Source organism: Anabrus simplex, chromosome X, assembly GCF_040414725.1.
Source record: "Anabrus simplex isolate iqAnaSimp1 chromosome X, ASM4041472v1, whole genome shotgun sequence".
Lineage (NCBI taxonomy): Eukaryota > Metazoa > Arthropoda > Insecta > Orthoptera > Tettigoniidae > Anabrus > Anabrus simplex.
The window spans coordinates 152,306,101-152,407,990 of NC_090279.1; the positions used below are offsets into that span (position 1 = coordinate 152,306,101).

Genomic DNA, 101,890 nt, shown 5'->3' on the forward strand with positions numbered 1-101,890 from the left:
CATCCCCTCGCTCCAAAGTCTCGTGCTCCAGGACACTGCCCTTGAGCCCTTCAGACGGTAGAAGTGGGATCCCTCACTGAGTCCGAGGGAAAAACCAACCCTGGAAAGTAAACAGATTAAGAAAGAAAGAAAGAAATACTACAGAATAGATTCAGCGGTAATGGTGGAACGTATAAATAAACATTTAAATTGAGAATGGGCAGTACTAATGTAGTCGAAAGAAGGTGAAGTTGTAAGAAAAAGCTGTTAAGACCTAAAGAAACGCTTTAAAAGGACAAAAAACACCATTTTCTGGCCTACAATCACCCACAATGAACATGCTGGGCCTTGTCTTCGGACACTCGAGAAAATGAAAACCTACAACCTGTTTTCCAGTCATTGACCGGGTCAGGGATCGAATGAATGAATCAGATATAGGCTATTAGTACGATGGGGTCGCCACTCCCAAAGTGATTTATTAATGACTGATAGATGCTATGAAATAAGAATGGAGAGTGTTGCTGGAATGAAGGACGACAGGGAAAACAGGAGTGCCCGGAGAAAAACCTTCCCCGCCTCCGCTTTGTCCAGCACCAGTCTCACATGGAGCGACCGGGATTTGAACCACGGTATCCAGCGGTGAGAGGCCGACGCGCTACCGTCTGAGCCACGGAGGCTCCACACTCAAGAAAAGAAAGGAATTTTCCTCAGCTTCCGAGCCCTAGTTACGAGACTCAAAGAAGAAAGAGATGGTTAATTGATAGATTCTTTTTTCTCATTGTCCACGTCAGTCGGATGACGGACTGAAGATTCATTCGTCTGTCTATCGATTGCTATAATATCAATTCTGCGAGTGCTGTCTCCTTCCGCGATGCAAGTGGACTTTTTCGCACACTTCCATAATATCGTCAGAAACATGATTGCTAACTGTTCTTCGTCTCAAAAATCTGGAAGTGTATCCCCCTATCGGTGGGGGTGGTAGAATAACATCCCCTGCTTGTCGTAACAGGCAACTAAAAGGGGCTCCAGGGCTCTGAACTTGGGAGCATGAGTTGGAGACCACGGGGCTCTTTAGGTGAGTCCTCTTACCTGTTCCAGCCTCCTCACTTTCATCTATCCTATCCGACCTCGCTGGGTCTACGCTTGTTCCTTTCCGACCCCGAAGGTATTAGGTTCCGAGGCCTAGGGAGTCTTTCATTTTCACGCCCTACGTGGACCTTTCCTTTCTTTGTACGACACCTTCGTTTTTCGCAAAACATGACGCCTTGAAATCATGTAGCAACGTCCTTTTACCATGTAACTATGTTAATGGTCCGCCTCTGTGGTGTAGTGGTTGGCGTGATTAGCTGCCACCCCCGGAGGTCCGGGTTCGATTCCCGGCTCTGCCACGAAATTTGAAAAGTGGTACGAGGGCTGGAACGGGGTCCACTCAGTCTCGGGAGGTCAACTGAGTAGAGATGGGTTCGATTCCCACCTCAGCCATCCTCGAAGTGGTTTTCCGTGGTTTCCCACTTCTCCTCCAGGCGAATGCCGGGATGGTACCTAACTTAAGGCCACGGCCGCTTCCTTCCCTCTTCCTTGTCTATTCCTTCCAATCTTCCCATCCCTCCACAAGGCCCCTGTTCAGCATAGCAGGTGAGGCCGCCTGGGCGAGGTACTCGTCATACTCCCCAGTTGTATCCCCCGACCAAGAGTCTGAAGCTCCAGGACACTGCCCTTGATGCGGTAGAGGTGGGATCCCTCGCTAAGGCCGAGGGAAAAACCGAACCTGGAGGGTAAACAGATGATGATGATGATGATTTATTTATTTATTTATTTATTTATTTATTTATTTATTTATTTATTTATTTATTTATTTATTTATTTATTTATTTATTAACTGTAGTACCCGGCGTTGCCCGGATAGTTTCTAAATATTTACCTTTTAAGATTTGCATTACCAGTTAGTTCTGTGTGATGTGAATTTTTATAGAATCCCTTTTTGACTTGCAGATTGATATGTTATGATCTATTATGTAGTTTTAAAATTATTTATACACTGACTGACAGAGCAAATGCAACACCAAGAAGGAGTGGTCAGAACTTTATGCCAATTGCAGGGTAGACTGACGTCACTGAGATATGCTCATGATGTGAAATGCGCCGCTGTGCTGCGCACGTAGCGAACGATAAATGGGACACGGCGTTGGCGAATGGCCCACTTCGTACCGTGATTTCTCAGCCGACAGTCATTGTAGAACGTGTTGTCGTGTGCCACAGGACACGTGTATAGCTAAGAATGCCAGACCGCCGTCAACGGAGGCATTTCCAGCAGACAGACGACGTTACGAGGGGTATGGTGATCGGGCTGAGAAGGGCAGGTTGGTCGCTTCGTCAAATCGCAGCCGATACCCATAGGGATGTGTCCACGGTGCAGCGCCTGTGGCGAAGATGGTTGGCGCAGGGACATGTGGCACGTGCGAGGGGTCCAGGCGCAGCCCGAGTGACGTCAGCACGCGAGGATCGGCGCATCCGCCGCCAAGCGGTGGCAGCCCCGCACGCCACGTCAACCGCCATTCTTCAGCATGTGCAAGACACCCTGGCTGTTCCAATATCGACCAGAACAATTTCCCCTCGATTGGTTGAAGGAGGCCTGCACTCCCGGCGTCCGCTCAGAAGACTACCATTGACTCCACAGCATAGACGTGCACGCCTGGCATGGTGCCGGGCTAGAGCGACTTGGATGAGGGAATGGCGGAACGTCGTGTTCTCCGATGAGTCACGCTTCTGTTCTGTCAGTGATAGTCACCGCAGACGAGTGTGATGTCGGCGTGGAGAAAGGTCAAATCCGGCAGTAACTGTGGAGCGCCCTACCGCTAGACAACGCGGCATCATGGTTTGGGGCGCTATTGCGTATGATTCCACGTCACCTCTAGTGCGTATTCAAGGCACGTTAAATGCCCACCGCTACGTGCAGCATGTGCTGCGGCCGGTGGCACTCCCGTACCTTCAGGGGCTGCCCAATGCTCTGTTTCAGCAGGATAATGCCCGCCCACACACTGCTCGCATCTCCCAACAGGCTCTACGAGGTGTACAGATGCTTCCGTGGCCAGCGTATTCTCCGGATCTCTCACCAATCGAACACGTGTGGGATCTCATTGGACGCCGTTTGCAAACTCTGCCCCAGCCTCGTACGGACGACCAACTGTGGCAAATGGTTGACAGAGAATGGAGAACTATCCCTCAGGACACCATCCGCAGTCTTATTGACTCTGTACCTCGACGTGTTTCTGCGTGCATCGCCGCTCGCGGTGGTCCTACATCCTACTGAGTCGATGCCGTGCGCATTGTGTAACCTGCATATCGGTTTGAAATAAACATCAATTATTCATCCGTGCCGTCTGTGTTTTTTCCCCAACTTTCATCCGTTTCGAACCACTCCTCCTTGGTGTTGCATTTGCTCTGTCAGTCAGTGTATGTGTTTTATTTCAAGTTTTAGATTATTTAATTTTCGAGTAAAACTTCGTTCTTATGGAAGCTCAAATCGACTGGGAAGTATTTGATCCTGTCAAAAATTAATAAGTGATAACTATACGTATTTAGCCGTCGCACTATAGATACGATGTACAGGATTTCAACTGTCAATGAGACTGTCCCCCTCTCGGCCCCCACCCCTAAGAGAGATAAAATCTGGATTGTCACCATTAATCTCAGTGACCCAGAAAACTGTAGATTCGACACTGTTTTCGATTATTTTTATATCTCACTCCCCCTCACCCACACCCCAAAGGGGGGTGAACATGAATTAAAAAAAAATCGGAGTGTCACTAATTATTTCAGCTACCACGAAAACTATGGATTCGATAATATTCTACATTATTTTTATACCACCCCCCTCGCCCCCTGCCCATAAGGGTGCTAGGGGTGTCTTAACCTCACGCGGTTTGTCTCCTGATACTAATTGATAAGTGTACCAAGTTTGGTGAAATTGCTCCAGTGGTTTAGGAGGAGATTTGTCATTTACACACCCACACCCACACACACAGCAATTTTATATATAGTAAGAAGAAGAATATAATATTTTTATATATAGTTTTCCGATTAATTTTATATCTCACCCCCTTCGCTCCCCACTTGGACTTGCAAAAAGTCCGGAGTAATACTATTCATCTCAGAGACCCTGAAATCTATGGATTCGAAACTGTTTTTAATTATTTCTATATCTCACCCCCGCCTTTGCTCCCCACCTAAAAGGGGGCTGGACTTTAAAAAATTCTAGAGTATTATTTTTCAACTCAGCGACCCCGAAAACTATGAATTCGACACTATTCTCGATTATTATTGTAACTAACCCCCCCCCCCCGACCCTTTCCCTTAAGGGCGCTAGGGATGGCTTACCGCCCACAGTACTCGTTTCCCGATAGTAAGTAATGCGTGTACCAAGTTCGGTTGAAATTGCTCCAGTGGTTTAGGAGGAGATGTGCCATTTACACACACATTTCCATTTCTATATATAGTAAGATTTGTATACTCCTACTTCACCCCCTTTCCATCCCCGCCCAAAGGAGTCCTATGAGTGCCTTACACAACAGTATATTTTTTCCAGATATTAAGTCTTATTTGTACCAATTTTGGTTGGCAGCTTTGCCCAAACGTACATACATAATCTCACTGCTCTAGAATCCTGGAGCTGACGTTGCCATGGTTACGGCAGTTCATTTCTTTATCAGATTCCTAGAGCAGGGGTAGTATGGTGCCAATGTCTCCGTAACGGTTGGTTTTAGGGCCTTAAAACATGGTTTACGGGCCCGTAGGGCTTACCGAGTTTTGTTCTTTGCGTCAAGAGGATTAAATTGAGCTTTGTCTCGTCCTTATACGACAAATTCGATATTTTGCGTATAATAGTATAAGAGAAAAACGGTTTTCCTATAAAACCCCCGTCTTTTAAAAGATTTTAAAATGATATGCATATCGAAACCTTCCCCGGGGTGAGTATACTCTAAATATGGTTGAGATCTATCCAGCCTTTTCGACGTGATGGTGGAACAAACAAACAGACAAACAGACACGAACAACTTTATTTATAAGAATTTATTTATTTATTTATTTATTTATTTATTTATTTATTTATTTATTTATTTATTTATTTATTTATTATTCTTAATCTGTTTACCCTCCAGGGGATCCCACCTCTACCGCCTCAAGGGCAGTGTCCTGGAGCTTCAGACTCTTGGTCGGGGGATACAACTGGGGAGAATGACCAGTACCTCGCCCAGGCGGCCTCACCTGCTATGCTGAACAGGGGCCTTGTGGAGGGATGGGAAGATTGGAAGGGATAGACAAGGAAGAGGGAAGGAAGCGGCCGTGGCCTTAAGTTAGGTACCATCCCGGCATTCGCCTGGAGGAGAAGTGGGAAACCACGGAAAACCACTTCGAGGATGGCTGAGGTGGGAATCGAACCCATCTCTACTCAGTTGACCTCCCGATGCTGAGTGGACCCCGTTCCAGCCCTCGTACCACTTTTCAAATTTTCGTGGCAGAGCCGGGAATCGAACCCGGACCTCCGGGGGTGGCAGCTAATCACGCTAACCACTACACCACAGAGGCGGACTTATTTATTTATTTATTTATTTATTTATTTATTTATTTATTTATTTATTTATTTATTTATTTATTTATTGTCATGTACCTAATGTCTCAGTTATGGAGTTCTTCGGTGACGTCGGTATAGTAGTGTCTGGAGTATACTGACACTAGTTTTAATTAAGATACAGACCCGCGATTTTTCTGGTGAAAGAAAATCGTATCTCTGCCCGGAAGATGGTACGGATTACTTGGTCATTGTTTTGCTAACGACGTTCATTCATCAGTCATTAAAATCTATAGCCGGGAAGGTAGGAAAGTAGGCAGGCTGATTTCCTTTGAGAAGACAAAATTACATGACGAATTTCAGTGATGGACCAGGTGCATGATCACACCGCACAGGAAGATTAGGCGAGTCAAAAATTTCATATATCCGGGTGAAGTGAACCAAAAGAATGGATTAGAAGAGTCAGTTATTTAAGTCAGGATATGTAAATTAGACCAGGAATACATCTCACAAATAACACATACAACAAGTGGACAATGAGTACAGAAGCCAAGTTCAGGCGCTGTAACACATAAACCTTGACCACGAGTAGACAGGGACAAATCAGTCAACTGGGAAAAAGGGGACGCAGAATATTAAGGAGTTCGGCGATGGGAATAATAAAGTCTGTGCTTGTGAAACTAATATTTACGTGTCTATGATCACGATATGCCTTTGCTGGCAGGACCTGGTGTTTACAGTGCACTATGTCTTCTAGTATAGGCTAGAGCAATTTTGTTACTTTCATTGATCTGTTTCTGTCTTATCCTTGGCTTTGACAATATGAAAGTGACTGAGAGGTATGAGCGATGCTAGTAATGCCAATCTTTATGCAGCCAGTCCCTGCTATGAATGGTGTGAAAATGTTGCTCATAGGGTCAGTTGATGTATGCATTTCAGTGGGCTCGGCAGACTGATATGTAATAGCAACTCTGGCTCGGTGAGGAAAGCAACGGGAAACTACCTCACTCCTCATTTCCCTAGTACGCCTCTTCAGTGATGCCTAGGCCATCTATGACAGCTGATGGCAGAGCTGTTGAGGATCCCACAAGGGGAATCGCTGACGGACTGAACATACATACATGATCACGATATTTCTCGTTCCAGGCTACTTTGAGCAGCTCAACACGACGGGAAGCTTCCAGGATGAAAGTGATGACATTCCAATGGTAAGTGAAATATTTCATTGTCAGTGAATTAACGGCATCGTGAGAAAATGCAAAGAAAGTCATATCCGAGGACGTCATGCTGGCTCTTGGAGGATTGGAAGGTAGGGTTGGCACCCGTGGGTGTTGTCGAATAGGACCGATGGTTAGCACAGGGGATGTGGTCGAACTGGTCCGACGATAAAATATCAAAGCCAAGGATCCAAGTAGCCTTATCGTCCGCTTATAGATTATACCAACTGGTCCCAAAAAAAGACACAGAACAATATAGTAAATACAGTGTGGTTCAGCAGTCCCTTCCAATATTATTTGCTGCCGCCCAACTAACGTGCACATGCTTATAGGGGTGCTATTCCCCTGCAGGCATACTGTATGGTACTAATGTTCAGTGCGCACATTTTGCACACGATTCTGAACCCTAGCGAAATGTTATATCATGCGTATTTCGAAGAGTCGGATCCCTTCCATGTTTCTTCTCTGGTTAGTTTTATATAGAGAATGGTTGCCTAGTTGTACTTCCTCTTAAAACAATAATCACCACCCCCAACACCGCCACTGGAAGTTTCACCATCCGCAAAGGTCAGGCAGTCAATGTACACCCCTTTGAGTTTAGTAGTAGTAGTAGTAGTAGTAGTAGTAGTAGTAGTAGTAGTAGTAGTAGCAGCAGTAGCATCACATATTGCAAAGCCTCTGACAATAAAACTAAAGCTCCAGTTACGACCCAAAGGTACGCTACGTTGAAAATTACCGTCGGTAAACCTGAATACGATACAATTAATATGTGCTGTATCTTTCTTAACCAAACAGTAAAGATTGTAAACAGTATATGGGATAAATCCAGTAGCCTGTATCAAATATTTCTTATCAGATAGCAGAGTAAATGAAATGTCGTATGGCTTTTAGTGCCGGGATATCCCAGGACGGGTTCGGCTCGCCAGGTGCAGGTCTTTCTATTTGACACCCGTAGACGACCTGCGCGTCGTGATGAGGATGAAATGATGATTGAAGACAACACATTCACCCAGCCCCCGTGCCGTACGAATTAACCAATTAAGGTTAGAATCCCCGACCAAGCCGGGAATCGAACCCGGGACCCTCTGAACCGAAGGCCAACACGCTGACCGTTCAGCCAACGAGTCGGACAGATAGCAGAGTAATGGAAAGATAACTAAATATCAGTAAATGTGTTGTGAGGTGCTATTTGTAGCTCAGTAAAACACATGACTGTTGTACAGTACACTAAGAGTGCTGTACCATTTAACCATGGAATATAATTACAGCCAAATGTAACAACCAATACATTGTTCTAAATGCAATGACAAAAGTACTGCAAATCAGTTATGGAACAACACTGTACTTAATAACATTATGAATTTGCTTTGACACTGACCTTGAGATGACAGGAATATTTTCGTAACATTTATCTGAACGCATTTGAAAAGAAATATAAATCATATTGTTTAGAAGGCAGTGGTGTGTGATGTTATCTTCAACCATTCAGCAATTCGACACGTAATTAAATAACAATCGAAACGCCTTCTAGATTAAGATCATTCTTGACACCACACGGCAACATAACTTTCACGAGCGACATTTTGGTCAAAGAAACTAGAGCACCATTCATCCAAAGAAGTAACGACTCGCATAGAAAAACAATAGTTCAACGCACGAGAGTGTCACTGGAGCGGAGAATCTTCTCTGTAGCTCGTAGAACAGGCTTTTGTTTTCTTTTGCTACCAACCTGTACAACAGGTGGCTTTGACCAGACGAGAAACAAATGACACAGTGAAGCGAAAGTTATAGAGAGATAGTATTTATCAACGACTAATAGAGATGTATATATCAATATCAGTGACAAGGGATCGTTGTGATATAAACAAAGAATAATATATCGCACCCTCAGAACAAGACTGTCGTAACTCCCAAAAGTTGAATTTTGAGTTACGAACACATTAATTACTGATATTTTGTCCTCTATCAAACAGTAAAACTGTTGTAACTGTAAGTCGTACCATACCATTCAAAACACGCAAACAACAGTTTTTAGGTTTTGCGAATTTGTAGAGGTACATACTAATAAACTGTCGTAACTCTATTACGACATACTTCCTGTAGAACATTTTGCAGAGGTACATACTAACAAACTGTCATAAGTCGTTGTGTGTGAGGCACATTATTATTGTCTGTATAGTGTTGTCAATGTTATGCTTTCTATAGAAAGTATTGTACCAACGCACTGTCAACTTGGGATTGTGTAGCTAGTAAAATTCTACAAAGTGATATATATGCAATGATGTCCTGTCGAGAATGCAAATTTGTATTCCCAATTATAGGATCATTACTATGTCATATTTATTCTGGCAAATGTTGTATTAGTGTAATGGAAAGAGCGGAAGATGTGAATGCTTCAAACTCGCATCTGATGCATGTTTGACACCGATAATTTGCCATCTCAAAGAACATACATAGACCTTCTGTGTTCAATAGAGGTCAAGAGAAATGCTGATTAAGGAAAAGCTCTTGAAGGTAACAATATTAAAGTATGCGATTTTGATCTGCAGTCTGTCCTTCAGACACCGTGTGGTGACCTATCAGTATTTTGTTTTAAATGGCGGTAAATGTGTACAATTTCATAATTTTTGATAATGCAACCAAAAAAGGTTATTGCTACCTTTGGAATGAAGCATCTGGTAAGAAAGGAGCAATAGAAATTGCATCCTGTGTCTATGAATATCTCAAATCCACTGAGTGTAAAGACGTTATATTTTATAGTGATAACTGCCCTGCACAGAACCAGATCTGTATGCAGTGGATACCATTCCAAACCTACAATCCATAACCCACAAGTATTTAATTGTAGGACCTACACAGAATGCTTGTGATTCTATGCATTCCTGCATAGAGAAGCAACAGAAAAGAGCCTTAGAGAGTGGTCCAGTGTATGTGCCTGCTCAGTGGACTGGAATCATACAATGTGCTACGAAAAGAGGGACAGAATATCACAAGACACACTTCGAGTGTGAAGAGTTCAATTACATTAATATTAGGGGCTCTCAAAGGGGAAGAAAGTCAACTCGAACACACGACAACCGTGTATCTCGGCTGAAAAGAAGAATGACCTAATGTCATTGTGTGATGAAAATATAATACCAAGAGTATATCATTCTTTTTACCAATCATTGCCAGTTTCGGAAACTAAATTTTACAATACTAGTTATTCTTTTTATTTTAAGCATTTATAGCCCATTTAATATTAGGACATATGAATTGTAATATTATTCACTTTATTAACACTTTATTTAAATCCTCATGATGTCTCAACTCACTTCTGTGCATTTCCTACTGTATTGTACGAATGATGTAACCTTTTCATTTCAACAATATACCAACACATAAACTGTCGTAACTTTAGTTTTTTGTTTATTTTATGTCTATTTTTATACATTCAAGGTAAACAGTTACATTACCGGATGTTAGATGGATATACAAGTGTGAGTAGAAAAATTCTAGTGTCTATCTTAAAACCTTTAATTTTGAAGTGCATTCGAAATCTTTTATTTCTATTTACTCAAAACAGTGATTTGGTAGTTACGACAGTCTAGTTCTGAGGGTGCGATATATTGACGTGACGTCTATAAAATTCTCTTTCTTAATCTGCTTACCCTCCAGGGTTGGTTTTTCCCTCGGACTCAGCGAGGGATCCCACCTCTACCGCCTCAAGGTCAGTGTCCTGGAGCGTGAGACATTGGGTCGGGGGATACAACTGGGGAGAATGACCAGTACCTCGCCCAGGCGGCCTCACCTGCTATGCTGAGCAGAGGCCTTGTGGGGGGATGGGAAGATTGGAAGAGGGAAGAGGGAAGAGGGAAGAGGGAAGAGGGAAGGAAGCGGCCGTGGCCTTAAGTTAGGTACCTTAACGTCATTTGCCTGGAGGAGAACTGGGAAACCACGGAAAACCACTTCCAGGATGGCTGAGGTGGGAATCGAACCCATATCTACTCAGTTGACCTCCCAAGGCTGAGTGGACCCCGTTCCAGCCCTCATACCTCTTTTCAAATGTCGTGGCAGAGCCGGGAATCGAACCCATACCGCCGGGGGTGGCAGCGAGTCACATTAACCACTACACCACAGAGGCGGATGACGTCTATAAAATTACGCCGCATAATTCCACCTTAGCGTAACGAAATGACTTGTAGCTCCAAAAGTGTAATTTGACAGCTAGCGCTCTTGCCTGCCGTTCTCTAAGACCGGGGTTCATTTCCCGATGCTGCCAGAAATTTAAAACTGGCTGGAGAGGTGGTACGTGGTTAAAAAGATACACGTACCTCACCTCCACTTGGGGTGTACCTGAAAGCAGCTGGACAACTACGGGAGGAACAACCGGGCGAGTTGGCCGTGCGGTCAGGGGCACGCGGCTGTGAGCTTACATCCGGGAGATAGTGGGTTCGAATCCCACTGTCGGCAGCCCTGAAGATGGTTTTCCGTGGTTTCCCATTCTTACACCAGGCAAATGCTGGGGCTGTACCTTAATTAAGGCCACGGCCGCTTCCTTCCAACTCCTAGGCCTTTCCTATCCCATCGTCGCCATAAGGCCTATCTGTGTCGGTGCGACGTAAAGCAACTAGAAAAAAAGGGGGGAAGTACACACGAATATAGGCTACTGCCCATGTGGCTAACTTGTTAGCATGCTGTTTTTTTACTATGTGTTCCCGGGTTCGATTCTCGGTCTGGTCGGGGATTTTAACCTTCTGGCAGTGTGTGCCATTTTCAACTTTTGGTTCCATGCTCACAGACGCATTACCTGTGGGTGAAAGGGTTGGGGCGGAGTTAGAACAACATTCAATGTACTTACACTATGCTTGTCGTAAGAGGCAACTAAAAGTGGAATCAGAGCTCCCAACTTGGGTACATGTTAAAATAATGCAAACATACAAGGCCCAATACATAGGTTAACCCATTTGTACCCAACAGACACTTTTGTGCTCTCTTCGAAATGTATTTTTTTTTTTTTTTTGCTAGGGGTTTTACGTCGCACCGACACAGATAGGTCTTATGGCGACGATGGGATAGGAAAGGTCTAGGAGTTGGAAGGAAGCGGCCGTGGCCTTAATTAAGGTACAGCCCCAGCATTTGCCTGGTGTGAAAATGGGAAACCACGGAAAACCATCTTCAGGGCTGCCGATAGTGGGATTCGAACCTACTATCTCCCGGATGCAAGCTCACAGCCGCGCGCCTCTACGCGCACGGCCAACTCGCCCGGTAAATGTAATTATTAGAGGAATGCGTGATGTTTTAAATATGTCTTGACATTGTCAGCAAGAAATAGGCACAACAATTTGTATGTGCATGTGTACCTATCAACAATTGCGTTTGATCATTCGTTGACAGTTACAAATAAAGAAGGGAGGATGTTTGGAATGTCACCACAGCTCCAAAGAGGAGGTAAACTTCATACACACTATAGTCTGTGTAACTGAGTTATTAGCTGAGGAAGATCATACCAAAATGTGCAATGATTTCAGTGTCACTCGAAAAACTTAAAGTGGGCATGAAAGTGCCCATTGGACATGAGTCCGACAAACATGTTCGAAATCTATTAGGCATTTTTGTACCAACGTAATTGCAATATTTCTGACACATAATGCTTGAAAATATGATTTTATGTCAATTATCTATAGCTCGTTCCACGTTAAGAAAACAGTATTGCTCTTATACACTTACAAGGAGTGAACACACCCCCTCTGAGACACACATAATTCCTCGTGATGAAGGGATATTATACTGTACTTTGTAATGTACACTGACTGACAGAGCAAATGCAACACCAAGAAGGAGTGGTCAGAACTTTATGCCAATTGCAGGGTAGACTGACGTCACTGAGGTATGCTCATGATGTGAAATGCGCCGCTGTGCTACGCACGTAGCGAACGATAAATGGGACACGGCGTTGGCGAATGGCCCACTTCGTACCGTGATTTCTCAGCCGACAGTCATTGTAGAACGTGTTGTCGTGTGCCACAGGACACGTGTATAGCTAAGAATGCCAGGCCGCCGTCAACGGAGACATTTCCAGCAGACAGACGACTTTACGAGGGGTATGGTGATCGGGCTGAGAAGGGCAGGTCGGTCGCTTCGTCAAATCGCAGCCGATACCCATAGGGATGTGTCAACGGTGCAGCGCCTGTGGCGAAGATGGTTGGCGCAGGGACATGTGGCACGTGCGAGGGGTCCAGGCGCAGCCCGAGTGACGTCAGCACGCGAGGATCGGCGCATCCGCCGCCAAGCGGTGGCAGCCCCGCACGCCACGTCAACCGCCATTCTTCAGCATGTGCAAGACACCCTGGCTGTTCCAATATCGACCAGAACAATTTCCCGTCGATTGGTTGAAGGAGGCCTGCACTCCCGGCGTCCGCTCAGAAGACTACCATTGACTCCACAGCATAGACGTGCACGCCTGGCATGGTGCCGGGCTAGAGCGACTTGGATGAGGGAATGGCGGAACGTCGTGTTCTCCGATGAGTCACGCTTCTGTTCTGTCAGTGATAGTCACCGCAGACGAGTGTGGCGTCGGCGTGGAGAAAGGTCAAATCCGGCAGTAACTGTGGAGCGCCCTACCGCTAGACAACGCGGCATCATGGTTTGGGGCGCTATTGCGTATGATTCCACGTCACCTCTAGTGCGTATTCAAGGCACGTTAAATACCCACCGCTACGTGCAGCATGTGCTGCGGCCGGTGGCACTCCCGTACCTTCAGGGGCTGCCCAATGCTCTGTTTCAGCAGGATAATGCCCGCCCACACACTGCTCGCATCTCCCAACAGGCTCTACGAGGTGTACAGATGCTTCCGTGGCCAGCGTACTCTCCGGATCTCTCACCAATCGAACACGTGTGGGATCTCATTGGACGCCGTTTGCAAACTCTGCCCCAGCCTCGTACGGACGACCAACTGTGGCAAATGGTTGACAGAGAATGGAGAACCATCCCTCAGGACACCATCCGCACTCTTATTGACCCTGTACCTCGACGTGTTTCTGCGTGCATCGCCGCTCGCGGTGGTCCTACATCCTACTGAGTCGATGCCGTGCGCATTGTGTAACCTGCATATCGGTTTGAAATAAACATCAATTATTCGTCCGTGCCGTCTCTGTTTTTCCCCCAACTTTCATCCCTTTCGAACCACTCCTTCTTGGTGTTGCATTTGCTCTGTCAGTCAGTGTATTATGAAAAATTGGTAAAAAGGATGAGGCATTTTTTTCCGTGAGTTATTAAAATAACTACATAACATTTCCTTTCTCATAAATGCATTTGTAGGGAGGAAGCACAATGGCGGGAACAGCCATCGCTTCGTTGCCTTCCTTCATTTTACTTCTTCTGCGTTGCTCTGGTACAACCGTAATCACAAGAATTCCGGATGCAAGAGGAAACGGGTAACGTTCGGGCGAAGATTTTAGCCAACCCTGAGGATGAAGGAGAAGTAACCAAGGCAAGATCACATGCGTTCGTCTGCCAGGAGGTGTGGTCTACACTCAGAGGTCACTCCCAACTCCATTTTTTCGGGAACTGATTAAGATGTTTCTATGGTTAAACATCCTGGCTATAGGCGCCCATATGACAGTTTGTAGGAAGGAGGGCAGACCTGGGGGTGGGTAGTATTTTTAATATTTTGAAAAATAAATGGCGACTTGTATGCTGCAGTAGAATAACCCACAGTATTCCCTGCCTGTTGGTGGGGGACGGTACTATCGCTTCTACGTAATACTGACATTTAAATCATTTTCTTGAAAGGAAAACTCCTGACTGCATTAGAATTTTGCCTTTCCTGAGAGCTAGGCGGGGGAGGGGAGAGGACGTCTCCACCTTTCCCCCGGGTATGGGCGCCCTTGATTCTGGCTATACTAGCCTTTCTAATCAAGGAAAACCATTAATTGACTGTAATTTAATTGCGATGAAGTGTGCACGATATAATCCCACCCCAATATATGACATTTAATTGTTTGATCAGCGCTGACAATAACTTCATAGGAACGGTTTAAAAACACATCAGATGTAAGGCTTTTCTGGCGTTTGCTCTATTAACCAGCGTTTCGTCTTAGGTCTGACACTAGACTCATCAGAGTGGGATGTGTCTGACACTAGACTCATCAGAGTGGGATGTGTCAGACCTAAGACGAAACGCTGGTTAATAGAGCAAACACCTGAAAAGCCTTACATCTGATATATTTTTGACATTTTTGACAACCTCTATTGGTGAAAAATATCTCATTCCCTCCAGGGGAATTTAGAATTTTCCATTAGGAACGGTTTTCCAAACGCCCTTGTGACTCTGATAATCATGATTATTTAATGCCAGATTTTTTACTGTGGTTTCTTAGGATAACAATGATTATTATTATTTTTATTATTATTATTAGTATTAGTATTAGTATTTAACAGGGCCTATATTGACGAAAATAGGGGTCATTCTTTCTTACAGTGGTTGAGCGCGATGCGATTTGATAATGCAGTCATAGACGACATTGCTAACATTTCAGTCATACCTCGCACACAAGAATTAGAAAGAAAGTGGAGAATTTGACCCTCAATGACTTGACATTACGTCTGCTGCCTTGAAAGAGCCGTGTGGTTCCTGCCTTCATTCCCCTCTCCCTACATTGTCGAGCCAGTGGGACGTGTGGGCGGGGGAGGGGTAGCAAGTACCTTCCCCTCCACGTGTGTTTCGTTAATGCTAGATATCCTCGTACTTCGTTTTCTCCACCTCCCCTCACTCTTCAGATGTGTGCATGATTTAACACGTCTAATGGATGTGACCAATGAGGGAGTGTAAGCAGGTACTTGTGGCCACGAGATACTAAAGATTTCGAGTGTACAAGCCTCGTGTAGTCCCTCACTCTGTTTACCACCGGCGGCTCACTTCTGTAGTGAAGTCATCTACAGTATTTATTTGTTGCATGTGTGTCTTTAGGCGTAACCAGTGCGTAATTGTCTTGCGTTGAGTGAGAGTTATGCAATAATTCTACATGTGTGATTTCTTTCTTTAACATTAATACTGTGATCGTTTGTAGAGTCATCTACAGTATGTATTTGTTGCATCTGTTTTCTAGCCTTTATTGCGTGTAGAAATTTATTAAATGTAATTAAATGCATCCCTCACCCCTTGAGCCTATAAAAATTAGGTGTGTATTTTCTCCCCCCAATTCGCCTTACGCTTGAATGCGGAGATTTTCAATGCATCGTAGTTTACCCCCGCCCCATTTAGTTCATAAAAATAATTTGCAGCTTATTTTCTTCCGCTTTATGCCTTGAAATTCAATACTGAATTTCATAAATTTATGTGCCTCCGTTTTCCTATAATGGTGTTGAGCAGAGCCGTTCGATATGGCAATCCTATTGTCATAAGAGAAATACTGTTTTCTTGACATGGAATGAGCTATAGATCCTGCTACAAAACCATTCAAGAAAAGATTCAAATATCAACATCAGATTGCTTTTTTTTTGCTATTGGTTTTACGTCGCACCGACACAGATAGGTCTTATGGCGACGATGGGATAGGACAGGGCTAGGAGTGGGATGGAAGCGGCCATGGCCTTAATTAAAATCAGATTTTAAAAATATGTTTGATTGTTATTTCTGTTCATTATGAAACACTCTTGGTCTAGTTACTGTTAGGTTTGCGCTCAGAATATCGTCGTTATGTCTCAACATCTGTCATTCAGCACATGGCATTTTGCTGTGGAAGAGATAATCGAGAAGATTCTCCAGAAGTTCTTGATGCTGGTGTTTTTATTGGACCTCCTGAAGGTGGTGGCTCAGATGAAGATTCACGCAACACTTCTCCAGAAGTATGACACTCCTCCGAAGACAATAGGGCCAATGCGATATTCTGACAGGGTAAGAAAGCCTGCTCGAGACACTCATGAAGGTCACCTTATCATGAAGGGGGAGGATAAGAGATGTGCCCTTTGTCGCAAGGTGAAGACGGTACTGGCTTGTGAGAGATGCCAGCTTCCACTTTACAGACATTGCTTTGCTGAATATCACAAAGAGAAAACTTTTGCGTCATATACTTTAAATCAGGGCCTCTCACGGTGCATGCGCCAGTGCACTGCACGACGCAAGGTGCAACAGACGACTTCACTAGGTCGACCAGAGAGCAAACCCCCACTCCTCTTTCCCTACATCTGTCTCTCCCTTGCCTACGAGACATGCTGTTGCTCCACTCGCTCCGAGATGTTTACGAGCGATGAGCCGAGACACTCACTTGTATAGGACAAGGCTACCGGTGTTAAAAATCCCTCCCTTCAATTTGGTTTGAACAGACAACTTATCTTCTCTGTAACTTATTTTCCTTTTTCTTTGCAATTATGCCAGTAATGTCTGGAACAAGGGATCGGCTGACAGCAATTCTGAGAGCGTTCTTAAAATTACCATTAGAAACACTCGCACGCAATCTAGTTTTCGTACAAGTCAAAACAAGAAAAAGAAACCTTTCACATATGCATGTGGAACCAAACATAGAAATAATCATAGCTGCTTCTCGATGCAGCTTAGGAAAGTCTTCCCTTGACAAATTCCGGTAGAATTCGAGCAAAGTCTTTCTACTGAAAAATATATCATGTTGATGATCACGTAAGTATTGTACCTGAGATTAAGCATTTGGCTTTTTCGTCCCGACCGACAAAAAACAAATGCAGAAGTTTCCAGGTCGATTAAAATGGACATTCGGACGTCTTTGCTTTCTTCGAAACAGGTTGTTGCATTATTATGTTGTTGTCTTGCGCTTATCTATTTCACTGACAAACAAGCCGTCTATCACCGAACGCTTCGTCGCTCTCAGCTCACTACGCATCCGAGTCAAGCCGAGTTGAGAGGAGGAGCCTCTGCGCCTCGGTTTGCACGCGCGAGATATTAGGCGTTTGAGAGGTCCTGCTCTAAACGAATATGTTGAAAATATTCGGATTTGTTAGCTATGAGATTATATTCAAACATTGGTTGAAATAGCTGATTAAACAAAATATTTGTAAAATGGTGTCTGCAGTGAAATAAAATAGTTAATTAACTGTAATTAAAATCCACAGCCTGTTTCCAGTCGTTTGACCGGGTCAGGAATGGAATGAATGAAGCCCCCATCTAGCGGCGAGGATAGGAATTGTGCCCACTGCCGAAGCCTGTCGCACTCCTCTGGGGCAATGATTAATGACTGACAGATGAAATGAAATTATATTGGAGAGTGTTTCTGGAGTGAAAGATGGCAGGGAAAACCGGAGTACCCGGAGAAAAACCTGTCCCACCACCGCTTTGTCCAGCACAAATCTCACATGGACTGACCAGGATTTGAACTACGGAACCCAACGGTGAGAGGCCGGCGCGCTGACGCCTGAGCCCTTTAATTAACTGTAATGAAATGTAATCAACTACATATACAATCAAAAATCCTTCCGTGGTATTCTTGTAGGACTCATGACCAATGGGCACTTTCGTACACACTCCCGTATTGCGCGAAGAAAACTATATTTGCGAAAATTACACTAAATTCAGTAAATATATCTCATTCTGACTTAATGAAATCATTTTCATTTAAAAAATCAAAATACACGTTCCGGGCATAAATGGGTGTCCCCTGAGGGCCCGGCTCCCCTCAGTTTGAAGGACATTTCATCTTGGAATAATGCAAAAATATAAGGCCCAATGTTGTTATTGTTGTTGTTGTGTTTGAGTCATCAGTCCGTTCATTGGCTTGATGCAGCTCTCCATGCCACCCTATCCTGTGCGAAACTTTTAATTTTTACGTAACTGCTACATCGTACATCTGCTCTAATCTGCTTGTCATATTCATACTTTGATCTACCCCTACCGTTCTTACCGCCTACACGCCCTTCAAAAACCAACTGCACAAGTCCTGGGTGATTAAGATGTGTCCTATCATTCTATCTCTTCTTCTGGTCAAATTTAGCCAAATCGATCTCCTCTCACCAATTTGATTCAGTATCTCTTCATTCGTGATTCGATCTATCCATCTCACCTTCAGCATCCTTCTGTAACACCACATTTCAAAAGCTTCCATCCTCTTTCTTTCTGAGCTAGTTATCGTCCATGTTTCACTTCCATACAATGCCACGCTCCACACGAAAGTCTTCAAAAACATCTTTCTAATTCCTATATCAATGTTTGAAGTGATCAAATTTCTTTTTTTATGAAACCTCTTTCTTGCTTGTGCTAGCCTGCACTTTACGTCCTCCTTACTTCTGCCATCGTTACTTATTTTACTACCCAAGTAACAATATTCATCTACTTCCTTTAAGACTTCATTTCCTAATCTGATATTACCTGCTTCAATTGACTTCGTTCGACTGCACTCCATTACTTTTGTTTTGGACTTATTTATTTTCATCTTGTACTCCTTATCGAAGACTCTGTCCACACCATTCAGAAATTTCTGCAGTTTTGCTGCAGACTCAGATAAAATAACAATATCGCCGGCAAATCTCAGGGTTTTTATTTCCTATTCTTGGATTGTGATTCCCTTGTCAAATTTCTGTTTGATTTCCTTTAGTGCCTGTTCTATATAAACATTGAAAAGGATAGGGAACAAACTGCCATCTTGCCTCACTCCTTTCTGGACTGCTGCTTCTTTTTCAGAGCCCTCGATGCTTATCATTGTAGACTGATTTGTATACAGATTGTAGATATTTCTTTTTTCTTGGTATCTCATCCCAATCATCTTCAGAATCTCAAATAGTTTAGTCGAATTAATATTGTCGAATACCTTTTCTAGATCTATGAACGCAATGTATGTGGGCTTATCCTTCATTTTTTGAAGTGTCGGATCTCTTCCATTTTCTCCTCTGATTCGTGTTAAGGGGAGAGACCCTGCTTAACAAAGGAAAAAAGAAGGTTAATATTCATTCCATTGTTAAATATGCTACAATTGTTGTTGACAATTCCTGCGCATATCCCAGTGTTGGCATGCTTCCTGGCAACCGGAAGAAACTTCAGTAATGTCAGAATTTTAATAATTTTAATATTTTAAAATAAAATGTTCAAAATTTCCCGCCTTTTTAACAATATATCACTGTTTCCCTTATAAATTCCAAGTTTATAAGAATTTTTATACTTTTATTTTTTTAAAGTGTGTATCAAACCCCCAGCTACAAAATGAACCTCAATCATTAACATAGACTGTAATTCGGATTTTTGTTGGGTTTTTATTCCGAGCACCAGAAAATATGAATATTTTTGTAAATAAATATGTTATATAAAATCGAATTTCAATCCCATTGATCTGAATGAGGTACAGATTGTAGTACAACATTATGGGAGGAAACTGAAAAATTAATAATTATCCGTGAAACAGTATGAAGGAAACCGTTAAAAAGGCGGGAAATTTTGAACATTTTATTTTGAAATGTTGTAATTAGAATTTTGACATTATTGAAGTTGCTTCTGATTGCTCTGCCAATACTGGGTTATGTGCAGCATTTGTCAACAACGTTTGTAGCATATATAACAATCGAATGAATATTGGCCTATTTTCCCTGTGTTAAGCTAGGTCTCCCCCTTAATAAACAATAATCCCCACCACCACCACTCCCTTGAGTGCCCTACCCCCTAAATTTGAAGGACATTTCATGTTAAAATAACGCAAGCATATAAGGCCCAGGTTAAATTGAAATAAAGAATTTATCGGTGGGGGGGAAATCTCATTTTAATTTTTTTAAAATGTGATATGTTTGAGTTTTCAGACAAATAATTTCACTTAATCATCCCTGGTTTCCGAAAGTTCTGTATGGAGCATCGCTGTTGGTTGCAACACTTGGTAGATACGTTCTATTTGCGTCACTACGTGCCATTAGAGATGATTAACCACGGACTATAGTCACTGTGATTGAACCTGACTTCCGCCGAATTTCCCCCTCGCTATCATTGTCCACATGATATGCGTGATGGTAATCGTATCGGTTTTGTTACCGCTTTCAAACAACTGAACGAGGGAATTGTGCGCAATGAAATCATTCTTCATGCTAAAAATCTAACTTCCTGATTTGACCAACAAGGTCATATACATATCTATAAAACGCACATCCCTTAACAATTTAGGTCAGTCTGAAAGAACGCCACGAAGACTTGTTTGTATTTACAAAGTTTAAAGTTACCATGTTGGGACAAATGATTGCTGTATTAACATTACTGTGTTCGGTTTTGGCAGCTCCGGTAAGTCTTACTCAGTTTCAGATCGCAGTTCCACATGCAGTTAAAGTCGTGATCAGGCGACTTAAAAGAGTCTTATTTTCTGGACAGGGATTGTTGTACAGTAGAAGTCCGATAGTCCGGCACGTTCGGGACCGGCGCGGTACCGGATTACCGAAAATGCCGGACTATCGGGCGGTTCCTCTTACTAGGATATAGGTTAAGGCGTACATCGAAAACAGCCGTAACACGGCGTTTTGCACCAACATTTTTTTTTATGTCGTAAATGGTCGACGAGCCAATTTTAAATTCATTCAACAAAATATTTCTGTTCTCACTTTCCTCCAGGCGTTTGATGATTTCCAGTTTCTGGTTGATGGTAAGAGTTACGTGCTTACGTTTCTCTCATGATTTGGAACTTGAAGAAGGTTTCGGTTTCGAGAACATTGTCACTGCTTAAATACCAAGAAAACTTCCACAGGGCACTTTTATATGTAGGCCTATGTTTACTACACTACTGCACTACTGTAATACGGATCCTAGATCGCAAGAAAAAATACTGCAGCTAAAAGTTCTCGCAATCAAAACAATGTACTGAAACAGTGTGTTGTGACAGCCAACAATGCAGATTGTGTCTAACAATAGCAGACGCGTAGTGGACACTTCCGGGTGATTTCGAACCGCGCCGTGTGCTTTAACCGTCACAAACGTAAAATAATTAACATAAAAAATCCTGAAATGGTACCGGACCATCGGGCGTTGCGGACTGCTGGATGCCGGACTAATGGAATTCTACTGTATTACTTGTTCAAACACTCCCATTCATCATCACTGGCACGGCAGCCCTCTGTGGGCCTTGGCCTTCTGAAGGAGTTTTCCCAATTATTTCCTGTTAAGCGCAGAGCTCCTCCAATTTTTTATTCCAATTATCTTTACATCCTCTCTTTCCCCTTCTTCCCACCTTGACTTTGATCTTCCAACTTTCCTGATTCCTTCTAGGGCTGCATTAAATATCTTCTTTCTCACTCTGCCAGTAGCACGCAGCACATGTCCTGCCCATTCCAACATTCTGATCTTTATGCAGTTCACAATGTTTGGTTCGTTACATAAATTATACAATTCATCATTATATCTTCTTCACCAGACACCGTTTTCTTCCACTGGTAAAAAAAAATTAGCCTCAAAGTCCTTCTTTCAAATATACCAAGCTGTCTTTCATCAGATTTTGAGTGTGTCCAAATCTCAGCACTATATGTTAATACAGGCTTTACTAACACTTACATTAGGACTTTCGTTTTCCTGAACAAGAGCTTAGACTTCAGATGTGATAGCACTTGTTAGCAAACAGTATATTGTGGGTAGCAATGCAGGATGCGTCGCTCCAGATCCCTCCAGAACGATTTCAACACCCTGTCTTGCGGCCGTTTTGAGGGCTCGCGGAGGATTAACTTGTTATTAACATCACATTCAGTGTCTTCGCATGACATCTGGCCACTCAGTATATACTAGCGAACTGAGCGAGAGAGCTAAGCATCTGCTGCGCCAAAGCTGACACAAGCTCGCTTGGGGATTCCCGCGGCCTAGGACCAGAAGTGCGAAGTCTTAATTTGTGCTGCCTGTGTAAAGTATATGATGTTCATCTGGGATCACAAGTACAAAACAGATCTGAAACCAGAATAGGGATGCTATTAGAAATGTGTTAGGAGCACTTTGTACCTATAGGCCTGTTTTACAACAACTGATAATCTTCATGAAAACTTTTTTTAAAATGTTATTGGCTTTACGTCGCACCGACACAGATACGTCTTATGGCGACGATGGGACAGAAAAGGGCTAGGAGTGGGAAGGAAGCGGCCGTGTCCTTAATTAAGGTACAGTCCCAGCATTTGCCTGGTATGAAAATGGGAAACCTAGGAAAACCATCTTCAGAGCTGCCGACAGTGGGGTTCGAACCTACTATCTCCCGAATACTGGATACTGGCCGCACTTAAGCGACTGCAGCTATCGAGCTCGGTGAAAACTCTTTAAATAACTTGTAATGCCAATTTGAATCATGCAATTTTTTCAAACTTTGTACATTTTGTTACTTATCCGTGACTGGGAGAGATGATTTTTCTTAGGTGTTTTATTAAATGATTGGTTCATTAAATTAAGTGACTAATTAATGAATTAATTATTAATTCATGCATTCATTCAATTAAGTCATTCATGAAACTCTCTCCCAAGTTGGTGGTTATCTGTGACTGGGGGAGAGGATTTTTCTTAGTTATTTTATTAATTAATTGATTAATTAAATTAAGTGACTAATTAATCAATTCATTCATTCATTCAAATCAGTCATGAAACTCTCTCCCATGTTGGTCGTTATCCGTGACTGGGAGAGAGGATTTTTCTTAGTTTATTAATTGATTAATTAAATTAAATAACTAATTAATTAATTCATTCATTCAAGTAATTAATGGAACTCTCTCCCAATTTGGTGGTTATCCGTGACTGGGAGAGAGGATTTTTCTTTGTTGTTTATTAATTGACCCCCTGCGGGTGGAGGACGCACATGTAGAATACACCCGCTGTATCTCCTGCCTGTCGTAAGAAGCGAAAAAGGGGCCCAAGGAGCTCTCAACTTGGGAGCGAGGATTGGCGACTACGGGGCCTCAGCTGAGTCTTGGCATTGCTTCCACTTACTTGTGCCAGGCTCCTCACTTTTGTCTATTCTGTCCGACCTCCCTTGGTCAACTCTTGTTCTTTTCCAACCCCGACGGTATTAGAGCATTCGAGGCCTAGGGAGTCTTTCATTTTCAATAAATTTCCAATTTCTTTGAAATCATTTAGGAAAAGGCTAGGAAAGCAACAGATAGGGAATCTGCCACCTGGGCGACTGCCCTAAATGCAGATCAGTATTGATTGATTGATTGATTGATTGATTGATTGATTGATTGATTGATTGATTGATTGATTGATTGATTGATTGATTGATTGATTGATTGATTGATTGATTGACGCCCTTCGTGGCCCTTGCCTTTCTTCGTCCGTTACTTCATTTTTCGAAGTGACGGATCCCTTCTTTCTTCTTCTTTTTTCTCTCTCTACCCCCTGTGGGTGGGGGACGCAGATGAAAAATACAGCCACGGTATCCCCTGCCTGTCGTGAGAGGCGATTAAAAGGGGCGACCAAGGGATGTTTGTCTTAGAACCATCAAATTGATTAGTACCATCACGTGGGGAACACCATGGGTCGCCTTTACTTACGAGTAGTACCACTATATTAGGTACGAAATAGGTTTGTGATTAGTATTAGCAGAGAGTGGTTCGCCTTTAGGTTTCCAGTACCCGTGAGTCGTACCCATGTGAGCAACACCGCGGGTCTGGGCGTTGCCTGTGATTAGTACCCACTATGTGAGGAACACCACGGGAATACCGGCGCCCGTGACTAGTACACCTAGGTGAGGAACCTCATCGGTTTGCGTTGGCTATGAGTGGTGCCATTGTGTGAGAAACATCATAGGTCTGCGTTACTTGACGACGTACAATACTTGTGAGTAGTACCATCATGTGTGGAACACCGTGAGTTTCGCTACTTTTGATTAGTACCCCAACATGACAAATACCATGGCTCTACTTTACTAGCGATAAGTGCCATTCTGAGGGGTCTTTGACCTGGATTGTGGACCTCTGTAGACATCAAGCATCCTCGATTCAGAATTGTGCTTTATAAATGGTCCCTTGGTCAGTAACACTATTATTTATGATCCTTTTTGAGTCGGATCCACTGTTGTTGTTTTTTTTTTTTGTTTTTTTTTTTGTTCATGTCCATCCATTCATTCTTAACATTTTTCTATTTTGGTCGGTGGATGATTTTGACCTTTTTGTTTTTCATTTCATTTCGTACCATTAGGGGCCGATGATCTCGATGCTAGGTCCCTTTAAACAACAAGCATCATCATCATCATCGTTTATTAATTGATTGATTAAATTAAGTAACTAATTTATTTATTTATTCATTCATTCATTCATTCAAGTCAATCATGAAACTCTCTCCCAAGTTGGTGGTTATTTGTGACTGGGAGAGAGGATTTTTCTTAGTTGTTTTATTAATTAACTGATTAATTAAATTAAGTATCTAATTCATTCATTCATTCATTTATTCAAGACATCCATGAAACTCTCTCACAAGTTGGTGGTTATCTTTGACTGGGAGAGAGGATTGTTATTAGTTGTTTTATTAATTGATTAATTAAAGTAAGTGACTAATTAATTTATTAATTCATTTATTCAAGCCATTCATGTAACTCTTACCCAATTTGGTGGTTATCCGTGACTGGGAGAGAGGATTATTGTGAGTTGTTTATTAATTGATTAATTAAATTAAATAACTAATTCACTCATACATTCATTCAAGTCATTCATGAAACTCTCTCCCGAGTTAGAGGTTATCCGTGACTGGGAGAGCGGATTTTCCTTTGTTGTTTTATTAATTAATTGATTCATTAAATTTAGTAACTATTTAATTAATTAATTAATTCGTTCATTCATTCATTCAAGTCAGTCATGAAACTCTCTCCCAGTTTGGTGGTTATCCGTGACTGGGAGAGATGATTATTCTTAGTTGTTTTATTAATTAATTGATTAATTAAATTGAGTAACTAATTCATTCATTCATTCATCCAAGTCGTTTAAATGGATGTTGTAATTGTAGGATTACGTTAAAGTATGTGTAACAATGCACGCAATAAATTATCTTAATTGTTCATACATTCTGTAACGAATAAACCGCCGTCTGTTATACAGAGTGTATCAGAACTATACTGATAAAAACAAAACCAGGGATGCACTTCATGTTATGTTAACAGCGGTGATGCAGTCGGATTGGCGGAGAAAATGTTTCTTTTCTAGAAACTGACGTTACTTTGTTAGTTCCGGTCGCGCGATTCAAATTGACGAACTGGCCGTGTTTGCTATGTCAGAGAGCCAGCCGCTGCAGTGCTTCAGGGAAGAGAAGGGAAGGGAGGGGAAGTGGGAAGTGGGAGACAGAGGTAATGTAGGTACAAGTTTTCTCGTTCGACTCGCACAGGTTTGTCCTTGTCTCTTACAGCGAATATCCACAGTTCGTAACTGCATACACAGTACAAGAACACACCTGTCAGTCAAGGAATGCACCAGATCGTTTCTCCTCTCGTCTGTGGGCCGGCGTATCGTTCTTCATTATTTAATATGCTCGAAGATACAGCACTGCCGCCTCACGATTGTGTATTACTTCACTCACAGCATTGTAAATGGAATGAAATACTGAACGTAGGAAACAATGTTCAATATGCCCCCTCCTACTTCGAGGCACTGTTCACAATGCTGTAGTAGTAAGTTTTGGACTCTGTTCAGGGTGTGTGGTGTGTCACGAACGACCTGGAAAGCTGCCTACTGGGGCAGGAAAGGAAAAACATTATTATTATCATGAAATGAAATGAAATGGCGTATGGCTTTTAGTGCCGGGAGTGTCCGAGGACATGTTCGGCTCGCCAAGTGCAGGCCTTTTGATTTGACACCCGTACGTGACCTGCGCGTCGTGATGAGGATGAAATGATGATGAGGACGACACATACACCCAGCCCTCGAGCCGGCGAAATTAACCAATGATGGTTAAAATTCCCGACCCTACCGGGAATCGAACCCGGGACCCCTCTGACCAAAGGCCAGCACGCTAACCATATAGCCATGGAGCCGGACTATTATTATCATTATTATTATTTATTTCATAATCCGTTTACCCTCCAGGCTTGGTCTTTCCCTCGGACTCAGCGAGGGATCACACCTCTACCGCCTCAAGTTCAGTATCCTGGAGCTTGAGAATTTGGGTTGGCGATACAACAGGGGTGGAGGTCCAGTACCTCTCCCAGGCGTCCTCGTCTGCTATGCTGAACAGAGGCCTTGTATGTAGATGGGAAGATTCGAAGGGATAGGCAAGAAAGAGGGAAGGAAGCGGCTGTGGCCTTAAGTTATGTTACCATCCCGGCTTTTGCCTGGAGGAGAAGTGGCAAACCACGGAAAACCACTTCGAGGATGGCTGAGGTGGGAATCGAACCCCCTGTATTTGTTTGACCTCCAGAGGCTGAATGGACCCATTTCCAGTCCTCGTACCATTTTTGAAATTTCGAGGCAAAGCCGGCAATCGAACCCGGGCCTCAGGGAATGACAGATAATCACACTAACCACTACACCACAGAAGTGAACTAGATGTGAAGTGTGAGGACTAAAAGAGTTGAAGTACACAGGCAAAAGTATGATTGTATTTAGACACTGCTGATAGTTCACTCTGAAGTAATAGATGGTTTTGATTATCACGAAGCTGTTTTGATCGTAATTAAAAATAAATGTGATGGAAAGGAAGGTTGTAAAGTAGGACTATTAGATGGATGATAATACAGCCATAAGGGAGTTTAAAAAATTATGATCGGTGGAAAACGGTCAATAAAAATGTAAGCAGAGAGTGGGGTGTGTTTAAAGGAATTTTTGAGGAATTAGAAAACAGATAATTTGCCTTTAAAGGTAAGGAATGATAAATACCCACTATATTATAACAGAAAAATAAAGAGTCTAAGAAAGAAATAGAGTTAGAAATGGTTGTGGAAATAAGGAGAAATTGAAGGTACTTATTAGGAAATTGAATCTAGTGATGAAGTCAGCTAAGGATAACACGATGGCAAGCATAATTGGCAGTCATATCAATTTTGGTGAAAAATGGTAAGTTATGTGTAGGTATTTTAAGGCAGAAACGGATTCCAAGAAGGGCATTCCGGGAATCATAAGTGAACAAGTGGAGTGTCTATGAGAGGATTTACAGAAGGCAGAAGTATTCAGGCAGCAGTATGTAAAGATTGTTGGTTACAAGGATAATGTCTAGATAGAGGAGGTGACTAATGCTAAAGAGCCCGACCCGTTGGCTGAATGGTCAGGGTACTGGCCTTCGGTTCAGAGGGTCCCGGGTTCAATTCCCGGCCGGGTCGGAGATTTTAACCTTAATTGGTTAATTCCATTGACCCGGGGGATGGGTGTTTGTGCTGTCCCCAACATCCCTGCAACTCACACACCACACACAATACTATCCTCCACGACATTAACACGCAGTTACCTACACATGGCAGATGCCGCCCACCCTCAACGGAGGGTCTGTCTTACAAGGGCTGCACTCGGCTAGAAATAGCCACACGAAATTAAATGCTAAAGAAGTGTTGAGATTTCCCTACGTTAACAAATAAATTTACAATAAGACATAAAAGTACAAAACTAGAAAAGCAGATAGAATTGATAAGATATCTGGAGATATACTAAAAAATTTGATTACTGTTTGCATGAAGGAGCTACACCAAATGAATGGGGAGTATTCTAATGATTTTTACTTTAATTTCAGAAAGCTGCCAGCTCATCAGCAACAACAACACCCATGTACACTTCAATGGCGTGGAACGGTACAACAATGGTTGAAGACATGCCCACTCTGAATATGGACGATTATATGCAGCTGTGTAATGAGACTTACAGAGTAAACATGAGTAAGTATGTTAAACATCTTTGATTCATTCAAAACTACTGTAAAATCTTATGGAGTAGGGCCTATAGAATTGACTGGCCAACCTGTTTACAGGTGTGATCAGACTTTGCCGATTAAGACCAGCCGTTAGATACGACGCTTCTCAGTAAAACAAGTACGGAAAGGTCTACTTATAATATAAGAATTTTAACTAAAACACTGGTCAACAGTAAAAATGTGTGCGAATTAAAATCAGTCAATTCCTATTCATTTTGTTGTGAAATATGCAAATATGATGCTTGAAACGCTTAGTTAGCTCTCATTCTCATGAAATAAACGGTTTTTTTTTTTAAAGTGATGGACAGACAAGCACTTATATCTGCATCACAACGTCCCTTGTCGTAGCTACAGATAATTCCATGTTAGAAAAATCAGTATTGCCCTCATAGACCTACAACGAGTTAACACATCCTCTGTTAGACACCCATAATTCCTCACGATTAGAATATTGTAATGTACTTGATATTGTTTGAAAGAAAGGTAAAAAGATGAGGCATTTATTGCCCGTGCGTTATTAAAATAACTACTGAAGCTTTTCTCTTTCACAAATACATTCGCAGGGAGGAAGCACAATGATGGGAACAGCCATCGCTTTGATGCCTTCCACCATTTTCTTTCTGTGTCACTCTGGTACACGTATGCACAGAAATGGTATCCCGGTATAAACAGTCAACATTGCCTAACTGGAGTACTGAAAAGGAGGGGAGGGAGCGAAGGGGTAGTGCTGAAGGAGCAGTGTGTGTATTGCTATACATCTTGTAGTGAGCTGTCTACCTGCAGCAATGAGTTAAGGGGATACGGAGCCGCCTATCTTACCAATGTTAAATTTGTTTAATTCGTGTTCCTTTTTCTCAGGATCTAATAAAGTTATGAAAATGAAATTTATTTCACATTTTATTCAAACCTTATTTGACATACTGACGGAGCGTTTTTGTAATTGGACTTAAGGGGACTCAGACACATATTTTTTAAACAGTCAATAAATAGAATAATTTTTTCCTAAAAAACAGTCAAATCTCAAACAGTTTTACATAAATCTGGAAATCCCTCCGTTAAAATGTTAACCAATATGAGACAAATTAATGATGAGAATTACACAGCTCTGTGATAAACAGTCACCTAGAAAAAAGGAACATACATTTGAAAAAAATGGAAACTGAGAAAACTGCAGTTAAAACTTTCCACACACATGATTTTCTCATTGTTAGCGCAAGTTCAAATTAAAATTGTGGCAACTTTTAATTGTTAAACTATAATGTATTATACATCATTTTAAAGAGCAGACTTCAGAGATTCATCAAATATAAAAATATAAAAATATAAAAACTGATATTTTTGACCATTTTAATCGTTCCGTATCCTCTTAAACGAAGGAGGTGCTTTGCTTACATCGCGAAAGCATTTCTGTGCATGCGTGTTCCAGTAACGTGTAATCCGAAAATATGAATCCTGGCAGCTTATTACTATAGTACAGATGTTGTCTATTTACGTGATGATATGTTTTTAGTTATTATATTAGTGCGAACTTGTCTTCGCAGTGGTGGTTCGTGACATTTTACTCTGGCAGGGCTGTGCCGTCATAATAATGATGATGATTATTATGTTTGTTATTTTAAGGGACCTAACAGGTAAGTCATCGACCCCATAAATAATAATAATAATAATAATAATAATAATAATAATAATAATAATAATAATAATAATAATAATCCGATTACACTGGCTGAATAGAAATCTGCTTGCACTACAACATTAATTAATTAATTAACTACACTACAATGGCATTTATACACACACATTAACAGGCTAACAGCTAATGCAATCCCAACTACTATGGCACTCTACTGTTTCAATGATCACAATCATCAACAATATTCATGAAAACAAATAAGCAGTGCACTTCCGAATTTCTCTCGTCTTACTCAAATCTCAAAGCGACAACGTATTTAACAATTTGACACCCTGCAGATAGTACCGTCACGTTATGATTACATTTTGAATCTTTATTTTACCTTCTTTATGGAACTGAATTGCTTAAATAGTCAGTTTAATGGAATTCGTTGTTTTGTAAAATGTTTTGGAATTAATCTCTAACAAAAATTAATGTAAGGCATGGGGGGAAAAGCCTAGCGACATTGTATTTTTTTCTATTTGTTTTACGTCGCACCGACACAGGTAGGTCTTACGGCGACGATGGGATAGGAAAACCCTAGGAATGGGAAGGAAGCGGCCGTGGCCTTAATTAAGGTACAGCCCCACCATTTTGCCTGATGTGGAAATGGGAAACTACGGAAAACCATCTCTTCGGGGCTGCCGACAGTGGGATTCGAACCCACTATCTCCCGGATGCAAGCTCACAGCCGCGCGCCTCTAACCGCACGGCCAACTCGCCCGGTAGCGACATTGTAAAGTGGTTGGCGATGTTACCGAGGGCTCCGCCGTTCAGCACTTACACCCGCCTTCACTCTTCCTCCCCTGACAAGCCGATATCATCCTTCCAGGCTCCTCCCGCACCCCGCACACTTGCAAACCCTATGGACCTGCCCACGGCCCTGCTACCACAGTCCGAACACCTTAGGACTACATCGTGCTCAGTCACGGCATGAAAGCCTTTACCATATTCTTGAAAATGTCTATCTGTCAGGTCATCAGCCCAGAGGCTGGTTGGATCCTCAAATAGCACCACCAAAGGTTATGCGGTTATAAGGAAACCCCAAAAACCAATGGCAGCACCAAAATGAGGCATACTAGGCAAGATGAGGAGTGAGGTAGTTTGCCATTGCTTTCCTCACTGGGTCAGAAAGTACTATTGCAGCACGACTGACCCTATGAGCAGCACTTTCATAACACTCAGATGCACTAATGCTCTGAATGTCATTACTCAGCACCACCCATATTGTCACAGCCATGGATGAGACTGGGACTTTGGTGGAAGCTACACTTTACTCTGGCCTGTGCCAAGAGATGGATGCAAAAGTACTGTATCCATCAAGAAATGACAGCAGGCAGGTTTCTTGGAAATAGAAAAGCAAAAGGTTTACAGCCGAAATAACAGAATATCACACGACATAAGTTCGGCTTCGCTACATTTGCCCGTCTCTTTATGTAATCAATTACAGAGTAACGTAAGGGTGTATTCTGCCCGAAGGCAGGTCCGAACCTCCGCAGAGGTGTTGCTGAAACGGAGTTTACGTGCGGTAGGGTGGCCAGTTCCTTTCCGCTCCTCCATTCCCTTACCCCCCACCAACAGCGCGTGACAACCCATCCAACTCCTGACCACGCCCAATGTTGCTTAACTTCGGAGATCTCACGGGATCCGGTGTTTCAACACGGCTACGGCCGTTGGCAATTACAGAATGAAATAACGTTAAATGATTTTGAAACGGCGGCGGGGCGACGCCCAAAAGCCCTTCATGCACGAACCGCCACTGCTCTTGTACTGAGTGACTGTTATGTGATTAATTAGCCTACGTGTGCGATTTCTTTCTTTAACATTAATACAGTGGTTTATTTACTATATGGATGAATCTGAGGAAGAACCAATAGTAAACTGTGCCTAATTTGTAACGTATTCCACCCCCGACCGCCTCTGTGGTGTAGTGGTTAGCGTGATTAGCTGCCACCCCCGGAGTCCCGGGTTCGATTCCCGGCTCTGCCACGAAATTTGAAAAAAAAAGTGGTATGAGGGCTGGAACGGGGTCCACTCAGCCTCGGGAGGTCAACTGAGTAGAGGTGGTTCGATTCCCACCTCAGCCATCCTGGAAGTGGTTTTCCGTGGTTTCCCACTTCTCCTCCAGGCGAATGCCGGGATAGTACCGAACATACGGCCACGGCCGCTTCCTTCCCTCTTCCTTGACTATCCCTTCCAATCTTCCCATCCCTCCACAAGGCCCCTGTTCAGCATAGCAGGTGAGGCCGCCTGCTCGAGGTACTGGTCATTCTCCCAGTTGTATCCCCAACCAAGCGTCTGAAGCTTCAGGACACTGCCCTTGAGGCGGTAGAGGTGGGATCCCTCGCTGAGTCCGAGGGAAAAGCCGACCCTGGAGGGTACACAGATGATGATGATGATGATGATGATTCCACCCCCCCCCCCCTTTTATCTTGAACTTAAAAAACTGATTTTCACAAATTTATGTATCGCTGTTTTTCCGTTATATTGTGAACATCAATATTAGCCCGTCTACCCCTTCCCGTCTCTTATCCCATAGAGTTCATGAACGTAATTTGCAGATTATTTCTTCCCTTTTTATCTTTTTCTTCTTCTTCTTCTTCTTCGTCTTCTACCACTTTTCCCACACCTTCGGGGTCGAGGGAGTGAATTGTGTCGCACATGTGGATTTGGCCCTGTTTTACATCCGGATGCCCTTCCTGACGCCAACTTTATAAAGAAGGATGTAATCACTATTGCGTGTTTCTGTGGTGGTTGGTAGTGTGGTGTGTTGTCTGAATATGAAGAGGAAAGTGTTGAAAAAAACTCAGTCACCCACTTCTCCAGCCAGAAGAATTAATCAAACAAGATTAAAACCCCCGACCCCGCTGGGACTAGAACCCGAGACCCTATGAACCGAAGGCCTCAACGTTGACCATTCAACAATTGAGTAGGACTTCTTTCCTCTTTTATCTTGAACATAAATACTGAGTTTCACCCATTTATGTGCCTCAGTGATGCCGTTGAGCAGATCTGTTCAATATGGTAACCTTCTTGTCATAAGAGCAATACAGGATAACGGGAAAACAGCGATATATAAATTTGTAAAATATCAGTTTTTTTAGTTCAAGATAAAAGGGGGGGGGACTACCACACTCCTCATTTCCCTAGTACGCCTCTTCAGTGACACCTAGGCCATTTATGACAGCTAATGGTTAACCTGTTGAGGATCCAACCATCCGTCGGGCTGAATACCCAACATACACAACGTGGAATGAGCTATAGCTCCTCAGTCAACTATCATTACTTTGGACTGTCCGGTTCCACGGTTAAACAGTTAGCGTGCTGGCATTTGCACACAGGGGTCCCGGATTCGATTCTCGGCAGGGTCGGGAATTTTAATCATTATTGTTTAATTTCGCTGGGTGTATATGTTGTCTTCATCATCATTTCATCCTCATCATGACGCGCAGGTCGTCTACGGGCGTTGAATCAAAAGACGTGTACCTGGCGGGCCGAAGATGTCCTCGGACACTCCCGGCATGAAAAAGCCATACGCTATTTCATTACTTTAGACTTCTTCTTCTTCTTTCTTAATCTGCTTATCCTCCGGGGTTGGTTTTTCCCTCGGACTCAGCGAGGGATCCTACCTCTACCACCTCAAGGGCAGTGTCCTGGAGCGTGAGACATTGGGTCGGGGGATACTACAAGGGAGAATGACCTGTACCTCGCCCAGCCAGCCTCACCTGCTATGCTGAACAGTGGCCTTGGTGGGGATGGGAAGATTGGAAAGGATAGGCAAGGAAGAGGGAAGGAAGCGGCCGTGGCCTTAAGTTAGGTACCATCCCGGCATTTGCCTGGAGGAAAAGTGGGAAACCACGGAAAACCACTTCGAGGATGGCTGAGGTGGGAATCGAACCCACCTCTACTCAGTTGACCTCCCGAGGCTGAGTGGACCCCGTTCCAGCCCTCGTACCACTTTTCAAATTTCGTGGCAGATTCGGCAATCGAACCCGCACCTCCCGGGGTGGCAGCTAATGACACTAACCACTACAACACAGAGGCGGACTACTTTGAACTTATTAACGTTAATGATTAGTCCATACAATGTGCTAACATTTTTCACTCTTGGTGGTAAGTCAGCAAGTTCGTCTTCGCTGCTAGAAAGGAGAGTGGTGAGATGCCTCCTGTCCATCCATTCTGAAGACATGCGAGAAGGTTATTTCCAAAACGTGCCAAATCAAAAAAAAAAAAATCATATGATGATGGAAAACATACGTTGGTAAGAAGCTCTATAATATCAAAGAAACAGTCAAAATGGCCCAAATCCAAGTCAAACAGGGCGTTGGAAAATCACGTTTGATGCCGGTAAGTACTAAATCCCAATGAGGAGCTTTTGGTACCTTTTGGACGTAAACTTCTCTGTTAAGCAAACATGGTAAATATTTCGCAGTATGTATTTGTCGTTATTTCTTCTGAAGAGGACGGGTGCCATTACAAGTATGAGGGATATCTGTTCTCCCAAAAAAAGTGAACGATGACGTAACGGTAATCTTATCTGCCAAGTTGTTGCCAACAGACATTCGATATGTTTTAATATAAGTTCTAGCGGGTAGAGAAGTGAACGGACTTGTTTGTATAACCTTGACTTGATAGACGTCGAGTTTATACCTGGAGCGTGAAATTTATGCAGCATTCCAGTCATACTGCTCTGACTGACGGCTGTTTCCTGTCACGATCACTTTCAGTCCTCTCTTCAATCTGTAATTGATGGAACTGTCTGAGGCGACGTCAAGAGTAAGCAACGTTGTTGCCCGTTTAGAGGTCTCAATGTTTCAGTCAAGGTTGCCACCTTCAGTACTTTAGTACTAGATCTAGTATTTCATGGACATTTTTAGTACGTTAATTCTTTTTTATGGAAATCTACAGCAATACCCTTCTAGAAGAACAAGAAAGAAATTGATAAGAAGTTTCAGAGCCAGGTGCCTATCATCTCGTTGAATTCTGCGAACAGATTTTTAAGATGATGGATTTTCGTGATTCTATTTTAAGAAATCTGTCCATTTCCAATCTTAGAAAATTGCAAAAGAGATGACAGTCTCATCAGCATCATCCCATTATTTCCCTAATATAATAATTACAGAAAGTGTTTAGGAAGTTCGTGGTTAGCCAAGTCCATAGAAACTTAAAACATTTTCACTCTGTCGAACACACAAGTTCAATACAAATATTACACTATTAGATACCTGTAAAAAAAACACTATTAAACAATATTTCTATTGAACTTGTGTGTTCAACAGACTGACAAGTTTTCATGTTACATTTAACTAAGTCGCCTTCTTAACAAACAAGTCCACACAATCGCTGAAAGAAAACTAAGAATTTATGACATTTTCGAACTCTGTTTCCGAAATGAAAAATCTTCTAGGCGACTACATTTTTCCAAATTTAACGAATTTTATCAAATACTTCTGCTCCAACAGAACATGTTGCACAAGGACTAAATGAAAAGGCTGAAGCAAAACACAATAGGGGAAGAGTGGATAGTAATGAAGAATGAAGTCAGTAGGGCTGCTGAAGAAATGTTAGAAAGGAAGAAAAGATCAACTAAGAATCAATCGATAACTCAGGAGATACTAGACCTGATTCATAACGACGAAACTACAAGAATGCTACAAATGAAGAGGGCAGAAAAGAATGCAGGCGATTAAAGAATGAAGTGGATAGAAACTCCAAGGTAGCTAAGGAAGATTGGCTGAAGGAGAAGTGCAAGGATGTCGAAAGTTGTATGGTCCTAGTAAAGGTAGATGCTGCATACAGGAAAATCAAGGAAACCTTTGGAGAAAGGAAATCTAGGTGTATGAATATTAAGAGCTCATATGGAAAGCTACTTCTAGGGAAAGAAGACAAAGCAAAAAGATGGCAGGAACATATCGAACAGTTGTATCAAGGTAAGGATGTAGATAATTTGGTTCGGGAACAAGAAGAGGCTGTTGATGTTGATGAAATGGTAGACCCAATTTTGAAGTCAAGAGTTTGACAGAGCTGTGAGAGACCTGAATAGGAACAAGGCACCTGAAATTGATGACATTCCCTCTGAATTACTGACTGCCTTAAGAGAAACCAGCATTTCAAGGTTATTCCATCTAATCTCTAAGATGTATGAGACACGAGAAGTGCCATGTGATTTTCGACAGAATGTTGTTATACCTATTCCAAAGAAAGCCGGTGCTGACAAGTGTGGAAACTACCGCACCATTAGTTTAGTATCTCATGCCTGCAAAATTTTAACACGTGTTATTTACAGAACAATGGAAAGACAAGTTGATGCTGAGTTTGGGAGAAGATCAATTAGGCTTCAGAAGAATTTTTTTTTTTTTTTTGCTAGGGGCTTTACGTCGCACCGACACAGATAGGTCTTATGGCGACGATGGGATGGGAAAGGCCTAGGAGTTGGAAGGAAGCGGCCGTGGCCTTAATTAAGGTACAGCCCCAGCATTTGCCTGGTGTGAAAATGGGAAATCACGGAAAACCATTTTCAGGGCTGCCGATAGTGGGAGTCGAACCTACTATCTCCCGGATGCAAGCTCACAGCCGCGCGCCTCTACGCGCACGGCCAACTCGCCCGGTCAGAAGAAATGTAGGAACACGTTAAGCAATCCTGACTTTACGTCTGATCCTAGAGGATCGAATTAAGAAGGACAAGCCCACATACATGGTGTTCGTAGACCTCGAAAAGGCATTCGATAATGTTGATTGGACCAAGCTATTTAAGATTCTGAAGGTGATTGGGATCAGCCACCGAGAGCGAAGAATTATCTGCAACCTGTATAAAAATCATTCTGCAGTGATAAGAATCGAGAGCTTTGAAAAGGAAGGAGCAATCCAGAAACGAGTGAGGCAAGGTTGCAGTCTGACCCCCCCGCCCCGCCGCCCTTCCTTATCAATGTTTACATAGAACAGACAGTAAAGTAAATCAAAGAGGAATTTGGAAAGGGAATCAAGACCTTGAGATTTGCCGATGATATTTTTATTTTATCTGAGACTGCAGAAGATCTCGAGAAGCTGCTGAATGGTATGGACGAAGTCTTGGGTGAGGAGTACAAGATGAAAATAAATAAGTCCAAAACAAAAGTAATGGAGTGCAGTCGAACGAAGGCAGGTGATGCAGGAAATATTAGATTAGGAAATGAAGTCTTAAAGGAGGTAGGTAAGGGTTGTTCTGCCCGAAGGCAGGTCCGAACCTCCGCAGAGGTGTTCCTGGGCCGGAGTTTACGTGCGGTAGGGTGGCCAGTTCCTTTCCGCTCCTCCATTCCCTTACCCCCACCAACAGCGTGTGGCAACCCATCCAACTCCTGACCACGCCCAATGTTGCTTAACTTCGGAGATCTCACGGGATCCGGTGTTTCAACACGGCTACGGCCGTTGGCTCTTAAAGGAAGTAGATGAATATTGTTACTTGGGTAATAAAATAACTAACGATGGCAGAAGTAAGGAAGACATAAAATGCAGACTAGTACAAGCAAGGAAAAGCTTTCGTAAGAAAAGAAATCATACCTCAGTGTCAGTGGCGTATACTGAGGGCTACCAAGGCTATCAGTGAAGCCCAAACCTCAAATGAGAATGATGGAAGTCTAAAGCACATTATAATGTAAGCGTCTGACACATTGTTCCACTTACAAAACTTGAATGAGAGAAAACGTCGCATGTATTTCTGAGAGCAAGGCATCGGAGACTGATAATGCAGCCCAGACTCTCGGCCCTCTCCCCTCGACCCGCGCCACGCGGCTTGCTGCTGTATATCGATAAGGAGAAGGGATCGTGAGGGAACGTGTTCTAGGCTTCGGTCCGTCAGATCGCCACTGCTAACTATCAACCGTGCGTTACTCATCGTATATACTTCCTCACCTCATACCTCTGAGTTAAATATACGGTATAGATAACCGAGTGCTGAATGCTGATATTTCACTCCCGTTCCCTTCTACATGCTTGTAGCTGCAGGGCTGCTGTTATAGGAGCAATGTAGTTTTCCTTTCATTGGTAGATCTGCCAAAACGAAATGCAATATTTCAGGTTTAGTGTTCCCTTTTGTTGGTTGGAATCGAACCCGTGATCATGGATCGGATACCACCACTGGTCTCCTGAGGAAGCTAATTAACCAGTGAACGATGGGTACGACCGCTGTAAAATTCAACATTTTTATTTAATAGTAATAATAATAATAATAATAATAATAATAATAATAATAATAATAATAATAATAATAATAATAATAATTTTGCTAGTGGTTTTACGTCACACCGACACAGATACGTCTTATGGCGACGATAGGATAGGAAAGGCCTAGGAGTTGGAAGGAAGCGGCCGTGGCCTTAATTAAGGTACAGCCCCAGCATTTGCCTGGTGTGAAAATGGGAAACCACGGAAAACCATTTTCAGGCCTGCCGACAGTGGGATTCGAACCCACTATCTCCCGAATGCAAGCTCACAGCCGCGCGCTCCTGACCGCACGGCCAACTCGCCCGATGATGATGATGATGATAATAATAATAATAATAATAATAATTATTATTATTATTATAGTGCATGACATCTGTATGGGCTTGGTGGTGACCTAATGAGGATGAAATGAATGTCGAGGACGTCATAAATACACAGTCCCCAAGCCAGGCGAATTAAGAGTACGAGGGATTTGATTCTGAGAATTGAACCGGGGCCATCGGACCAAAGACAAGCATTCTATCCATTTAGCCACAAAGCCGGACTTTAATTTGTTAAACCTTAGGCTACCATCTCCAGTGATTAGGTGTTGAGCATTAGCAGTAGCAGAGGCCAGGGCAGTAGCTTGCGGAGCAGCCTTGACAACACAGCAGGCTTCTCTGTTGGCTATTGGCTGCAGCTCAAAAAACTTAAGGCTTGACGTTCATTAAACCAACCATCGAAAAGGGTAACCTAAGTCTAGTGGTAGCCCACGTCTTGATTCCAGCATACGCCACTGCTCAGCGTCCACGACTTTGGCAAAAACCTACCCCTACTACCCTATTCTACAGGCTGCTGCACGAGTCTCCACCAAGGGCGCCCATTGCCGGGGGCAAGGTGGGGCCGCGGCCCCACTCTAGCTCTCAGGGGAAGGCAAAAATCTAGTGTAGTCACGTGTTTTTCTTTCAAGAAAATGATTTAAAAGTCAGTATTACGTAAAAGCTGTAGTAAAGTTCCCCACCAACAGGCAGGGGATACCGTGGGTTATTCTACCGCATAATACAAATCGCCATTTATCTTCCAACATATTAAAATTACTACGTACCCCCAGGTCTGGGCCCCCCTCTAGAAACTGTCATATGGGCGCCCATGGTCTCCACTACTTGCCGAGGCGCTGTACAAGTTGGTTAGCCGGGACGAATGACATTAGATAGAGAAAAGAAGCTGATCTATGAACCGACCTTAAGTTATTATGAAGATAAATGTGGACTGAAGGATATTAAAGTGATAGGGTTAATGATATGAGATCGAGGGACTATTCCTCAATTCATTGTAAATTTTTGAAACTAGTTTAAGTCAGGCGTTCCAGAACTACAAACTATTTCTTTGTTTGCTTTACGAGGATCCACTTCATTGCTGAGAAATCAATGCTACATGTTTTAACTCTTGTACTTTAAGGAGTTATAAGAATAACGTAATCAACATAATTATTGTAAGCCAAAATTGTACGTTGAATTGTTTCGCTATGGTTTGTCTATTGTGGAAACCTTCAACTGAGTGAGGTTTTGTAAATAAATAAATAAATAAATAAATAAATAAATAAATAAATAAATAAATAAATAAATACATAAATAAATAAATAAATAAATTTCTCAATAACAAAATAAGTCTGTTTCTGTGATGTAGTGGTTAGTGTGATTAGCCGGAGGCCCGGGTTTGTTTCCCGGCTCTGCCACTAAATTTGAAACGTGATACGAGGACTGGAACGGGGTCCACTCAGCCTCAGGAGGTCAACTGAAGAGAGAGGGTTTGATTCCCACCTGAGCCATCCTCGAAGTGGTTTTCCGTGGTTTCCCACTTCTCCTCCAGGCAAATGCCGGGATGGTACCTAACTTATGGCTACGCCCGCTTCCTTCTCTCTTCCTTGTCGATCCCTTCCATTCTTCCCCTTCCCCACCGCAAGGCCCCTGTTCGGCATAGCAGGTGAGGCCACCTGGGCTAGGTACTGGTCCTCCTCCCCAGTTGTATTCCCCGACCCAAAGTCTCACGCTCCAGAACACTGCCCTTGAAGCAGTAGAGGTGGGATCCCTCGCTGAGTTCGAGGGAAAAGACAACCCTGGAGGGTAAAAGGACTAAGAAAGAAAGAAATAATAATTAAATGAATTAAACGAAAGACAACAGGGCTTGTAGGAATTGCCTTTATTAACAATTCATTTAATTCATAGTTTCAGGCGGTTAAAATGGAAGAAAACTGTAAATTTCTTTTCCATAAAGTGCGCCCGGCTCCCCCACTAATCACCACCCCTGACCGTAATGTACTAATATTTCACTAGAGTATATTCCTGTTGAAGTAATACACTTAAGAAAATGAAAATTGCAACAGCATGAAGGCATTGGTCGTTTCTGTTGATTTTCAAGGTATGGAAAGATGCCATGTAGGTATGTAAACGATCAAAGTTTCAGACCCATTGGATTGTTGCTACAGGTCTCCCCACGTGATTGGTCGCGGAGGAATCAACTCCAGTATACGGACTCTGGTCTAGCGTAGTTGACTTGCAGTCTGTGCAGTGAAGTGCTCCCCGTCAAACATGCCTCGACGACAGAGAAGAGCACGCTATCAACAACTGTCGCCGTTTGAGAGGGCTCGGATAATTGGGCTGTGTGAGGCTGGATTATCGCTAAGGACTGTCGCTGCACGTGTTGGCCGACAGGCATCTACGGTACAACGTGTATAGCAGCAGTGGTCAAATGCAGGTACCCACACTCGTAGACCTGGCACAGGCCCAGCGCGACAGACAACTGTGAGAGAGGATCGCCGCATCATTCGGATGTCCCGGATGGAACCGCATGCAACAGCAGCGCAAATTCGATCAGCTGTGGCACCCCACGTTACATAACAAACAGTTGGTAATCGCCTGCGTGCAGCTGGCTTACGAGCCCGTGTCCCTGCAGAAGGTGTTCCATTGACCCCACAACAGCGACGTGTAAGGCTGGCCAGGTGTCGAGAAAGATCGACGTGGGTCGACGAATGGCATAGGGTCGTCTTTAGTGATAAATCGCGCTTCTGTCTTGCCCGCAGTGATCGCGGAATCGTGTGCGTCGACGTACCGCGGAGAGGGGCCACCCAGATCTTACTGTCGAGAGGCACACAGGGCCAACACCAAGCATTATGGTCTGGGGAGCTATTGGCTTTAATGTGAAATCACAATTAGTGCTTGTTGAGGGCACTATGACTGCTCGACAGTACGTTGATAGGGTACTCAATCCAGTAGTTGTCCGTATGATGGCAAACATTGCTAATGGGATGTTTCAGCAGGAGAATGCCCGGGTTCACACTGCACGCATCTCCAGAGAAGCTCTCCACGACATCACAACCTTAGAATGGCCCGCCAGATCCCCGAACCTCAGTCCTATTGAACATGTGTGGGACATGATGGGTCGACAACTGGCCAACCGTCCTCAGTTACCCACAACTCTAGAACAACTGACCCGTGCAGTGCAGCAAGCATGGGCCACAATTCCTCAGGAAGCGATCCAGGGCCTTATTGACTCCATGCCTCGACGAATTCATCAATGTATTGCAGCTCGTGGTGGGCACATCCTGTATTGATTGTTGTCCAAACTTGCGATCAGAGGGACCTGAAAGTGTAATCATCGAATCACAACCGAACACTCGTCCTGCATGTTCAATTGCAGCAATGTAACACCACTCCTTCTGGGTGTTGCAATTTCCATTTTCTTCAGTGTAAATGAATTGGACTGAGTTCGGCGAATCAGTACACATCATGGGAATAATCATTTATGTGCTTGTAAAACTTGATATTTACTATGATCACGATATTGCCAGTCACGTAAAAGCACAAGCCTGTTTTTAAACACATCTTTCTTGTTCCAGGCTACTTTGAGCAGCTCAACACGACCGGAAGCTTCCAGGATGAAAGTGATGACATTCCAATGGTAAGTGAAATATTTCCTTACCACTGAATTAACAGCATCGTGAGCAAATGCAAAACAAAGTCATTTCCGAGTAGGTGATTATTACGGCCGCTATTCGTATAGCCTATAATTACAAATACCATACCTTTGCTTGTGGAAAAATGAAAATGATAAATGTCGGTGAATTATGATTCTGATATGGTTACATCTGTGTTTCATTTAACGTATTCTTAGTAATATTACATGTTTTTACTTATTAGTGAAGAATGTGTCCGCCTCTGTGGTGTAGTGGTTAGCGTGATTAGCTGCCACCCCCGGAGGCCCGGGTTCGATTCCCGGCTCTGCCACGAAATTTGAAAAGTGGTACGAGGGCTGGAACGGGGTCCACTCATCCTCGGGAGGTCAACTGAGTAGAGGTGGGTTCGATTCCCACCTCAGCCATCCTGGAAGTGGTTTTCCGTGGTTTCCCACTTCTTCTCCAGGCGAATGCCGGGATGGTACCTAACTTAAGGCCACGGCCGCTTCCTTCCCTCTTCCTTGCCTATCCCTTCCAATCTTCCCATCCCTCCACAAGGCCCCTGTCCAGCGTAGCAGGTGAGGCCGCCTGGGCGAGGTATTGGTCATACTCCCCAGTTGAATCCCCCGACCAAGAGTCTGAAGCTCCAGGACACTGCCCTTGAGGCGGTAGAGGTGGGATCCCTCGCTAAGTCCGAGGGAAAAACCGAACCTGGAGGGTAAACAGATGATGATGATGATGATGATGATGATGACTGAAGAATGTAATATTTTTGTACATACCTAGTTAAAGTTAAAAATTGTGTCAGCTCGCTTAATTTTCAGATTTGCTAAAGGGTAAGGGTTGTTCTGCCCGAAGGCAGGTCCGAACCTCCGCAGAGGTGTCCCTGAGCCAGATTTTACGTGCGGTAGGGTGGCCAGTTCCTTTCCGCTCCTCCATTCCCTTACCCCCACCAACAGTGCGTGGCAACCCATCCAACTCCTAACCACGCCCAATGTTGCTTAACTTCGGAGATCTCACGGGATCCGGTGTTTCAACACGGCTACGGCCGTTGGCTTAATTGCTAAAGTTGGTTTTATTTTATTTTTAATTGAGATTTCTAACCTTTTGTCTGTAGGTCCAAGTGCCTCAACTGATTTCAACAGATTCCTCAGAATCAGGGATGGTTAGGTGCTTTTCATTGGTCAGAGTTTCTGACAAACTCAAGCAGTCTTGATACGAAATGTGGGTTATTCAAATGTAAGATCATTATTGGTGAACAAGAAGAGCCCCCGAAAGATACTTCACCCTGCTATTTTTATCCTTAAAATATGTACCAGTAACTTCCTGCGATGTTGAACGGTCCTTCTCAAGCTAACTAACCACTACACCACAGACACGAACTTGTAATTATTATATAATTTATGAATATAAATATTACATATTTAATGACATATTTCACTGATATTTGCCACACTTTGTGTACATTTTTCACACTTCGATATTATATCAAATGTAATGGCGGCCTTTGGATGAGAGGACAGGAACGCAGGGTTGGCACCCGCCCGAATTTCCTAGGACTTCCCAGAATCCGAATAAAACTTTCCACGTCCCGGGGACGTTTGTCGTTGGAACAATAATGTAGTATAGAAATTAGACCACCTCTGTGGTTAGCGTGATTACTTGCGACCCCCGGAGGACCGCGTTCAATTCCGGGCTCTGCCACGAAATTTGAAAAGTGGTACGAGGGCTGGAACTGGGTCCACTCACCCTCGGGAGGTCAACGGAATAGAGAGGGGTCGATTCTCACCACAGCCATCCCCGAAGTATTTTTCCGTGGTTTTCCACTTCTCGTCCAGGCAAATGCCGGGATGGTACCTAATTTAAGGCCACGACCGCTTCCCTCCTCATTCTTTGTCTATTCCTTCCATTCTTACCAACTCCCCACAAGGCCCCTGTTCAGCATAGCGGGTGAGGGCGCCTGGGTGGGGCACTGGTTCCCCTCCCCAGTTGTATCCCCAATCAAAATTCTCACGCCCAAGGACACTCACCTTGAGGTGATAGAGGAGGGCTCCCTCGCTGGGTCCGGGGGGACTATTTGGTCGGGAATACAACTGGTGAGGAGGACCGGTAACTCGCCCGACGGCCTCATCATCTGCTATGCTGAACGGGGGCCTTGTGGGGGGGCGGGATGAGAAGATTTGAAGGGATAGACAAGGAAGTGGGAAGGAAGCAGCAGTGGCCTTAAGTTAGGTACCATCCCAGAATTTGCATGGAGGAGAATTGAGAACCAATGAAAACTACTTCGAGGATAGCTGAGCCTCTACTCATTTGACCTCCCGAGGCTGAGTGGACCCCGTTCCAGCCCTAGTACCACTTTTCAAATTTCTCGGCAGAGCCGGGAATAGAACCCGAGCCTGAGAGGCGGACATTTGTAGGTCTTACCAGTGATTTATACCCCCTGTCATTCACATCCTTTCTACAACCCCTAAATACCCTCATAACCATACGCAGAGATATCTTCCCAAGATGACAGCCTCATGAGGCATAACCAGTACACTTGCTAGATTTAATAACAAAGCAGGTATCTGTCTGAATTTCTGATTTATTTTACGACGGTCGTGCTGTAATTGACCCATTCAATTGTAAACGATACTGTATAACCTTCGCCTTGCACTCTATCACGCTCCAATTACTTCCCATTGAGGTAAGACTTTTAATGACTCACACCTGTTCCTTATGCAAGATTATGTTCAGTTCTCTTAAGACAATAGGGTTTAAACTGTAAGATTTAACAAGGTATCGTATTTAAAACTAGGAACAACAGGTTTCGTAGATCTCTAACTTGATTAAGTGTTGGAGGGAATTGAGGCTCGTAACATTTATCATGTCCGCCTCTGTGGTGTAGTGGTTAGCGTGATTAGCTGCCACCCCCGGAGGCCCGGGTTCGATTCCCGGCTCTACCACGAAATTTGAAAAGTGGTACGAGGGCTGGAACGGGGTCCACTCAGCCTCGGGAGGTCAACTGAGTAGAGGTGGGTTCGATTCCCACCTCAGCCATCCTGGAAGTCGTTTTCCGTGGTTTCCCACTTCTCCTCCAGGCGAATGCCGGGATGGTACCTAACTTAAGGCCACGGCCGCTTCCTTCCCTCTTCCTTGCCTATCCCTTCCAATCTTCCCATCCCTCCACAAGGCCCCTGTTCAGCATAGCAGGTGAGGCCGCCTGGGCGAGGTACTGGTCATACTCCCTAGTTGTATCCCCCGACCAAGAGTCTGAAGCTCCAGGACACTGCCCATGAGGCGGTAGAGGTGGGATCCCTCGCTAAGTCCGAGGGAAAAACCGAACCTGGAGGGTAAACAGATGATGATGATGATGATGAACATTTATCATTGGAGCAAAACAAGCACAGACTTAAATGGGTGTATCATAGACGTAACGGGCACATATTTCGTCCCCTTAGCAGATTTGGACTTGAGACATTCAGGAATATTATAGACAAGACTAGAAATCTATAGGTACCGAGCTCGATAGCTGCAGTCGCTTAAGTTCACCCAGTATCCAGTAATCGGGCGATAGTGGATTCGAGCCCCACTGTCGGCAGCCCTGAAGATGGTTTTCCGTGGTTTCCCATTTTCACACCAGGCAAATGCCGGGGTGACTGACACATTCATCATCGCCGAGCCAAAACTACTGGACATAAAGCAATGAAATTCTGAGAATACATTTATATTACAATGTAGGTGCTCGCTATGGGATGATTTTTGATATTCCGTCGCTAAGGGGGTTAAAAAGGGGGTGAATTTTTAAAATGAGTGTATCTATATCTCAAAACTTTAAAAGTTTACAGATGTAAAATTTGGTATTTAGAATCCTTTAAAAATAAAGAAACGCGTATATTTTTGTTTTCGGAAAATACCACTAGGAGGGGTGAAAAGGGGTGAAAAAGGGATCGAATGCCTTTAATGTGGAACTACACCACACGACTGAAATGCAGTCCAGTATTTCACACACATATCAGTGCTCACTCTAGGAATAACAGCCTCTTAATTTGAATGCTGAACTATCTCAGCTCAGAACGAAAAATGAATCCTCCTTGTACACGGAAAGTAAACGTGGTGCCCACAACCAACTCTCACGACAAGGCGACGGGCTAAACATCAGGTACCAACCGCGCAAACAGGTAATCCCTAGGGGGGGGCCTAATTAGGTGTGGGGACGGAATTTGCCTTATAGTATGAGTAAGGTTCACACAAAATAATCGCAAATTCGACGTAATGCATATAAATATTTGTGATAAGCTTTCGATGTGCAGTACTTTAAATATGGATATGTTTTTTGGGTTGGAGGTCAATCTGGAATTTTCATTAATTTCCCGTGACCATTGTAGCCATGACAACCATTGTTGGTCCATGTACACTAGGTCAGTAGCGCCATCTTCTCACTGTGCGCTTTCTTCATGTAACTAAGAGCTTGAGAAAATCTCATATCAAGTGAACCACGTTCTGCTACCAGTGTTGGTCTATGTACATGATGATGATGATGCTTGTTGTTTAAAGGGGCCTAACATCAAGGTCATCGGCCCCAGGACTATGTACACTAGGTCAGTAGCGCCATCTTCTCACTGTGCGCTTTCTTCATGTAACTAAGAGCTTGAGAAAATCTTGTATCAAGTGAACCACGTTCTGTTCTTCAGTACAGAATTAAAATCGTTTAACTGGCCGAAAAACGAAATCAGGACCTTGGAATAAAAGACAGGTACGCTACTTGTACACCAATAATAATAATAATAATAATAATAATAATAATAATAATAATAATAATAATAATAATAATAATAATAATAATGCCCAAATCAGTAGAGAAAAGAAATTCAGGACTACTGTAGGACTATACCCAGCGCACAATAGGACTAGTAAAATTGGAGAAAGATTAATTGACTTTTGCAAAAATTTTGAATTCAAATTAATGTCAACACATGTCCGGGCGCTTCTACACAAGGAAAAGACGTGGACATCGCCAAATTTTCACTTGGGAGAATTTCAAATAGATCATCTGGCTATTTCCAAGAACAATCGAAAAGAAATTATGAATATTAAAGTTAAAGAAGGAATCATTGTGAATCATTGACTCTGACCACTGACAATGAAAATTAAAACCTACAAACTGTTTTTTCAGTCAATGATCGGGTCAGGGATGGAATGAATGAAGCCCCCAGCTTGCGGCGAGAATAGGAATTGTGCCGGCTGCCGAGGCCTGTCGCACTCCTCTGGGGCAATGATTAATGACTGACACATGAAATGAAATGATATTGGAGAGTGTTGCTGGAATGAAGGATGACGGGGAAAACCGGTGTACCCGGAGAAAAACCTGTCCCCACTCCGCTTTGTCCAGCACAAGTCTCACGTGGAGTGACCGGGATTTGAACCACGGAACCTAGCAGTGAGTCCGGCGCACTGCCGCCTGAGCCACGGAGGATCTGACTCTGACCACTATCTATCCTTAATCAAGGTAAAATTTCAACCAAACAGGTCCAAACCAAGAATTTTTTAAAAACCTGCGCGTCGATCAGGAATTTCTTAAATAGAACACCAGTACTTTCATTGAAAGTATCCTACTCACAATCCTTCGAACTGGGTGGAACTCAAATATACACTTTTGAAGGCTTCTCAAAATGTTAGCACACCACCCAGGAAACGCAAACATAGGTGGTGGAGTGAAACCTGCGACAAGGCCATAAACTTTAAAATTAAAGCCTGGCAGAAATGAAATTCTCATAAAACTGAACTAGCCTGGCGAGAATTCACCAAAATTCAGAAACAAACATAAAAAATAATCTGGTCTGAGAAACGCAAATATGATCACTACATATTGGCAGAAATTGAACAAGATTGTATAAAACTTTCCGAGAAGAATTATCAAATTATCAGGCACCTGGTCTTTGCCTCAAACGCGCGGATGGAAACGAATAATTAAGAAAATTGCAAACTTCTAGCAGTGCATTTCAAGGATGTTTTAAACTGTGAATTCCCTAAAGAACAACTCACCTGTGAAACACCTCATCTAATCAAGATTCAGAACCCCCAACATTGGAAGAAGTCATAGAAATAATCCATGGTCCCAAAAATAAGGAAGCCCCAGGGTAAGATGGTATAATTGCCGAAATGCTGAAGATAAGAGCTGAGAGCGTAGCCAGGAAAATCCACTCCATCCTTGAAAACATCTGGATCACTGAAAAAATCCCTGTAGATCGGAAATGTGCGCCAATCCGTCCACTACACAAGAAAGGGGATGAAACCAATATCAATAATTATAGAGCAGGGGTGGCCACTAACCTTAATTTTGAGAGCCGGAAATTTAGGAGACAAAATTGAGAGCATATTTAGAAAATGGTTTATAAAATGAAGAGACACAGAACATTATTGTTGAGGTACACATCAAGGAAGAGATTTTACCTTTCGGAAGTGCTTTTTCGAGTGTTCATTTTTGCTGTTAGGTTTCTGAAATCTGGCTGGTAATTGATAAGCGCAGTTCGCTTAAGTTTACTTAAATGTTCATCAGTTAGTTCAGATCGATATTTAGATTTATTGAATTTAAGCGTTGAGTACAGTGATTCACACACTTATGTAGTCCCAAAGATTGAGATAAGTCTCTTAGCCCACTCTTTTGTTAGTGTTTTTTTTTTCTTCTGGAGCATTCTTCCAAAATTCTATGGTAGAAACGCCACTGCGCTTGAGTCCTTTTACTCCTTCGTCCTCTTGCAGTTCTAGTAGCTCCAACTCTACAGCTGCTGTATCCTTTGTTATTGGTGATGAAACAGGACAGCCATCGCCAGCAACATCAACAGCGAAAGGATTTTCCAGGAATGAAAATGAAGGTTTAAGTGATCTGAAATCATTAAATAACGTTAAGGCGCACATCGCTGCTACTGACTCAAGAGCCACATGCGGCTCGCGAGCTTCGTTGTGGCCAACCCTGTTATAGAGGAAGTAGCTTAATACCAGTTGCACACAACATTTTTTCCAAAGCCCTGCTCACTAGACTTGAGTAACAAACAGAACATCTAATTGGTGAATACCAGGCAGGTTTCCGAAAAGGAAGATTTTGTACAGAACAAATACTTCATCATAAAACTGTCCTACAAATACGCAAAACCAGAGAAAATTTCGTTACTTTTGTAGATTTTAAAACAGCATATGACTCTATAGACCGTCGAAAAATTTAGAATACTCTAGAAGAATTTCAAGTGGATAAAAAACAAGGGCATTAATCAGACAAATATTAACTAGCACTACTTCAAAAGTTAAATTCCTAGGTGAAATATCTTAGCCTTTTACTATTAACACCGAGTCCGTGAAGGAGTTACTGTTCGTTCTCGTATTTGAGAAAGTAATCAGGAGCTGAGAAAAGGAAATTAAAGAAATAACCCTTGGCAGACTAATTAAAGATAGAATTCACTTGCACTGTCTGGCCTTTGCAGATGATATAGCAATCCTTTCCAATAACAGGCAAGAAGCAATTCATTCCATTGAAAAACTGCACGAAATTGCCATCAAAACGGGACTTCAAATCTCGTATGAGAATACTCAATACATTCAAGGAGCTTCACGATACTTAGATGGACAACCTATGATAACTACTGTAAATTCGGCAAAATCTTTTAGGTGAACCAATTCAAATATTTGGGAGAACTTATTCAGCCCTCTGGTTTAAACCGCGAAGCAAATAAAGAAAGAATTTCTAAATTACGGAAAGCTTACAGGATCTCTGGGAACGGGTACAATAAAAAATACAGTAATACAGTAATAAAACCTGAAGCGTGATATGCCTTCAGAAACCATAATCATTGGTGGAGGATCTCTAAGCAAAGACATAGAGAAACAGGAAAGGAAAATTTAAGGACAAATTTTTGTCCCTGTTTGTATAGAGAGAATATGGAGGAGAAATCATCTCAGGAAATGTGTTGTCAATCTGAAAGAAAATCTCACACTTTTCGGAAAAAACGATTGAAATGTTATGGACACATTATCAGAATGAGCAGTAACAGACTAACGAAAATAATTCTCAACCTGGCCCTTTCATATAAAACCAAGAAATTGAAACAGATCTCCAGGAAATCCAACATCTCGGAAGACGTTGTACAGGACAGATGAAAATTCAGAACCAAAATCGATAATCACCAGTTTGAAGACAAACTCAACCGCAGAGACACTATAACTTGGACAGAAGAACGAAGGAAGCAGCTCAGCGAGATGATGAAGAGATTTTTGGAAGGAGAGGAAGGCTAACACATCAGCTAAGCTGGCTCACTCGAGCTCCTAAGTAGGGCGTAACGATGTAAAAACATGTGATAATAAAGAATGGGTCTCGAAATTATAGAGAGCATACGCACTCACTTGGAACAGATATAATAAAACATTCATATGGCGAAATGCAAAATTAACACATTATAACGCTGTAATCAAGCACTAAATGCATCTGAAAACTGATCATTGGGGGGGGCAGATCATTGATTAAAGCTGTAGAAAAGCAAGAAAAATCTTAAAGACATTTTTAATAATAATATTAATGTTATTTGCTTTACGTTTCACTAACTACTCTTTTACCGTCTTCGGAGACGCCGAGGTGCCGGAATTTTGTCCCGCAGGAGTTCTTTTACGTGCCAGTAAATCTACCGACACGAGGCTGACGTATTTGAGCACCTTCAAATACCATCGGACTGAGCCACGATCGAACCTGCCAAGTTGAGGTCAGAAGGCCAGCGCCTCAACCGTCTGAGCCACTCAGCCCGGCTGGACATTTTTTGCAGAACTCTATACAGGGGGAATTTGGATGATAAGAAAATCTCATAAACTATACCAAGACTCAGAGAAAATCTGAGACACATTTTGGAAAAGACTTTTGAAATTTTATGAACATATTCTCAGAATGAGTAATCAGAGATTGACAAAAATAATTCTGAACCTTGCCCTATGAATGAAAGTAAAAAGCGATTGGCTGCTCGAAGTTTGGAAAAGATCTTCAGGAAATAGGCATCACAGGTGAAAACGTGTTCAACAGATCTAAATTCAGAAAGTTAGTCGACAATCCCCGTTTTAAACATCATCCAAGCACTGCCACCAACAAAACCTGGTCAGAAGATCGCAAGAAAAGCCGCAGCGAAAAGATGAAGAGATTTTGGGAGAAGAAAAAGGCAAGGACATCAGCTAAAGAAGTTCAATCGAGCTCCTTAGTAGGACATAAGAAAGAAATAAATAAATAAATAAAATGAAATAAATAAATAAATACATAAATAAATAAATAATAATAATTCTTTTCGGTTTTGTCCAACTAAGGACCACGGAAAGTAATAATGTCCATTCATATTGACCCTTCCTTTCTTGACTTGCAATACTTCTTTATCCTTTCACTTTGATGTTTCCTCCTCTCTTGTGTCCAGACGCTCTTATTACCTTTCCTCTTTTCCTTCTCCTGGAAACCTTAATCGTCTGTTATTCCAATTTATGTCAATTTTGTTTTTACCCCTTGGATCCACATTTTGCCCTTCTCACCCTTGTAACTATGGTTAAACACACGTTTTGTATTAATGATTATTATTATAAATGTTACTTGCTTTACGTCCTACGAACTACTTTAAGGGTTTCCGGAGACGCCATGGTGTCGGAATTAGGTTCCGTAGTAAATCTAGCGACATGAATTTGGTGTATATGAGCACTTTCAAATACCACCGGACTGAGCCAGGATCGAACCTGCCAAGTTGTGGTCAGAAGGCCAGCGCCTCAACCGTCTGAGCCACTTAACCAGACACACGTTTTTTCAATCTGCTGTTATCGATCCTCATTTTGTGACCAAAAAGATTTATTTTCCTCTTTCTGTTCGTGTCTGACATCCATCCTTTCATTTCCTTCGTCCTTGTATTGATCTCTATTCCACCTATGTCTAAACTCTACTTCCTCTGTTTTTACTGCTCCCCATATTTTCCTTAATATTTTCCTTTCCTTTCTCTCGCTCTTCTATTTCACCGGTTTTCATAGAGAGCATGCATTCTGTGGCAGACAGACTCTGGTTTGGTTACTATGTTGTAGTGTTTGATTTTAGTTTTCCTTGAGAGTTTCTTCTTATTGCAGGTATCATTAGTCAGCTGGTATGCAAGTTGTACTTTTACTTGCTCTTGATCCCTTTGCTTCCTTATCGAGCCCATTAAGCTCAATTATTTCATCTAGCTATTTACATTTTAATTGTTTAAGAAGCGTTTTTCGTGGACAGTCGAGATTTTCTTCTGATGACGCAAAGTACCGTTCTCTGTGAAACGTAAAGAATTTTACCTTATTTTCTTGACCCGGCATAAGCCCAAAAGCCCATACATGTCTATAAGTATGGGCCGTGGAAGCATCAATGGCAACATTAAGTTTATTAACCTTGTTGATTCTCCCGTACACTGTTTTTCGCACTGTGGCTGAATCTCTCATACTAGTAATGACTTCAGTCTTCTCAAAAGATATCTGAACCTCGCCATTCCTTTATTGATACATTCATTTTCATTTTGATTTATCGGAACTCTTCATATAATAGCCATTTGAGCAACTGCCATGGCAAGTAATGTTTTACATTACGAGTGAGATGTTTAGGCTCGGACGGAATTCCGAAACAAGTATACTTATCACTAGAGCCCGGAATTTTATGCACTAATAGGTTAGAATGCAAACTTACTGAAGCGAGAAGCAAGTATAGTCTACCTTCACGACGATTATGCTATAGGGTTTGTATAAACATTAGGGGTATGGCCCATCAGAACCCCTATAATTTATGTTACTCTTTCTACATTATGGAAGAGCGGGTGGACGGCATTTCCTACTAACCAAATTAGTTTGCAATCTAACCTATCACCGCATGAAAATCCGTGCTTTACTTATCACTTTAGTGGCTGTTGTGTGCAATATTTTACTTTGTTTACAATATTTTAAATTAACTAGTGGACTCGTGCTGCTCCGCACCATTCCTTAACCCTTTCAGACCTGAAAGAAAACTGGCGGTGTGAATTTTTGTTTGTACGCCAAAAACTGACTAAAATGCTCTTAAATACATATATTTTTAGTTAATTCTACAAAATAAAAATTAACATCTGAAAAAAGCACCCGCACAATTGTGCGTGTCAGGACTTCATTCACTACTTGCAAAAAGTAAAAAATTACAAAAATTCAACTCTGTACATGTGAATATGCACATGAACATGATCAAATGTTCTATTTTACAGTGTGGAACGATTTTAAACAATTAAAATCCTATACATTACATTTCTCATGCAGAGTACAAGTTTTGCTTTCACAGTCCTTTTTGTGACAGCACCCAGCACTCCTGCTTGCATTGCCTGTAAGGAAACCTAGCCCGCACACATGTGCGTATCAACATTCAAAACCTCATGGTATTACGTACGATGTTGTAAGTTCACAATTTACGTTTGCTACACAATCTACACACTTCATTGATTATATTCTGAAATTCAGTAAAGCTTCTAGATTAATATGAATGCAATAAATAAGTACTTACTTTAGGCATTACTGCTTCCCGCCATATTGCTAATGAACTGTATTTTTAAACTCTCATTCCTGCCCCCTGGTGGTCAAGTACTAAATAAAAACAGCTGAAGTACATGCAGTCCGGTCTAGCGCCAAGAAACCTTCAAATAAGCTCAGACATAAATAAAAATACGAACCCGCACAATTGTGCGTACTCGGTCTGAAAGTGTTAAAAATAGGTCACAACTCGTCTTGATATGCCTGGCGTAGTCATATTGTTTTGCCTGCCCTTTTTCAATGGTTTTATGAACATTTAAGAAACGCGTTATGGTATGGCGCAGTTCGTAGTCAAAATTAATCCATTCTGAAGTCATCAAACCGTCTGTTTGGTAAAAATGCATCCATATATTCGCCTTTTTTTTAATCCTGCAGTTCTTCTACATAGAACGGTTGTGTTGTGAGCTCATAGATTAGTCTCAAAGGAGCGTTGTTCTTATTTTTTTCTTTCTTTCCAGGCAGAGAAACTTCTTAAGATACATGGCCTTCACTCTTTCTACTGCAACTTCGATAGGTGTTCCCAGATAACGTCTAAGGCGTATGTCATGATGAGGTCTGTTTGTACGTAGACTTTTCTCTGTCAGAAGCATGTATGTTATTAGGAACGTTCTGCCATTAGTTGAATATATTTGGAAGCTGGGAAAGGCTAGAGAATGAAAGAGTATCTAGCAGCGAAGAGTATTCTTCTGTGATCAGAGGAAGTGTATACTCTCTGGCTTCATAGGTAGTAATCAAACATGGCTGCATGAAATGGCATTACTAAGGATGAAATCGCAGACAATACAGACTGCATTGCGGGTTAGGGTAAGCTTTCGCTGGCAATTATTGGAGTGATCATTCAATAATTTTATTTTATGAGTATTCAAAGTTGGCTGAACTTAAGAGACTTATCGATGTCTCATAACTTACCGGGAGGTAATTCCGGAGAGAACAAAACTAACATGAAGTAAATCGGTCTAGTAGAACGGATGGACGGATTTGCCAAAGCTGTTTTTAGTAAACTCTTTTAATATACAGATAATTTTATAAATAATGTTGGCACGGTACCATCCAAATCGTACATGACAAAATTGGCCGTGATCAGCAGAATCGATACAATAGGACGTGAACAAATGATAAGACATGTAGGAAAATCAAAAAATCAATACTCGAGAGGGAATTTGAACCAATGAGAAAAGCTCTTGATAAGTGTGCCAGCCACAAACACTTTCTAAAGAAAATCGTACGGAAAGTAGATACTGAAGCGTAAAGTGTCATTTTCTGTACACCTTTGAGTGTGGAAAGAAGTCAAATTCATTACAGTATGTAATAAAACTATTTCGTAAACAAATATTCAGGTGTAATACTATATGGTGACATCATTACACGTGAAACTATTTTTTATATTTATTTACACACACGACACAGGTTACTTGAGATTTTATGTTCTCTTTTCTTCCATTTCAGTGTTTCCTGCACTGTATCTTCGATAAGGCTGGACTGGTGAGTATAATCAAGTTAATTAACTTTCAAATGCATGCATTTATTTATTTTTTCAAGTCACTGTATAATTTCATGGACTGCAAAGTAAATTGTATGCGTCAGGTGCAGAATATTTATAATGTGGCTCTGAAACCAATGTCATCATCATCATCATTGGCAGTCAGATTTTTAAAAAGTCATTCATTTTTAATATCTTAGACCTTATAGAAATCTGCTATAAGAAAATATCATTGCAGACATCTAAGGTAACTGGCACAGACTTTCGCAAGAAATAATCAATTCCAAGGAGAGAAAATCAAAACTCTGAGATTTGCCGATGATATTGTTATTATATCTGAGACTGCAGGAGATCTGGTGAAATTGTTAAATGGTAAGGACAGAGTCTGGGAAAAGAATACAAGAAGAAAATAAATAGTTCCAAAACAAAAGTAATGGAATGCAGTCGAACGAAGTCAGGTGATCCAGAAAATATTAGATTATGAAATGAAGTCTTAAAGGAAGTAAACGAATGTTGTTACTTGGGTAGTAAAATAACTAACGATGGCAGAAGTAAGAAGGACATAAAATACCGACTAGAACAAGCAAGGAAGGTCTTTCTAAAGAAAATACATTTGCTCAGTTCGATCATTGATAAACAAATTAGAAAGATGTTTTAGAAGACTTTTGTCTGGAGCGTGGCATATACGATAACTATCTTAGAATGAAAGGGAATAGAAGCTTTTGAAATGTGGTGTTACAGAAGAATGCTGAAGGTGAGATGGATAGATCGAATCACGAATGAAGAGATACTGAATCGAATTGCTGAAATGAAAACGATTTGGCTAAATTTGACCAGAAGAAGAGATGGAATGGTATGGCACATCTTAAGATGCCCAGGACTTGTTCACTTGGTTTTTGAGGGAAGTGTAGGCGGTAAGAACGGTAGGGGTAGACCAAGGTATGAATATTGCAACCAAAAATGATAAGAACAAGAACAACATACAAAACATCTGTATGGAGTGTTGGATTGTATGGGTCAGAAAGCTGGACGCTAATGGACAGGGATAAAAAGAAAATCCAGCCCTTCTAAATGTGGCGCTAACCCCGCATGCTAAAACTGCCCTGGACCAATACGGTAAGCAATGAAAAAGAACTTAAAAGTATCAATGAAAAATACCAGTTAGTAAAAGCAGTGTTTTAACAATTAGCATTTTGTCGTCATCATCATCATCTGTTTATCCTCCAGGGTCGGCTTTTCCCTCGGACTCAGCGAGGGATCCCACCTCTACCGCCACAAGGGCGAGACTCTTGGTAGGGGATACAACTGGGGAGAATGACCAGTACCTCGCCCAGGCGGCCTCACCTGCTATGCTGAACAGGGGCCTTGTGGAGGGATGGGAAAGTTGGAAGGGATAGGCAAGGAAGAAGGAAGCGGCCGTGGCCTTAAGTTAGGTACCATCCCGGCATTCGCCTGGACAAGTGGGAAACCACGGAAAACCACTTCCAGGATGGCTGAGGTGGGAATCGAACCCACCTCTACTCAGTTGACCTCCCGAGGCTGAGTGGATCCCGTTCCAGCCCTCGTACCACTTTTCAAATTTCGTGGCAGAGCCGGGAATCGAACCTCCGTGGGTGGCAGCTAATCACGCTAACCACTACACCACAGAGGCGGACGCATTTTGTGGTACCGACACAAGTAAGTCTTATTGTGACAATCGGGTAGGAAATAGCTAGGAGTAGGAAGGAAGCGACCGTGGTCTTAATTAAGGTACAGCCCAAACATTTTCCTTGTGTGAAAATGGGAAATCACGGAAAATCATCTTCATGGCTGCCGACAGTGGGGTTGGAATCCACTATCTCCCGAATGCAAGCTCATAGTTGAAATTGTTTCGTAATAACTTTCATTGTATTAGTTTGATGTAGTTGTTAACCTTGGTTGCCAAACACAACAAAACAAATAAGTGAAACAAAAAAGCACCTCGATAAGGTTGGACTGGTGAGTATAGTCAAGTCAATCAGCTTTCAAATGCATGCATTTATTACGTTAAAATTAGTGTATAATCTCGTGAACTGCAACGTAAATTGTACACGTCAGATGCAAAAATTTTAGAATGTGACTCCGGAACTAATGACACCATCATCATCATCATCGATAGTCATTTTTTAAAATTTCATTCAATTTTAATATCTTAAGATCTTATGGAAGTCTACTATAATAAAATATAATTGGTGACATCTAAGGTAACTGACAGAGACATTCGCAAGAAATAAGTTAAGAGTAAGCTAAGATGTAGGCTAAGAGTAAGCTAAGATGTAAGCTAAGATGCAAGCTAAGAGTAAGCTAAGATGCAAGCTAAGATGCAAGTTAAGAGTAAGCTAAGATGCAAGCTAAGATGCAAGCTAAGATGCAAGCTAAGAGTAAGCTAAGATGCAAGCTAAGGTGCAAGCTAAGAGTAAGCTAAGATGCAAGCTAAGATGCAAGTTAAGAGTAAGCTAAGATGCAAGCTAAGAGTAGGCTAAGATGCAAGCTAAGATGCAAGCTAAGAGTAAGCTAAGATGTAAGCTAAGATGCAAGCTAAGATGCAAGCTAAGATGCAAGTTAAGAGTAAGCTAAGATGCAAGCTAAGAGTAAGCTAAGTTGCAAGCTAAGATGCAAGCTAAGAGTAAGCTAAGATGCAAGCTAAGGTACAAGTTAAGAGTAAGCTAAGATGCAAGCTAAGATGCAAGCTAAGATGCAAGCTAAGAGTAAGCTAAGATGCAAGCTAAGATGCAAGCTAAGAGTAAGCTAAGATGCAAGCTAAGATGCAAGCTAAGAGTAAGCTAAGATGCAAGCTAAGATGCAAGCTAAGAGTAAGCTAAGGTGCAAGCTAAGATGCAAGTTAAGAGTAAGCTAAGATGCAAGCTAAGAGTAAGCTAAGATGCAAGCTAAGATGCAAGTTAAGAGTAAGCTAAGATGCAAGCTAAGAGTAAGCTAAGATGCAAGCTAAGAGTAAGCTAAGATGCAAGCTAAGATGCAAGCTAAGATGCAAGCTAAGAGTAAGCTAAGATGCAAGCTAAGATGCAAGTTAAGAGTAAGCTAAGATGCAAGCTAAGAGTAAGCTAAGATGCAAGCTAAGATGCAAGCTAAGATGCAAGCTAAGATGCAAGCTAAGAGTAAGCTAAGATGCAAGCTAAGATGCAAGCTAAGATGCAAGCTAAGATGCAAGTTAAGAGTAAGCTAAGATGCAAGCTAAGAGTAAGCTAAGATGCAAGCTAAGATGCAAGCTAAGATGCAAGCTAAGATGCAAGCTAAGATGCAAGCTAAGATGCAAGCTAAGATGCAAGCTAAGATGCAAGCTAAGAGTAAGCTAAGATCTCTGCTGCAGAACACTCTTCTCGTTTTACTGCATACATTTCTTGCTTGGCTGCAGTTCACAGTTGTTCCTAAATACTTGTACTTTGTCACACTCTGTCCTGTACAAGTTCCCTTCCTGTTGCTTTCGAGGTACTACTATTTAAAACGTGTCTTGCACACACTGAATGCTGATCACTTGCCTCCACGACTTAGTCGGTCAGTCGCTGTAAATCTTGTAGACTTCCTGCCAACAGCAATGTGTCATATGTAGAGCCCGGATTTTTATGCATTAATTGGTTAGAGTGCAAAATTACTGAAGCAAGTAGCAAGTATAGTCTACCTTCACAACGACTATGCTAGGGGGTTTGCATAAACATTAGAGATACGGCCCATCAGAACCCCTATAATTTATGTTACTCTTACTACATTATGGAAGAGCGGGTGGCCGACACTTCCTACTAACCAAATTAGTTTGCAATCTAACCTGTTACTGCATAAAAATCCGGGCCTTAGTCATATGCAAATGTTTTACCATTAGGCTGCGGTTACGAAATATCTCGCTTCTATTAGGGCTTTAAAATGCTAGTAGCTAGTGGACGTTTTCGCGCTTTTTGCCGATAGTTGACTGGATTCGAGTTCTTTACAAGCGATAAGAGTTCTCCTTAGGTGAAGAGTTAGTTTATTTTTATATAAAAACAATTTTATTAAATCTAGATATTTACATAGACGAAGTTATTCAGCGCATCCAATTTATGAAAATCGACGTGATCTCTGTGAATTCCATCGAAAGACAACGAACAAAAAATTCTCAAACATTATCGAAGGAGGCCAGTTATATTTTACTAGCCGGGCCGAGTGGCTCAGACCGTTAAGGCGCTGGCCTTCTGACCCCAACGTGGCAGGTTCGATCCTGGCTCAGTCCGGTGGTATTTGAAGGTGCTCAAATACGTCAACCTCGTATCGTTAGATCTACTGGCACGTAAAATAATTCCCGCGGGACTAAATTCCGGCACCTCGGCGTCTCCGAAGACCAAAAAAGTAGTTAGTGGGACGTAAAGCAAATAACGTTATTATTATTATTATTATTATTATTATTATTATTATTATTATTATTATTATTATTATTATTATTATTATTATTATTATATTTTACTATATTTTAGATCATACAAGGGACCTTATTACAAGACACAGGAAAACATTCCATTTTAGCAGAAGAGAAACTTGCAGTGACACTAAGGATAAAATAATATTTTATCTTCTATATTTTTTCAAAAAAAGTTAAAATCTGGGTGGAATGGAATGAAATAAAATTGTCTTCGTTTATTAATTTTTCGCAATATATATGATTACCAGTCTGGTTCGACTCCTTGGCTGAATGGCCAGCGTTGAGGCCTTCGGTTCATAGGGTCCCGGGTTCCATTCCCGACCTGGACGGAGATTTTAACCGCGTTTGATTAATTCTTCTCGCTCGGGGACTGGGTGTTTGTGTTTGTCCCAAAACCCTCTTCTTCATATTCAGACAAGACACCACACTACCAACCTGCACACAAACACGCAATAGTAGTTACATCCCTCCATTTACGGTTGACGTCAGGAAGAGAATCCAGCCGTAAAACACGACCAAACCCACATGTGCGATATAGTTCCCACCCGGGACCGCACGGGTGTAGGGAAAGCGGTAGAATTATAATAAGAACAATATGATTACCACTCTGCGGACAAGCTTCAACTGGCGCGAGGAAGCCGACAGCGGACCGTTTCACTCGTGCGTGGTCAAATGAGAATTACAAACCGCGGTCCACTTGATGCGTCGCTCACAAACGCTTCAGCACTGGGCATTGTGTATAAAAATACAGCGCTAGCTCGCGCGGGTAGCCGCTAAGTATTCCGTAACCGCACCCTTAACTCCAACTTCCTAGACAGGGCCAAATGGCGAAAAGCAGTAGGAAAGTGAGATAGAGAGATGCAAAACCACACAAGTCTCAAAATATATTAATTCTACATAGATTTCTTACTTTTAACCCAGTGGTGGAGAATTGTGATATGCAATTTGTTTTAATTTTTTTTTTTTTTTTTTTTTTTGCAAGTTGCTTTACGTCGCACCGACACAGGTATGTCTTATGGCGACGATGGGAGAGGAAATGCCTAGGAGTGGGAAGGAAGCGGCCGTGGCCTTAATTAAGGTACAGCACCAGCATTTGCCTGGTGTGAAAATGGGAAACCACGGAAAACCACCTTCAGGGCTGCCGACAGTGGGGTTCGAACCCACTATCTCCCGAATACCGAATACTGGCCGCACTTAAGCGACTGCAGCTATCGAGCTCGGTAATTGTGATATGAAAATACAGTGCCCACCAAATAAAAGTCTACGGCAAAGTCAAAAGAGTTGCGAGCTGACGGAAAGGGCACGCTGTATTGGCCAGAACTAGTGATGGGATAATCGAATACAAAATAATCGCTTGTTCGATTATTTCATTTTATTCATTTATTCTAATTCGATTGTTTTTCGATTATCCATTCGAATCAATGAGGCAATCGAATAGCGAATTTTCTCCATTCGATTATTTTTTCAATTATTTTTCGATTATCCATCCGAAACTCAATTCGAATCAATGAGACAATCGAGTAGTCAATTTTTCCATCCGACATTTTTCGATTAATTTTCGATTATCCATCCGAAACTCCATTCGAATCGATGAGGCAATCGAATAGTGAATTTTTCCATTCGACTTTTTTCGATTAATTTTCGGTTATCCATCCGAAACTCCATTAGAATCAATGAGGCTATCGAATAGCGAATTTCTTTCCATTCGATTATTTTTCAATTATTCATCCGAAACTCAATTCGAATCAATGAGGCAATCGAATAGTGAATTTTTCCATTCGACTTTTTTCGATTATTCATTGGAGCTACATTTGAATGAATGAAACAATTGAATAGTGAATGCTTTGGAAATAATCTATAAAAAGCGATGTTATTAGACCCCACAGTAAGATTTGAAACACACTCCGACCAACCAAACGAAGTGGATCGAGAAAAGAAGTCTATCTACCTGCCTACAGTGCCGTATTATAAGAATAAATACGAACTGGACGATGTAGAAGTGAGGGGTCTCATGATCGGTGCGAGTGGAACAGTCCCTAAGAAGGTCTTCAACATCAGTACCAAGGAGTTCATCGACTGGGGGCTGAAAGCACTCAGAGGTTCTCTTTTGATATTCAGACACCACTTGTATTCGCCAGACTGAGACATTAATTACTTTTTTTTTTTTTTGAATGAAATTGAATGTGTATTCTTTGTCTTAGGCAGCCTCCGAGTGGAGGAAGATTCTGAAAATAAAATAAAATAGTTTCAACGTAATTCGCTATTTCAATCGATTATCCATTCGACACACTTAAACCGAAAAAGTGATTCGTGACGCATCCGAATATCCTATGCGATACAACTAAATGATATTTGAAACTAATTCGATCCTTTATTCGATTATCTAAATAATCGGATGGAGATTATTCGGTTATAAGACAGTAGTGGAAACAGAAACAGAAGCACTTTATGCATCTGAAACTATTTTAATTGGTAGCAATTACCAATTAAAAAGGATCGAAGAACAAGAACCTGAGGAAAATCTTAGGACCAAAATGCGAAAATGGAATTTGGATGAAAAAGAAATAATAATCTCTCAAGTTACAGAAAAGTTCACAGATACAATGAGGAAACGGCAAAAGATCACAATGATTGGCTAAAGAAATCAGTGATGACATAAATGAAATTTGGTTAGTGAAGAAACCATTGAAGATAGAATACAATTCAGAACGTTAATTCACTAATACTAACTTTCTGTAAAGCCCACCCGACTAAATACAGGATGGACAGAACAACGTAAAAAGTAATACAGCGAGAGGATGAAGAGAAACTGGTAAGAGAAGAAGAAAAAAACAAACAAGTACCAGTAAGTTCAAAGTCGCTGCTTAGTTGGGCATAAAGAATCAAGAAAGAATAGTAATAATAACAGAAGAACTTAGAACGAAAGCGTGGAGAGATTGGAATTCCCATAAAACTGGAAAAACGTGGCAGGAATTCATTAAGATCCAGAAACAAACCTCAAAAGTCATCAGATGTGATAAACACAAATATAATCACAGAAGTTTGGCAAAAATTGAACTGGAATTCACAAGAAAACACACGAAATTTTTACAGAATTTTCACAGAAGAAATATCAAATTATCAGACACCTAGCCCTTGTTTCAAACGTCGGGATGGAACTCTAGAAACAAATGCACAGGAAAACTGCAAACTGTTAGCAAACCATTTTCAGGAACTTTTAAACTGTCATTCTCCTGGAGAACAACTCACCTTTGAAAAATGCACACCAAATCCAGATTCAGAACCACCTACATTACAATAAATGAACTGAAAAATAACGAAGCTCCAGATGAGGCCGGCATAATTACCGAAATGTGGAGAATTGGTGGCGAAAGTCTTGCCTTAGAACTTCATGCTATTCTCAACGATATCTGGATCACGGAAAAGATTCCTGAGGAGTGAAAATGTGCACTAATTCACCCACTGCGCAAAAAAAAGGTGATAAAACTGACATCAACAACTATAGAGGTGTCTCCTTGGTATCATTTACCTGTAAAATTTTCCTCAAAGTTCTACTGAGAAGACTTGCAAGACAAACAGGTCACCTCATTGGAGAATACCAGTCAGGTTTCAGAAAGGGCAGATCATGCACAGAACAAATACTCAGTCTCAAAGCTATCTTACAAATGCGCAAAACTAGACAAACAGTAGACTTCCTAGACTTTAGAAAAGCATAAGTCTCCATAGACTGATAGGCACTTTTCAAATACTCGAAGAATTTAAAGTAGACAGAAAAACAAGAGGTGATCAGACAAACCTTAACTGACACTACTTCCAAAGATAAATTCTTAGGAGGAATATCTGAGCGTTTGATGTCAACAGAGGGTTTCGACAAGGAGATATACTGTCACCTCTCATGTTCAATCTTGTTCTAGAAAAAGTAATCAGAACCTGGAAAAAAGAAGTTAAAGGAATAACTCTTGGTAGACAACTTAAAAACAGAATTTACGTGCGGTGTCTAGCATTTGCACACGCTCTGGCAATTCTTTCTAATAATAGGCAAGAAGCAATCCACTCCCTCGAAAACCTACATGAAATTGCAGCCAAAACAGGCCTTCAAATATCATATGAAAAACTCAGTACATGGAAGCTTCTCGGTTTGTGGATGGACATGCTAGTATGATTAAATTTGGACGAATTTCCCAAGTAAACAAATTCAGATACCTTGGAGAAAGCATTCAACCTTCAGGACTACATCGTGAAGCAAATAAGGAGAGAAATCCAGAATTCTTAAATTACAGAAAGCATATTGAATCACTTAAACACATATAACAAAAAATCATTATGCTGAAAAAAGAAACTAAGGCACTATAATACAGTAATAAAACCTGAAGCGTTATACGCATCGGAAACCTTAATCATTGACGGTAGATCACCCATAAAAGATATAGAAAAGCAAGAAAGAAAAATGTCCCTAAAAATTTTCGGTCCAGTCTGCACAGATGGAGTATAGACGAAACGGAAATCTCATGAAATTCATTTCCATACTGAGAAAATCTCAGACACTAGCAGTAAAGGTAGGTTGAAATCCTATGGTCACATTCTCAGAAAGAACAATGATAGACTGACCAAAATAATTCTAAATCGTGTGTTCACACTGAAAGTCAAGAACAACTTGCTAAATGAAATAGAATCTGATCTTCCAGAAATCAACATCAAGCAGGAAACTGTGAAGAACCAATCTTCTTTCAGAACACTGATTAATAATCATTGTTTCGCGGAGCCAAAAGCTGCAACTAATAAAACCTGGACAGAAGAACGTAAGAAGAATTTCAGTGAGAGAAGAGATTTTGGTAAGGGAAGAAAGAAAAATCATCAGAAAAATAAGTTCAAGCGTGCTCCTCAATTGGGCATAACGTCCGGCTACATGGCTAAATGGTTAGCGTGCTAACCGGCTAACCCGTGTCACAGGGGTGCCAGGTTCGATTCCCGGCAGGGTCGGGAATTTCGACCATAATTGGCTACTTCCCCTGGCAAGGGGAATGGGTGTATGTGTCGTCTTCATCATCATTTCATCCTCATCACGACGCGCAGGTCGCCTACGGGCGTCAAATCAAAAGACCCGCACTTGGCGAGCCGAAGTCCTCGGACACATCCCGGCACTAAAAGCCATACGCCATTTCTTTTATTAGTTGGGCACAACGATGTAAGAAGAAGAAGAAGAAAAGAAGAAGAAGAAGAAATCGTACGACTCCATTGACCGGGAAGTGCTGCTAAACATCTTAAATGAATTTGGAGTTGATTTGAAACTGCTGGCATTAATTAGAGCCACCCTGACCGATACAAAATCCAAGGTGAAGTTCCACGGATGTCTCTCGCATTCCTTTGACATCAAAACAGGAGTCCGACAAGGTGATGGGCTATCCCCGATACTCTTCAGCTGTGTTCTTGAAAAGATCATCAGAACCTGGCGGGTGAGATTACAGGAAACCAACTACATTCCTTTGAGAATAGGAACCAAATCCAAGGGGATCGCAACAGACTGCTTAGCATTTGCCGATGATATTGCTGTTCTCTCAAACGACATAGAAACCGCTAGAGCTCAAGTTGAAATTTTAAAGGAAATTGCCGAACAAACTGGTTTGCAGATATCGCTTGAGAAAACAGAAGTAATGACTAACATCAAAGAGGCTCCACCAAAACTCCATACAAAATACGGGGACATCACCCGAGTAGACAAATTCAAATACCTGGGTGAGATCATCATGAAAAATGGACTGGACAAAGAAGCACTTCAGGAGTGAGTACGCAAACTGGAAATAGCCTACCAAACATCCCGCACAATCTACAACAAAAAATGCCTTTCCCAAAACACCAAGATACGTCACTATGAAACAGTTCTGAAGCCAGTAGTTCTATATGCAGCCGAAACCCTGTCTCTAAATGCCAACAACGGACTCCTTGAAGAACTGGAGAAAAGAGAACGCAAAATTGTGAGAGGAATCTTGGGATCAAATTTCAGAAATGGAATCCATCAAAAGAGATCCAACAAGGAAGTCTACAGCAAAATAGAGAAAATTACCGACACAATCAGAAAAAGACGGGCACGATTTTACGGCCATTTGAAAAGAATGGACGAAAGAAAGTTAACTAAGGAAATCTTTCACTTTTTTGATTCAAACCCCAAAACCACAATTCCCTGGTTTAGAAATACCAAAGAAGACCTGCAAATGCTACATATCTCAGCTGAAGACGCCCTTAACAGAGATCTCTTCCGCAAGAAAATATTGACGAACGGGCTAAACCGAGACGAGCAACCGAAGAGAAGACGCGGTGCCCCTTGGACAGAGGAGCGTAAGCAGGCCCACTCACAAAGAATGAGGGAAATTTGGGCTCTAAAGAAGGCCAAGTTCAGTGTCAAATTCAACAAGACTTAACGTGGTCCTTGATGGCCCCAGCGAATTATATATATATTATAATAATAATGGTTTTTCGTTTCATTAACTACTTTTATGGTTTTCGAAGACGCCGAGGTGCCGGAATTTTGTTCCGCAGGAGTTCTTTTACGTACCAGTAAATCTACCGACGTGAGGCTGAGCCAGGATAAAACCTGCCAAGTTGGGGTCAGAAGGCCAGCGTCTCAGCCGTCTGAGCCACTCATCCCGGCGTTACTGTGCACTTTATAGTTCCAATTATTGAGAGTGTTGAGTAAATCACGTGTCTTATTGGCACAAGAACAGCGCTCTATTAACTACAGAGCCTTCTTACAGGACAGAGGATGGGACAAAGAAACCGTTTTACCTCCCTGCTCGTCCCTTCAGTGTGCCGTAAACTTCGTTTGGAGGCCACAGCATTATCTTTCTTCATTCAATATTGTTCAGTTCAGAAGACTGTAAATAACTCAGAATTAGCTACTTTGCTTGCGAGCAAGAGTTGATGGAAACAACACTTCGTGCTCCTGGCGTTAGATTCTGCCTTTCACTCACGTTTACACACGACGACGTTGGTGAGTGGTCACGCTGTGAACTTGAAATACTTTGTAGCCAGTTCCATGATTGCATGGAATTCCCTAAATGAAATTATATTGTTTTACATCACTTTCGGTACAGCCTGCGTAGCTTAGCCGGCAGCGTGCCGGCCTCTCACCGCTGGGCTCCGTGGTTCAAATCCTGGTCACTCCATGTGAGATATGTGTTGGACAAAGCGGAGGCGGGATAGGTTTGTCTCCAGGTACTCCGGTTTTCCCTGTCATCTTTCACTCCAGCAACACTCTCCAATATCATTTCATTTCATCTGTCAGTCATTAAACATTGCCTCAGAGGAGTGCGACACAATTCCTATCCTCGCCGCTAGATGGAGGCTTCATTCATTCCATTCGTGACCCGGTCGAACTACTGGAAACAGACTGTGGATTATCATTATCTCTCTTAGGGCCGGTATTATAATGAGGGTTTAAACTGAAGATTGAGTTAAACTGTAACTTGAGTTTAAACCGATGTTGAGTCTTATAATGGCCGGCCTAAGTCAAACCTGGGAAATACAGGCAAGAATTCAAGCTGCCAACAGAGCATACTTTGCAGTACTACCACTTTTCAGAAGTAGAGATATAAATCAGAGCTTAAAAGTTATGCTATACAAAACCCTCATTCGCAGTATAGTGATGTATGGAAGTGATACGTGGACCCTCCCAAAGAAAGCCGTGGAGAAGATAGATTCCTTCGAAAAGAAAATCCTGAGGAGAATTTATGGACCCATATGCGTACAAGGGGAGTGGAGAATTAGATACAACAATGAACTATATTCGCTGTATGGGGAGGCACCCCTGTCGCATGCCATTCGAATGAAGAGACTTAAATGGGCAGGTCATCTAATTAGGATGGAAGAACACCGAATCCCAAAGAAGGTATTCTTAGGAGACTTTGGAGGAGGAAGGCCTGTGGGAAGGCCACGTAACAGATGGGAAGATGGTGTACATCAGGACGCAGCACATATCCTCAAGATCCGGAATTGGAGAGTAGCTGCAAGAGATCGACAAGTTTGGCGGAGAGCAACTGGGGAGGCCATGACCCGAAAACGGGGCGTCGCGCCATAAGTACAGGTACAGGTACAAGTTAAACCTGAGGTAAAGAAGGAAATATACGATCTTGGTAGCAGTGACTTGCGAGAAAAGATGACTGTCGTTAATGTTTTGTTTACTTCTTGTAGGTAAAATGGCGGTTAAAAGCAATAAACGTTGTCCTAATTTTACATGTAAGTGAATATAATTGCTTGTGCAATTAGTAAGTTACAGAAATATTCATATAGTCCGTCAAGCAGTGGCCTTATGAATTCCTCCGAAATCTCCCATTGTAATAAACATACTACGGGATGCATAAAACTGTAATGCTATTACAGTAGTAGCTGACTGAGAAGTTCTACAGCATGATTTCTGAAATAGAAGGAAGTTACTTTATTTTCTAAAATGCACACTTTTGACAGTTCAAAAAGTCATTTTTACATTCTTACCTTTTCGTTGCTTGTTTTATTCTAGCACGGATTTGCTGAAATAGGGTTATGAGAGTCTGTTTTGAAAGCCTAAACCTATTTAAGAACTATTTTTCATTCCATATATGAAAGTGACGTGCCCTTGCTCGAAAAAAACTCGTGGTGCCCGTGGTCGTTCAATAATTTGAACCACTTCTTCGTCATCGCTTAGTATTTCTTCAAACATGTCAAAAATATCTTCGGGATGCATTGGTTCTGCCATGTTGTAAGGTTATGTATTCTTAAACTTCAGTTTAAACGGTAGATGAGTGGCAGTAACATTAATCTCTAGTTAAACTTAAGACAGACTAAGGGCCGATATTATAATAGAGGTTTAAACTGTTGGTTCAGTTTAAACTTCGGTTTATCTGTTAGTCGTGTAATAATAATAATAATAATAATAATAATAATAATAATAATAATAATAATAATAATAATAATAATAATAATAATAATAATAATAATAATAAACTTTCGCACATCAGCAATGAAACTCTGTAAGGTATAAGAAAACAGAAAGGATTGCCGATACAATAAGTAAAAGGAGAATTGACTTCTATGACCTTATTCTAAGAACAGACCCGAAAAGGATAACTAAAAGAATCTTCGACTATTTCCACAATAAGAAAACCAAGCCGAAATGGTTTAAGGAAACTGAGAGAAGCTATGAGAATTCTAAATTTCAGACGAGATGCTTGTAGATGTAGAGCCTCCGTGGCTCAGGCGGCAGCGCGCCAGCCTCTCACCGCTGGATACCGTGTTCAAATCCCGGTCACTCCATGTGAGATTTGTGCTGAACAAAGCGGAGGGGGGCAAGTTTTTCTCCCGATACTCCGGTTTTCCCTGTTATCTTTCATTCCAACAACACTCTCCAATATCATTTCTTTTCATCTGTCAGTCATTGCCCCGGAGGAGTGTGACATCTTCGGCAGCCGGCACAGTTCCTATCCCCGCCGCTAGATGGGGGCTTCACTCACCCCATCCCTGACCTGGTCATTGACTAAAAAACAGGTTGTAGGTCTTCATTTTCATGCTTGTAGATGGATCCACGAAGAAAATAACCAAAGATAAAATAAAGAGCTTTCAGGATAGGGTGAGGCCCAAACGACTATACAGAATTTCTGAAGAAGAGAGGAGGGCAAGATCTGAAGGAATGAAAAAGTACTGGGAGGACAGAAAAACACGACTCACTGATCTATTGTACCCCAAAGTGGGGTGAAACTAATAATAATAATAGTAATAGTAATGTAATTATAAGGACTAAGTGAAACTCTGCATTGACACACATTAGCGCTCATAGTGGTAGAAAAAGTCAAACTGCTAATGTAATGGACCGGATAACGATGATTAAGAAGTGGATTGTAATTTTTAGGGATAAATAAAGAATATAATCTCATATTTTGTTATATTTACCTAAAATTCGAAGCTCATATTCCTAGGGATTATATTCGATTATATTAGACATGTTTGCGAAATTAATAACTGGTTTGATAGAAGGCAGTTTGGTTTTAGGAAAGGTTATTCCACTGAAGCTCAACTTGTAGGATTCCAGCAAGATATAGCAGATATCTTATATTCAGGAGGTCAGTTGGACTGTATCGCGATTGACCTGTCTAAGGCATTTGATAGGGTAAATCATGGGAGATTACTGGCAAAAATGAGTGCAATTGGAGTTGATAAAAGAGTGACTGAATGGGTGACTATGTTTCTAGAAAATAGAATTCACAGAATTGAAGCTTTATCTGTCCCTGTAATAATTAACATGCGAATTCCTCACTGCAGCATTATTGCACCTTTACGTTTTCTTACATGTATCAATGATATGAGTAAACAAGTGGAATCAGAGATAAGGTTTCTTCGGATGATGCCATTCTGTACAGAGTAATAAATACGCCAAAGATTGTGAGCAACTGCAAAATGACCTCGATAATGTTGTGAGATGGACAGTAGGCAATGGTATGATGATGAACGGGGTTAAAAGTCAGGTTATGAGTTTCACAAATAGGAAAAGTCCTCTCAGTTTTAATTACTGCGTTGATGGGGTCAAAGTGTCTTCTGGGGATAATTGTAAGTGCCTAGGTGTTAATATAAGGAAAGATCTTCATTAGGGTAATCACATAAATATGATTGTAAATAAAGGGTACAGAACTCTGCACAAGGGTATGACGATATTTCTGGGTTGTAGCAAGGATGTAAAGGAGAGGATGTATAAGTCTTTGGTAAGACCCCAACTAGAGTATGGTTCCAGTGTATGGGACCCTGATCAGGATTACTTGATTCAAGAACTGGAAAAAATCCAAAGTAAAGCAGCTGGGTGATTTCTGACGAAAGAGTAGCGTTACAAAAATGTTGCAAAGTTTGGGCTGGGAAGACTTAGTAGAAAGGAGACGAGCTGCTCGACTAAGTGGTATGTTCCAAGCTGTCAGTGGAAAGATGGCGTGGAATGACATAGTAGACCAATAAGTTTGAGTGGTGTTTTTAAATGTAGGAAAGATCACAATATGAAGATAAAGTTGGAATTCAAGAGGACAAATTGGGGCAAATATTCGTTTATAGGAAGGAGAGTTAGGGATTGGAATAACTTACCAACGGAGAATTTCAGTGAGAGGAGAAGAGATTTTGGGAAGGGAAGAAAGAAAAATCATCAGAAAAATAAGTTCAGGCGTGCAATCATTGAAGAAGAGGCTAGGAAAACAACAGATAGGGAATCTGCCACCTGGGTGACTGCCCTAAATGCAGATCAGTAGCGACTGATTGATAGTTGATTGTGAATTGTTCTTGAAGGGGCCGGCTTTATCAAAAGTTGGATGGCCATGATACAGAGTGCACTGGAAGACCAAAGAAAAACATTGAAGTCGTATGTCACTTGTTCACATTCTCACGTCTGTCTCTAAGAGCGCGGAACATCTACGTGTAACTGGCTGTAAATTCTGTTCACGGCCCCCTGTCCGCCGTGCTCACTCTAGTGGAAGATGATGGCTACTTTCTTCTGTTTTCTTCCAACAGATCGAACTTGTACTTCACATTCACTTTCTAGGAGGTGTCTCTGCCAAGACAATCTAAATACTAGATCGTACTAACGACTCAGTTCCAAGGAAACGAGTGAAACTTTACACACATCAAACGAATTAAGGTCAATCTCACCTTCAATGTCCTTTATATACATTTTATTGGCAGGTGCTATTTGTTGCTACTGCCTTTCTCATTGAGCACCGATGGCAAATAATAACATAATGATAACATTAAAAAATCTTTGGAACAAGAATTCGACAACAACTTGGAATCATGAAGTCAAGAAAGATGGGGAAAGAAACAATATGGAAGAAGAAGAATAAGCAACAGAGAGAAATTTTTAGAAATATTGTTGAAAAATTGAATGATTTCAAAGTGTGTGGGGAAGGAAAGCAAGCTCAAAATGATCCATAAAGAGGAAAAGAAGATACAGTGAGTAGATGAAGGAGTGTTGGAGGAATATGGAACAACAAAGGATGAAATACTGAAATTGTCACGTGATCCCTTGAAGACCCTAACGGAGAAAGAAGAATATAACCGCACGACCTCAGCTACCATGTTACAGAAATTCATATTTTAAAGCCTTTATGCTGCCTGCGTGCCAATTTTCATATTCCAGTTTTACTCCACCGTCTGGATCCACCGAGTGAATTGCCAACGCGATTCGACTTAGGTAGCTGTCAGCCTGCAAGCGGGAGATAGTGGGTTCAAATCTCACTGCCTATAGTCCTAGAGACAGTTTCCATGTTTTCCCATTATCACATCAAATGTAACTTAAGAGCTTTCCAATTAAATTATAAATATTACACTATAACTTACCTGTAAAAAGACATTATTAAACAAGAAATAAAAGTACACAGTATTAAACGAAGAATGACATGTTTCGTTCCGGAAATTACATCATCAGATTCCATCAAGTCACACTCAAATATTTAGAATATTTATGTTTATTTCTGTTTTTACAGACATGTTACAGTGTAATATTTACTTCACTTGTGGGTTCGATAGACTGAAAAGCTCTTAAGTTACATTTAACGGAGTGGACAGTGGACAGTATGGCTGCCTTCTTAACACACTTGTACGACTACGGTCGTTTTCTTCCTAATAAGACAAATCTGTGTCGCTGTGACGAAAAAAATAATTATCAGAAAGAAGAATGCACAGTTCTAACCCTCCAGGCAAGCAACTCAGTGTTGAAAATTTTTTAGGTATATGAGCTACGAATTTTAGGTAAATAAAATATAATAAACTATGAGAATATATTATTTTTTCCTAAAACTTAACAATCCTTTTCTTAATCATCGTTATCCGGTCGATGAGATTAGTAGTTTGCCTTTTTTTCTACCACCACGTGTGCTAATGTGAGTCAATGCAGATTATCACTTAAGCTCTTATAACTACATTCGGTGTGGACATTTTTCAATAACATCAAAAAGCGCCTGAGGATTCTGAACCAAGGAACACATTAGAGAAGGAATTATGAAAATAAGTTAATTTGTTTAGGATTTGAATAAAAATGAAAACGAGTAAAGACACAATGGACTTAGGGAATTTTTCCGGAACTACATTTAGGCCTGAAGTGATTTTCGATTATTTTTTTTTTAGTTTGACAGAGCTATCCAAGACTCATAATTTGAAACCCATCCGGGCCCTTTAACACTTCAACTTTCGGAATGCTTAATTTTACGTTTTTTGTATTATGGGGAACCCTTCTTTGTCTGCTAAGAAATGTTTTCAATATTAAGAAGAGAAGAACCCATCCGAATCGTAAGTTGAACTTGGATTTTCATGAAGTAAATTTTCAAGGATAATCTGGAGACCCATTAGAGATACAGAGAACGCAGCGCCGCGTTGAGGATTTATGTCGCCCTGGGTAGACTTTGAAACGGCACTGTTTGTGCACCAAGAGATTCACTTGTCTGTGTGCTTGCACTGAATACATCGTCCTAGATTTAAAATAAAACAGGTGGTGTTTTATTCGTTGCTATCTGTTGGGGGTAAAAAGTCCGTTCCTATCGATATTTATAACGCCTGGAAGTTATGCTTAACCACTTAACGGTGAGGATGGACAAGTTGCTGGCTTGACTCCTAGTGCAGACACCTATGTTACACTGCTGTAGAGCAGGTTGTAGCCTCCCCAGGCTGAACATTTCTGCGGTATGGATTACTATGCGAACGGTCTTATGTCCCTACCAGATGTACGTAGGCCATCCACAAATTAAGTTTCCCTACTTCTGTTCTCGTATTGTAAGCGTATTTAGCCGGGAAATACTGGCATGCGCGACAGATCTATGATGTAGCAATCATAAACCCGCCGGAGAAGTGTCAGTAACGCGATAGCAGTGGCTCGAAATGGCGGCTCATTTTCTATCTCCCGACGGTCTGTGGTAAAGTTTCTACACATACTGCGATGGTCCATTGAAAACAAGGGGCGTGGAATGCCCAGTGCAGGTGTTGTGCTGATCTATGGCAATGCACATCCACATACGGTTCGGCGCTCAGGAAAGTGCTATAGACACGCTGGTTCCAGTCTTAGGCGGCAGACATCCACTACACCACAATATCAAGGATATCAAGGATTTATTGAACCTTACAGGCTTCCGTCCAATACATAGTTCAAATCCGTAAAGCTTGAAGCTTTAAGCAAGGTACATAGATTATAGAATACAGTAACATAAATTTAAAGGCAATCTGCCACCATATGCGCTGTCATATGGCCCATAATCAAGTCTTGTTGTGATCCGCAGGCCCTGGCAAAAGGCAGCTGGATAATAAAAGTTATAATTGTTACCGTGGTTTGGTGGATCGGCAGAGGTGAAAGAAGGTGCTGGGATGAATAGGTCTCAATATACGAAATTAAAGTTAATTTAAAATTTAACAAGGTTATATTCTCCTTTTAAGATCAAGAAATAACAAATATAACAGGTACTCAGTAGCCTAGCAACAAATCGAGAATGTACAATTACAGCGTTACAGGATTTGGGCTCCGAGAGCCAGACACACAATTCTTGAGCACTTAGCCCAACATTAACCAAATACCAGGTTTGACAAAGGGTCAGAAAACCCCAATCATGCCCAGGAGCACTTGCTCCCTATTACTCAGTAAAGCCTGCTCGAGGCACACATAAACCGATTTAAGAAAGAGCAACCCGCTCTCAAAGTTCAAGCCTATCAAAGGCCACACCAAACTCCACCTTCAAGCTGACCTCCAAGCACATGAAAACAGGGGTAAAAATACCCAACCTACTGAGGCCTACTCAATAAAGAAACAGGAAAATTACATGGCCTCCAAAATACCAACTTGAGAGGAGGCGAAACTGCACTCCTAATACATTTCTTTAAAACCTATTTGGCACTAGGCCGCATATGCAAGGGCTAATCCCATACTAAAGAGGTGACTTATATAAGAAAATAATTTATATTACATTAGGAAGGGAAGAAGCGGTTTTGAAAATAAGTTCACCTCAAAGCAATAGGAGTGGGAGCTCGAGAGGGTTAAGCACTCTCTATCCCAATATGTAGTTTAAAGAGATAGAATCTATACCAAGTGTCTTTTACATTTTAGAGGAAAGTTACATGGTAAAAGGTATCGAACCTGCCCCGAGAGTTAAACTGCTAAGCTAGCAAGAAAATAAGTTATTAAAAGGCCATTACCTTATTGATGAACTGCTGCCCGACGAAAGAGGCGCTTCCCGCCCTCTGCTACATAATTTACACTATGATAGATGTTACTGAAGTGGCCCGGAGACCCGAAAATCAGCAGTTTATATACCCTCGTGGAACATTCGAGTCCTTTCAAGAATAAGAACACCCGCCCACAAGCGTTTTATTGAACGGCCAAAAGATTACATGTCAAAACTGAAGAAGAAAACCAGGATTGGTGGGAAATTAATTACAGAAATTTGCGATTGGCCTATTTCAAAACTGGCGGAAAGAAAGGGTTAACATTGCCAACTTAAACAATGGCAGAAAGAAATTTAATAAGGACAAACTTATAAATATTAAATTTCTTCAAAAAAAGGTTCCTACACTACGCACTAGAGTGCACAATTGTAGTTTTTAAGAGGTGCCATCTAGAAGAGAATATTCACACTTCTTGCTACAGAGAAAACAAAAATACATCGAAAACGACACAGTTCAGAACACTTCAAAATTTACAAGTAGGGACATCTTCTGAGAAACTTGAGAATTAACACGGTAGTTAAAGTTCAGGCTTCCTCCAGTAGAGGAGTTTCAACTGGCGCAATGTTTGAATTAGCGGCGTGGAGGTGTACCGCCCGGTACAATAATAATAACCTAATGACGGCAACACCGCAATACAAAAGTTGTTCCCACGATTTCACAACAGTCTCAATTCTGGTGATGATCCTGTCCAAAAGTAGCTCCAACGTTGCTGTATCGGGTGCCTATAAAACGTTTCATGTAACTATGTTGTCTTCCCTTTCTATAATAACAAAACTTAATTTCTGGGTGGCCCTCGTATTAACCAATTCCATTGTTAATTACCGTACTGTATAAATAACAGCCGGCTATAATAAATAACGCTCAGATATTTCAAATGTACCGTAACATATCCATTATTACTACCAAAGAAAAGAGGAATAACTACATGGTCAATAATAATTGCATTGTTTGTGGTATAATTACAGATCGATATTAAAGGAGCGTTTGATGTCAAAATGTCGCAAGAGCTGTACCGAACTATGCAACCCGACATGCCTGAAGTTGAGGATATGGTGGAGGACTGCATCGCTAAGAGAGGTGAGACCTATTGCTTTAAATATTGTAAATTATTTTCAGGAAACAACCCTCAACATTTCACAGGTCCCTCTCCCCATAGAGAAACGTTGCAAATTTAGAGTCTTATCGCTTGAATCAACTTCTCTTAACATTTGAAGGGACACACTTATTATTTACCAGGTGTGCATGCTGTATTCCCATGGGTTTTCTTTTATCTTGAGTTCAATTGGTGTAGAAATCAACACGAAATAAAGCGCGTTCAGTTTCTACCACACTGTATACTGAGTGTATTTGCCAGAATCATTTTCAGAAACACTTTTCCTTTTTCTTCTTTTTAGATGAATTCGATCTCTGCAGAAGAACGTACGGCTTCGTCAAATGCTTGATGACAAAGGTAAGCAATGTTCATATCCTGACGTAATCTATAGAATGAATAATTTTGAGTTGTTATAGCCAAACAACATTTTCCCTAAAAAAAAGTGATCAGTTAAGGCCCGGATGTTTATGCAGTAAAAGGTTAGAATGAAAACTTACTGAAGCGAGTGACAAGTAGAGTCTACCTGCACGACGGTAATGCTATGAGGTTTGCATAAAAATTAGGGGTTCAGCCCATTATAATAACAATAATAATAACCATAATAATTCGAGCTCGATATTTACATTCGTTACCCATTGGTGAGAGACTATTTTTTTCAAGTTATACCTGTTATCGTACTTACGTCAAATGATCAATCAAGATGCTCGTAATTAAGTCTGTTTTCATGCTTAATGAGAAATTAAAGAAATACACACTCTCTCTCACTCTCACTTAACTTAATGTTATATATTTCTGCCTTTATTTTGATATGCGCTTACTATAACCATATCCCTCGGTGTTTGCCTTGTGCAAATTAATCATTTCCTTTCTTGAAATTTGCTATTACTTGTCGGACTGAAGAGAAACCACGGTGAAATAATACACAAAAGCAAATATATTACATTTACATATGCCATAAGTATATAAGAATACACAAAGGCTAAGTCTGCAAACCGTACAAGACAAGGTTAAGTTACGTTAAGCTGATAACTAAATTTCCTTCCAATTCAACTGAACTGCTCTCTATAGAGGAGGTAATGTTACTTTCCTTTTCGGAGGAGTTCTTGCAGATTTTTTTGCTTCTTAGACACCCTAATTGCATCCCACACATATGAATTGGACTAAATAAGACCGTATTATTAAAACTCTGCTTTTGTTATTTAACACCAGCTACATTATTAAATGCACTGTTCGAACATATTACAGTTCTACTTACGTGGTATTATCCAAACGGATTTACAAACTTACAGAGAAAGAAAATATGATTTACTTACACCCGTAAATGTAACACTTGTGATTTTCACTATACGGCAGTGGAAACATGTATCGGTACGTATAATCTCACAAGTCACGAAAAAAAATTATGACTACATAGTGCCAACCTGCAAGACTATAAGTAACTGTAAGACGTCGTATCGGCAAGTACGGTCCCTAAACTGTATGTTTAGCGACACTTAATCGAACACAACAGGTAGAAAATAACTATAAATCACATTACCTTCAGTATTAACAGGGGAAAAAGAGTAAGGTTGTACACTGGAGCACATTGCTACCGTCCCGCTCGGTTCAGTTCAGCTTCCCCCGTATCCGTTCGCATCAGTTCGTCTGCCGCACATACATTCCGTCTCTTACGAAAACTGTCAGTGAACCCGGCCAGGAACAGCGCCTGCAGTAATGTCGAGCTCTTCGTACGAAGACAGAGAAATCATAGACTGCAAAGAAGAAGAGAGAAAACAGAAGATTTTGTATACATGAAATATATTTAAAAAGGGAAGAGTGAGGTGAATATTACCTTCACTTTCCAGACTTGCTACGTAATGAGGACAACTTCTTTAAATATTTCAGAATGTCAATCTCGAATTTTTTGAGTTGCTAAGCGTTCTACCCTTTTAAAAAATCGAATTTCAAAAAACCAATATCATCTGGTGAGCGACTAGCAGTAACAATGAAGTAATTATTGATTTCATTTCATATTTTATTTAACAATATTAGCACATGGTAAAAGTAATTAGAATGGTGTAATACTATAAACCAGTCTGTCATATTCCGTCACTAGCGCATTCATTTTAGATTTAAATTCAATTTGTAGCAGACGACTAAAATATCTAACTGTTTATACCAGTTTATTGTCTGACTGTTTGTTGTCGATAATCCGCGGGGTTTCTATCCACTTTTGTATATTTGTCATTTAAAAAATGTCCAACATATCGGTCGCAGAGGTATTTGATCTCTTTCTTTGCATAGAAACCGTCGACTGAGTTGGTGCCTCATTATCACTTCTTACCGACTGACTTGATCTTCTCGTTGCCATTTATTGATATCAGGATGTCTTTTTACGACTTCAGTCAGTAGTTCTTCGTTGATCACACTCAGTGAACTGAAATAAAACACTTCGCCAGAGGTTCGCAAGGTGGGGTCTATCTTCCATCTTCCGTCAACTTTGCTTTTGAGGGCAAGCTCGACTGAACGGATGGTGGGCAGCGAAATGCTGAAGCGTGCAGAAGTGAAGCAGTGTGCTCCCTGTTTTAGTGTATAAGATTACATGACAAGAGTATAAGCCAAATGTGATAGCATCTTCTTTCTCTTCTTCCAGGAAATCACCAAAAGTGGAAATACTACGATGGCTGAGCAGACTACGGAGACCAATAACAAGAACAATAAATGATTAACACGAGGCAGTCCCCAGCTTGTTGACTACTGAAGAATGAACCAATACAAGAATAAGATCACTTTCCCATTGTAAATGTAAAAAATGTATGCAAGAACTGTACCAAAAATGTTTCCTGTGACATCTTATATTGCACTGCACCAATAAATTATTAAAATGAATACGAATTTCATTTTATATATATACAGGATGTTAGGGGTATACGTGCAGATATTAAGCTAGTCGGCAAAGAAAAATACATCTCACAATATATGCTATGTACTTTTTACCTTGTCCTATTAGTTTGCCCATAACAGAGCCAAATATTTGAGGACCTAATGTGTTTTGAACGGCCGTAGCAGGATGCGCCGGTTACGTCATTCTTTCCACGCGTAGTGGAAGTACAGTAGCAGAGTATAGTGCTTGTTGAACCTGTTTCTTATCGCAGGCCAACACACGTTGTTGTGCACTTCCCCTAAAGGCTTGGCAAGTAGGAGAGGTTGACTCACGTGCCTGGCCACTTGCCGTACTGGAAAATCGGTCTAGGGTAGTCTGTTTGAATAGTACACGGAATTCTTGCAGTGACGTCGAAGATCCGTACCAGCACATGCATGCGAATCAAGTGTTGTGTAGTTGTGTGTGATTTATAAGACGTCATTGGCATTACTCAGTGATCCAAGCTGACAAAATTAAAGGAAATAGTTAATAAGTAATGAAAAATGGGCGAAACATTTCTGTGCTGTTATTGCGACAGTCTACGATGAACTTCTGACAATAGACAATGCGAGTTGTCCATGCTTATTCATAAACTTTTCAGGTCAATGAAAGGACGGTGGACACTGAAAGAAAAGGCTATAAGTATTCAGTAAAATTGTTATTAATGAGACAAATTTCAAAAACCGTAGTTTCATCCATCGTGAACATTGCTCGAAGGAAACAGAGCTACCGGTACTGTGGAATTGCCGCCGGGCATTTGTAATATAAGGCTTATTCTTCCTTTTCCTAATATTTTTACCCTCCAGGGTTGGTTTTCGCTGTGACTCAGCAAGGGATCCCACCTCTACCGCCTCAAGGGCAGTGTCCTCGAGCGTGAGACATTGGGTCGGGGACACAACTGGGGAGAATGACCAGTACATCGCCCAAGCGGCCCCACCTGCTAGGATGAACAGGGGCCTTGCGGGGGTTGGGAAGTGATAGAAAAGGAAGAGGGAAGGAAGCGGCCGTGGCCTTAAGCTAGGTACCATCGCAGCATTTGCCTGGAGAAGTGGAAAACTACGGGAAACCACTTTCAGGATGGCTGAGGTGCGAATCGAACCACCTCTACTCATTTGACCTCCCGAGGCATAATGGGCCCCGTTCCAACTTTCGTACCCCTTTTCAAATTTCGTGTCAGAGCTCGAAATCGAACCCGGGTCTTCGGGGGATGGCAGCTAATCACACTAACCACTATACCACAGAGGCGGACAGAAGGCTTATTACTGGACAGTAAGTGCCGATAGGTAAAGTGATGACTGTAATGGACCCGCTTAATTAGAACTTCCGTAATCATAATAATATTACTAATAATAATAATAATAATAATAATAATAATAATAATAATAATAATAATGTCTTTACGTTCCACTAACTAATTTTCACGGTTTTCGGAGACGCTGAAATGCCAGAATTTTTTACCGCAGTGATTTTTAATGCAAGTAAATCTACAGACACGAGACTGGCTTATTTGAGCACCTTCAAATACCACCGAACTGAGCCGCCATCGAACCTGCCAAGGTGGGATCAGAAGACCAGCGCTCTATCGTCCGAGCTACTCAGTCCGGCATTAGAGGTTGGATTAAGTTGGTCGTGTGGTTAGGGGCGCGCAGCTGTGAGCTTGCATTTTGGTGATAGTGGATTCGAACTCCGCTGTCGGCAGCCGGGAAGATGGTTTTCCGTAATTTCCCATTTTCACATCAGGGAAATACTGGGACTGTACCTTTATTAAGGCCTCGAACGCTTCCTTCCCACTTGTATCCCTTTTCTCTCCCATCGTCGCCGTAAGACCTACTTGTGTCGGTGCGACGTAAAACAATTTGTAAGTACATGTTTCGGTAATTCCGGAGACATGTCCGCAATTATAAGATTAATAATAATTCGGACTTGTTAGAAGTTCACTATTTTCTTTAGTGTTTTCTGACAGATTACCAGCTATGAAGTTTGAGTGGGGCGTTTGACTTTTATTTTCGTAATAGTTAGTAATAATGGACTAACACAGTTTTTATTATAATATTGGTAGGTGGCTTTACGACGAATGCAAGCTGACAGCCGCGCGCTCCTAATCACACGGCCAACTCGCTCAGTAATAATAATAATAATAATAATAATAATAATAATAATAATAATAATAATAATAATAATAATAATAATAAATGTTTACGTGCCAATGGAGACGCGCGGTTTCGGAATTTTGCCCACGGGTATTCTTTAACGTGCCTGTAATTCTACCGATCAGAAGCGGACGTATTTGAGCACCTTCAAATACCAGCGGACTGAGCCAGGATCGAGCCTGCTAAGTTCATGAAACCAGAGCTTGAACCGTCTGAGCCACTCAACCTGGCAACGTTTATTTTGATACGTTTAATAGGTACTGCAAAAGCAGAATGCTTTAATTTACCATTAAACAAGTTCTTTTCGTTTGGAAGCACGAAAAGGAAGTACGTTTAATTTATTTATTTTTATAACATGTCCCTTATTGATATGAAGCAAAACGTTCGATGTGCTTTGAGAATTCAGTTCTGATACTACTCACTTGGAAATCCTATCCCACGCATTATTTCGTTGACGTAAGAAACTTTATTTACGTACACGTCAACACGGGGTGTTTCTGCATACGGCGAGTTGGTCTCCCAAGAATCCATGGTATTGAAATCACACTGTGGGAGAATATTTCACGTAAGCAGTTTGACAAATTCACTAGACCTGTCACGGGCCGGTCGTCTGCTGTTTCTAGCGACGGGGGTGTGGTGGGACGGGTTCCCGCCCCTAGATGAAACCACCGGACTAGAGGTATGAGCTGTCTGTCTGACCTTGACCTGAATAACAGCTGTCAGAGAGGCGAATTATCGTCCGTACTAGTACGCGAGTTACTTCGTAGTAGTAGTAGTAGTAGTATTATTTGAATAATGCCAGTGTATGAATACCACGAATACCATGATATGCTGCTAGTGTATCGTGTGGCAGAACAGAACACGGGTCGCCCTCAATGAATCTATCGGAAAATCGGAAAAGGCTTTCCAACAGACGGGTGCCGAATCCAGCAACGATACTTGCTGTACTGCAGCGTATTCGCGATGCAGGTTGTGTTACATCACGCTTTCAGAAGCGATGGCCTAAACGACCACGTGTAATTCTAGACGCGGAAGAAGACATTCTGACAATGGAAATGAAATGGCGTATGGATATTAGTGCCGGGAGATCCCAGGACGGGTTCGGCTCGCTAGGTGCATGTCTTTTGGTTTGACTCCCGTAGGTGACCTGCGCATCTTGATGATAATCAAATGAGGATGAAGACAACACATACACCCAGCCCCATGCCAGGGAAAATAACCATGATGGTTCAAATACCGACCGTGCCGGGAATCGAACCCGGGACCCCTGTAACCAAAGGCCAGCACGCTAACCGTTTTGCCATGGAGCCGGGCATCCTAACAATAGTAAACGATGATCCTGAGCGCCGTACGCGTAGTATAACACGTGCCGTTGGTGTACCAACTTGGACCATACGTAGGGCACTGCATGAAGAACGAGTGCATCCTGACCATATTCAACGGGTGCAGTGTCTTTGACAGCTGATTACCATTTTCTTACGAGTTGATGTACGTCGCCACGACACAGATAGATATTACGGCGACGACGGGACAGGAAAGGGCTAGGATCGTGAAGAAGCAACCGTGGCCTTAATTAAGGAACAGCACCAGCATTTGCCTGGTGTGAACATGGCAAACCACGGAAAACCGTCTTTAGGGCTGCCGACAGAGGAGTTCGAACCCACTATATCCCACTCATGGGCTGTGGAACGTCCCCATTCAGTAGGAGAAGGCAATTTCCAGCATCGGTTATGAATTAATACCTGGATGGGTGTAGTAGGAAGTCGGTTACGTGGACTAATCATCTTTTTATTAATGTTACCTTGCTCCTGTAGTTACAGTACGTTACTTGAGCTTTCAGAGGACGTGTCGCTTCGACTACGCAGAACCACGTGGATTTTACACGATGGTGCAGACATTTCCTCAACGGTGGACAGGACGATGTGGAACTATCAATTGGCAAGCCAGATCTCCAGACGTTATTCCAATGGACTTTAATGTCTGGGGGAACATGAAACACAAAGTATATCGAACTGAAGTAACCACTTCGGACGACTTCCGTGAACGTATTGTTTAAGCAGCAGAGGATATTCTGAACAACCCTGGTGAAATGAAATGAAATGAAATGAAATGTCGTATGACTATTAGTGCCGGGATATTCCAGGACGAGTTCGGCTCGCCAGGTGCAGGTCTTTCCATTTGACTCTCGTAGGCGACCTGCGCGTCGTGATGAGGATGAAATGATGATGAAGACAACACATACACTCAGCACCCGTGCCATTGGAATTAACCAGTTAAGGTTAAAATCCCCGACCCGGCCGGGAATCGAACCCGGGACCCTCTGAACGGAAGGCCAGTACGCTGACCGTTCAGCCAACGAGTCGGACACAACCCTGGTGTCTTGGCTCGAATCCGTCGCAACTGGATTCGGAGAAGTGAAGCCTGCAGGGAAGCCCAGGGTGATCACTTTGAACAATTGCTACGAGTTTAACTTTGGTATGTCAGATGTTACGCCATTTTTGCAACGTAATAGCTTGGGAGTACAGTACAGTATCGCCTTAGTATTTTGAGTCTCGATAGGTCGATATTCTCATAAATCCGAACAGGGAAATTGATGTACCGGTAACAAAAATTATAAATCGAGAGTTTCAGTGCGCGAGTGCGGAATACGTGCCTGTTGAAACGCTAGACATTGACCTTGAACGCATTTCGGCAGTTGCTCAATCCTACACTGCATGTTGTTTTCTTTTTTTTTTTTTGCTACTTGCTTTACGTCGCACCGACACAGATACGTCTTATGGCGACGATGGGACAGGAAAGGGCTAGGTGTGGGAAGGAAGCGGCCATGCCTTAATTAAGGTACAGCCCCACCATTTGCCTGGTGTGAAAATGGGAATCCACGGAAAACCATATTCAGGGCTCCCGACAGTGAGGTTCGAACCTACTATCTCCCGAATACTGGATACTGGTCGCACTTAAGTGACTGCAGCTATCGAGCTCGGTTTTTGATTCTTTTCGTGTGTTCGAGAAATTTATATTTTGTTTCTTATTCACTACGAGTTAAAACAGAAGACACTTTGCGTTTTTAAGGGCCGATGACCTTAAAACAGCAATCATCATCATTAACACGTATAAAAATTCAAAAGATGCTTGTTTTATATTCATCACTACTGAAATATGAAAACAATTCAATCAAATTAGTTATTTCATTCCCACACTCGTAGAGGGGTGGGTGGGCCGTCAGCTATACGTGTAGCTCTTGGGCCATGTAGTAAGGAAGTAGAGTTGTGGGTATGAAATAATTCAAGTTGGACGTATGTCTTGTACATACAATAAATTGAGTTGAATATGTTAGTAAATATGCTTGTTGTTTAAAGGGGCCTAACATCGAGGTCATCGGCCCTGTTAGTAAATACCTGACCGCGCAGAGAGATAACCGCAGCAACAACACGGACCCCAGAGGAGGCCCGCAGAGCACCCCACCCAGGACAGAGATCCCCCAAACACTCCGTTTATTGAGTAAATTTTCATGGTACGATGTTGACATAGTACAATGTTGACATACATACATGGGTAAATAAACAAACAAACAGAGAGAAGTAGTTGGCCTTGAACTTGCTGGGCCGAGTGAGACGAGTTCTTAGTCCAGATATGTGAACAAAATAAGCACTGAGGTCATTGACCATGCTAAAAGGCTACAGAGCAGATTAAAGGCGATGTATCACAAGGTCAAACTTAAACATGTAATAGAACGTAAGATGTAACTGTGACAGATGAGAAACGAAACGCAACCCGGGCTGGGGAAACAAACACAGAACTTGCAGCACTGTCTTGAAGCACAGGACAGAAACGTAGATGTACACCTGCACACGACACAACAGGTGAATTAAAGACGGAAAAAGTATTGTGTCACTTGAAGCTAAAGAGAAGTTATAAATGAACGAAATAAACTAAATCTAAATAGTAAAAATAACAATAATAATATACAAATAACAATAATATTAATAACAAAATATCAAATATGAATAACAAGTATACGACTTAAAAGGAGAGTAAAAAGAGGAATAAGACGAAAATATGAACAGGTGAATAATAATAATAATAATAATAATAATAATAATAATAATAATAATAATAATCAGACGAGGAAAGAGAGTAATAAGAAGTTCAATATGAGTAGTAGCAATAAAAATATGACTGAAAATTAATAATAATACCGGTAATGTTATTTGCTTTACGTCCCACTAACTACTCGTACTGTTTTTGGAGGCGCTGTAATTTAGTCCCGCACGAGTTCTTTTTACGTGCCTGTAAATCTACCAACACGAGGCTGACGTATTTGAGCACCTTCGAATACCACCGGATTGACCCAAGATCGAGCCTGCTAAGTTGGAACCAAGAAACCAGTGCTCTAACCGTCTGAGCAACTCAGACTGGCCACTTTTATTTTGATAAATTTATTAAGCACTGCAAAGGAAGCAGTAAGTTATGCTTTATTTTACCATTACACATATGCTTTTCTTTTGTAAGCACGAAATAATAATGTAATTTTTTACGTCCTAGTAACTACTTTGACTGGTTTTGGAGACGCCGAGGCGCCGGAATGTTGTACCGCAGGACTTTTTTTAATGCAAGTAAATCTACAGACACGACACTGGCGTATTTTAGCACCTTCAAATACCCCCGAATTGAGCCTCCATCGAACCTGCCAAGATGGGATCAGAATACCAGCGCCCTATCGTCCGAGGTACTCAGCCCGGCATTAGAGCTTGGAATACGTTGGTCGTGCGTTTAGGGGCGCGAAATTGTGAACTATCATTGGGGAGATACTGGGTTCGAACTCCACTGTCGAGAGCCCTGAAGATGGTTCTCCGTGGTTTCCCATTTCCACATCAGGAAAATGCTGGAGCTGAACCCTTATTAAGGCCACGAACGCTTCCTTCTCACGTCTACACCTTTTCTGTCCCATCGTCACCATAAGACCTATCTGTGACGGTCCGACGTAAAGCCAATTTTGAAAATCATCATATTTAGGACATTATACAACTGACGAGATCCATAGTTATAAACGATGAGAAGTATTTTCTGGGCAGACATTATTGGCGAGTAGTCAATAATAATAATAATAATAATAATAATAATAATAATAATAATAATGATAATAATAATAATGGTATTTGCGTTACGTTTACGGTTTTCGGAGACGATGAGGTGCCGAAATTTAGCCCCGCAGGGGTTCTATTTACGTGTCACTAAATCTACCGGCATGAGTGTGACGTATTTGAGCACATTTAAATACCACCGGACTGGGCCAGGTTCGAACCTGCGAGGTTGGAGTCAAAAGGCCAGCACCTCAACCGTCTGAGCTATACAGCCCGGCAGGAAGCACGAAATGTAGGTACGTACACCGGTAGCAGCCTTCAGCTGTTATCGTAGTTCAGTTGCTCGTAAACATAAAACCAGTTTGGCAAGAATATTACGTAACATCTCGTGGCATTGCATTATCGGTCAGCTGTTACAGTAGTATATTTGCTCTGAAACATAAACAGAAACCGGTTTGGCACGGATGGCGCGTGACTTGCCTGTTATCAACGGAAAGCTATTCATTCCAGAACAAGGCACATTACCTATTCTAAAAACATCGTATCCCTTTGCTCTCGAAAATAACTTCTGCGGATTACTAAAAGTTTGATATATAGTGGTTCGTCACATCGTTGTCTATTGCTACAAGAAATATCTGCACGTATACACCTAACAGCCTGTATATAAAAACCAGGCGGCTCACGAGCGCCGTGCTTTCTACCTACAAATGTCCCGCATGCAATAGTGTTGCATTGGTTGCCTAATCACTTGTTTTCGAAGGAGCGCTACAACGTGCTGTATTTTGGATGTTGTGAAACAAATGGCAGTCATTTTACTGCACACGTTCCATAACGGGGTGTATTTGTAAATACGCCAAAGGTGCAGAAACGAAATTTTAATATCTTATTAATTTATACACGTGTAGATATTCCAATCTATAAAAGAGCCATTTGTATGAAAAAAAATAATACTGTTTGCCGAAAGACGTCTCTTTGGAGCTCCGGCTGCATTCCGAACAAATTTTCCATAGATTAAAATGATGTCTGTATATTCGTCGTTACAGGAAACACTAGTCATTGCCGATACGCAGACAGCAAATGTAGTGCTTCTGTACACTAGCCTAGTACTGTGCGGTCGAATACGAGATTAACTAAAGCAAGTGGTAGCATTAGACGGGTAGCGCTGAGGAATATGCAGCGAGCGAATGTCCGGTTCATATTTTGACGTAACCTGCCTGCTGGCAGTATTACCCCTGTGAAAATCAGTTATTAGATATCCCGTTCATCGCTCGTGCATGCGGGATATTTATAAGTAGAAAGAACGGTGCTCATGAGGCGCCTGGTATATTTACTGTATTGATAGATGCATAGAGAGTGTCCCATTAGGAATAGTCAACGTTCAGCGATATGCAGGAACGATCATTTGAAGCAAAAAAAAAATGATATGGACATATGCCCTAATCCGAATGTTTTCCGAGTTAGGGCAGGTTTAATGTACATCTGTTTTCTGACGAGTGACACGCACGTATGTGTCTTACCCACACAACCTCTTTCACGTCTTGAAATAGGTACAAGATTTCCGCATCTAATGTTCGCCATACACGTGGTCGTGGGACATTGGTATGTGCAGAAAGTCGCTGTTTGCTGGTACTAGGACTACGCTGCACCATTTCAACAATGTGTTGCTCTTCCTGCACAGGTTGTTCAACTACACGTCCAGAAGAAAAATGGGAACTTGGAACAATACCTGTTTCACGCAAGGTGCTGAAAATTCTGCTAAACACTCTACGATCAGTAATTCGACGTGCCAGAAAGCACCGACAGTATTCCTCGACAAGAGCAGGAGCATTACCATCGCAGAGCCGTAAATATACCTATATCTGTTAATTAGTGTAGAGTCCGCCTCTGTGGTGTAGTGGTTAGCGTGATTAGCTGCCACCCCCGGAGGCCCGGGTTCGATTCCCGGCTCTGCCACGAAATTTGAAAAGTGCTACGAGGGCTGGAACGGGGTCCACTCAGCCTCGGGAGGTCAACTGAGTAGAGGTGGGTTCCATTCCCACCTCAGCCATCCTGGAAGTGGTTTTCCGTGATTTCCCACTTCTCCTCCAGGCGAATGCCGGGATGGTACCTAACTTAAGGCCACGGCCGCTTCCTTCCCTCTTCCTTGCCTATCCCTTCCAATCTTCCCATCCCTCCACAAGGCGCCTGTTCAGCATAGCAGGTGAGGCCGCCTGGGCGAGGTACTGGTCATACTCCCCAGTTGTATCCCCGACCAAGAGTCTGAAGCTCCAGGACACTGGCCTTGAGGCGGTAGAGGTGGGATCCCTCGCTCAGTCCGAGGGAAAAACCGAACCTGGAGGGTAAACAGATGATGATGATGATGAATTAGTGTAGATGTGTGGCATTTTAGCCAGCGTGGGTAAACACAGTTAACCGAAGCTTCTCTCTGATACATTCTCACTCCCTCGCACTATTCCAATCACAACACACCATGGACAACTGTGCGTTCAACCGGCTATTTAATGGAAGAAATATATCCCGAATAGTGCGATTAGCTGCTACACCCGGAGGCCCGCTTTAGATTCCCGCCTTTGCCACGAAATTTGAAAAGTGGTACGAGGGTTGGAACGGAGTACACTCAGTCTCGGAAGGCCAAATGTGTAGAGGTGGGTTCGATTCCCACCTCAGCCATCCTGTCCCACTTCTACTCCAGGCAAATGCCGGGATGGTACCTAACTTAAGGCCACGGCCGCTTCCTTCCCTCTTCCTTGTCTATCCCTTCCAATCTTCCGATCCCCCAGCAAGGCTCCTGTTCAGCATAGCAGGTGAGGCCGCCGGGCCAGGTAATAGTAATCCTCCCCAGTTGTATTACCCGACCCAATCTCGAACGCTCCAAGACAATGCCCTTGAGGCGACAGAGGTGAAATCCCGCGCTGAGTCTGAGGGAAAAACCAACACTGGAGGGTAACAGAATGAGAAAGAACGATTGTGCCATATTCGCCAAGTTGACGCGCATAGCAACATCTATCGACGTGCGTACGTCCATTCCTGAGTTTTGATTCCTTCCACTGATAGAATGAAAAATCGAGGACCGATTAGACGGCTAAACTTCGCATCAGACATACGTTACAGTCCATATCTGTAGTGTAGTGGTTAGTGTGATAAGCTGCCACCCCCAGAAGACCAGGTTCGATTCCCGGATTAGCCCCGAAATTTTAAAAGTGGTACGAGGGCTAGAACAGGGTCCACTCAGCCTCGGGGGTTCAAATGAGTAGAGGGGGTTCGATTCCGACCTCAGCCATCCTGGAAGTGATTTTCCGTGTTATCCCAAATCTTCTCCAGGCAAAACCGGGACGGTACCAAGGCCCCTGTTCAGCTCAGCGGATGAAACCACCTGAGACTGGTACTGTCCTCCTTTCCAGTTGTATCCCCCGACCAAAGGTCTCAAAGTCCAGGACACTGCCCTTGAGACTGTAGAAGAGGGATCCCGCGCCGAGTTCAAGAAAAAACCAACCATGCACGGTAAATGGACTAAAAAAGGAAGAATGCGAACATCTCAGAAATAGGACCATATTCAGTGTTGCTACTGTTTGGCTGTGATGATGGTAAGTTTCCTATTGCCTCCGAAATATTTCATCACGTCTGGCCACAGCGCTGCCAAATTCCATGAAAACAAGTTTGAAATTGTCACGGCGTTATGGGGTTTCGTCACACTTAAGGAATGGATCCCCCATACAGAGAGACGCTAGTGCGTCAGCAGGTCTGTGAAGGTTAGGTTCTGATAAGCGGCTAAGTGTTGCTTACGATCCGCTGATATTCCTTCTCAAACTCACAGCACTGCAAAGGTAAACTTGTACTATAATATAATTAGCATATACGGAATATATGGTATACGTGGACCATGTGGCCTAAGGGATAAGACATCGAACTTCGGATCCGAAGATTGCAGGTTCGAATCCCGTCACGGTCGGATAACTATATTTACGCTCAAAATGTGCTGACATTTGCTCGGTTTTCTTTATAATTGGCTCTTCGTGACACCGAAACAGATAGGTCTTATTGCGAAGATGGGACATGAAAGGGACAGTAGTAGTGGGAAGAAAGCGACCTTGGCCCTATTTAAGTCACAGCCCTAATATTTGTTCGTTCGTTCGTAATCTGTTTACCCTCCAGGGTCGGTTTCCCCCTCGGACTCAGCGAGGGATCCCACCTCTACCGCCTCAAGGGCAGTGTCCTGGAGCTTCAGACTCTGGGTCGGGGTATACAACTGGGGAGGATGACCAGTAACTCGTCCAGGTGGCCTCACCTGCTATGCTGAACAGGGGCCTTGGTGAGGGATCGGAAGATTGGAAGGGATGGACAAGGAAGAGGGAAGGAAGCGGCCGTGGCCTTAAGTTAGGTACCATCCCGGCATTTGCCTGGAGGAGAAGTGGGAAACCACGGAAAACCACTTCCATGATGACTGAGGTGGGAAACGAGCCCACCTCTACTCACTGAACCTCCCGAGGCTGAGTGGACCCCTTTCCCGCCCTCATACCTTTCATTCTTAATCTGATTACCCTCCAGGGTTGGTTTTTCCCTTGGACTCAGCGAGGGATCCCACCTCTCCTTCCCAGTTGTATCCCCCGAACAAGGTCTCAAACTCCAGGACGCTGTCCTTGAGACGGTAGAACAGAGATCCCGCACCGTGTTCAAGGAAAAACCAACCCTGGACCGAAAACGGATTAAAAAAGACTGGGAACGTCTCAGACATAGAACCATTTTCTGTGTTGCTACTATTTGGCTGTGATGATGGTAAGTTTCCTATTGCCTCCGAAGATTTCATCACGACTGCCCACAGCGCTGCCACATTCCATGAAAATAAGTTTGAAATTGTCATGGCGTATTGAACCCTTGAACTTACCATTCCATCGTTGGTCGGCCACGGCTGCTACAGTAGAACAATTTAGAACTCTTAAATCATGGGTCGTTGCGGGAATAAATTCGGTCACGATCTTAACCAAACGATGGGGTTCAGAAGAAAGCCTAACTACTTGAAATGAGGAGCAAAAATGTGCTTACTAACTTTTATTAAACTGAAATAGCACGATAACATAATTAATTTAATATGCATTCTTGCGGAGAAAAAATAAATACTATAAATTATTGATTTTGAATGTTTCAACCACAGTCACATTACATAACGTCAATTTGTTTCTTACAATGCCGAAGATTTGCTTCAGAGAAGCTAATATGTTAGTGGACAGCGAAACTGAAAAACTGAAAAAGGGAAGACCTGAAAACCGGGCGCCTATTATTCCAAACGAGAACTGAGAGTCAATCCACACGATCCGTGGAAAATCTGACTTTCAACAAGTAGAACGCCTGATTTCCTCTCAATTAAGGTTATCCACCAGTCAAATACCCTTCACGGATACGGAACATCCGCCGAATGGACCCTTAATCGAACCAAACTGGCTATCAGTTGCTTTGGATAGGTTGCGAAATATTATGGAACAGCATGGTGTTCACTACAAGTTAACAGCATCATTCACAATTGAAATAAAATTCCACCATGTATTTGTCATTCATGACACCCTTAAGTGATAAGGTAATCCCGATGCTAAACGTGCATCATCCCAAACAGCTGTTCGGAAGGAACCCACAACAACAGGATCCGGGAGGATCTTACGTTAGATCGTTCTAAAGGAACAAAACTGCGAAATGCAGGAAACAATTACTAATCATGCATTTAGAAGAAATGCCAAACACTGAAGTTAATCAAAAAGTGAAAAGTCACTTGAAAATATTACTATTGAACCGATTTTCAGGTTAGAAATGGGTTTGTTATGCTTAATAAAATTACCAGTCCACGCTAAAATTTACTACAATTTTAAGGAATTCTTTCCCTTGAAAACAATGCTACCAGTACAGATCTCTCTATTTACTGTCTGTCCCAACACACTACTATAAAGTGATTGCTTACTTACGTTAACTATGAATAAAAAATGAACGTATGACAAGATTGCAAATAAAATAAAATACTGGCTGACGAATCGAAACCGCATTCGCGACCCAAGTCTCACACTAATACACTGAGTGTCAATATGCACACTACCAAACGAGAACGGACGTCAAAGCGAGAAAACAATAAAGTCCGTAAAAATAAATTAACATCTCGAAGTCATTAACGCTTAACACGCACGAAGAATTACAGTAAAAATATTTCATCTATATCGAGCCGATATCCAACACTTGGACAGCCCTCATTTGTCAACAGCAGTCCCGTTATCTCAAGGAGAGCTTCGCACAGACCATCTACAATAAATCATATCGTACTGTAAATGCTACCTTTCCCCAGGCCGCTTCAAGAAACAAAACAAAAGAAGAACATCTAAGCTGAGACTTGAGTGTGTACAGCTACCATCCCAGACCTATCGTCGGGCTCACTTGAAATCTGTACACCCTAACCCTAATCATTATGTACATGATGCCTTCCAAATTCTATCGTCGGGCGTGACCTAGGACGTCTCATCCTCAGTGACTCTAAGAATAACACGTGACGTCCTAAATCTATCGTCGGGCGTCAAAGTGGGTCATACTACACCTCTCTTAAGATATCAGGCGAACAGCAATTTCAAACAAACTCTGATATTCCACACTAGATTTGGTCAGACAAAATACCACACGACGGAACCAACGTCTCTATTACCAAAGGAATGCAAGTCGAAATACAGTAAATATCTACCTCTCGAAAAATACAGTAAGTGTCTACCTCATTATAATATGTGAACTCAAAATATATAGACGTGACGAACGATTCTCCACCTCGAACACAATCTCAGCCTGTGCACTGAAGTGTTAGGGAAGCAAATGAAAATTCCCAACACACGTTTACCCTTTTAGTGGATGCCTTCATAATAATAATCATCACCATCGCATTCGAAATTCTCAGATCGCCTATCATCAATTCCAACCATCTTATCAATAACTTATCCAGTGAACAAATTCAATATAACCCAACCGTGTGTCCAAAGTGCTCGTTAATCCTTGATGCCGCTCATTATCTTAACAAAAGTCACTGGATGTTTACTACCCAGACTTTAACATTTTACTACAGTCGTTTTCACTTGGAATCGTTCTATAAATTTTACAATGCTTCACATCATAGTCATCTCAAATTCGGATTGATTGCGGAAAACAATACAGCCTGTCTTAACACAGCCTGTTTCCTAAATACTTCCTCTACAAAATACAGCTTATCTTCAACACACTTTCTCATCGCTTTATTCCAGCGGTATCCCTTCTCTCTCATCTCCACGTACATATAAATCCATCGCTCTCAATCCCTTTTCCTTCACGACCCTTTTTCATACTTCGATCCCCTGGTGAAAACGACAACCATTATTAAAACACATCTCTTACTTTACTATTATTACGACTTTCGAACCTCAAGAGTCCAAGAGCACACATCGACCTTTCGCAACACTGGTATACACGATGTCTCAAAATTTCCTTCCCATTAATAACTGTGACTCTAACAAATTTTATTGACATTATCTAAATATGCTTACGATCCTTGTAAAAATACCTGGTTAAATGCAACTTAACAGAGAAGAATTTCCTTATCCCGCGGTAGGCATTATTATTATTATTATTATTATTATTATTATTATTATTATTATTATTATTATTATTATCGACCAGCATTTCTAAATGCAACTGACACCTGAGATTAAGATATTCGCCACGACAAATTTACACTTATAACATTCACAAATCCGCACTTTGAATGATATCTCATCTCAACACAAAATTTTAAGCGTCGCATTTTACCGTTCTTGACATGAATTTTACACACTGAAATTTTCACACGCTGACCAAAATTTACAACGCCTTTCGCCTGATAATTACGAATATCAACCCGACACGCATCTGGAAAATTTGTTTAGGACAGACAGTAACTAACTAACTACAACATAATATAAATTAGACAGACCTGCACAATGGTGACATTCTCAGCATTCTGGTTACATCATCACCAGCAAACCTCGTACTTAGCCACTCATTTTCACAGATAACATTTTCATCTTCAAAATATCACTCATCCAAACACTACCCTTCACACACACGATATTAAAATTACCATATAAATAATGCACTTTCTCTGTAACTTGCACCACGAACTTCCCTCGTTCTGCAGTCGACTACAACTGTCTGATGCTTTCTCAGAGTGGTTTCTCTCTCCGTTGTTTCAATAAGAACAGGTGTTCAACCGATAAAGGGAGCAGAACTCCTCTGTGTAGCTTCCCCCAGACCCTCTTCACTTACAAGAGTACATGAAATGATAAAATATAAAATCTGCTGTGTATACTTCGACCAGCCTACACCTTCCCAGTTCGTCTGCAAACGTTCACAAATCCCAATCACTTTCTCTCTTTAACCAAATATATGGACCTTAGCCACGAACATGAATTTAGATATTTGTCGGTCAATCTGGCGCGAATTTCTAATGACGACGGGCACAAGCTCCCGCGGCTCCAAGTTCCAGATCGACACTGCAAAATCTACGGTGGGGGGGGGTTTCTTTTATAATTTCCGGAAGGACGCTATCCCCTCTATGAGGCTTGGTTGTGTAATCTGCCAATTTTGCTTCTAATAAACCGATTTTGATAAGACTTGTCCCAGAATTCCGGACAGACTTGCACTTATGTTCGATGTTAATTTTATAAATTTTCTACACTCACAACACGGTGAATAAATTGTTTCTGCCCGTGCGTTTCGCGCGTTTTCTTCTGCCCATGACCTTGGCACGTGTAACTGGCTCGCTGATCTCACGCTACCATGTACTTAGGCTTAACTGCCTTTAAAATTTTCCCTGGTGTCACTAACTTCACGGAGGGTGTATGAATAATTTTGCTTATTAATTTCTTCATTTACTATATTGTCAAAATCCCTCGTTGTGCAGAATTCCATTAATTTAAAGAATGGTCGGGCACTCGAGTCCCACCGAGGTGTCCCGGCAATCCACGAGCTTGCCTTGAGGAAGAACCTTCCCACGCTAACATCGGGGCTCGTAGGAGCGCAAAAATGGCTGCCCTCAAACATACAGTAGTTTCTGAATACCAAATAAATATTTGAGAAAAATAAAATTTTTCTCACCGTAGAATTATGGGTTCAGTATGTGAGGTTTCTTCACAATTCACGAATGGATCCCCCATGCAGAAAGACGGTAGAGTGTCAGCAGGTCTGTGAAGGTTACGTTCTGGTAAGAGGCTGACTGTTGCTTACGATCCGCCACGATTCCTTCTCAAATCCACAACTCACCAAGGGTAGATCTTGTACAATAATATAATAGGTTATTCGGGAAGTGTAGCGTTCGTAGACCGTGTGGCCTAATGGATAAGGCGTCGGACTTCGGATCCGAAGATTGGAGGCTCGAATCCTGTCACGGTCGGATAACTTCATTTACTCTCAAAATGTGCTCACTTTGCTCAGTTTTCTTTATAATTGGCTCTACGTCGCACCAACACAGATATGCCTTATTGCGAACGATGGGACAGGAAAGGCCTAGGAATTGGAAGGAAGCGGTCGTGGCCTTAATTAAAGTACAGCCCCAGCATTTGCATGGTGTGAAAATAGGAAACCACGGAAAAACCATCTTCAGGGCTGCCGACAGTGGGGCTCGAACCCACGATCTCCCGGATGCAAGCTCATAGCCGCGTGCCTCTACGCGCACGGCCAACTCGCCCGGTTAATGGAACAGAGCAAGTGCGCGTCACCCCTACAGAAGAAGAAATTGAAAAGGGCTCGAGTGCCTAATCAAGTGATGTTGGTATTTCAAATTTGCAGTGTGATGCCACCTTTCCCGATTCGGAATTGGACAGCAGTTTGTGTAGTGAGGACACTAGCAATACTTCCGGTGCTGCTTCGTGTGACGATTGAACCATATCACTGGCCAGTGACAATTACTGGGAACATTCTCAGGTTTGCAGAAATATTTCTTATTCACACGTAGCCGCAGGTTTAAAAATTCCTCTGAGTGCTAAATCTCAATCAGTATGTAAAAAATAAAGCAAGGAGAGACGCCAATCCACATTCTTTTTCTTTGTCCGGCTCCATAGCTAAATGGTTAGCGTGCTGGCCTTTGGTCACAGGGGCCCCCGGGTGCGATACCCGGCAGGGTCGGGAATTTGAACCTTAATTGGTTAATTTCGCTGGCCCTGGGGCTGGGAGTATGTGTCGTCTTCATCATCAGTAGTATAATTGGATGGTTCTGCCGCCTCCTCCTCGCGCGGCGCGGGAAATTTGAATTCTGGCGGGAAATTTGAATTATGGCGGGAAATTTGAATTTTGGCGCGAGATTTGAATTTGTAAACAAAGCCACGTGCTTTTTGACAGCTGTCATCGACAACAACGCATCGCTAACCTCACTGCTGCCATCTTGACGGTCCTAAACCTCAGTAGTACCAACTTAACCTAACTAGCATGAGATAAACAAATCCACGTGCTTTTTGACAGCCACGTGCTTTTTGACAGATTTGTAAACAAAGCCACGTGCTTTTTGACAGACAACAACGCATCGCTAACCTCAGTACTGCCATCTTGACGGGCCTAAACCTCAGTAGTGCCAACTTAACCTAACTAGTGCGAGGTAAACAAAGCCACGTGTTTTTTGACAGCCACGTGCTTTTTTTGACAGCTGTCATCCGTCATCTTTAAACCACAAAGCACTGTGCTGCCCTCTTGCGTCACCTGTCATCCGCAGTGCTGCCATCTTGACGGGTCTAAACCTTAGTGCTACCAACTTAACCTAACTAGCGCGAGGTAAACAAAGCCACGTGCAGCTGTCATCCGCCATCTTTAATCTATAGAGCACAGTGCTGCACTCTTTAGCTACTTACCTTTGAAATGTGGTGGCGGATAATTTGAAAAATGCTTTTTGACAGCAGCCATCTTTGTGCACCATGCTGCCCTCTTTAGCTAGATACCTGTGGTGGCAGGCAATTCCACATGACAGCAGCCATCTTTAATCAAGAGAGCACTGCGCTGCCATCTTTAGCTAGATACCTTTGAAATGTGGTGGCGGCAAATTGAAAATTTTCACGTGCTCTTGTTTGGAAACAAACTCACGTGCTTTTTTGACAGCTACCATCCGCCATCTTTAATCAACAGAGCATAGAGCTGCCCTCTTTAGTTTGAAATGTGGTGGCGGCAAATTCCACTTGCTCTTGTTTGGAAACAAAGCCATGTGCTTTTCTGACAGCTGTCATCCGCCATCTTTAATCAACAGAGCACCGTGCTGCTATCATGCGGGCAATTTCGTCAGCTGTCATCCGCCATCTTTAATCCACAGAACACCGTGCTGCCCTCTTTATGGCTACTACCTTAAGCACGTAGTAGCGGGCAATTTGAAAAGTTCTGTTAGCTATCATCCGCCATCTTTAATCAAGAGAGCACCGTGCTGCCATCTTTAGCTAGATACCTTTGAAATGTGGTGGCGGCAAATTGAAAAATTTCACGTGCTCTTGTTTGGAAACAAACTCACGTGCTTTTTTGACAGCTACCATCCGCCATCTTTAATCAACAGAGCATAGTGCTGCCCTCTTTAGTTTGAAATGTGGTGGCGGCAAATTCCACGTGCTCTTGTTTGGAAACAAAGCCATGTGCTTTTTTGACAGCTGTCATCCGCCATCTTTAATCCAGAGAGCACCGTGCTGCCCTCTTTATCTTAGTAGATGTAAATTCGTCACCTGTCATCCGCAGTGCTGCCATCTTTAGCTAGATACCTTTGAAATGTGGTGGTGGATAATTTAAAAAGAGAAATTCTACAGCAGCCCTCTCTCGACGCTAATTGCATAAGATGGCAGCTATACATGACTCCTTAAGGGTGCTTACGCAAGATGGCTGCTATACACAGGTTCTTATGAGACACCCTTGGGATGCTTGCGCAAGATGGCAGTTATACATGGCTCCCTATGAGATGCCCTAGGGATGCTTGCTCAAGATAGCGACTGCTCTTATGGGACGGCTTAAGTGTCCTTGCACAAGATGGCTTGAGACGCCCTGAGGATGCTTGCGCAAGATGGCGGACACAAGATGGCGGCTATACACAACTCCTTATGAGACGCTTTAAGGGTGCTTGCGCAAGATGGTTGCTACTCTTATGAAGAAAGCTAGCTTAGAGGCTAACGTGTCGTGCTAGTTCGATTCATTAAATTTAGGGCTTAAATGCAAAATGTTAAATATATCGAAAACGGTGCACCGTAGAGCAAAACGGACAAAATTTTTCTGAATAATACGTAGGTTCGCAGTATGAGGAACAAGAAAACCATAGTCTAATGATGGGATAACCGGTTCGGTTCCTACTTAGGCCCTTTGACATTTGCTCTGTTTTAGCTTGTATTGAAGCGAGTCTTCGTAACATGATCAGGTCTAACTATGGTAGAGAGTATAACGTACCGTGCTGGTTCGATTCATTAAATTTGGAGGCTTAAATGCAAAATGCTAAATATCTCGAAAACGGTGCATCGTAGAGCAAAACGGACAAAATTTTTCCGCCTAATACGTAGGTTCGTAGTATCAAGAACAAGAAAAAACATAGTCTAATGATGAGATCAACGGTTCGATTCTTACTTAAGCCCTTTGGCATTGGCAGCTATCTATTTCTACAAGATGGTGGCTGCTCTTATGAGACACAAGATGGCTTGAGACGTCCTAGGGATGCTTACGCAAGATGGCGGACACAAAATGGTGACTATACATAGCTCATTATGAGACAGCCTGGGGGTGCTCGCACAAGATGGCAGCTACTCTTATGAAGAAAGCTAGCTTAGAGGCTACTGCGCAAGATAACAGCTGCTGTTATGCATGTGGTGGAGGGCAATTTGAAATTCTATGTGCTTAATCAACAGAGCACCCTGCTACCCTCTTTAGCTGAAATGTGGTGGTGGATAATTTGAAAAATTCTTTTGACAGCTATCATCTTTAAACAATGGCGACTATACATAGGCTGTTAACGCCTTATCATTCTCCTCCTCCTCCTCCTCCTCCTCCTCCTCCTCCTCCTCCTCCTTCTCTACCTCCTCCTCCGCCTCTTATGTCAAGGCATAGCTTTATATCGAACAAGTTTAAACCTGCATCGCGAAGACAAGCGTGTGCAGCGATAACATTATTATGCATGTTTAGACTTTCGAAACATAAGAAGAGTAGAATCAAACGCTGTACTCGATACGACATGTGATCAGAACATTGATTGATGCGTTCAGAAAAACAAAATAAGTGATCAAGACTAGAATCGAACACTGTACTCAATACATCATGTGTTTAGAATATGTCAGGGGATACCCTTGTTCTAAGAAGATAAGATTGAAACATAACAAGACTAGAATAGAACACTGTAATCGATGTTGCTAACTTCAACATGTGATCAGAACATTGATTGATGTGTTCAGAACACAAAATAAGTGATCATGACTAGAATCGAACACTATACTCGATACAACATGTGATCAGAACATTGATCGATGTGTTCAGAACACAAAAGAAGTGATCAAGACTAGAATCGAACACTGTACTCAATACAACATGTGTTTAGAACATGTTAGGGGGTACCCTTGTTCTAAGAAGATCAGAATGAAACATAACAAGACTAGAGAAACACTGTAATCGATGTTGTTAACCTCAACATATGATCAGAACATTGTTTGATGTGTTCAGAGCAAAAGTACAATTTTGATGATTTGCTTAGTGTAAAATCAAAAACTATGGAAACACACTGTGCACATATCGCATAGCTAACTCGCTCAGTAAGCAATATTGCAAAACTACAACTTCAATGATTTGCTTAGTGTAAAAATCAAGAAACACACTGTACCCATACTGCGCAGCTAACTCGCTCGGTAAACGATATAGCCAAAGTATAACTTCAAATTATTTACCTTCCATCATTCGTCTTGTGTGAAAATCAGTCGAACAAGTTATCGCATAAACATGTAACATGAAATATCAGTCAATCTGTTGGCATGGGTTACAAGCATGTAGCTTATGCGGGAAGTAAAATTAAACAGAACGCTAGTGCTATAAGAAATATTCTGCTTACATTTAAGTCCCTAGCTGTTGAACAAGTTATTACATAAATATGTAACATGAAATATCGGTTCGGAAACATATTGTTTCAAGGATGAAAGGACTCTTCCTCCTCCTTACCGCACATTCCTTGTAGGGCTAAGGGGCTAATGGGCTAAAGGGCTAATGGGCAAAAGGGCTAAAGGGCTAATGGGCTAAAGGGCTAAAGGGCTAAAGGGCTGAAGGAGCAACAACCTCATCGATCGCTATCAGCAAGAACGCTTGTACTTTGTTAAGTGTAGAAAATTAATTTTTATTTGTAAATGGTTTCATGTTCAGAACAAGGAATGGAACCTAGGGGTTACGTCTTACCTAATAAAGTCCCCGAGGTGCGATGAGTTACGTTTTTCGAACTAGTGTTTGGAACACTGAACTTTTCAAGATGATAGCAGAGAGTTTAGCAATGTTCTGTTGTTGGATTATAAATTCCGCGCTACAACATGCATAAGGTGGCAGCCTTGAGGTTTACTGCCGTAAAGATGACAAGAGTGAGGTTAACAATGTTCCGTTGTTGGATTTTAAATTCCACGCTATAACATGCATAAGGTGGCAGCCTTGAGATTTACCGCCGTAAAGATGACAGCAGTGAGGTTAGCGACGCTCTATTGTCCTTCAAAGTGAGGTTAGGGTTCGTCAAGAAGACAGCTGTCAAAAAAGCACGTGGCTATGTTTACCAAACAAGAGCACGTGGTCGTGACGTCACGGTCACGTAGTATGCTGCCTCAGCATGCAAAGTTCAATGTCTACACCTACGTAGTAAACATTCTGCTGTGTTCACAAGATTTTTTACACATAACTATTCTTTATGCTTTAAGTTCATGCACATAGGCTATGCTAAGATAGCAGCACAAACACATGCGAACTTTGTACATTCTAATGGAATATGTTTAGTACTGCGTGCATCATAGATACATGATGTGTACACGCATTTAAACATGGCTATACTTAATGCTGCTGCTTTGTTTACAAGATTTTTATACATTGCTATTCTTTATGCTTTAAGTTCGTGCACACACAAGCGATAGTCGTACGCTCTGGCAGGAGAAGTTTAGTACGATATTCGATACACTATCGGTGGGTGATGTGTACACGCCTTAGAACATAGCTCTTCTTTGTGCTTTAAGTTCGTGCACATGGGTTAGGGATACACAAAAGCGATTGCTACATGCTCTAGCGGAAGAAGTCTAGTACCATAGTCGATGCATGTAAAATCGATAGGTTTTGCTAAGGTAGCAGCACACTTACACGATTTTAGCACAATCTAGTGGAAAAGGTCTAGTATGATAGTCGTTTCGTGCAAAATCATTAGGTAATGTGTACACGCTTTGAAACAAGGCTATTCTTTGTACTTTAAGTTCATGCGTACAGGTTATGCTAAGATAGCAGCACAACCTAGCGGAAGAAGTTTAGTACGATATTTGATGCATGCAAAATCAATAAGTAATGTGTACACGCTTTAAAACATGGTTATTCTTCGTACTTTAAGTTCATGCGTATAAGTTAGGCTAAGATAGCAGCACAGTCTAGCGTAAGAAGTTTAGTACGAGAGTCGATGAATGCGAAATCGATAGGTGATGTGTACACGCTTTGAAACATAGCTATTCTTTGTA

The 101,890-nt window shown here is 42.0% G+C and overlaps 1 protein-coding gene across 1 annotated transcript; it reads left to right on the forward strand.

The window, feature by feature from the left end:
* Positions 1 to 28,388: 28,388 nt before the first annotated feature.
* Positions 28,389 to 78,826, forward strand: LOC136886442 (general odorant-binding protein 84a). The gene is made up of 6 exons (XM_067159219.2): positions 28,389 to 28,481; positions 42,262 to 42,323; positions 55,315 to 55,350; positions 75,935 to 76,046; positions 76,364 to 76,419; positions 78,695 to 78,826. Exons 1-6 carry the CDS (start codon positions 28,406 to 28,408, stop codon positions 78,764 to 78,766), a joined length of 414 nt encoding a protein of 137 aa, XP_067015320.1. The 5' UTR covers positions 28,389 to 28,405; the 3' UTR covers positions 78,767 to 78,826.
* The last annotated feature ends 23,064 nt before the right edge of the window (positions 78,827 to 101,890 follow it).

What these genes read in the sequence shown, in the direction of transcription:
- LOC136886442 (XM_067159219.2), top strand. Translation starts at nt 28,406, where the DNA reads ATGGTTGAAGACATGCCCACTCTGAATATGGACGATTATATGCAGCTG. An exon ending in GACTTACAGAGTAAACATGA is followed by an intron (nt 28,482 to 42,261) that starts GTAAGTATGTTA and finishes TTCTTGTTCCAG; the next exon opens with GCTACTTTGAGCAGCTCAAC. An exon ending in TCTTCGATAAGGCTGGACTG is followed by an intron (nt 55,351 to 75,934) that starts GTGAGTATAATC and finishes GTATAATTACAG; the next exon opens with ATCGATATTAAAGGAGCGTT.